A 122,011-nucleotide genomic window follows, 5' to 3' on the forward strand; every position below is an offset into this window, starting at 1 on the left:
GGCTCATGGGAGGGAGAGGGCACATGGTCGTTACTCACAGGTGTAGATGAGGCAGAGGGGAAGGCATCTGGTCAAGAAATGAGTTGATTTAACTGGGAGGAGATTTGTTCTACACTGGCTGTAAGTCCATTAAGGGAATCCATAGCTAAGACTGAGCTGAGTGTGCGTATTGGACAGAGTCTGGGTCTGTTGGGTCCATCTTTTGGCCAGATTGTACTGTGGAGGCATGTGGTCTGCAAACAAATGCACAGATGAGGTTGGAAAGACTACAGGAAAATATAACACCAGAAATCAATATTAGTTTTCGCATCCATGTGTTACCACTCTAAATATGCTGGATGATCTGGCACCAGATGGAGGAAAACCCAGACTCTATAAGCTGTTGACAATGAGATGATGACATGCAGGTGTGTCGGAGCATCTAGCCAGCAGTGGCTACATCCAGTCTCAGCAGAAGATCAGTTCAGCAATGGGGAGGGAAGAGCAAAGTGGGAAAAAAAAAAACCCATCAGAAATGCACATAATCACAGAAGGCCTATATCATAACATCATAATCAGAACAAATCAATTCCATTTGTTTAACAACAATTTATCACAACATACATTATCTCAGGGCAGTTAACATTGTCAGGCAAATAACTAACAATATCACAGAGAAAGGAAAAACACTACGCAGTTCACACACTAAGCAGGAATTTGACATTAGTGGAGAAAAATAAACACCCTTTTTCAAGAATAAATCTCTGAGATGTGACTCAGAGATGTGCAGCCATCTGCCTCAGCCAGATGGGGTGAATTCATCCAGATCTGCACTAAATTCAACCTAATATTAGCACAATATATGTGCCTGATTTAATATCTGATTAATCTCCATGATGTCTGCATTAGTTCTTGAGAAATGTATTAAACAGTTGAAAGATGCAAAGTTAAAGACAATGAAGAAAAACAATCCTATCCTTCCTCATTATAGGAGCCACTCCTGACATTAATGTGTTTTTCCTCAGCCCTTACTTTTCTTTAAAAAAACAAAACGTTTTTTTTTTTGTTTAGTAGTTTTCACATAGCTAATGCCAACAGATGTCCAAATGTCAACATTGGAGGAGGTATCACAGTTGTAGATATTTTATTAAAATGATATGTCACATCAGTAAAGTGTTCCTGGAGGTAAGATTGCCTTGGGCTGTTCTGGTTTCACAGATGATCACAGATGTAGCGAGACCTTGGGTGCCACAGAACTTGCCACAGGGATATACACAGAATGTACGAGCATAATTACTGTCACACTTTACCATTTTCTCTGTGGCACAGAGGGATAAACATTCTTCACTGTGTGAGCTGTCAATCACGCTGACGGCTACAAAACTGCGCACACAGTTTCTGACAGTTTTTATGATGCACACTCTGAAATAAATAGTGAAACAGAGTTAATAGATTTGCTGTGTCCAAACAGTTTGTTTTGTCACTCATGCAAAGTAGTTTTACCTGCTTCAAGGGACTTTAGGTGGATTGACTTTAATCTAACCCAATGCAAATAATTAGGGGAATGTGTCTTTTCAGCCTTTCAGTTAAATGAAAATAAAAGCAAGATCATATTGTTCTAACCCCAAACTCCTTCTTTAGCAATGTCCAGTGTTTTAGCTTCAAAGGTCATTGTTTTTCAAATTTATTTTTGCAAATTTATCATTGAATCTAACATTTGAAAGACAGGTTAACACATGAGTTAAATTGAACTTCCTGCAGATGATAATATCAAATATAACCCTTTAACGTCTAAGCCTCTGGACTTTGAACTTTTTGGCTTATTTTAACCATAAAGGGCCAAAAAGTGTCCTGTGAGTAAGTGCTTTTGCCCATTTTTCCAGGATACCTTTCAATATCTGGCAGTTATTTACAATTTACCGCATGTTAAAACAGTGTATTACCAATTTAAAATGTAAAGTTTTATTGAGGAAAAAACATTTTAGTTGTAAATGAAGATTCTGTGTTAAATTTGAAATTTGAACAGTTATAAAACAAATGTTTTCTCTCAATGTCCAAAAAAAAGGAAAACTTTGGCGTGCTACTTTTGATCTTTCGTAAACCGTTGGAATGTTTCCGATAGCACAATCTGTCGTGAAATTACGGTGACCTTGCACAAACGTGTCGTCTGCGATACGTTCGGTGTTAAAGGCATGAAGACATTAAGGACTTAAAAACAGTCATCAATTGCCTTTTTTCCAGTTAAACAGTTAAACTCTGCATGGCCCAGCCACAACATTATCACACAACCCTCCATACATCAAAGCCACAGGTTGAGTTGTGTTTCACAGACTTCTCAGTTCTAAGACTCTGGAACAATCTTTCCAATGCATTTTAAAACCCATTTTCATTCCCACCTCTGAAATTCATTGCAGTATTTTCAAAACTATAGTGTGTAAGCAAATATCCAATATTTTCCATTTTTATTGTCACATGAATTCATGAAGCCTTTCAGCTCCACACGACTCTCTCCTTGTTTTTCAGAATACATTTATTTTGTTCATTTTTGGAGGAACTGCTTTCGAAGTTAATTTGACCTTTATCTTTCTGACTATTCTACAGGTGGGCGGATGATTTCAAAGTAGATTTAAAATTTGTCAAGTGTCCCTGAACACAACACTCCAGCTATAACTAATGGCTTCCTTGTGCTGCCTTAAAATTTCATCCATACATAAGCCTTTGCTCTTTCAGCTCCGAAGGGTGAACTTTGATTTCAGTCTAAAAATGCTCCTGACAAAATAACACATCACGGCATCAAAACACTATAAAGAAAGTCTATTTGGTGATTTTTCCCAAACCCCCCCCCATTTTCTGTTCCCCTCTGTTCCAGATCAATTGGTCTCTTTGAAGACGGATCGTAAGAAGAAAACTGAGCGGCTCAATCCATCATTTTGTCTGCCTCAGGCCCTGCATCATAAACAATACAATATCTGAAAGTGCGTGTAGGAGCCTGGCACAGTTCAAAGCTATAACCACAAACAAACAGAATGGAACCATGCCAGTTATTTCAGTATTACTGTTATACCCATTTCTTTTGCTTCACGCCACTTAGGATCACACTGAAGAGGTGTTTATGTATATCGGACGCTCTTAATGCAGAACTAGAAGAGACTCCGTCAGCATACATGATTCACCACGCTGCCGAAACTGAATGCTGTGCCTTTCCATCACAGGAGGAACGAGCGAAGTCTGCAGAACACAACTGGGAGAGAAGAAGTGTGGAGGATTACGGCCTCACACGTTTTAAAGCTGCGGTGTTGAGGAGAAGAATCCAAATCAAGAGACTTCTGATGTTTCTAGGGCTTAAAAATGCAGATCAAGTTTATTTTCTGCATTTTCGTGACATTATTTTGAAGAATCATATTCGGTGTAATAATCAGTATTTTCCAATCTCAAAAATCCTCCACTCAATCTGCACTTCAAGTTGTTGCTGTTAGAAAAAAACAAAAACAGTTCACTGGTCAGAGCAGTCACAATAGATCATTTTGCATTGGCAAAATAATTCACATTTGATGCTGGAGTGAGTATTTTAGGAGCACAACAGTGTGTAACGTCGGGACATGTCACCCAGTGCAGCAGTGTGACTCATTCTCATGCTTTTAACAACCCACCATTTCTGAAATGCTATTTCGAAGCCTCAATCTTGGTGTTTTGGCCCGCACCATCTTTGTTTTTTTAAAACCAGAAGTAACCATATTTGGAAGAGCAGGGGTCTAACTGAGAACACTTCACCACTTCACTTCACTTACACGTACGCCTGCACCTGCAGCCATGCACCTTGTTTCTATGCCCAAAACTCACTTTTATCTCCCCTTTGACTTTACAAAATGGACATCACGCTGAATTTAAGTTCTGAACTTAAGATTGAGACTATAAACTCTTCAGCAAAATGTTTAACGACACTATAACACAAGTGAGAGGTAGGTTTATTGTCTCATTGACTTTCATACACATTGATTCCTCAGTTAAACCAGAGGAGTTGCCCCCAATAGTAATTTCAAATACTTCTTTCTTTTCGTTCCTCCGTGATCTATTGATGTCTATTGTTAAAAAAAATTTGATTATTGGCAAATATTGTTAAAGTCATCGCACTCTAGTAGCTTCAGCATATTTGCGTATGACGATGCCGACTCACTGGGAGTCCATCACTGACTCCCGTCCAATAAAGCGCTGTGCCGTCCCAATCCGAAGGAAATGTCCTCCTCATCGTCTTGGAGGATGGAAAAATTTCAAACTTTAAACATTATTCGCTCAGAATTCAGACTCTCAACAAACAACCGTCTACAAAAAAACTGCACAACAGATGTACTTGTTGCATCACTGTCCCTCCACTGCTCCGGATAAAGTCTGGGGATCTGTGCCTGTTCATCGGCTCATTAACCAGCATCTATCCTGCTCTATTAGCTGTAATGAAAAAGGTCCCTGAAGGTGGCAGTTCTGCTACACTTAAGTCCTAGAGACTTAAAGGCAACTATTTTTCCCACTGCTGACTCCCTGGCCTGGTTAGTGCACACAGTGTTTTTCAGTGGATGCAGGGGTTACTTGTATCACAGACAGTCACCAAGTGTAATAGCGCCGGTGCTTACTATTCCCCTTCAGACAAAAATAGCTCTTGTTTTCTGTCGCCAGGCAAGAAAAATAACCTGCTGCTTTTAAGGCCCAGAACAGAGAAATCAGCTCCTCATCCAAAAACAAAAAAAAAACATTCCACTCACAGTGGGTTTACATTCAGCCGCATGGCAGCATAGTTTCCAGAGGCAGAAAGAGTTTGCAGATGGCGTTTGTTTTAAAAATGTCTTTCATCGCCAAAGTGCAGGAGCTGGCAATTTCAGACTGTCAAAAAACAAACAAACGAAGAAAAAAATAAAAGAAGAGACGGCTTTTTCAGAAGCGACCAAACACAAATACACAGACCCTCACTCATACAGACGCAGAAGCATCTCCATGGAAACACAAGCAAACGTATAACCTGTCTTCTGTCACTGTAACACGTCATACAACTGTGTGTCACTCACACACTCACAGTGCAAGCCAGGACTGATGATGATGATGATGATGATGCGGATGATTTATTTTATGTTTTCCGTTTCCAGTGCAGCGCAGTACAGTTTGGAAGGGTTTACCTTCATCAGGATTGCTTTTCTTCTGGGGGCTGTGTGAGCCAGATGATAAGAGCTGCATCAGCCTCGCAATTACCACATCACACCAGCACGACTCACTGCAGATCCACCCGCAGAAGAAGAGCATGACAAAGTTAACAAAGGATAACAATGAAACACAATCCAGCATTTCATGTTCGTCACTAAAATAAACTACAAATGGCCTTTGATCCTCTCTCTCTCTGTCGCACGACAGGGTGTATGCAAAGATGGTGTGTTTTTTTGTCTTTCCTTACACTGTCACAAGGAAGCGATGATTCTCTGTCAACCAATCAACAGACTGTAGTGTCTGAAACACTGTGCTGAGTACCCAAACTGGGAGCGACCAAAACTGTACCTCTTATTGGAAACAGGGCTTTATTTTATGTTGGCAGATGGTGATGGTGTTTTAACACACGGTTAGCCCTACGTCTAACCACTGCTTGCTGCAAAGAGGTCACTATCAGTTTCTTGCAGTTGCCAGTTTACCCCTGAAGGTTTCGGAAGTTGTGTTTGTCAGTGTTTTCTGTCATCCAGGGTTTGGAAAAGACATTTGTCAGTTTCATCTGAAGGCTCACATGTGTCCTGTTTTGAGAGGCTCTATTCATTTTTTGCCCCTGCCCTATTATTTCTATTGGTGAATTGTGAACCGCTGATGTTTGCATATGACTACCGTTGCAGCACGTCTGGCATGTGTCCCTTGTCTTGCTTGTGTTGTTTGCACCTTGGATCATGTGGCAAAATGTTACCAGGAAATATTTCTGTGGCATTTTTGCCTTTATTTGGGTGGAAAGGATGGAGTAGAGAGAGACAGGGAAGACAGTGAGAGAGTTAGTGAAAGACATTCAGTAAATGGTCCACTCAGGAGTAACATTGGTGACCAGCTGCTGAAGGCTTTTTACTGCAAATACCCAAATATTGGCAGCAATTTTTAACATCCTTGTGTCTGTGAGCTTCTTTGGAGGCACCGGGAACCTCTGGTTTCCTTGGTAACGGTTGTGTCAAGTGATGAGAAGCATCTGCAGGTCCCTTACTTTGAGAGACTTGTTATTAGCGACACTTGTCATATAATATCTCTAGTATTGAACAAATCAAATTCTGTTCCATCAGGAAGCTGGTGCTGTGGGTGGAATACATAGCCACAATTTTGTTTTTATTTATAAAAAGCAGCAGCAGTGCATCTTCAGAGAGAAGCTCTCTGAAGATGCACTGCTGCTTTTTATTAAAACATTGATTGTCTTCTGCATCAAAGCAAACTTTTAAACCAACTGTGGAGACTAACGCTTTGAAAAGGCTGAGGCAGAGACGTGGCAGAGTTCTTTTTTAATGTTAATTCAATTCTAAATTCTATGAGCACAATTTAAAACAGTTTTATGAACAGTATCTTCACTTTTATATACATTTCTTGTGATGAGTATTTTCAGTTTCATTGCCACTTTCCGTCATGTCAATCCTCCGTTATTCAGGCACGTAGTAGACAAATCAAGATTAATTTCTTTACTTTCTTGCTGAGAAGTAAGTAATTTATTCCAGTAAGTGAAAATTGCCTGAGCTCAATAACCCGCTGCACCAAACAGGAGGAACTCATTTATTTTTGTCAGAGTTTCTGTTTCATCATTATTTCAATGTGCCCATGTTGAGCATTTTCATATCGGCGTGTGGATTAAGTAACACTCTGCTTAGTGTCAATCACCCGACACCCACACAAGGAAATGAAAAGAAATAATCCCTCAAAACTGTAGCTACAGACTCTGTCACGCTCTCACAGTATAAGCTCAGAGCGAGTGAGAGTGAGAGAGAGAGAGAGAGAGTACGACATGTGACAGTCTTGTCTTCTTCTCTACATGTGACATCCAGTTTATTTCCATCCTTGCATTCCGTTTTCCTCTTTTTACTTACCCAACTATTAAACAGTAACCACAGAAACTTTTTTAAATTCAAACACCAAAAAGGCTGGGATGGGCATCAGCAGTCCTGACCCTCATGTGGAGGATAAAGTGACCAAGAACCAGCCTGACACCAAAACATGGTTGCCAGAAGGGACGCAACAGAAAATCTGTTCATATCTGTTTAAAGCTGCAGTATGTAACTATATGTACGTTAATATTAATGCCCATTCATACTCTATGCAAGAGACAGATGGACCGTCATTGTGCATGTCACTGGAGACTTTAGGATGACGGACGAAACAGAGCAATTGTGGGGAGCAGTATAGAGTCAATCGTCCAATGAGTCTGCCGGAGCTTCTAATGGACGCAGCATGTTTACATTGAGGGGCTAGCTGTCGAAGCAAGTTATCAAAAGTTGTGGCGGACAGTGCCGTTTATCATCAATCTCCCTCATCCGCAGCACCAATGAGTAATATTTCACTATTAATGGGGACGACTTGGGGACAGTACATTCAGTGATCTTGTTATCCACTGTGTTTCTGTCTACTTCAGATCAAGCACCAATAAAAGAACATCGTCACTGGTCACCAGGGCGGTGACAGAGATAACCTTTGGGTTGGACAGAAGTAAAACAGATGAAAACAGATGAGTATCACACAGTGTGTTGTGTCCTTCTCCCCATGTGTGCGTGTGTGTGTGAGGACGTATAAAACACAGGGAGCGTTGACATTTGACTGTTCCTCACCTTTTCATACCCCTTAGGGCTTGTTGAGGGTTAAGACTTGCCTTTAGGGTTAGGGGTAGAATTGGGTTAAGGTTAGGGTTTGACATTTGGTTGTCATGGTTACGGTTTGCGTAAACGTGTGTTAATGATGAAACTGTGATGAAGGATGGTGAAAGGAAAATGCTAAATAATGGAGACAAGACAACTTGACAGAATATACTTTTTTCGTCTCTCATAGAAGAACTGACCGAGAGAGAGAGAGAGAGAGAGAGAGGGGAGAGGTGGGGCAGGGGCCACACAGGTCATTGATTGCTCTATTTCAGTGCTCAGAGTGAAAAGGCGAGATGACGGCGCGCCTCTGTCTTTAAACACAGACATTGAGGAGGAGGTGGAGGCACTGATGAGTAATGTTGTGCTCAAATTGCACAGAGATGGAGGAAAAGAAATAAAAAACAAACTAGCTTGATCCTTGACATTCTCGCCAGAGTGAAGGTTTCAGTTTCTGACTTTCACTGCTGGAGTCGCCGTGCATATGTTACTCTCAGATAACACCTGAAATGCCTCCATCTGTAATTGTAGTCTGCAGACTAGATGGAAATGTCAGCAGGGCTCGGCAGCAAATTGCCTCAACAGCTTTTTCCAAATTGTGTGTATGGGTTGTCATTTTTACATTTGTGTGTGTGTGTGTGTGTGTTTGTTGCTACTTTGGGAACTTTTTTTTAGTGCAGACATCACGGTCAGAAATTAGCAGGGATTTTGGGCAAAATGCCCTTGAGATATCTGAAATTTGCAAGGTGCTTTTTAATGCCCCTATAAAATAGACAGTTAACTTTAGCAAAGCCTGAGCTGAAAGCGGACAGCTCTGCATCTGTAGCGCACACAACTCCAACTCCTTACTCCTACACGCAACCTCAGCGTTGTTTGCCAGAGCAGCAAGCAGAGCTACGCTTTACTGGCTATTCACAGAACACGGAGCAGTTTAGATATAAAATATGTCAACTCATACTGAATGTATGGCCCAGATGCACCAGTCAACTTTACTGAAACAGTCACCTCCCTCGGGATCTTAAACACTTTACTGTGCATGGACAGCTATTGACAGTATGGGACTAATAAAAAATTTCATTTTCTTCATTGTTGTGGTAGTGCAGTTGGCATTAAAATGTCAATAAATATTATATATTATAGATTGATTTATGATTGAAAAAATAAGGTATTACACAACATTTGATAATATTGCCTTGGAAATGATCCAGAAACATATTACACAGGGGGCAAAAAAAATATAATGTCTGAGGCTTTGGTTAAAGTTACGGTTAAGGGCCTGTGGTGAGGTTGTCTAAATGAATGGAACTCAATGCATTTTCCCTAAAAATACTCTGTGTGTGTGTGTGTGTGTGCACGTGTGTGAGACAACATTATTTTCATTTATTTCAATAGTATTTCAGTTACATTACATTACATTACATTACATGTCATTTAGCAGACGCTTTTATCCAAAGCGACTTACAAAAGTGCATTTAAACATTTGGGTACAAATAAGAGCTAGAAGTAAGTAAGAGCTTCAGTTGCCTTCAGTATCACCGATTACTTTGGTAAAATGTTACGGCCTCTGATAGGCAAATCAGAAAAGGCTTGATAGGTGACGGAGCTAATACGCCACAAGTTGAAACTAACTAGCAAATTTGTGTCATCATTCGAGAACAAAGTGAACGAATGAAAAGGGTTGGAGATCCCAGTAAAAAGTAACAAAAGGTGGGTAGCATCTGGACCAGCCCAGCAAGGGGTCATCGGAACAAGCGCGTCCCCAGAACTTAAACAAAATTAATCTCCCACCAACTTATGTACTATATTAAGAATTGTGAAATCGGTGCCATCACTAATTGTTTAAATCAATAACTAAATAATCATGGGGGGGACTCGCGCTCACTACCCAGCCTTGTCCTATGGTTTCACTCTCCCTGCAAAGGGCGCACAGCTTACTTTTAAGAAGGATGACCAACAGAGCTGACATGAACTTCAAAATGTGTCAAGACCAGGATCAAGGCAAGAGCTTCTTTTTCAATAGTAGAATATACCCATTGCTGGCCATTAAATGTCTTAGAAAGAGAACAAAAGAAACTGGGCGGTCAATTGCAGCTCTCGCCCCCACATCACTAGTGTCAGCTGAAAGTTTGAGCAGCCGAGCAAAAACAGACACCGCAAGAACTGGGGCAGTGTTCAGCAACACTTTAATGGACTCAAATGCATGTTGACAATTCAGAGACCGTTAGAAATTACTTTTTGGACTTAGCAAGTCTGTGAGCGGGGCCACAACTGCAGAAATATGTTACGGTATCCCTCAGACAAATCAGAAAGGTTTTTCACAAACACTCCTATAATATCCTGCCATCCCCACGAAACAACACAGCTCTCATCTCAAAGATGGAGCAGGAAACTAGAGAATGGCCTCCACTTTGGATTATCCACGCTTAACTTGTTATCAACCCACTATTTTCCCCCAATAGGTCACCGTTGCCTGGCCAAAATCACACTTGCCAAATTTTAGTGTGAGATTGGCATCACGCAGTTTACAAAAACCACCCACAGTTGCTGGATGTGGTCATCCCAGTTGTGCATTGAAATGTAGCAGGAGCACTACACGTGCCAAATGGCACAAAGGCAGAAAATGCTGATCAGTGTTCGTCAAACCTGGAAATGATGAAGTTCTCAAATGTCTTTTGTTTTGTCCACAAACCAAAAACCAAACAACGTTTAATGATTTCTTTGTCAATGCCAAATATTCACATTTAAGAAGCCTAAACAATCGGAAATCTTGTTTTAATCATGAAAAAAGCTTCAAACTGATTAATTGATTATCAAAATAGATGTAGATTAATTTAGTATAATATATAATAATATAATAATTAGCATTGCCGACTGTCTACACAATCCCCAACTCGAGGCAACAAGTAACAAGTAACGTTCAGGTTTAGTGACATACAATGTAGACAAATGTAAAAAACAATTTCTTGTCCTGTGGACAAGAAATCAGAATTTTTAACTTGCCCCTGAACAACCGCAGTAGAAAAAATAGAGACATCCTCATCATGCATGGTTGAAACGGCAGTTACCCCAGAGTGTTCAGCACTGGACAGCGCCATCAACCTGAGTGTCATTCATTTCAGCACTGGACAGCGCCATCACAGCCACCTCATCAGGAGCATCATCATTTTTTATCAAACCAACGCTTCATTTTTCTTGGCCAGTTCACAAGCACAATGTACTATAAAATGGAAGTTGTGTAATCAAACAGATATTGTTGTTTTCTTTTTCTTTTGTTGATTCTGTTGCAGCCATTTTTCTTCAAGGAGTTTAAGAGGTCCATGCACGGTGAGCACAAACACCTACTCTGCAGGACTGTTGGATGTTCACGAGTTGCAAAAAGAAGGTGAACACAAAACAGAGTCTGAAAAAAGCTCCCAGACTCTCTGGATGGTACGCACTGGAATAGCAGTGAGCGACATTAATAAAATTCTAACCCTGGTCGGTATAAAGTAGGCAGGTCGAAATGAGTAAGAAAATATTTGTCATGCTTTGTGGTTTATAGATGTATTATGTGTTGAACTATGAACAATTATGATATTGAAAGTGTTTTGGGGGCAAATTTTAGGGCGAAGCCTTTCAGCAATGTTGGGACTATTTTAGGGGCTATTTGAGTCAAAAGCTCACCATACACTGAGCTGACTTTAAAGAAATCCACAAAGTAAAAATACAAGAAAATACAAATAAACTCCTTAATTCCAGTAACTTATAATAGATAATATAATAACTTAATATAGTATTTGTAATTTGTTACTTTCACCCCTGGTTTCAGATCCAGTGTGACCACTGTCAACGATGGTACCACAGCTACTGTGTTGGCCAACTGGGTGAGGAGAAATCATACACTTTCTGTCCCCCATTTTTAACTTTACCCCAACTGGTTGACGCAGATGGCTGCATATCTTTGAGTCTGGTTCTGTCTGAGAGTTCTTCTACTGATGCTCATTGTGAATTGTTGGGTTTCTCTGCTCTTGTTGTCTATGTACAGTGCCTTGAGATAATGTATGTTATGTATTATATAGCCCACCATCACAAACACAACTGTAATTTTGCCATACATTGACCGACCTGCTCGAAAGTGACTGAAAACTAAGTCAAGGGCATAGCACCAAACTTGACCCAACAGGAAGTCAGCCAATTTGAATTTAGCCGCCATTTTGCCACAAAGCAGGAAGTGGCCTCTATAACGTTGCCGTACTTTGACCAATCTGCACAAAAGATACGTAAGATAGAACACTCGGTCAGAAAACATCAGCACGTGCAAACTAAGTCAAGGGCATAGCAGGGTGGCAGTTGCGAGGGCCCCTAAAGTTTATTAAATTGATGTAATTTAGTTCTCAGTGTTCAAATCCCCAAGGCTGTATGACATCAGAGGTTCCAGTGCTCCGTGTTTAAGTTTGACCTTCTCCCACACGTATATGTCATTTTCATATTGAATACTTATAGCTCCTGTCAGAATCTGATGATGAGGTCAAACTCAGAGTGTCTCTTTAGGCGTCTGAGCACTTTATAAACAAGTGAGGATACACAGGCCAATCTGCATGTAGGTGTTAAGTTGAGTTATGGCCATCGCAGGAACAGACGCAGGACATGACCAGGGGAACACACATGAATCCACTCCAGCATGAAATTGAATAATGGTATGGCAGTGATGTATAGCTTATACCAAATTATTTAAGAATTTCCTTTGTATGGCTGTTATTTTCCACACCTGTTGCTATAACTTTTTTTATTACACAAAAAAACAAGTACAAAATAAAGCTTTGCTTATGTTGCACCCAGCTGTGACTGACACTTCGGCACTGATGTACTGCTGGTGCCTGCAAACAGAACCAGCGGGACATCTGGAACACAACAAAACTGAATATCTGGTGTAAATCATTACCCTCCTCTCAGTCAGTGGGGGGTTTTATACGGAGGCAAAAAAAAGAAACAAACACATTCATGGTCACTTTGTGGATCAGTGCTGTGGCACAGTGGAACTCCAGAGGAGAAACTGATTGAATCATTGAGAGGAGGTGTCTGTAAAAACAGCTCAGGAAGAGAAGCAGAGCGGTTGTAACAGAGGAGGACTGCTGGGAAAATAACTCTGTACACTCCCTGACACACACACACACACACACACACACACTCACAAACAAATCTTTGACATGCTCGTCCTGTCAAAACCCAGCAGCAATGATTCATCCTCTACTTAACTTTGGGCATATATTAATCTCCTCTTGTTTGCTAACCCACCTTGAGTTGACACAGCGTCGGTGAGATACTTGCTGTCGAATGATCAAGTGGAGCTGAACGCCTCGCTGCGTCTCCTCTCATCGCGCGGCCTGTACATCCATCTCTCTGTGCGGTGATTAAGGCGGCTTCTCGCACTTGAGTTCCTACAGCTCTCTCCACACTGCTGCTCCAGTTATCATCACAAAGATGGAATCAGTGAGAGTGTGAAGAAATGACTCAGAACACACTTTTCATTTCTCAGTGTTATGACGATAATGATTGGGCAGAATGGCAGTCATATTTCTTTATTTCTCACTCTATCTTTATATCTTAGTCTGCTGAGAACTGTTGACCTTACCAACATCCTGCTCCACTATCTATCTTCCTTTGTGTGTGGGGGCGTGTGTGTCTGTCCGTGTGTGTGTGTGATGCATTGGGGTTAAGAAGTCAGAGCCATTTTTCTTCATTTGCATAACAAACCTGTGCTTCGAAATGCAAAATGCATGCTCTGAGTGGTTTGCCCTTTTTTGGGCTGTTGTAGAAACACAGCAGTGCAAGATGGCATCCCTTGGAAATGCTTATAGTGGGCAGTAAAATATTCGTAGTATATTCAATTTCTGCCAATAAAACCTTCCGAATGGTTCCTCCTGGACCTTGAATAACCCATAAATTATAACAGGATCACCATAGCATTGATATTCTATCTATCTATCTATTTATCTATCTATCTATCCATCCATCTGTCTTTCTATATCCTGGCTCTTTTGTGTGTCTTTCGAGCTGTTTTGCATGACTCTGTTGTCCCTTTTTTGTCTCTTTGTGTTTTATTTCATTCATTCATTCATTCATTCATTCATGTGTGTAAGAATACAGTGTCCCTAAACTCCCGGCCTGTCTGAGCATCAGAGCTCTTATCTGTACTTCTTCATTCTCTATTGTGCCAGTACATCAAATGTCCACAAGGTGGCAGCAGACGACTGTCTATAATGACTGAAATCAGTCTTCACGTGTCAAAAATGTATTTGCCACATACTCTCATAATTTCAGTATGTAATAGTGTGTAGGATAATATGAACTAATGTGACTTTTATCGTAACTTTTATTTATTCATTTATGTATTTGCTCCGAGGCTAACTTGCTCCCATCATTGCATGTGTAGTAGCGATAGTGACCACTGGGTGGCAGTAAATTGCCTAACAGTACAATGTGCTGCAACTAAAAGCAGAAGAAGAAGCTTCGTCGCCAGTGGAGGGAACTTTTGACAGTGTGGCTGATGTAAACATCTGTGCCTTCAGTTTGTGCGACAGCTTTTTAACTTATCAAACGTTTGTTTGTCGTAAATTGACGGACTATTAAACCTCGGACGACGCAGGTTTGTACGCCGCCATTAGTCTTGTAAGCTCCAACTTGAACAGTGTCGTGATATCGCTTCGATAGCTGGTATCACGTTAGCTTAACTTATTCAGTTTACATAGTATGTTAATATTTTACCGAAATAAACCTCTTCTTATGTAATTACTTTCATACCGAAATAATACACTGAGTCAATGCATTGCGGAATTTAGTTTAGTCAGGCCGTGTTTTCTAATAAATATGGTAACATTTACTTCCTGTTTCAACAATTGTGGAAAATGAGTGAAGCTGTGCATTTTACTTTGGCAGGAAGTACATCTGTATGAGCAGTTACACTAATGAAACTGAGCGAATGAAAACATGTACATGAACTGAATGAATGAAACATGTTGACTGACTGTTTATGTATGCTTGAGCCTGTTCCTGATGAGAGGAATGACTGTCCGACACCTAATACAGTGGGTAGCAGGTAGCTCTTCGAGGTGAATGATAGAATAACTGCAACTAGTGAAAAACTAAGATAAAGGTTACTTTGCTGTTGCTGGTCACTTTCACTTCTTCTTACCTTTATGATCTTTCTTGCTTTGTCTAGGGGAAACTATGAGTGGAGAGGAATCCAGGAGAGGCTCATGGAGGGGTGGAAGTGGAGGATGGAGAGGCAGAGGAGGAGGAAGTGGCAGTGGTGGATGGAGAGGAGGAGGCGGTAGTGGAGGATGGAGAGAGGAGGAAGTGGAGGATGAGAGGAGGAGGTAGAGGAGGATGGAGAGGAGGAGGTAATGGAGGATGGAGAGGAGGAGGTAATGGAGGATGGAGAGGAGGAGGAGGGGGTAGTGGTTGGAGAGGAGGAAAAGGTTCAGTAGGAGGAGGAGGATTGAACAATACCTTTTGCACTCAAAGAGGTATGTTCAATTTATCTATTATATACATTTGCTATTGTTGGGACAGAAAAGAAAAGTGTAAAGGGGGGAAAGTATTAAAATGATCAAATAAAATGATAAAAATGTCTTTTTCTCTCTCTCACTCTCTTTCAGCTCTGTGTCAAACTACTCTCGATGCATTGTGTCCATACAAAGGATGGACACTGTACTTCACTGAAGGTGCACGTGTTGCTCTGTTTAACATGATGATACAGGTTGTTTGTAATGGCTGTGATGATTTAGCTGCTGTTGTGTCCTAATGTTTCTGTTTTTATGCACAGGATTCATAGAGAGCTCACCTAGTGTGGAGAAGATAAAAGTCTTTGCGAAATATTTCACTTCCAAGATTCACCTGTATGACAAGGTCAGTTGGTCTGTCTGTTTCTCAGTTTCTCTAACTTTCAGTTTAATAAGTCAACTTTTTATTATTTTTCATATTTGCTAAATTTGCTAAATTTATTTGTGTACAGGATGAGATTGAGCGTCACGGGAGTGTTTTGGTGGATTATGCAGACTTGATCAGAGACAAGATCGTGCATAAAGCCCTTCCTGACCTAATGACAGAGCTGAAGGAACAGCCAGAGTTGATACTGAACTGTTTGGGATTGGCTATTCACCAGGTAAACACACGCACACAGAATTGCTGAAATGTTTTTCATATTATTTTGTGCAATTCAGATCATATACATACTGTTTATTGGTTGTTTCACACTCAGCAGGCATTTGCTAAAATATAATTAATTGTTAAAAAGAAAAGCACATATATGTAATAAACAACAGACAAAAAATTAATCAATACACACACAGCCACACAACGTAAAAGCACAGCAAAACAGTACAAAATCAGAGGAATATGCTGCAAACACCTTGGTTTCAATACAGGCCCAAAAACCCAATCAGGTAACAACGTAAAACAAATAAAAGCAAATTACATTTAGTTCAATTAAGGTTTTGTTCCCAAGGCCTCAGCGAACTTTAACCATGTATCAATATATTTTAAGTAAATAATTAAAATAATATCATTTGAAATTGATTAATAGTCAGTGTATTCACATTCTGTGCTTTGAAAATGAAAAACATTCTGAACAAAATTATCAACTTGATAATGATACTTAAAGTGTGTGTGTGTGTGTGTCTGCGTCTGTGTGTGTCAGGTGTTGACTGTAGATTTGGAGAAACAGGCTGCTGAGTTGCAAGGGGAAGAGCTTCCTGTTGCTTCACCAATCATCAACATCCCTCATATTAGTGCAAGGTAATGCACACAGTGATGCAAAAATGCATTGTGTGACACCTCTGTAGACTTTGAGTGTGTGATGATTATTGTTTGTGTTTATTATCCACAGGCTGTACAACTATGAACCGCTGACTCCATTGCGGACATTGCGTGCCAGTGTGTTTGGACGACTGGTGTGTGTGAAGGGAACGGTGGTCAGAGTGAGCAATATCAGACCTCTTTGTACCAGGATGGCTTTCAGATGCCAGAGCTCGCACACAATGTCTCTGCCACTGCAGCATGGGAAATACGCTACACCTACTAAAGTATGCACTTGTTTCTATTATTATGGTACAATACAATTCATTTTGTAGCCATACAGTCTCCTCTCAGACTACTATGTATATGATTATAATTTTATAGCATTTCATTATTTATAATATTTTTTATTGTGTAGTGTATCCAGCCGGACTGTCGCAGTCATTCCTTCATCCCCTGCCGCAGTTCTCCTCTTACACACACAGTCGATTGGCAGATCATCAAGTAAGTACATCATGTCCACATTTTTGTAAGTGAACAAATAGCCGTGGAAAAACTATGGTGTGTATGGTGTGGCACAAAGGTACATTGTGTGTTTGTCTTTTCTCAGGATATGTTCTGATATGCAAAAGCACATTTCCCATCCCCAGTCACCATATGGTGTTTGTTTTTTCTTCCTACAGGGTTCAGGAGTTGATGGGCGGAGAGCAAAGAGAGACTGGACGAATCCCACGCACCGTCGAGTGTCAACTGACCTCCGACCTCTGTGACAGCTGCGTCCCTGGAGACACAGTTACTGTAACAGGAATAGTCAGAGTCACCAATGATGGTAAGCAAACAAACTTTAGTGCATTACTTTTTGAATAAAAACAGATTACATTCTATTACATTTAAACTATTGTTAAAGGAATTCACACATTGCTGACCGAGTCTATTAGCTCCACATACAGTAACTCTCTGTGTGTTTATCAATAATCAGGTGGTTAGATCTCATGTCATCTGGCAACATTCCCGTGTCGCACACAGGAAGGCGACAGCAACATTGCGCTATTGTCATGAGACAGCTACAAACGGGTTTTCATTTGAGTGAAAACACAGATAAGCACTGATCATACTTACCATGTTGCATATCTGTTGAGAGCTGCTTCATGTGTGTCACCTGACCTCAGACCTCTGTGACAGCTGTCTCACATAGTCTTCACAGTATTCCTGTCACAGACACTCTGACAGGAATAGTCAGAGTCACCAATTATGGTAAACAAACAAATCTTTAGTGCGTACAAGACCACAGTTCTGTTCAGACTTAAATGAGCGTCAGCATTAGTCTGGTGTTCCACGCATGCATACTCGATTTCATATTCCATTCCAACTGTGGCGATTGTTGTGTTATTTGAGTGCTGACTTGTATATGTGACTTGTACAAGTTTCAATGGTTACCATCTGCTTTGTGGTGTATTTTGCAATCAAACTAAAGGTTTATCCGCACCCACACAGATCAACGTAAAAATGGGCAGATGACGGAATTTGTGTCATGTGGACACACACATGCAGAAAGCATGATCCAGACCTTCATCCTACTCGCCCGTGCGCTGTGGCTGTATTCACAAAAACAAAGGGCAGAGCATACAAATAATGTTACATCATTTCTCTTCACGAAGACCAAAAAAGCAGAATAATGATATCAACTACTACAAAATATCCACAGGTTATACACTGTAGCTTTAAAGTACACATACTACAAGGCATGTACATAAAAATCATACTTTTTGAATGCAGGTAGTTCCCGCAGGAATAAGGATCAGTGCATGTTCCTACTCTACCTTGAAGCAACTTCAGTCAGTAATTCTAAAGGTACTGTATTCTTGTTTTGGGCTTCATTTATGCAGAGCAGCTAATCCTGATACAGCATGAAGAGCAACAAGGTGTTCTTTCTTCATTCTGCGTAGGTCAGCAGTCCAAGTCAAGCCAGGGATCGAGAGGGTCCGATGAAGTTCATGCTGCGGGGGAGGAGTTCACCCTGAAGGAGCTGTATGCCATCCAGGAGATTCAGTCACAACCTCACTTGTTGAGGCTCATAGTGCAGTAAGATATTTATTACATACAGCCTTACTAACTGATAAAGAGTTAATACATTTTGCCTCATGTCAACATGTAGATTTGACCTAAACCAGTGTTACACAAACTTTTTATGTAAGACCCACTATTTGAGGATGAAAACAAAGCACAATTCTGAATATAAATTGTGATCTGAATATTTTTACTGCCGTTTCTGTAATGACTAATATTTGTTAGTTTTTTGATGTAATGTTTGTACAGCATGGTGTGTCCTTCCTCTCCAAACAGGCTCAGTCAAGGAATACTGTCAGACCTGGCAAAGGGAGCATTTGTGTGCATACAGCAGCAGAGCAGGAGCGGGCGGGGGTTAGAAGTGTCTGAAAAGCCATGTTTTTTTAAAAGTCGACTTTTCTCCTGAAACTTTTTGTGGCTGTTGTTTTTGTTTACAGTGTTCTTTGTTTACAGTCATGTTACATCCTGAGAGATGAAAGATGATAAGACCCGAAAGACGTGTGATAGAAAAAGTGCTACATATAGCTGCACTGTCTGAATGAGTGAATGGTTGTAAATGGGTGAACTGCAAAAACTACAGTGTTAAGGAGCGTTCAGTGGTCATCAATACTGAGGGACAATTTACTCACCAAAACCATAGTCAGGGCCATAATAAGAAATCATCATCAAACACTCTGATGTTCCTCTTTCAGCTCTTTGTGTCCTGTCATCTATGGTCATCTGGTGAGTTGTTTCACTTCAAAGCACCTTAGACAAAATGAAAAACACCTTATCAACAGGAAATTTCTCTCCAATTACATGAATATATGTCCTGTGTTGTGTGTTTGTAGCTGGTTAAAGCTGCGCTTGCATTGACTTTGTTTGGAGGCCGACAGAAACACACAGATAAGAACAGCGTTCCAGTCAGAGGAGACCCACACATCTTGATGGTGGGAGACCCTGGACTGGGAAAGAGTCAGATGTTACAGGTAACACAAGGTGGACACAAAGCACTTTGAACAGAACAATTTTAATAGCCTCTTAGAAACTGTTTCCGTGTGATAAAATAAACACTTAAAATTGATATATGCACTTTGTGTTTGTGTTTTCCTCTGTGTAGGCAGTCTGTAATGTGGCTCCCAGAGGAATTTACGTATGTGGCAACAGTACCAGCACCTCAGGTAACTGCACTACTCTCAGCATTGCATTTTATATATTTTTTTGCTTACGAGAAATGTCAGTATTTTACTTTCTTCTTTTAGGTTTAACAGTGACTTTATCCCGAGATGCAGGAACAGGGGATTATGCTCTGGAGGCTGGAGCTTTGGTGCTGGCTGACCAAGGTACTGTATGTCAAAGAGTGCAAACATTGGTTTGAAAGTGTATTGTTCCCGTCTGTGTTGATACTTTACTCTCTACTCCAGTAGGTGCAAAACTACTTGAAAAATATGCATCATCTAATACTGTAAATCTTTTCCTGCCTTGTTGTTTTCTTCTGTGGGCCTCATTGTCATTTATTCTCATTCTTCTGTTTGTTCTCTTTAGGCTTGTGCTGCATTGATGAGTTTGATAAGTTGGGCAACCAGCAACAGGCTCTTTTGGAAGCCATGGAGCAGCAGTCAGTGAGTCTGGCAAAGGCTGGAATAGTTTCCTCGCTACCTGCCAGAACGTCAGTTGTAGCTGCGGCGAATCCTGTAGGAGGACATTACAACAGATGCAAGACTGTGTGTGAAAATCTGAAGTAAGTTAGTTCAGCAGTTGCTTGGTAAATTAAATTTTCTGCAGTCTGAATGTCAGCTATATTATTCTAACTATACAATGTAGACTTACTACAACCTAGCAAGACTTTAAATTAATTTTATAAGCTCCTGTAGAAGCCAAAAATCAATAATTTCTACATTAACTACAATTCTCGGTTACCAAAGAGCTGCCATGATTTCCCTGTATAACATGCTTTAAACCCTATATACATACACAACATAACCTACAATATATTTCAACACAGTATAACATGTGGTTTATGGGATTGCTTTTTGAATAATTACACACTTAAGCCAAGGTAGTTTTTGTTCTAAATGTAATGTTGTGATTCTTCAGCAGGTCAGCTTAGTTTTTGGTAGTCACTGATGCGTTCTTTTCCCATACATCTGTATAAATTCAACTTACAGTTGGTTAACCTTCTCTTTAGAATGGGCTCAGCTCTCCTCTCTCGCTTTGACGTCGTCTTCCTTCTCCTGGACATCCCGGATGAGTCACATGACCGACGCCTGTCAGAGCACGTCATGGCAAATAGGGTAGGAAAAGGCCGAACCAGCAGTGCCGTAGTCGCCAGGACTGACAATCAGCTGGACACCTCCATCCTGCTGGAACACTCGGACTTGCCGCTGTCTGAGCGTTTGCAGGTGAGAAAAGATCATATGAGGAGAAGTTGTTTCAGTCCAAAAATCCTTTGTTTTTATGCTTTAACAATTAGTGCTCATGCAGTAAAGATCTGTGACAAAGACGCACCCTTGGTAAATTGCCGTGGGAATAATACACAACTCCTTATATGGACATCCTGTGGGTGTTTGTTTATACGTCACATCTTTAGACTTTAAAAAATGTGTTTTTCAGTCTTCTTGAGTCAAAGTTATGATTGGGCAGAAGTCACAAAATAGATTTTTATTAAAAAACAACATAAAAACAAGCCAAGCCAACTTTGAACTGTGTCGTGTTTCCAAATCTGATTTTAAAATGTTTTGAGTACTTTTTGCTCAGGTGTGTTTATATAGTTGTGAATATATAGTTTGCACATTTGTGAAAAAAAGATAAAATGCACTTTTTGTTGCACATTCTTATAGCCTCTGTATACATTTTAACAAAAAAGCGGCATTAATGCTCTAAGAGTTAAATGTGATTTTCCAGGTTCCTGCAGGTGAAACTGTAGATGCCATTCCGGCCTGCTTGTTAAGGAAGTACATCAGCTACGCTCGTCAGTACGTCCGTCCTGTGCTCTCTCCTGAAGCAGCACAAATACTTCAGGACTTCTACCTGTCACTCAGAGCTCAGGCTCACTCTGCTGATGCCACGCCCATCACCACACGGCAACTGGAGTCCTTAATTAGATTAACTGAGGTAAGATGTCTATCATCCATCACACTGTGTAATAGGCACTTAGTTAAGACTGAATCGCAGTCTGCTCTTTCTGTACTTCTGTCTTGTACTTCAAGGCAAACAAATCTTATTTTTCTAACTGGTGTCCCAGCACTTACTCTATTTGGTTGATTGTTTTTGTGTAGGCGAGAGCCAGATTGGACCTCAGAGAAACAGCTACCAAGAGTGATGCTGAGGATGTGGTGGAGATCATGAAACACAGGTGTGATAATGCCAACATCCTTGCTACTGTGTCCATGAAATACCCACCACAGTTCCATTAAGCTCAAGATGATTTCCTCAAACAACTTGATTTGTAAGATAAACCCTCCAAAATATGAAGACATTCTTGTTTTTCATCACATAATATGATAAAAAGCAGTAAATTCTTTCATCTAATAAGCAGGAATGAGGAGGCTACTTGGCATGTTTACTTGATGAAATGGCTTGGATAATCTCCAATTGTTGATTTCAAATTATTCTTATGTTGAAGTTACACACTGCAACTTTTTTATGTAGCTTCCAGTGTTGTTTTGTAGTCCTTGTTTTCCATCTAGTAAGACTTTTGTGTTACTTGTGCAGCTCTGGCTTTGTACGAACTGACAGATGTGAACTGTCTCTCTCTGGGATTATTTTATTTTTTGTCAGTCTGGCTGATACATATTCAGATGGTCTGGGCAATCTGGACTTTGAACGTTCTCAGCTTGGCTCGGGCATGAGTCAGCGCGGCGCAGCAAAACGACTGATCAACGCACTGCACGCACAAGCACAGAGGACCGGTCAGAAGCAGTTTGACCTGCAGACGCTTCGATCTATGGCCAACAGACTGAACATCAAGGTGAGAGAAAAGTATACAGATGCACTGAAATACACATGACACAAAGTTTAAATATCAAGATGTCATTTTCTTGATAAATTAAAATAAATCTGCTTCATGCAATATTATAGGTTTTATGTTGATTTGAGGAATATCAGCTCATCATAGTGTGTGGAATATGGTTGACTGAGTTTTCACTTGCATAAATTCAATGATATGTCTGCTGATTTTTTTGTTTCTCTTGAAAATAGTCATTTGGAATGAATGGAATATTGTAAGGATAAATAATCTACATTTGTGCTTTAAGTATGAGTGTAGGTTACTCCACCTATCCTGAAATTACTATAAACACAGTCCTGAATCACCTCTGCCTATTTAGGTGATGGATTTTGAAGCTCTGGTGAGTTCTCTGAATGAACAGGGTTTTCTACTGAAGAAAGGAGCCAAGCTGTACCAGCTGCAGACAGTTTGATCCCCTACAATCAGAACAGATCGCATCGGCTCCTAACTTCAGACCTCATTACAAGGTCGGTATTTGGGATTATTAAAATCTCTGTGTAGATGATGAAGAATCCATTATCTAGATCACTTCAGTTAAAAAAGTATAGTCTATTAGTCCACCTTTTGAGGAGACACATTTTGTCTTTGCAGGACCTGGCAGCAAACCCTTGAAGTGACTAACACAAACAAAAAAAACTTCAGAATAAACACATGTATGATTGATCATACTTTTGATTCAGGTCTGATGACATTAGACATTAATGGCAATACTCAAGACACTACTTTTAATATAAAAGTATATATTAGTATTATTATTACATTAAAAGATACATGTGAAAACATCTCATATCATTACTTGCACTGTTATTTTATCAGTACATAGCTCACCGTTTCAAACAAAAGCTGGACCTGAATTAATTCTTCTTATATTTTCAAACTGATGATGCCTTGAACACCTTAGGCGATGTGTGATTATTATACTTTGTCATGTTGAGAGACATATGTTTTCCACACAGTGCTATAGAATTGTATTGGGTGTTAAGATTTCTGATCAACAGTAACCTAAACTAGGCTACCTGTGATGTCGACCTGTTTTTAGGTCCATATGGAGTTTTTAGTTACTGACTTTTGAGTCGTTTTGAATTGCTCAAGTTGTAGTTTGGTGATCTCCGAGTCTGCACACTGTTCATTTTCCTATCTCAAATTTTTTCTGTATGTTATGCACTTTATTGTTCATACATTGTATATGTGTATGTATATCTATATTACTGAAAACTGAAAAACTGAGTTAATGGTTTTAACCTCAGGTAAAATAACTTTAACATTTTACTTGAGTGAGTTGCTGTTAGAGAACATATTAATAGATTGTTGTTTTCTGTACAACCTAATAAATACCGGTTTTGTTACTACATCCTTCATATCAAAGATATAAAACCTTCCTCTGTCTTTCGTTTCCTTTGATGAAATGGAGTTGTATTTTCAAAATAAAAGCCTGGTGAAGCAAAGCCTCGTTGGCGATTTTACGTCGTCGTGCACCGTTCCTCTTTACGACAACATGGAAGCCTTCTGAGTTGAGAGCAGAGTTCAGCCGGGAACCTCTCCGCTCGGACAGTCACGCGGCTTCACTTAATCATGAAGTCGGCGACTCGGTAACGGAGGTGTCGATGATGATGATGACGACGATGTGTCTTCAGAGGTTTGTTAGTGTTCGCTGTGTGGTGTCCGCGCGCTGTGCGCGTGTGTGGCGGCTCGAGTCAGCGTCATGGCGGCACAGACACACACCTGTCACCGAGTGTCTGAGGTTCAAACGGTCACAGGTAAACGGCTCGTGGCTCTTGAAACTCAAAGGGACGAACAGTCGTGTCGCGTGCTGGAGTGGGGTCCTCCAGCGAGGGAATCCGACTGTGTGGCATGAGCCAGGAACTGCGGCTTTGTACCGGGGAAGTCACGAGAGGTCGGCGGTCAGTCTGCGGTCTATACTGTCCACCAATGCTCGTGGTCTTTGCAGCGGAAAGAAGGAGACACCGGACAGCTCTCCGGAAGCAGACCGGCCTGCAGCCGGTGCAGTACGAGGACACGGACTGTTCAAATTTAAAGAGCTGGTGAGTCTGTAAATGTGTCTGTCATTCTCCTCTAGGAACGTGTCATGTGGGAACCTTTAGTAAAGAAAAAAAGTAACCTGACAAGACGTTTTAACAGTGGTGTGCACACACGTCAGGTGCAGTGGCACAAGTGAATAGTGTATGTATATATATCTATATAGATATACTGCTTTTGAGCAGATGTTTGGTAACCATTATCACGACTTTTCTACATTATAGTCCAAATTTTAATTTTGGGCATGGACATAAAAAAAAAATGAATGAATATGTCTTTTAAAAGGGGCTTTACCTGGTCATAGGCAAAATAGCTGGTACCACCTGGGGTTTATCCGTGCATGTGTTGAAGTCTGGACAATACAGTTACCTGTATGTTTGTTCAAATGTATCATTTTAGATATTTAGATAATCTCAATGACATGCCTCCTACTCACTACTCATTATTTCAGATATCCAAAACTTCAATCTATCAAAAGACATATCAATATGGGGTTTGTAATTCAATTAGATTTGAATATATCCACAATGGATACAGGTAACTAAATTAAACTGCTGTAATAATATAAATAATACTATTATTTATATTATTATATTAGTATTATCATACGATCTGTAACTCCAACTCAGCTTCACGTCCTCTGGAATTGTGACTAGTCATACTGAAATTTGAGTGATGCATGAATGGAAAAAATGGAGCATATGACCGAGGTAGAACAATGTATGAAAGAATAATTTTTACCACGGAGAATTATACATTTTTCTTGATATATAACCAGTATGTTGAACATCATGTCACAATATTTTAAAGTGTGCAGTGCACTAGAATAAACAAATATACGCACAGCATGAACAGAAGAAGAAGCCTAATCTTGTAAGATGCTCTGCTACAGTTGGAACTGACTCCATATTAGTGTAGCTGTTGAGAACAGAACTGTCCTCAAAAGTCTAACATTTACACTAACTAAAATGTAATGATCTAGCAGTACTTAATGATACATTTTATTTACTTAAAATTAGTATTTTGTATATACACAGATCATCCACAACAATAAAAAACATGTGGTTCAGCGCAGCAGTGCAGAGGATTTGTTGTTGCATACTTTGTCCACTGGAGGGCTCTGTCATATTGTGTATTTTTTTTCACTTGTAAAATGTGTATTACATCTAACATAAATCTATCAAATGATGCATTACTTTGTGTATTACATCTAACAAAACTCTATCAAACGATACATTACTTTTTGTAACTTACAATATTACAATTATTTTCCGAGTGAAAGAAAATAACGTGTCTCCTCATACTATCAGTGAAATCTTTGAATAATAATAATAACTTAGTTTATACAATTTATTCCACTGATTTGATACCAAATATTATTGGAATTGGTAAAGGCTGAGTTGTGTACTTCTGTGAGTTATCTCATTTATTAATCTGTTATTAACTTGCTGTTAATCTACAAATGAATGTGTGTGTTTGTTTTCTGCAGTATGAGAACCCCTGGACCATCCCCAACCTGCTGTGTGTGTGTCGTATTATGCTCGCTCCACTGCTGGGTCACCTGATCATCCAGCAGCACTTTCACCTCAGCCTGGCTCTGTTCACACTCGCTGGAGCCACTGACCTGGTAATCTATTTACAGCCTGGAGCTACATACCTGTACACAGGTGGACAGTGCAGACACTCATTTTGTCTTACTGTTGAAACTACTGGTATTCTTTTGGATTTTTTAAAATGTATTTAATGTTCTTTAAAAAAAGAAACTCTAACTCTAAACTCGTAATATCATAATAGCAGTGGCAGTTGCTGGTTTTTGTAAGCTAATTTCAGGCCCAGTTTCATAAATTCTGCAAACGAACAAGTAGAACAAGTAAACGCGATAATTATGTAAAACTGAATTGCTGTGATAGTGTTTTTATTTACAGTGTATATGTACAAACAAAAATGGGCAATATCTCCAAGCAAATAACACACAACAACCAGCTATTTGTCTATAGACTTCCCTCTCAAAATCCACACAGGACTGAGGCAGAAAACCTCCAGTGTTGTGTATGTTTCTGCAACGCTGTCAATAAAAAAAAAAAAAGTTTTCACCTTTCATACAGTTCCTCCAATTATCATGCAGATTGAACATTGACTCCAAGAGAAGCTGAGCTTCCATGAAAGTGACGTTTTTTTCCCATTTGTGTAATCACCGTCGAGCTCGCTCTATTCCGTGCTGTTCCATAGAGAACAACTGAAGCTTAGCTTCAAGTGGTTTAAATGCGGAGTCTGCTACGGGAATACGAAAATCACATAAGACGATCCGTCATCGGTGCTAAACGGCTGATTCTGAAAACTAAACTAGTGACGCATTCTAGCGCACGTTTAGTATTAAAATGTAAATAGAACATACAGTACATGATTTGACGACATTTCAGAGGAAGCTGATCTTCCCTTACTGTTGTAGAACAATCGCCACAAAGTGTTTTGGTACCAAATCATCCATCCATCCATCTTTTTCCTCTCTATCCTCCACACACTAAATTGACCATAGGCATGTGTGTGAGAGGATGTTACTAAATCATAATAGACATTTTACAGAGCTTGACACCATCAGTACAATATTACACTTTACACTTTTACAGTGTAAAAAGTGGTGGCTCATTTTGAATTACACATTTGTAATATCTGGCTTGAGGATGCTAAGGAAATATGTTAACGATGCAAATGAATAGATTTGTGGACCATGGACGTGTACTATGAATTCATCATTGTATATGAGGGTTATTGTGTATTTTGTTGTCGTTGCGTATCAAGTGAAGGGATGAATTGGTTTGGCTTAAGACATTATGGAATGACAACATTTATGTCTCTGAAATGCTGTTTTATTTTGATGTATTACCTCAAAAACTGAGCCAATGTGTCCAAATTTGTTTTGAAAACATATTTTTGAGTTACAATGTCAAGATGTTTGCTCATAGATTATTAAGCCCAAACTATCATGTAAAACTGTGCCTGAGTAAACACAATGAAAGGCTGTTGGTTCTGAAATGATTTATGTTCAAACTGTGACTGTGAAACCTGCCATGCATCATTTTTGTCATAAAATGAAAAAGTACACAGTATTTTTTGATATGTCTGTTTGAAAGTAAGCAGCAATGGAGTTGGCTCGTTCTAATGTGTAACTGAAAATGAACGTCTGCGGTAAACATAGAATTTCATTGCACTGAATCATATCTAATCCGTTATCTTATCTAAATAGTATCATAGCCCATGTGTCTAGATTTATATTGTGTCGTCTTCTAAGAGTGACATGCCTCCACTACTGATGAGGATGACCTCTAACTTTTAGTAAACACCCAGTGTTAGGCAAATACAATGTTCAGATGGAGTATTTCAGTACACTCATCAAATGTCTTCTTTGTTTCTTTCTTTTTAATTAAAAAGCAACTATTGGAATGTCTTCATCTCTCCCCCTCTCTGTCTCTCTTTCATCTTAGTTGGACGGTTACATTGCCAGAACGTGGCCAACTCAGAAGTCAGCACTGGGCAGCGCTCTTGACCCACTGGCTGACAAAATCCTCGTCAGTATTTTATACATCAGTCTCACCTACGCTGGACTTATACCAGGTATTGCATACTCTGTTGTGAGTGTGTCATATTTGCTTCCTATCTTAAGTGTATTTGATGATACATTTCAGTAGCAGGACAACCCTTGGTAAAATTAGATTAAAGTTGCATAATCTGAATTTCGTATTATGAAGTTAAGGATAATATTGTTGTTTGTGTGTGTGCGTTTTAGCAAAATTGCATTGATGACATTGTAGCAAAAGTACAAGGAAACAACATGGAAGTTAATCATCATTAGTTAATAATTAATCCCATCATATCCCTCTTACAGTTCTCCTGTGTGGATGTTTTATGGATGTTGGCGTTTAATAGTTAAACCCCTGTATTTCACTGGACATTTAATTCGGATTTCCGCCATCCTGTTGCATTCCTTGACAGTTCTATTAATGATAACACATACAAAATGATTGTTTTCCTCTGTTTCAGCTCCACTGACAGCTCTAGTGATTTTCAGGGACATTGGTTTGATAGCTGCTGTCTTCTGGATACGATACAAGACCGTCCCTCCTCCGGTGAGACACGTCACGTTGCACTCCAAACATCCTTGACATGTTTCTGTGTTTAATAAATTGAATTTGAAGCAGTTGATGGGTTTTTTTTGTTTGCTTGTTTTTCTTTACATGAATTCCCAAACGTAACAAGTGATAGTAGTCTGTGTCAATGTCTTATTAAACTTATTAAACTTGCTTTTTTTTCCCGCAGGTGACACTTGGTAAATTTTTTAACCCCTGCTACACCACAGCACAGCTCAAGCCCACGCTTTTCAGCAAGGTGAGACGCATACACTTACACATAATGAACCACCCACTCAATACAGTGTGGACCGAGCATTTTGTACATTACAGCTGTAAAGTGGAGATTAGGCAGCATTAAAGTCTTACACTGTTAATACCAGTCACCAATCACTAGCTGATGATCTGGCACACATCATGGCGTTATTGTCATTATGATGAGGACTTCATTAATTTGGATTATTATTATTGTGATTATTTACTGTTAGTTTCTCCTACATTATCTATTTTATTTTATACAGAAACAATAGGAACTGTCAGTCAAGTAAGCTAATATCAATGTCTCACACATACCCGTTCACCATCATACATGCATATGTATAGATAATCATCCATAATATTAATCAACAAATACAAGTTTTTTGTTTGCGAGCAAAGAACAAATCAGGGAGTGCAAAGAACAAGTGTATTTCCAAACAATAAAATACACATTTTTTGAATGACTAAATCGATGTTTTATTTGCATCTGAGAAAGTGTTGTTTGAAAATATTGACACAAATCTAATGCCATACAAATGTCATCATAATGTCATGTATATGATTGAATTATTGTAAAGGGATAACTGCTGCAAATATAAATATTGACACATATTCATGCTCTGAGCATGAATTTAGAGTTGCAACTAACGCAATTTAGAGCTGCAACTAACGATTATTTTCTCGATTAATCATTTGGTCCATAAAATATCAGAAAACCTTAAAAAATATTGATGTTCTCAAATGTCATGTTTTGTCCACAAACCAAAATGATTCACTTTCAATAATTTCTTTGTTATCCAGAGCAAAGAAATGACGAAAATATTCACATTTAAGAAGCTTAAACAATCGGAAATCTTGATTTAATCTTTAAAAAAGCTTCAAACTGATAAATTGATTATCAAAATAGTTGTCGATTCATTTAATAATTGATTAATAATCGATTAATTGTTTCAGCTCTACATGAATTTATCTATTATGTGTCCACAAAAACATTAGCATTTTTAACAATCTGCTGATCAAATGCTAATGTTTTAATGGTGTTTCCATGGACATTGCGTGAACTCATTTGGAAATGGTTTGAATGTAACGGACTAATATATTTAAGCCTTAAGTACTGCGTCTGTAATGTACAACCAATATTATTTGTGTAACTTAGTGTATTTATTTTTGTTTGGATTTAGCCACAATGCGTTCCTGTTACTCGTGCAATGAGTATTTCGAAATAAAATACTGATGTTACTTAAGATGCCATTAGACTGAATGTGACACAAGGTTTTTTTGACATCACAACGTTTTTATTGTGACCAACAGATTCTGTTTTTACATGTTTTCTTCAGATGAACACAGCCATCCAGCTTTTATTAGTCGCAGCCTCTCTCGCTGCTCCAGTCTTCCAGTATACCGACAGTGTAGCGCTGCAGTGCCTATGGTAAGCCACAGTTTTATAACATACACATAGACACACAGTCACTTGACCTTAATATATAGAATGTCCTTTACTTTGCTTTGTTTTGTTTTTTTATTATTACTATTATTGTTATTAATGTGCAGAGCATTTTGAGTCCAAATGGTTTAATCTCAGTCAAGCACATAAATGCTGTTTGTTCCAGGAGAGCATTGAGGTTAAGAGCACTGACTCATTTGGGTCTACAGCTCTCAGTGAGCTGAAGCACAAAGCAGACTCAGGACAAACATTTGACGGTGTCACGGTAACCTACATTTTCATACAAAGGTACTTGAGCAGACTGTTGAACTGACTGCCATGTCTGACAGGTCCCACATTTAGACTCAATTTTCAGCCTCCCCTGCCAACGAGAATTAGTCTGTCATGATTCATTTAGTGGTACTTGTGCAACAAAACTGCACAACAGTCAGTGTTTGCTGTAACTGGAAAAATAAATACAATGTCCTCAGGTTTGAGGAAATCTGTGTTCTTTTTTGTTTCATTATTGACTTAGAGACACTGACATGTAGCCGTTTTCAGACACAATCTCAGGATGATGTGTGGAGTTTGCACTTCACATTTGGGAGATTTTTTGAGAACCTCCAGAGGATCCAGCTGAGAGGTAGTTAGGGATGAGTTGAAATGATACTTGCTATCAGTCTGACATGATCAAAATAAGTGGAAAGAAAAGCATTCAATACGATCCAAAAATCCTATATTATCACATGCTTCATGAAAAATGCATGTTGTGGGCTGTTGGTAAATCAGGGTTCCCATGAGTCCTTTTTAAAGACCCTTGAATGTATTTGAAATTGCCCTATATAGACATGGGTCAAGTGCTTGAATTTTAGTTAATTGAAGTCAAGTTGATTTGGGTAAATGTCTCCCACTACCGACTTTTGTATGACGCCCTCCTACTGTTTCATACACACTGCATTGCTTGATGTACATAGACTAGGCCAATTGGTTGCACTGGATTTTACTTGGGGGTGAATACATACTGTGTGCACTCAACACTTTTCAGAGTTATATTTGTAAATCATTTTGAGAACCATGTCATTTTTTTCCCCCCACTCTGAAATCTGTGGTTGTAACGTGACAAAATGTGGGGAAGTTCAAGTGGGTTTAAACCTATGCAATAATGCCCAAGCTTCAGTGCATGTCTGAAAGCAGCTTATCTAATTCCATATTCAGAATATAATTTACTTCTTGTCAGTGTGTAAGAATTATACCCCATTCCTAGTAGGCAGAAAGTCAGTTTAAGATGAGGGTTTTTACCAGTGGGAGTGTGCTCAATCAGCATGACCTTGCAATGCACATTCATCTTCCATAACTATTAGTTATTACTATTCTATTCATATTTGTAGCAAACCTTACTTTTTAACAACTTGGGACTTTTCTCAATTTTTTATTTCATCAGTCTGATCAATTGAAGGTCTGAAAAAAAAGATATAGAATACTAACCGCTGCGACATTGTCACTGAGCTCCCTGGGCTTATTTTTTTGGTCGTTCTCCCAAGCATGTCAAGGAAGTATGGTGGCCTTTGCATACCAAAAAGGCTTTTTTTCTTTTTCTGCATAGTAATCTTAAGTTTTAAAACACAAAACATATGCTTTTTATTTTTCAAACATTTGTTTAAAATGTGTAAAATTACATTTTAGAACACTACACCACACACTAATAGTTTCCAACGCAATGTTTCTTGTAATATTTTACTCATGAATGTTTGTTTGGATTTAAAACACACTGCAACAAGTCAGCTTGAATGAATTAGTTTGAATAACAATATGTCGTGTTGCAGGTATGTGACGGCGGTGACGACAACAGCATCAGGCTACAGTTACTGGCACTACGGCCGCAAGACTGTGCGGGAGCTGAACACCAGGTCACGGTGACAACCACACACACACTCGCAGGACACGCACACACACAGGAGAAACAGCGAAAAGACGTCGCACAGACACTGAGCAACGGTGGTAAAAGTCTTACAGACAGTTGGGAAGTTTTTCTGGAGCGTTGATGGCATATGTCACCGTGGCAATGACGCACGTGGGCCAACCAAGGTCGTGCAGATGTTTTACCTCAACACACAACCGCAGCTCTGCCACCGAGCAGCTGTGGTCAAGAGATGCACGCATAGATAAACATACACACACGTATCAAAATATGTGTCTAGTCATTTCGCAACACCTTCTATTTTTCTTAGTTTTTTTAACCATGAGGTTATGATGTCATCCTTATCCATGTCACATGATTGCCGGTTTTGTAAAGCAATGATTTATGATTAAAAAAAAAAAGAAGAAAGAAAATCTCCTCCTGGGTTTTTTTAATGCGTGAGACCATTTTAGCTGCTGTTTTTTCTGTTATGTTATAGATATTTAGGTAAATGTCTCCTGCAGCCGATGAGCCCCTGTTTGTTACGACAACGATGTCAAGTCGTAATTACTAGCACTGTTGTGGGCACTGTACGCCGTCTCCCTCCACGGTTGACGAGTAATGTAAGCTGGAGAGAGAGAGCAAATTACGTGATGCCTGGGAAATGCAAATTCCAAGATCTCTGGCTCACCAAAGAAAATTACAAGGACTGACTTGCCCAACATCCCAAGGACAAGCACTTGGCCAGATGCAGAGCGTGCTGCAAATCAACAAAAGTGGACGCCATAGGCAAAGCGGCTCTTACCAGTTGCCCTCCCATCTTAAGCTGTGTCGGCACATTTAGTCCTTGAATTTGAGGCAATTGGTCCTAGAAAGTCCTTGAAAGGTCCTTGAATTTGATGTCAACCATGATGTGTGACCCTGTACAGATGATGATGTGTTTGTCATCAGCATGAACGTGTGTTCGATCAAAAGTGGAACTAGTCGTTAGCTCATGCCTCGTTATTGATTAAACTGTTACTGCTAAATGTTTTGTATAATTGTCAGGAAATGAAGTGGTCAGAAATGTCAACCTCAGGTCTCCACCGCGATGTGACACTACTTCACTCAAACTCAAGACACTCAGGATAATGTAAGGATGCTACTTCTTGACAAATGTGCACAGTCACTGTTTATTTGCACAACACTTTACGCACAACTTTAACACAAACACCCTTACACTCACACATCATAGATATGACAAACACATTTGTCCACACACCAGTTTGCAAATGAGGAAACACTTTAATTGACCTTACTCTGAATAAGAACTTTTAATTATCTCCTTTGCTAACAAATTCACTAATTGATTGTCTTTTATATTCCTGTTCATGTCCCACATCTGCATTTTGTCCAGTGCTGTAAAAACTCCTGCTGCACTTTACAGTCTGAATAAGTTGTATGTATACATGTGTATATGATGCAACTAAAACTGAAATGAGCTAACACAGGTTTAAGGTCAGAGTCTTATTCACATCACTGTCAGTATTGGATTATTGCTGTCTTTGTAAAGAGTGTAAGCCTTAATGCGGGGGCCTCAAACTCAAAATGACCTGGGGGCCAGTGAACTTCTAGTCTCGTCAGTAAGGAAAAAATGGTTTAGTGATTAGAAATGAAAATGATATCTCGATAATCCATCATGATGTTGCAATTACAAATACTTTTTGTATAAAAAAATACCATTAAAATACCATTTCAAAGTAAAAGTGTTTGTTTTGATATAAAGTTCACGACATATTTATGATGCAAAATAAATCTGTAAATAACAAAAATAAAACGGAATTAAAACATTAAATCAAAATATACATCGAGACAATTGTATTTTAAACTCTAGACAGGCTTATATATAATTAAAAGTTGAGTGTAATCATTCTATCATTCTCATCATGTCTATAAAAGGTCGCAGGACATTGACTGGTGGGCCGTATGTGACCCCCAGGCCGCGAGTTTGAGACCCCTGCCTTAATGTAATACCTACAGTATTATATATATATATATATATATATATATATAATATGTTGTATAAGTGAACAACATATTCAGGTTAAAATGCAATAGCTAATGTTCAATGTTGATAGAAAAGATTCATTAAAAAAATTGCAATGAAGTCAGAGACTTTCATTCATCCATCCATCAGGAGGAAAGAAATAAGTGCCAAGTAAGTTAAAGAAGGAACGTGCATGAGTAGAGAGAGAGAGAGAGTGCTCAAGATGAGTTGAGGGTTAGTTAAGTAGTGGTAAGGGATTTTAGAGAGAAGGTGTTTTTGAAAGAGAGAAGTCTTAAGATATAGAGAGACTGTGCTGCTCTGACAGCATGGGGGGGAACCACAGAGGAGAATAATCTGGACTGAGATTGTCTCGTGTGCAGGGAGGGAGACGGTGTTCATTGGAAGAACACAGTGGTCGAGTGAGTTCAAGTTCAAGGGTTACGGTTAGGGACTCGGAGGTCTCTCAGTAGGCGAGGGTCAGTGATTTGGGCCGTCATGAGCAGAGGTTGATGAGCCGCCGAATGACGTCTATGGCTTGTCCTTTTCTGACAATCACATGAGGAGATGGAGCCAATCCCAGATATGATGAAGATGATGATCGTAATTGTTATTCACTCTTGAAATACAACTGTTCTTGGTCTCTGTCTTCTCTCCTTTCCATTCTTCTTTTCACCCACTTCTCCTTACCTTCTGCCTCCTTTCTCTCTTTTCTAGCTGCAAACTGAGTCTGGTTCTGTCAGAGATTTCTTCCTGCGAAGAGTTTTTTTTTCTTTCTCTCCACTGTTGCTAAGTGCTCGCTCATTGAGTTCCTATTGGGTTTGTTTGTTATGAGTTGGCTCTAACTCAACCTTCTTGGTTGGTTGAAGAGCAGCATTCTGGATCATTTGCATCAGTTTCACTGTAGGCCAGAAAAGCAGTCGAGGCAGGAGGTGACCGTCACCTGTACCAAGAGGATGGCTTGATTTAGATTCAACAAGAACAGAGAAGAATTGCTGGTCATCAGGCATAACACCTAGGTTTCCTGTAACTTTGGTTGAGATATGTGACCAAGAGGATATTTAGATGCTGAGGTTGTGTGAGAGGAAATGCCTGCTGAGGATGACCAAGACCTCAGTCAGTCCAGAGAGTTTTCAATGTATCTTCCTTCTCGAGTAAAGAGAATCCTCTTCTCATTCGTCTCCTCTCTGCTATGATTGTTGCGATGCTACTTTCAAGTTCTTGCAGATTCGGGATCAAGAAGCCAGAGGTGACGTGGAGAACTCCTGGCTACTACAGACTCCGCTCTTGTAAAGCTCCACAAATACGGTAAAATTAGCTGTGGAACCTTTTCAACTCCTGTGTGCTGTTCCCAGCACATGGCCTTGTGTGGGATGTCTTCTCATTATATCTTCACTGAATCATTTTGAAAAAAAAAAATACCCACCACCAACTTGTTCAGTCTATATTTAGAAAGAGGAATTGGAAGTTTACAATTTAAAAGTGCTGGATGCAAACTTTGGGACAGGGTCTTCAGAGTTTAAAGCTTGAAAATATCTAATTGCCTTTTTTCTGAAGTTAACAATGACATAAGATGTCAATCTTAAAAGGTCGTCTCTATCACAAGAATGCAAAACAAATCTAAAAGATATCAAAAGCGTAACAACAATAGAGATAAATCGCATCAAATCATTTTTTATTTCAGCTTCTCTCTGCAGAGAGACACCACAGCGGATGATCCGCGTATTTGATTTGAAATTTGAACCAGTAATCCTCTGGTTACAATCCTAATTCCTTTCCGCAAATGAACCGGGTGAATTAAATTAATCAGATTCCATTGAAATTAATAAAAGACCTGTATTATATATCCAAAAATACTCACTCATACTCAAAAAACACTTAAATTAAGTTCTGCCTTCTTTAATACCGTAGTATTGACACTAATAAGCAATAAAACAAGTGTTTAAAGGGACTCATGAGTGAATGTTCAAAATGGCAGACTTAATATAGTGGACAATGTTGCCCCTCAGCAGACTCTCTTCAGGGTTGCCAGATCCTTTCCATTAGACAGAAACAAAGATTCATTCACACAAGCGTCTGTCTTTAAATTCCTCTCTGCTTTCAGCCACGTACACTTTTCAAACCCTTCTCCTCTGCAGACGCTATTGATTTCAAGACAAATCGATAGACTTTTGAAATGGCTTATCTTAATGCACAATAACATGAAACATGCTTTGGTGTTAAATCGTGTAACGTTTGACTGATCAGAGACAAACTGAGACACCTACAGTAAGAATTTAGCAGGGAAAAACGGTGATTACTTGTTTAAAATTGCTTGGCACTGATTACCTGCAAAGTATCGGCAGTGTCAGAGAGAGTCAAAGTTGTGGTGTCGATCAATATCTCTCAGTGCACGTCATTGATTTATTGAGATGCTTAAGACTGCAGAGACGTTTGAAAAAAATCAACATAATAAGAAATAATCAGCTCTTAAGATATGTTTGCAGAAACAGAACTTTTATTATGTTTTTAAAGTCTGTATTTGTGTATGCCACTGTTGCATATATATTAACACTTTAAAGCTGTAGATCTCGAGAAGACTAACCCTTTTTTTTTTTCTTTTTTTGCTGCAACCAAACGGTGAAAGTAATGCTGATACAAGTGATTTGGTGATGGCGGTGAGAGAGAGCGGCTAAATGGACCTTCACACTTCACAGCGCCGCTTTCCAAACCCACAGACAGGTTGAATCACACTAACAAGGACAAACTTCTTCTCTTTTTTTTTTTTTATCTGTTTGCTTTTGACAGCTGGGCTCTCAGGCAGTAGACGGTAGCTCACTGTCTGAGGCCTGCATTCAGTCAGAAGCCTCCTGACTCCCAGCATAGTCAAGGGAGAGACTGTTTGCTGTGCGTCGTATTTTACTCATCAGACTGTATATTTCATCTGATGTTGAGGATGCATAATCTCAATCCAGTGCCACTTACACAGCTGTACATGGTCCTTCAATACATGAGGTGATGTTTTTCATGCACTTCTGCCAATTTGGGGATTTTAAAAATGCTAAATTTAAAGCTGCAGCGAGTAACATTTGGTGATTTTAGATGTTGTTGATGTTATTATTGTGCCTCTGTTTGGTCTTCATGAAGAGAAACCATGTGACGTCATTCATACGCTGTGTCCTTTGTCTGAAAATGGAATCTGTCGAGCAAAACTATCAGACCTGACAGAGGGAGCGTTTGAGTGTATACAGCGGCAGCAGTCCTGTCAAACTGCTGAATGACTGGGTTTCTGAGCAATAGATTTCCTCCTCTGAAACATTTCATGGGCACTTTTTGCATTTTAACGCGATTTAAACAATTTAACGCAAGTTGTACACTGATCTCTGACATGAAAGCCGCAAATGATCTGCGTGAAACAGTCACTTGCCTGCAGTCGGTCAGACAGGAGAGACTGAGATAGTGGCTTAAGATGGCGGAAGGTTTCATTTTAAGAAGCTGAGCGAGCGTTTTATGCAATATGACAACTGTGATCCTTCGTCTTGACTGTCAAAAAAACACATGCAGGACTAATTGCTGAGACCTGCACAGAGGAATTCCTCGACATCGCCAACGAGAGGAAAGTAAGTGGCAAACTAACCACTCAGCAATAGTGTCCGTAATATGATTCTCAGGTGGATTTTTGTGGTTGTGATGTTAACACATGTTCTTGTTGCATACAGGATGGCAGTCATCCACGCTGAGCCTCTTTATTTTAAGATGACCCTGGTTGGCACTTTACCGAGCAAAGAACTATGTTTGGTAAATCCCGAAGACATCCCACTCCGTGACTGTGCGTTACCACGAGATCTTAGAAACACGTGGATTTCACCCAGCCACTCAGCAGAGAGCCAGGTACGCCACATCGTGAAATCTGACCAGTCAATGGAGGCTTGATATACTTCAGTTCCGGAAAGGCAAAAAGTACGTTACATACATACATACGTCTTATCCTTCATATGCAATAATATCTTATATCTATATAATCTATATATTCTTGTATGTGCTCGTTTTGGATTTTTCGTTTACCACAGACGGGCAAGGACCTTCATGAACCTTGATTTTCTACGTGAAAATTTTGAAAATGTATCAAAAGGAAAACAGTTTTCTTTCCTCGTTCTTTCGTTCTATCCTCTTCTTCTACGTGAGTTTTGGGATTTTAGGGATTCTGCGTTTCCCAGGAAAAAAAAAGTTGTGACACAATATTGCACAATAGCACATCATGTTTTTGAGTAAAACATACATCTTCAGCAAAAGGCTGCTATTTAATTTGGGAAAACAAAACTTATCTCCTGCATCCTGCATGTATAGGTTCAGACCCAGACTATGTAAATGACTGGTTTGGGTTTAACCAGACAATTCACCAGATTTTTAGCACAATTCAGTCACAACCTTCCAAAATTTCCTGTTAATCTGTGCTCATCAGTGAATTTATGAACCTCCTCGGTGTCATGGCAGAGGCCACTGAATGTAAGGTGTCTCAGGAGGAGACGGCAGCAGTGAATATAGCTTGTTATGTGATGCCTCGGATGTTGTGTTTTTTCATCCTGGTGTCTCAGCATCTCATTGGGATCAGAGTCTATATGCAAAATATGCTTTGCCTTTATTTAGCATTCTATGGTCATCCATCTAGTATTTGCTGAGATCACAGACCGAAGTGGTCAACCCAACCACGCTGCTAGTATGTATGGCAAGAGATCTTCTATCTACTATACAGTACAGTGATGCTTTTTGGAGCTTACTGTGGATATCCTTGCAAACACTTTCTCTTCAGAAGAAAGTCGTGAGCCAGCCCTTTGAACAGTTTGCAGTACATCACAGGCAAAGGCAGAGGGCTTTTTTTGGGAGGAAAACTGCAATTAAAAGACGGACTTTGGAAAGGCTCTGATCAGAGCTGGAAGGGAAAGGAAGCTGCTGCCACAACATCCGGCTGCACTTGACATCACAACAAGGAAACGTGGGCATCTCCCAGTCGTGGCGCAGCTCTGTGGAATTACTGCCTGGTAAAAATGTGAGCGCAGGCGAGGCAGGGTGTGACTGAACACATCGTAGGCACAGAGGCTCGACGAGCTGACAGAGGTTCTGAGCCAAACTTCACTTTCAACTTGACTGGTTATGAAACCCGCTGAGTCAGAGTACTTATAGCAGGCCTACACACAGCAGCAGCAGCAGCAGCAATACAAATCCATATGGGCACACACATACACACGCATACGCACACACATACATGCACAGTAACGTCTTTTCTGGTCCTAAAATAGCTCTCAGCCTCCCACTCTCCCTTATATAAGCTCCCAGCACAGTGATCTATTGGTGAAGACAAGGGTGTGTGAGAGAGTGTGTTGGTGCATGTGCCTGTTTATGTGCGTGCACTTCTGTCAGTGTGTGGGCAGCAGGGCTGTCTTAAGTTGTGTGTGTGTGTGTGTGCGTGTGCATATGCACGTTGTTTCTGCAGGAAAATGCGGTGAACACCAGTTTAAAATAAAAAATAACAGCCTCTTGAAGGGAAACTCTAGTTTTTGTCATTGTAATCATGCAATGTGCAATAATATCCCGGCTACATCTGCATTTACCTTCAGTATATATTAAGTTATATACAGTTCACCTATTTAAGTTAAATAACCTTTTCTATAATATGGTTTACATACTGTATATGGGTACTTATTTATTCAATTCTTGTGTATTTGACAGAGGTAAATATTTTATTGTGTCTTTTTATTTGTTTTATATTTTATTTCTTAGTATATTGTATCTTAGTTAGTGCTGTGAATGTGTTGTTTCTGTTCATGGTTAGAGTAGCTGTAAAAAGCAATTTCCCCCCAATAAAGTTTATTCAATATAGTCAATACAATTAATCAATTAATTAATTAATTGATTAGTTAAGTCAATAAATGACGATAATCAATAAAGTATTTCTGATTCTGATTTTTGATATTTTTGACTTTGTGATTTCATTCATTTGGTTTGTAAACAGCTACGTTAATTGTTGCAGGACTAGAAATCAAGGATAAGAATAAAATGTTTGCATTTTTGCAACATGTAAAAAATAATCTTTACGTGCACCTCTTTATTTTTGGTTTTTAAGTAAAGATCGAAGAATTTATCACTTTTTTTATTTTAACAAAACATATTTCTATATTTATAGTATTTATAAATACTATCTGCAATCTGTAGTTTAACCTGTCATTATTCCTTACCTAACTGTCTGTGAGCCATGGTGACCACAATATTGAGTGGGGACAAAAAGAAAATCCCAGAGGAAATCACTTCCATTTATACAGTTATTGTAAATTACAATGGGTAAAACTTTGAAAACATCTGTATTGCATCTGTTGTGATGCTCAGTCTCATTCATTCATGTAGAAAGACAGAATCTCGGGCCCAAACCTGCAATAAACAGTCAGCACTGCAGGAAGATCATGAACTGGAGCCATCAGACCAAACTTCCCACTCCTGCTGTGGGAGCTCCTTAGTGCCTCTGCCTCATCTCACTGAGCCATAAAACACAGGCCTCTTTTTGTGCTGACAGAACAGTTCAATCCTTCCCCAATGTTTACTGAGGCAAAGCTCCTGCTGGGGTTATTATCCTGTCCTAAAAGTGTTATCTACATCGTGGGCAGCGTTTGCACCGTTTTTGTTCTTTGTCTCTGGTTTGTCCTCTTTTACACTGAGGCCACGTCGACACAGAAACGGCAAAAACAACGGAAACTATCTTTTTCTCTTTTCTCGCTGTTTTCAAAAATGTCCCCCCGTAAAAACGGCATCGTCTCAGGAAATGTCCCCGTCCACACGGAAGAAGACGTCGTAAACATTAGATATAATAACAGAGACAGAGACAGAATTAAACGAGCCAGAGGGATGAAAGGGAAATAATAACAGAATGACAGCAGAAGAGAGAGCTGGGAATATGACGTCGTCATCGTTTTCCTTTTGTATCATATTCTCTGTCTACACAGAGACGTGAAGCCGTTTTGAGATTTTCCCACTCCCAAAAAAACATTTCAGGTCCCTAAAAAAAAGACCACACCATTCCCACTACCCTGTTTGTGTGTGTGTGTGTTTTTTGTGGGTTTTTTTTCACCCCTGCAAATAAAAAGTCAGTGGAAGAAGAAAACAACAACACAATGGAGCTCAGTTACTACATTACATTTACTTTATTTATCCTCATTCAAACGACAAGCGGAGGGTCCAGTAATTTCCCTCCGAATGTATGATTTGTTGTTTTCAATATCACACAATGAGCCATTTATAGATAAATAGATTGATTCTTTATCCCATCACCAAATATTCACGTATTTACAGTATTTTATGCAATTTTCTTTATGTTCTCCGTCCTGGGTTAAACAGCCGATCTTTATCCTTATATTTATTTATTTGTATTTTGTATATTCTTTTAACTGATGTTTTATTTTATCAGGACTCTTTTCTATGTCCATGTTGAACCACCACCATCTTTTTGTTTTTTTTTAAATGAGCAACTAAACACAGTTTTGAGTCGATACCTGACTACATTACATTCATTCTTTAAGAGGGTTTAAGAGGCTAATAAAATGTAGGATAAAATAAAATAAAAATATTGAGCCCTGTACAAGGTTGTTAAAAAGTAAGCTCAACTAAAAACATTCATGGCTAAGGGCTTGAGGATGAGTGTGAGTCTGAATGTGTATTACAGCTAAAAATAAAGGCCGTGAAGAAGAAATTTGTGTTTTCAACCAGTTTGTAATTCCCACTGATGCCAACCGAAGCATTCCCACCATGATTTATGATTTAATGACAGCTTATAAAAATGCTCACTCATGCATCTTTTTTTAAAAAAAAAAAAAAAAAATTGAAATAGACATGATGTTAATTGTGAATCCATGGCGGTTTGTCAGTATCAGGTATGAACTCAGAGAACTCGTGAGCAGCGTGAGTCTCTGCGCACGTCTTTTATGCTCTGAAGTGTGAGTGTGTAGGAGGCTGCAGCCTGATCTGGTGGAATAAGTGGAAAGTGAATTGAATATGTGATGCATTACATTTGTGTGTAGGGCAGTGTGAAGGTCATGCGGTCATACCGCAGCGCTGGCACAGTGCCGACTGCTCTTGTCTTGAAAAGTGTAAATGTTTCCTGTGCTTGCAGGTATTAAAAAAAAGCGAGATTGTATTAATGCGGTCAAGAGTTGTGTGGGGGGTTTTATTATGTTTAATTTTGCAAAGAAACCAATGACACAGATGCTTTAATTGATCAAAGACAAAAGAAAATAAATTTTTGACACTATTTTTGCTGTTTGTGCCTCTGGAAAATGAAAATATACCAATATTTTATTTTTTTTTTGTAATGTAAAAATGACAGTTTTGACCCATGAGATTTTTTAACCATGGTTTTAAATACCTGTAAAAATGTGTATATCTTTAAATTTGAGACATGCAAGACGGCCAAAACAAGTGTGTACGTCACCTCACCTTCCACTCTAAGGTCCCCTTTACCCTTTACACCTGGCATTAAAATGCATTTTCTGTGATCAGATAACGTTTCATCACATGCATTTACACCTGGTATTAACATGCGTCTCCGGTGTCCACATCAAGGTCATCTCCCCCCCTTACGTCACCTCCCTCTCTTCTTCTGCAATGACTTCCAGCAGCAGACTACAATGTCACATCCTGTGTGTCACCTTATCAACAACAACAACAACAACAACAACATTAGCTGCACGTGAAGTCACTGTATTGTATGGAGAGGGGAAGAAGTCGTCTTGTAGAAGAGGAAAAGCAGAGGAGACTGCGCAGTTTTGTGGCAGCTTAAGCGTTAGCTGTGCTCAGAGCCACTAACTCATTCTTTCTGCTCATACTTGGAGACACATCAACAGTGTGTCTCCGATCACCTCCTGAAGTGGTCAGGCAAAATCTGATCAATCAGGTGACTGTAGCCTTTAATTAAAATGAAGTATTGTCATTTTATCTTCGTCACCTTCATCTCACACACTGGACCTTTAATTCATCAAATTCACTGAAATTGCAGTGACATTTTTACATTTAAAAAAAAGAAGAAAAAAAAGGAGTGTTAATCAAACTAAAGCAAGATGGATTTCATCACTCAAACGTCTGCATCCACTCAGTAAAGGTGAGTATAACAAAGTACAAATACTGTGTTACTGTACTTAAGTACAAAATGCACATATCTGCACTTTATTTATATTTCTAGTAACTTTTACTTTTACTCGACTACATTTCCTCTATCTTTTTCACTCGTTACTATCAAATAAAATCAGAAGAAGAGTTGGTATTATGGTCTGTATATATAGAGCTTATAGAATCTTAATGAGCTGCTTTCACACTACAGTTTTCACCCATTCACGCTCTGCAACATGGTTTTAAGTGTCTTGCCCAAGGACACATATAGACGAGCAGAGCCAGGAATTGAACCCACAACCTTCCAAAAGTAAAAGTACATTTTATGTCAGAAAATACTTAAGTACAGTAAATATCATATACATTTACTTAAGTAATACTATAAAAAAGACTGCATTTCACAGTTTTTATCAAAACCACTTTCAACAAAACAAAAACAAAAGTTCCAGACTGCAGACTGTGTGAATAATTATTATTTACATCCCTGCAAAGACAAAAACATGTCACAAATGTTCACAATCTGTGATGTTTCATACATTTATCGATATTCTTTTGTTGCTGCTCTGAACTATGACTGAACGTGCTTTGCCGCGATCAGAGAACTTGCGGCTGCTCATTGTGAGACACAACACGCAGAGGCAGATGTGACAGACATTCGCGGGGTCGTGTCCTTTAATGTCCTCGTCTGCATCATGAGCCTCTGCATAACTCCGCTGTGTTCTCATACTCACTGCAGGCTCCTCACGTACACTGTTCGGTTCATCCTGTATGTCTGTCCTTGACTGCATTTGTGTTATTGTTCCAGTATATGAATATTCATGTTCCCCTGTCCTCTGTCTATCGACGCTCCCTCTGTTTTACTCAGTTATGCCAAATGTCTGTGGACATACAATAGTTACATGATAAAACACGTCACATGCACAAAACAGCAGCAACGAAGCAACAAGTGTATTCACAGGGAAGAATGTGTCCCTGCAGCTATTTGATGGATTTTATTGATCTTTATTGAAAGAAGAAAGTTCACTATTAGCCCTCCATACGCTTCCAAAATTCAGTGGAAAATGTGCAACTTCCTTTTAACCTGATTAGCAACAGATGACTGTCTATTAAGACAGAACCAGTCATGTCATGTTTGGCGTCTACTTACTTATGGCAATGTAATGTTTGTGCATCAGTGGCTAATTTGACCACAATCCTGGTTTGGCTTGATTTATCCTTCACTAAATTGCCCACTCCCTTTCCTTTTACTCCCACACTCAATTTTTTTTTTTTCCTTTCTCTCGCTCTCTCTCCCCCTTCCCCTCCATCCTCCCTATCTCACCCACTCTCTTCTTTCTTCCTCTCTGTCTAACCCTTCCAGATGCACCATCTCTCTCTCTCTCTCTCTCTCTCATCCCTCCCCCATCTGTGGGAAGCTGCCATTGTGCGCATGTCACAGATGAGTCAATTTGTAGAGGCAGTGCATGCGCGCGCGTACACACACACACACACACACATAGATATCCTGTCTCCCACGAAGGCATCTGCTTCAGTCTGTCTCTCTGTGAGATGCAGCACCAACTGAGGAGTGAGGGGGAGATGAGCAGAGGGAGGGAGGAGGAAGAGAAGTGGGAGGGATAAGGAAAGACTGGAGGGAGACATAGAGAGAGAGAAAGAGGAGAGAAGTGAAATTGATAAGCATTGAGAGAAGGAAAGAGAACGAATGGTGCAGCAGCAGCTGAGCATCTGTGTCTGACTTCTGTGGAGTTCGGACTCGGACATGACAGAGTTGCAGCATCCAAGTGTCTCCAGTTTGTGCATGTGAGAGAGTGTGTAGTTTTTGTGTGCGTGCGTGTGTGTGTGTGTGTGTGAGTGTGTGTGTGTGTGAGTGAAGCCATGGCGAGTGCCCAGCCAGGGGTCCATGCATTGAAACTCCAGCCTCCCTCTGTCTCCCAAACACTGAGGAACGGAAGTAACTTCATTAAATGGGATGAGGTAAGGACACTTCATGTCACTTCATTGTCAGAAAGAAAAAAAAAACCATGTATTATTTATTTAGCATTATTTCATTCAATTTATCGTTGTTGTTGTTTGTGCTCGTTGCTTTGCGTTGCACCAAATTTTATTTCTTTTTGACAAGAAGAGAAAACGATTATCATCACAATCGTCTGAATGAAGTCCAGCTGGACTGAATCGCTGAGAGAGATGAGGAGGAGGAAAATGTGCCATGTTGTCAGATGTGTTTACTATTCATCTGTTGATTGAGCTTTGGCAGGAAGTACCTGTGGATCAGACGCCAGCGGCACAGAGCACAATGTGTGTGTGTGTGTGAGCGAGCGCGCGTGCATGTGTGTGCACTAAATCTTTATATTGCCACCTGTTGGTATGTAATGCATTCACCTGTATTTACAGTACTGTGTGTGTTTTCACTCATGTGTCACATTTGAAATGTACAGGTATGTGCGGAGTTGTGTGTATGTGTGTGTGTGTGTGCACGTGCCTGTACAGTGTATGTGTGTTGGTATGCTGAAGTACAGAGCCCTGACAATGAGAAAAACGTGCTGTCCGGTTACCATGGTAACTGGCATGGTTACCACCACACTAAACAGAGTGGACATTTCTTTGGCTGTGTGTGTGTGTGTGTGTGTGAGTCAATGCATTGAGCCATATAATATCATGAATCATACTTAGAGACAAAGCCCATCCAGGATACTGCTGATTAAGATCATGTGTGTTAGTTTGATGAATTTCTACAACATGTAGAGCACAGCACAGCTATGGAATACAGAATTGGTTGCCGTGTCAACAAGTGACAACCAGGGATCCAGTTAAACCATCCTTTCATTCTTCTGAATGTGGAGTAGCGATTGGTGGTGCTGTGGTCATGTGTTGATAAGTTGGTACACTTTTGATTTATGCAACAAATAGCATATTCAGTTCAATCAAAAAAATTAGTGGTATTTGTATATTGTCACTTAACTCATAATAATTATTAATTCATTCATTTTAGCCACAGAGGAGTTGCAGATTTTGGTGATGACTCACTACTGGTTTGCCAATTAAATACTTTGTTTATCTGTCCTATTATTTAAAATAAGGCCATATTTTGTTATTATTAAGGGAAATAAACATGGCTCAGATGTAACAGGTGTAATTTCTCACCTGTAATGTATGGATTTTCTGCTGTGGTCAGCAACTGGTGGCCCGTCGGCCAAAACTGGTCCACCAGCATCAGTATTTGGTCCGGCAGATGATTTAAAATGGCTTTGCTTAAAAACAAAATTTCATCCAGAATTCAGAGCCTTTATTCTGAAAAAGATATAAAGTGGTTCTAAGAGATTCTGTTGCTTGCATTGACACTTAACTGACAAACGTTTAGTTTGAAAAATGAAACACTGCTGTTGTAATGGATTGCCAATTTCGGAGGGTAAATGTCTGTAAAATAACTCACAGCATTATGTTAAGAAGCAGTAATTGCTAACATTTAAACATTTTTACTGTACACAAAGGGAAAATATAGTTCATTAATAGCATTTTTTGACATTTGATTCTCCACATCTCAAACATATTTGAGTCTTGGTAACAAGTTGCGGACAACGTAAAAACCAAAACAATGAAACGGTGAATATTGGGAGTCAGCATCAGAGCAATCAGAGATGGCAGACTTCACCCCATTCCCACAACAAGCCTCTGTCGCCCTCTGTTGGTCCTATTAGCAAATGCAAGCGTGGAAACACAAACAGACACGCAGAGCCACTAATAACTATACTAAAACAAACAATTACTCGTGAAACAATGTTTATTACTTCATAAATGCTTTGGCATGTTCTGAGCTTTAATCAAGCTGACATTACATGACGTTACCCATACTCTGCCTCCGATTATCAGAGGCAGAGTGTGCTGTGGAGAGGCGGGGCATGTTGACTGAAAATCAGTACGTCTAATCAGCATATTCTCCGCATCACAGCATGAGTTGCACTTTTCTGATGAAATTGGCTCGGACAGTAAAATCTACGACCTTTTGAAACATAAAGCAGTGAAATGTGCAGACCTTCACACGCGCGGACATCTGTACAAATACTTTTTTTTCTACAGCATATGAGAGGTCTGTCAGTGTGGAACACCTACTGTGTACCTGTTTTACAAAGACTGAAGATCTGTTTCTAATTTATAAATGACCCCAAAGGAAACTGGAGAAACCTCAAAGCTGAATCACCAACTGAGCAATACAGTTAACCTAGTGAGCAATACAGTTAACCAACTAAGAAATACAGTTAACCAACTGAGCAATACAGTTAACCTAGTGAGCAATACAGTTAACCAACTGAGCAATACAGTTAACCAACTGAGCAATACAGTTAACCAGCTAAGAAATACAGTTAACCAAGTAAGAAATACAGTTAACCAACTGAGCAATACAGTTAACCAACTGAGAAATACAGTTAACCCTCCACATCATCTTGTGACCCTGCATGATTATCTCATTTAAGTAATAATCTGGATCCTTTAAACTCTTTTAGTTGAGATTGAACTAATTTGTCTTCATGCTGTGTCGAGTTGTGAAGACACAGGAAACCTATTGCGAGGCAGTGTTACTCCATCATAGGGAAACTACACGGCTGCAACCACATGTTGCTGTCAGTAAGAATCTTTTTGTTTTCTATTTTATTTAATTGATACATTTTACCGGCCACATGGTGTGTGCGTGAGTTTTTTTCTCAGGGTTCTCCAAAAACATGCAGATTTGAGATTTAGGCGTATTGGACACTTGAAATAGACCATAGGTGTGAGTGTGGATGGTGAGTGAGGTTTAAATTGTTTGCTTTTCTTCGAAAATCTTCTCCGAAAATCGAAAAGGTTTCAAGACACTTTGAACATTCTGGGGCAAATTCAGGTCACTTATTTCAAACCAATGTGTTGCTGAAATTTGCTGTTTTTGTACAATATTGAAGAAAAATAAATCAGAAACTTTCCACATTGAAAGCTATTTCAAACATTTAAATGTGAATTGTTGAGTAGTTTAATTTAAAGTGTACAGTGTGATCACAATTTACCCCCCAAGTGGCCAAAACATCAGCTGTTTCATTAATCGACCTTGGTCCATGAAGGCCTTATTTACTCATTTCAAACATTCCTTTAGTTTGTGATTCTCTTTACTGCAATAATGTGGACTTTTCTTGTTTCCTCAGGATCTGTCCACAGTTACACCAGTGACTCTGTGTGTGGATCCACACGGGTTTTACCTCTACTGGACTGACCAAAGCAAGGTTGACATACACACACACACACACACACACACATATACTTACTGTAGATCAACTGTACAGTATATTCTTTTAATTTACACCCACTTAAGACACAACGTGACACACGCAATGTCACACATTTTTCTATGTTAACAATTAGCATGTTAGTTGACGACGCTGTCCCCCCCGCAGGTGAACACATTGTTCATTTGCAGATAATAGCTGCACATGTCCTCGGCGTTTAACAAAGATAACAGCATATATCTTTTACTGTACTATATATATTTCAGTGTATCCAATTCAATCCAACTTTATTTGTAAAGCACAACATAGCAAATGAGTAAACAATAAAAACATTACATTAAGTATATGACAATGTATCAAAAAAGGCAATAATTGAAAGTCTGCGTTATATATACTACTATATAACGTGATTAAATACTGTATATATGTATAATATATATGTATATTTATATATATGTATGTATGTGTATATATATACATACATATATACATATATAAATGCTTATGTGTATTTATAAAAACAGCATATGCAATGTTAGGCAAAGTAAAGACAACATTTGATCATTGATTGTGTCACACACACACACACGCACACACACACACACGTGGACTTGCTCACTTTCTCTCTTCCTCTCCAGGTGGGCATAAATCCTGAGCAGCAAACAGCAAGAAGCATTTGGCTGCCAAATACCCGCTGGCACTGTGTGTGTTATATAAATGCAATATCTTTAATTAACCAAGTCATATATACAAATCAGATTCTACGTCTGAATCTGAATGGTTTGGGGGAAAAGTCTCTCAGTCATCATCATCACCCCCGTCTCCCATATTAAAGCTGCAGTGTGTCATTTTTTTTTTCGGGCACGAACCAAAACCAAAAAAGTCTGTTACATTCAAACCATTGTCTAGATAAACTGATGCATTTTATCACAACTGAGGGAGAGAAGGTTAACCCCAGGTCTTTGAATGGAAGTTGCAATATGGACCTAGAGTTGAAAGGTTATATAGGAATACAGACGCCAACGGTGTTTTAGTGAAAGAAGACTAGAGCTTTAGCAAATTACATCTATACATACTTAAAGTCCCCACACCATAGAAGTATATCATATTTGTAACATAAATGCATTCTTATTGACAAATTAATCTACTATATATAGCAACTGCCAGAGAGAAAAAACCTTTCCTTTCCTTATTATATATATATATATATATATATATATATGTATGTATATATATATATACATATATATGTATCTTATATATATATATATATGTATATATATACATATATATATAAACGTAACATAGAAAGAGCAGCATTAGAAGTGCTATTACTTTCTTTTACTATTACGTCCACACAGTTGTATTGTTTGTGTATTTGTTTAGGACACAGAGTTGTTGGACCTGACCCTCATAAAAGATGTCAGAACGGGGAGAAGCACCAAAACACCCAAGGTACTGTCACCTCCCTGCATCCATTCACTCCTCTGTGTCTGTAGTGTCCACCATCGCCTGACCCTGACCCAGCGTGACACTGCTTATCAACAACCACCTCAGTGACCACAGAGTGACTTCCCTCTGAACAGCAGCAACTTCCAGTACCACAGATGCTCTTAGTATCTCTTGTGGCGAGTCATTTTCATATAAAGTGAATTTATTTACTCAAACAATTCAATTGATTTTAATTTCTTTACTACTGTGTGTGTTATTTCATGTTTTCAGGCTGCTTTCTGGATTTCATATGTTATTAAATCCAGATTAAAATGGCTGCTTCACATCTCTCCAGTTATCTCTTCCCTTTGTTTTCCCCCCATCTTTGTACATTTGGTATGTGCTGTTCAAGAAAGAAAGTTTGACAGATGTAGCAGGAGGCTGCAGAATATTGCTTACATTTATTTGGTCAGGGGTTATCGTTATTATTTTTTGAAAGATCATGTGCAGTGACACTTTGCACAGGATCAGCACTTTTCCACAAAATGCCACACACACAAACTGAACAGACAGCTGACCAATCTATTCTACCGCCTTTGCCAAAAACCTGCAAGCTGTCGATAATGATCAAGTTAAAAGTCTGAGAGTAATGGCATTCTACGTGAACGTCAATTGTCCGTGGGACATATTTTTCTTGCACACACGCCTCAGTCTCCCCTCACCTCATCCTTCTCCTCTCAGTTGGCCTCCAGTGTGACTTTGTCTCAGCTGACAGCTTGATGTTGTCCAATAGGAGGCCAAACTGCGGGAGCTGCTGGATGTGGGAAACCTGGTTGGTCGCCTTGAGAACCGCATGGTAACCGTGGTTACGGCCTCAGATCACGTAAACGTCAACCAGCTCAACTTCATCGCCGCGCAGGAGGACGAGGCCAAGGTACTCAAGTCATCTCAGCACGGAGATGATGTCACGCAAGAGATGATGATGACAATGTATGTATCATGTGATGATGATGATGATGACGTGTTTTCTTTAGGTGTGGTGTGAGGAATTGTTTTCACTGTCTTCCAATCTGCTGAGCCACAATCTTAACAGAGACCGCAGTCTGCTGAAAGTGTGAGTATCCGACATGTGGTGCAACACAATCACACACTGCATTGTCTTCCCTTCAGCCTGAACAAAGTCTTAGCCCTAACCTCAACCATAACCCGTCAGTGCCCAACCCAAACCTTAACCTGTTACCCCCATTCAAATCATGGCCCTGAACATAACCCATGAAGGACCAGGTTTTGGTCTCCATGAGGTCTACTGGTCCTGACAAGGTCAGTGTTTATAACAGAAAAGGTCCTAAAGAGGAAAGGATTTTTAGCAGACCCCCCGATTATGCAATAACATATTGCATAATCAGGTCATGTATTCTTTTAAAAAGGCTATGGAACTTTCTTAATCTCATATTATATGTTTTCAAGTAAATGTTAATCATGTTTCAGAATCAATACATTATGTTAAATACATAGAGTATAAAATGTAGTATCATTTATTGGTGAAGTTACATGTCACAACTATGTAGTCTCTAGTTAGCATCAAAACTCCACAGAAGAGTTAAATATAAATATAAAAGGCTCATTGTAGGGTAATGAAAAACAACAATTCATACGAGAATTTATGTTTTTATCTTCCATTTCTGCTCAATGAAAATAATGTCACCCCAATTCTACATACTGCACCTTTAAAGAAACCTGCACTGCAGTTGCGCTGGGTTTACATCAGCTTTCAGGTAAAGTGTCCCAGAACACTGCGGTACTCTATGTCCATTAGGGGGTCTATGAAATAAAAATAAAGGTGTCTGGTCATAATAATCCCAGAGATCGTACAGAGCACTGCTGAGAGGTAAAAGAGTGTTGAAATCTGCTCTCTGAATGAGGCTCAGTCCAAATTCTGCAGATCATTTTCAGATTTGTGAGCGGAACAATTCACTCTGTGACCTTCATCATAATGTAACATGAGATTAACCCTCAGTGCTCACGCGGCGCGGATCTGTGCCACAGGTGCGCCCATGCTAATTTGCCGTGGGAATAATACACAACTCCTTATATGGACATCCTGGGGGTGTGTGTTTATAGGTCACATAGTTTTTTTCCTCTTGTTTGAATCAAGTTGTGATTCATTTTATACCGCATTTTTAGTATAATATATAAAATAGCAATAACTGTGCAGAAGTCCCAAAAAAACACAATTTTTCAGGTGTTTTTGTTCATAAAATTCAGTCCGATTTGAAGCATTTTGAGTACTTTCTGCTCAGGTGTTTTTATATAGTATAGGATATAAGACACTCTATATTGCACATTCTTATAGCCTCTGTATATACTGTACGTTTAAACATAGTCATGGAAAAAAAGCAGCCAAAATGCTCTGTGTTCTAAGGGTTAAAATGAGCGTTGTCTACATATTTCTTGAAATATTACTTCACATGTCTCGAAAAGAGATTCATTTGTGTTGTTAAACATGGTTCTACCTGACAAAAGAGTTTCCTAGCTGTCAGAGCAAAGATTAAAAAGAAGAATTCATGTCCACAGTCATAATTATTCACATATTTCCACTAGTAAGTTTTATATTAAAGCCTTCCTCATGTTTCTTCTTTTTGTTTCAGATATGTCAGATTAACTCTCCAGCCAAATGCAGAGGGGAGAATTCCTGTCAAGAAGTGAGTCACTGATCATTTCCCTCTGTCTAGTTTTCAGAGTTAACTTTGAGGCTCGTGTTACATTAGACGGCTGAGGATGTGAGAAATTAGCCCAATGAAATCTGCAGAGACAAACTTAAACTTTACTCTTTCCTGTCCCTCGCTTCCTAAAATAAATTCAATTCCATGTGCACTTGGGGAAGCGAAAACAGGGACAGGATTCATGAAGGTGCTTAATTCAGCACTGACCTGGTAATCAACCAGTGCCAGAGCATGAGACGGATAACACAGTGATGATGGAAAGCTGTATTTTAGAGGCAAAGCAGGAGTGGAATTAAGGTCAGTCAATGAATCTTGGAAGGACAGACAGGATTTTAAAGATGCAGGGAGCAAAGTCAGGCCAAGAGGAGAAACACACGTTTAAACTGGGATTGAGGAAAATGACAGAAGTGAGGGTTTGGAATTGTAATAACAGAAGTGTGGTGGAGCCACAGGGGGAACGACAGCCGGGTTAATTAACTGGAAAGATGTTTTCAGATGTAAATATGTAGGTTTTACGCTGGTGACTGATGAGCTGATGATGGTGTGATGTCATTGTGTGTTGCAGCATTGTTCGGCTGATCTCATCAGACAGAAAAAGAGTCGAGAATGCCTTGGAGAGCTGCAGACTGCCCTACGGACGGGTAAACAATTCACATCATAGTGCTCTGCATGGGTATTCATCAGCAAATCAAAGCGGAACTTTGTAAGTCTGGTCGCTTTGTTGCCGTTTTCTCCACAGAGCTCCCCCTACAGTTTCGGAGTACATATTTTATGACATTGTCCATCCATTCCTCTCTCCTGGTCCATGTGCATGTCGTGGAGTCCATGTGCCAGTCGGCGTCCAAAAAAGCGTCCACTTTTTACTCACGTGTGGCCGCTCGCTCAGTCAGAGAGTCGTCTCCTCTTCCTCACTTCCCTCCGACAACGTTTTTCTCTGTTTCTTTTTCAACATCTAAAATGACACTATGGCTGTGAAACAATCTGTGTTTCTTGCGAGACTTCAGAATGTCTTGCGAAGTCTGGGTCGACGACCCTCAGCGCGACGGACAGTCTCAGTCTCACAACGAGCCAGTTAACCGTCACAATGACTCCAACGCTGTTAAACGGGTCCAATTCATGCATAGTTCCACTTTAAGATGGCATTCTCTTTTACCTGAGATGTTCGATGTTTATTAAAAGTTAATAAAAAAAAAATAGGCGGAGAAGACGCTCTTTAAACCTGTGAAACCGTTATTTTTCCCTGACTGAAATCCCCACCAAGGTGGCTCAATTTCCCAGCATGTCAATACGCTGTCCTGTTTTGCAACATTAAAAGAGAGCGTAGGTTGCCACACAGAGGAAGTTATGGCAACACTAGCTGCACTGATAACCTGGTGTTGTTATGCACAGCATATATGTTTATAATATCTGTCTTTATAATATTTATATAAGTGTGTCCGCTCCGAGCAGCAGCAGAGAATGATCACAGGATACAAGGACACAACAGTGAGACTGTAACATACACGTTAAATATTCACGGACGGCGTTTATGAAAGAGAGACCGTTATCGGCTAATCATGACAGAGGCTCAGTTGCTTCCCTGTCTAGGAGAAAATGATTCATAATTATTGTGGGTAATGGATAATACAGAATTATCCATTTATCCAATTAGTCGTTTTATGACTTAATGACAATATATGTCTTACATAATGTGCAGTTAACAATTCATGATGAGACAATTTCATCAGTGGGCCGTAACCAACCTCCCCCAGAACACGTCATTAAATAAATCTGCCCTTTACTTCTTTAGCTATAGGAAACATACCCTAAAATAACAATGTTACACAACAACACTGTTATAATAAAGGTGCATCATTAGATACACATAAGTCTGTTTATTTGACATGGACGTAAAAAAAAAAGACACTGCGGTTGCATCATCATCATCATCAGCTCTGTACAGGAAGTACCAGATGTTTTTGTTTTTTTTCAGGGTACAAACTAAACTATACAAAGCTCCGAACAATATTATTAAGTACACAAACTGTTAATGAACATCTTTTTTTTATTTTCCACTGAGGCTTTTATCTGGTGGTTTTCTTTTCATCCAGAACAATCCCCGCTGCACACAGGCGCGGAGACGAGCTCAATTATCTGCATCAACACTAAAATCTTAAATTAAAATTTTATGACGGGGCAAAGAAATGAAAGATTCCTTTCAATACAGAAGATATGAAGAAGTGGTTGATGTATTATTTATAGTAGGAGGAGGATTCTGGTTGCTTCAATAATGTCTTTATGTTAATGTCCATGTGCTGTATGTTTGACAGGGTGACAGCATCAAACTGGAGGACTTCACTCTTGAAGTTTACCGGACTTTCCTGGACAGTCTGTGTCCTCGTCCCGAACTCTGCAGCATCTTTAAACAGCAGTGAGTGTTCAGAAAAGCCTTCACCTGCTTTACACCTGCAGTCACACTAACTCTCTGTTAAACTCCCCGATGACTCTACAAAATGGTTTGTTTATTTCATTTTATTTTACACGTGTTGTTATTTGCTGCGGGCCGTTTCCTTTGATGTGGTGGAATAATGTGAGATGATTCATCTCGTGTCCCACTTGTGCAGAGAGGAGGATTAAAGAGGAGGCTGTTGATGATGCAGAAGTGTTCATCAAAGTCCCAAGCACAGGCATAGTCACGCTATTGATTAATTAAAGGTCCGTTCTGTAACATTTAGGAGGGTTTATTGGCATAAATGGAATATTATTATTATTACATAGCCTTGGAAAAAGCCTTTTATATGTACTGGGTTAGCCGTGACAGGAAGAGACATGAGCAAAAGTCCGATGCAAGAATCAACCTGAACAATGCCGAACTGCAGATCTGTTAAAAAGACTTCACCATCCTAAAAACTTATGTGTTCATCTCCAGGGAAATGTCTAAAATCTCAATATTCGACACAGGAGTCTGGTGTATTTATCGACAGCACTGCTGATCGTGACCGGCATCACAGGCCGACTGTGCTCCGGTCATGGAGGAAGTACTGAACCAATATTTTATTTTAATTAACTGACTCTAATGATTCAGTTACACTGAAAACAACTGCTTTATAAGTCACTAAGTTATTTGTTATCATTAGTATCAGTATTAGTATCAATAGTAATATTTTACCAGATGTAGGAAAAAAAATTAATCCACTATGTTAAGCGCAATCACACTATTGATAAATTAAAGGTCCATTCTGTAATATTTAGTAGAACTTATTGGCATAAATTGAAGATTATAAGGAAAATAGAAAATTGGACTTAATATATAGGCTGAAAAAACAGCATGAATTATTGGCCATTGTCTGCCCTGATTTCTAAAACTCAGCATATGGGCATCAGCCATAAAACATCCCATAGTGGTTGACCTCGATCTCTCGGTAAAGGTTTTCCTGAGATCTTGTGTTCCTGCACTGCACATGAAGTCATTCCATTTCAAGACATGAAAAAAAAAAAAATCCTGGTCATTCAACAGTTTGATGAGATCCACTCTTGTTTCCAGGTGTTACTGCTGTATACACACAAACACTCCCCCACTCAGGTCTGATAGTTTTGCTTGACAGAGCCTGTTTTCATCTGAAGAACACAGCAAACAAATACCATTTCATCGTTTCTGTTTATGGAAACCAAACATCAATGACATCAGATGTCATGCACTAAAACATCTGCAGACGTCCTGTAACTGACCTCAGCTCTGACCCTGCTCTGCTCCATAGAGGAGGGGATGATGGGGCTTTGTCAGTCGATCAGATGACAGAGTTCATCAACAACAAGCAGAGAGACCCGAGGCTGAATGAGATCCTCTACCCGCCTCTCCGTCCTGCACAGACACGCGCTCTGATGGAGCGGTACCAGCACGACCAGGCACAGCTGAAGCAAGGTACAAAGACGTGTGTGAACATCTGTGGCTCTGTTCATTTTTAGCTTTTCTTTCTTTCTTTCTTCTTTATCATTATTGAATTAACAGCAATAGAAACAATAACCATGAGCAAAACAATAAAAACACAATTCAGTCTGATTCATCACAAAGGCAACTTTAATATCTGCCCAACTGGTGATATATTTTAGAGGGATAAACTTTAAAAGAATTTAGAAATGATTGTTTTTCTTCAATAAACTTTCCCCATTATTTTTTTAACCCTTTAACACCAAAGCCCAGAAAATGTCCTGTGAGTAATCGCTTTTGCCCATTTATTAACTTTCAATATCTGGCTTATTATTTACAATTTACTGCATATTAAAATAGTGCATGAACAATTTAAAATGTCTTTTTAAAATGTTTAAAAGTTAAAAACACTGTAGTGGTATGCACACCAGATTTCACATGTTAAATTTAAAATTTGAACAAGTATAAAAATATTAAAAATAGCATTTGTTTAAGTCTTTGTCCCAAAGTCCAAAAACAGGCCAAAAAATGGAAACTATGTACAGTGTTTTTTCCAATTCTCTCCTCTCTGGCGACAAAGACGCTGATTCCTCGGCGCGAGTGAAATTACCGTAATAACCACATGTTGGCATTGACCTTCTCAGCTTTTAGAAACCGTTGAAATTTTTGGGATAGCACAAATTACCACGTAAACACGGTAATGCAAACGTGTCGTCTTAGAAGTTAATTACTTATTTTTGCAATATAATCTTAGAAAAATAAAGTAGACGTATTCTAGAATGATGAATATTCAAACTCTCCATCTGCTCTGTTCAAAAAATAAAGATCTTTCCCAGTAAAATGATCAAATTAATAATGTACCTGCCTCTAAAAGAGCGACATCCCACTATCACTTACAGACTTACATTATATTACACATTTCACACAGAAACCTAAGCCAAAAAGAGGACGTACAGTGGATGTGGCTTGGATTTAGAACAACAAAAAAGACATTTGTCAGATTCAACAACACCAGAGATCTTGGATGGGATCCTAACTCACCCACACACACTCACACACTTGCTAAATTAAGTAAGTCTTCACTTTTATGTTGGATCCTGTCGGAGAAAATGGAAGAAATCTAAAAATTCTTAAAAAATGATCCTCATATTTTCAAGGTTTCTTATCTAAACCATAGTGCTGGTCATTTACAGTGATGTAAAAGTGAATATTTTGATATTCTAATGACTGAATGAACGTATTCTTCGTTGCATCGGCTCTTTTTCAGATCACGTGTCATTTTAACGGAGCAATACGTTTGCTTTGTTTTTCCCACAGTATAATTGATTAATTATTAATTTTACAGCAAATCCTGCAAAATGATGTTTACAGGTTTCTTTAAAATGTCATTCCATGGTAAAGTAATCAGTTACGTTACATACTTTTCCTGTGTGTTAATGAATCGTACAAAGACGTGTTTTATACTCTTTTGTGTGTGTGTGTGTGTGTAGGTGTGATTTCTCCCCAGGCGTTCTCCACTTATCTGTCCAGTGACGAGAACGGAGTCATTCCTCCAGACAAACTGGATCAGTCTGAGGACATGAGCTTCCCTCTGTCTCACTACTTCATCAACTCGTCACACAACACATACCTGACAGGTAAAAAATAACCTCCTCAAGGCTTTCCAGTCTGTGAGTGGTTGTCTTGGATGAGTATGGGACGGACTCGGCTGATTATTTAATCAGTTTAACTGTTGAAACGAGATTTTTACTTTCATCACGACACACAAAACCAAAACTAATTGATACGGATTTAATTTTGTGAATGAGGCATGGGTGAAGTATACGCACTCAGCAGTATCATCCAAAAGTCTATCTTTATTTATTATTTATTTGTTGGGGCAGATTATTTTTCCAAGTGTCATAGTGCTTAGAGTAGATTCTAATGTGCAAAGCTTATAAACAGAGAAATAAAAGGGACAAAAACAAAAACAAAAAACTAAATTAGAAAGATAAAACAGGATTATAAAATGTGACAAATTCAGAATACATAAAAAGGCACATAAAAGTAATACAGAGTGTCTTAAATTGTTAATATGAGTTTGCATTATTGAGATTTTCTTTTCTCACTGGTGACGTTTAATCTCAGAATTCATGCTGTTTTATTTTTTTTTTACATGTGGCCCTAATACTACGTCGTAGTAATCGTAAACTTCATTCAGCAAAAAACAAAAACAAGTTGTTTACATGTAAGTTCTCCCGCTTTGACGGTCTTTCAGCGGGTCAGCTGGCCGGCAGCTCCTCAGTAGAGATGTACAGACAGGTTCTCCTGGCAGGATGTCGCTGTGTCGAATTAGACGTGTGGAAAGGGCGGACGGCCGAGGAGGAGCCTGTCATCACACACGGCTTCACCATGACGTCTGAAATCCCGTTCAAGGTAAGGAGTGCTCACCTGATGAATATACTGTGTAATTACAACATCAAAATCTCTTATTATCTCGATTATATTGTAGTGTCAAGTCTACAGTGTGATATATGATAGCTGTATTTACTGAAATCATAATACTAACGCTTAGAACACAGGGCATTTCAGCTGCTTTTTTCCATTACTATGTTTAAATGTACAGTCTAGGCTATAAGAAGCACACCCTCAACTATATAAACTCACCTGAGCAGAAAGTACAAATTTTTCTATTTGTGAAATTTGGAAATACGTCACGCTCTATTTTTGTGACTTCTGCACAGTTATTGCTAATCTACTAAAAATGCGATAAAATGAATCGTAACTTTGACTCAACAACACATGAGAAGACGAAAAAAATAACATTTCCACAGCGAAAAGTGCATCTTCCACATTAAAATTACCCTTTAAAAACTCAAGTATCCGTTGGAGCCCATTTTGTCAAACCATCATTTAAAACATTTTTAGACTTTTGATTTCCAATCATATATGACTTTATGTCACAACCCCCTTTAAAGGTGCCAAATGATCTGACTCGAGTGAAAATACAACTGTCTGAGATCCTGTACTGTCAGTTACAGAAACGTTACAGACCATAACACCTAATATTATTTTGAATAGGTAAACCAGGCATTTTCAAGAGATATTATTAACTTATTTAATAATTCTTAAGAAAAAAACTGGAGATTTTTTTTGTAAAACAGTAAATTTGAAAATTCAAATTATATTTTAGCATTAAAAAAAAAAATAAAAAAAATATGGGCCACACGGTGGTGTAGTGGTTAGCACTCTCGCCTTGCAACGAGAAGACCCGGGTTCGAGCCCCGGTTGGAACAAGGGCCTTTCTGCATGGAGTTTGCATGTTCTCCCCGTGTGTGCGTGGGTTCTCTCCGGGTTCTCCGGCTTCCTCCCACAGTCCAAAAACATGCAATGTGGGGATTAGGTAAATTGGACACTCTAAATTGACCATAGGAGTGAGTGTGAGAGTGAATGGTTGTTTGTCTCTATCTGTGTGTGTGTGGCCCTGCGATGGACTGGCGAACTGTCCAGGGTGTACCCCGCCTATCGCCCGATGTAGCTGAGATTGGCACAGCACCCCCCGCGACCCTCTGGTGGAGGATAAAGCGGTTAGATGATGACTGACTGACTGACTGACATTAAAAAATATAATTTTGGTTAAAAAGCTTCTACATCTTGCTGTATTAACCTTTACAGAAATACCAATGATGTTAATCCAGGGCAGCTGTGGCTTTGGGTGGCGGTCGAATACATTTATGAAGTTCTATATTTAAAGATATCTAGAGTTCTTATGTTCTCCACACGCTAATGAGGTGATCAAGGGGTTAGTTGCTTCGTTCCATCTTCCTTCTGCTCTTTCTCTCTTCCTCTCCTCGTCCTCTCCAGCTCTCTCTCTTACACTTTTGTGTCTCATGTGACTTGAAACATAAAAGTTTGAGATGCAGAGGAGGCAGCTGCACATGTGCACTTTATAACTTTAAAGTCTAGGGCCAAGGATTTCTGTGCTCGGGACAGCAAGTACACAACCACCTCTCAGCAACTTTAGATTTAAATATAGTCAGTGAAAAAGTCAGTAAAAAGCTAAAAATGTTATCTGTCACAGTTTGATTTGCTCGTATTTGCCCGCTAGTTTTCTTAGTCTTGTCGATATTTTGTCTCCAGGAAGTGATTGAAGCCATCGCAGAATGTGCCTTCAAGACGTCACCGTTTCCCGTCATACTCTCCTTTGAAAACCACGTGGACTCGTGAGAATCTCTGCCGTTACTCGTGTGTAAATTGGTCTTGAACGTTGAATGTTTTCAGATGTTTTACGCGCTGTGTATCTCTCTGTTGCATCATCTGGCAGCTTGAAGCAGCAGGCCAAAATGGCTGAGTATTGTCAATCTATTTTTGGAGAGGCGCTGTTGATTGACCCCCTGGACAAATACCCTGTAAGATCACACACACACACACACACACACACAATAGACGTAGATTCTATAACTGTTGTGTCATGTCAACTGTGTGTGTGTGTGTGTGTGTGTGTGTGTGTGTGTGTAGCTGGAGTCAAGCGTCCCTCTGCCCAGTCCTCAGGAGCTGATGGGCAAAATCCTCATCAAGAACAAGAAGAAACCCTCCAGTAGCAACGACACCAAGAGACTGACGGACCAAGCTGCCAGTCAGAGCAACGAGCCAGTGTCTCCTAGCAACAACACAGGAGGTAAGACGCAAAGACAGAAGGACTTTTTTTTTGCTGTCAGCCTGGAAATCCATGTGAAATGTACTCAGCTGTGACACACAATTAATAATTCAGTCGCTTCTGAGGCGAGCAGAGCTTCGTATGACTGAAAACATTAACGCTAAACATTATTCAGTCTTTAATTGCAGGCACTAAATACTCATACAACATGTGTTTATAACGCAGATGTGGAAATATTCGACTCCAGTCAAAGTACCACAGTATTGGGATGACATTTTAAGAGTCAAAGTTACTTAGTTGCTTTTTGAACGAGGTCGGGGTTCTTTCTTGTGTCGTGCAAAAAGTACAAATCTCACATGAATTGTGTTTACTGTCCTTTTTAATTTTCTAAAAACCTTTTACTTAGTAACGGATGTGTTTTAAAATGTAGCGAAGTGCAGTTTGCATGCAAGTTTGCATGTTTCTCTCCGTGTGTGTGTGTGGGTTTTCTGCGGGTTCTCCGGCTTCCAAAAACATGCAATATGGGGATTAGGTCAATTGGACCCCTTAAATTGACCGTAGGTGTGAATGGTTGTTTGTCTCCATATGTGTCCCTGTGATGGACTGGTGCGACACCACCTGTCGCACCATGTCAGTTGAGATTTGCACAGCTCCTCCCATGAGGATAACGCGGTAATAAATACACAATAAGTACACAAAATTATTTTAATACATGCATACATGTTTTTGGATGTGTTCGGTTGAGACATAATTATAGCATTGCTAAAACAACACATCTAATCATGGCCTGAGACTTTTGTACAGAACTCTATATAGAGTGTTTTATTTATTCATCATTATTGGTGCTATTATTCTTGATTTGGTTTAATTTGCAATGACCAAAAAAGAAAGTCATGGAAAAAATAGATGTAGTTTCAGGTATAGCCGCAGAAAGTGCATTGCACGTATACAAAGTTACAAAAATGTAGAACTGTTGTGCGTAACTTTGAAATGTAAACAAATGTCCGTTACATTCAAACCATTATCAGATGAGTTCACACGATGCTGATTAAGTCTGTCAGCCCCACTCGTCTCTCTCTCCTCTCCCTCCTCTCCCTCTGTTTCTCAGTCAAGCCAAGACAGTCTAGCTGCAGACCTGCACTGTCAGGACCCTTCGTTGCAGACCTGCACTGTGAGGTCTCCTGCACTGTCAGGACCGGAAGTTGATTCGAAGCCTTTCAAAATAAAAGCGACCATACCGGAAGCACGTATTTTTCGTTCCCAATGTTTCTTGGATCTTTATTTTATGTTTACAATGTAATTATGTTTATGTGTATCCATGTGTTTAATGAAAGAGATTTTTAAAAAAAACGTGTATATCTTTCCAGTTCAACTGTATAAGGTGAAAAAACTCAGGAAAATGTCAAGATAAAAAACGAACAAAATATTATATATAAAAGAAAATACAAAACGTTATGACCACTTCTAGGGTTATTCTACAGATAATCAGTGCAAACTACATGTACAGCTATTGTTATCATCCCCTATAAACATTATTAGCCTACTCAAAACATGCATTATTTTACTCCAGTGTTTTAATTTAAGTCATAAAAAGGACAGCTGTTTCGTCTGCACTACAAATTCATATTGAAACAATACATCTCTGTAAATACACCTTAATGTGTGATGGCATAATGCATCTACACTCCAACCTATTGCTGACTGTTCTTCTATACCATTATTTATCATTGAAAATTTAGCCCCCTGCACTGTTGGACCTATTTACATATTGATTTACTTGTTTTTTTTATATAGGCATATCTTATGTTTGTTTGCAATTATAACACCTCATAATTCATTTCATAATTGCTTAATATTGTTTGTGCTATGTTCTTACCTTGTGCTGTTGGACCACATGGAGGGTGTGAGGGTTGATGATTTTAAATGAACTTAGCTTTGTGTTTTCAAAGTGAATTACTGAATTCCTAGTTACATGACCAAGATAACCAACATCTTCAAAGCAGTTTTTTTTAATGATTTCAATTATTAGTGTTTTAACAACAACAACAACAACTTTTTCCACAATTTTAACTTTTGTTTTTTTTTTCTTTCTACTCTTTGTACTCACAGTACGCCAAGTACCCTCGTTTATCCATAATCTCTTCACAGAAGAGCCACATATCTTCAATCTGGTAAAAAATAAATTTAAAAGGCTCAAGAATTAATTCTTTCTCTTCCTCATTCGGATCCATGGTGTCAAACAGCTTTCACATTTCCTGCGCAGCCTCCTCAGTTTGGGTGCTGTTCATGTTCAAATCTAAGGCATCTTCACTCTGGCTGCAAACAAGTGTTGATTCGCCTGCACCCATTCCGCTGCAGCGTTCAACTTTGGGCGTAGTGCCGGTAGTTAAGATCGAAATATGCATCTCTAAGAGACAAATAATGTCGTAATAAGTAAAACAAAATTATATAAAAGCGATATGATATAACTCAGTTTTCTTGGTCTTCGAGTAGGAAAATGGCACATTTAAGTGAGCACTATCATACGATAACAACGCTAAAAACTACCCAAAAGTCCAAAACCCGATTCTTTCAAATTAATATAACTTTACAGGACAATATATAGTGTGCAACATAACGTTCTAGTGAATAAAGACTGTTTCTGTTTCTTCGTATGACGCAAAGTTGTTGTCACTTGACTGTTACCCACCTCGTCGTCTTCACACTTCACATGGGGAACGAAAAATACGTGCGTCAAGTATGCTCGCTTTTATTTTGAATATTTGCTTCCGGTATGGTCGCCTTTATTTTGAAAGGCTTCGAATGAATTTCCGGTCCTGACAGTGCAGGAGACCTCACAGTGCAGGTCTGCAACGAAGGGTCCTGACAGTGCAGGTCTGCAGCTAGACCCCTCTCAGTCAAGCACATCTCGTGTCACCCGGTGACACTCTCATGCCGCACACAGGAAGTGATTTATTTTATGTGCAGGCAATTTTAATGCAATTTAATGTTGCAACAGCAACATTGCGCAGATAAAGTGAGACGCTTGCGAACAGGTCGGAGTTAAGACTTCAAGATCCAGACGCAAAATCTAGGTCACGTCTGATAGTATTGCTTGACACAGCAAGTTTGATGACATCATTTCTTTTCACCAAAGAGAGACAGAGTTTCTAGTTGAAATTCACAAAAGCAAAAGATGATTATCAGGTGTTTTCTGGATTGATAAATTCAGCCACGGCCTTGGCTGGATCAACACATGTTTCTCACACTTGACTTTGCTCATCAGAGACTTGGGTCTCAGTAATAATGAGGGGGACATTCCCAGAAGAGGTTGGTGGCTCAGAACAGCAATTAAACAGCAGTGCAGGGGGAAATCAGCCGTCTTTATTGACACACCTGATGTGTGATGGGTCTGGGACTAGATACCTGGCCTTACACACACACACACACACACACACACACACACAGTGTGAGCTGTAAAGTCACCCACATAGAAGTTAAAGCAGTGGCTTGTTTCCAAAACCATGGGCATCAGTTAGTGTGTTATTCAGACTTTTTGGGGGGCAAATGCAGATATTATGGATATGGATATAAAGGTATGCATATTTTTAAATGCTAATTAAAGAGAGACAAAAAAAAAAACAATAACAGCACAGACAAACAAAGGAGACGATGTAACGTAGTGGCTAATCCAAAAATGTCTCCGTTTCATAAATGTCTCTGACTGTTATTCTTTACAAATTATGCAAATGAAACAATACCAAGGTATTTATTGATAATATATTACTTTACATTCAAATTGACTAACTTTCTGCAGATTTAGTGGCCAGTAACAATGTAAGCACTATGTGTGTGTGTGTGTGTGTGTGTGTGTGTAGAGTTCTTTGATATTTGGTGGAAAGTACAGAGCTGCGTGATGAAGAGTCGAGGACGATGAAGACTTGTTTAACTTTAATTTTAACAGAGATGGAGGCTGAGAGTGAGGAAGATGATGATGATGAAGATGATGATGGTAAAAAGGTCAGTGGTGACATCGCACGCAGCCGAGGGTGGGTCACTCTCACCGCTGTCGACCATCTTGTAATGTTTATTTACAGTGTTGCACATTTTTGTTGTTTTGTTGTTTATCCTCCATGCCATCATTATTGTTGTTTCCTCTCAGGTTGTTTACCTCTGACACCCCTCGCTTCCGTGTGTGTGTGCTTTATTTTTGCTGTCGTCTCCGCAGTGCGATGCTGTTGTTGATTATTTACGTGTGCCGTTATTGTTTTGTTTGTTTGTTTGTTTGTTTTTCTTGTCTTTACAAGACACCACTGCTTAACACATACAAGCTGTGGTGGAGTTTTTCCTCACAAACAAATACAGTGTGTGTGAGTGTGTTTTATGTTTTGGAGGCTGAGACTGTAAAATATTGGACTGTACTTTCACAGTATGTTATTGTATTATTGTATGGTAAATTGACTTTAACATCATAGTGACGTCATGCAGTATATTACTGTGATTTAGCAGGATTTAAAACTGTAAGAGTAGCAAAATCCTTCGTATGGAAGTCACTTCACAGGACTTTCCTGTAAAAGTCACTCCTTTGCAAGTCATTTTACAAGAAAATGCAAAATGAGAGTATGATATTGTGAGTTATCACAGCTGAAGCCTGTGAAATGATGGAAAAATAAATATCATAGATAGGTTTGAGTGTATTTGTGTAAAACATGTGTAGGCCATCTGTGTTGATATTCCAATTTTTTATTTATTTTTTTTTAAACAACATGTGTTGTTTGAACATGCTGTTACTGCAGTTTTATTTTATTTTATTTTTTTAATATCCACCCACAGCACAATTTTATGTCATGAAGCATCCATGACATGTCACTCCGTCATCATGTGTTTCAGGGCTCAGCAGAGCGTGAGGCTGTGGCTACAGAGGAAATGTCAACTCTGGTAAACTACGTTCAACCAACCAAGTTCAACTCCTTTGAGGCGTCGAAGAGTAAGAAAAGCACATTATAACTATGCCACTGATATACACACACTCTCATAGATGTCATTTTTGACATGAGCTTGCCATAACAGTGTTTGCATCTATGGTCGACTCACCACAAGCTAAAAGAGAGTGAGAGTACAGTAAAACGTGTTTTATTCACCACGTCAGGGGGGGAACTACTACACTACCCACAATCCTCAGGTGTAACACTGACATTTCTGATTTAGTACGAGAAAAATCCTGTCATCTTACATCTTACATGTTTCCCACACTGTCTTATGGGGACCCACTCTTTAAACAATCTCCCACAGCTCATTTGTTATATTAAGAACAAGGATAGATTCAAGAAGAAAAGTTGGGGTTCTGGTTGTCAAACTGACGGCTTGAGGGCCACATCTGGCCCCCCAAATTGATTACATGTGGCCCACCACTTAATGTCATGTTATAATGAAAACATGAAGTCTGCGACCTCCTCTTCTTTTAAACACAGCGTGTGGCCTAGGCACAGCTGCCAGTGCAGTGAGGTGAGAGAATATAAACAGAGTATAATACTAAAGAGCAATATTATTACTAATAATAAGACATTAGTTGTTGTGATCGCATCATTAAATGTATTACACACCTCCTTTATTAGATTTTTCTCTGTTTTTTGATATAATTAGGTTTATTTTGCATGATAAATGTGTTTTTAATAATAATAATGTCTTTATTGTGATATCATGATGGAATATTGTGTTATAATTTCAGCCTCATATTGTCCACCTGCTACTGAACAGTTTGTTTTCCCCACTTTCTTTTTTTTTTTTTCTCTTGACCAGACCAGACGCTCATTGGCCTCCAGGTCATTTGAGTTTGACACTCCTGGTTTATGGGATGCACAGTTCCATCACTGTCAGAATAATGATGTTCACAGTTTTGCATCTTTTGGAGCCCCATCTGGTGACATTTAATTAGTATCTTTATCTTTTCCAATATTTCTTTTACTCTGGATCAGGACCAGAGCCATGTTTAAAGTAGGCACCGGTCACTGCGACACATTCCTCTTCTTTTTCTGTACAAACTAGTTCTGTTGCAGTTCTGTCACTGAGCTGATTCTTTATTCACATCGCATGTTTCATCTCCCTCTGTGCAAGCCTCGACATAACGTAACGTCTCATCTGACAATGACAATGAGCTGCAGTGTGTCTGTACTTTACAGAATTACAAGATGACGAGTGAAACGTTTTTTTATCACCAATCAAAATTTGATCCTTCACCAAATAAGATGAAGGAAGTTGGTCACTCAGACTGTGTGTGTGTGTGTGTGTGTGTGTGTCTGTGTGTGTGTGTGCGCACAGAGGCAGCCCGCTGTTACCACATGTCGTCTTTCGTGGAGACCAAAGCTTTGGAGCATCTCACAAAGTCACCAGTGGAGTTTGTGGAGTATCCTTGGCAACAGTTGCCACAGTTACTCCATACCTTGGCAACTGCTTCTGTACTTTTCCCTATTTATTCCTCTTTTCATGCTTTTTATATAAACCGTCAAAAATCTGAATTTTTTCTGAGAAGTTTAATTATACCAGTGTGTATCAGTGTAATAATACTTACATAATACTTACGTAATAAGTGGATAAACAAGCTTTTTTTTTTTTCCATACACTTATATGTTACTGGATTTGTACATGTACAATGGGACACTGTCTCCCTGTATGTTTGACTGTAAAATATGAAAATTATAATATTTGAAAATTTTGTCCTTGACCTCACGTTAACCAGATATAATAAATCCCAGCTGAGTCGCATCTACCCAAAAGGAACAAGAGTTGACTCGTCCAACTTTATGCCTCAGCTCTTCTGGAATGCTGGATGTCAACTGGTGGCTCTCAACTACCAAACCATTGGTAAAATATTCTGGATTCAGGAGCCTTTTTTTACTCTACTTAATTTGTCAGTATTAGCAGTTGATGAAGACATACGGCTGGTGTCATTAAACCCAAAAATGCAAGTATATATTTTATGTTCAGCCTTGTGCTTTCAGATCAGCGGTAGACCATATATATATAGACCCGATATAGACCATATATTTCCTGTATTATTATGGAGAACCAGACTTTGTCACCTCCTGTAGCAAATCTGCCCCAAGACATGAAACTAAACACAGAGCCGTTCAGAGAGCGCGGCAGGGCGCTGGTTAAATAAAGATAGACAATAAATGCAAACAAGCAGTAAACTATTTTAGTTTCACTAGTTTCATGACCTTTTATTATCCATTAAGCATATTGGTGATGGAGTCAAACAGAAAATGACATGTTATCCGCATTAGCTCATCTGGTAAGGAGTTACACTTTGAAACCAGAGACTTGTGTTTCAAACTCAGCTGTAACAGCCCCCGGAAATCTTTGTTTAAAAAAGTTTGGACTAGTGGGAGGAGCTCAAGACACAGAACCTTGATGCCAATTACTTGCTTAGTGTAATTTCCTTTCGCTGGTATTGAATTTTATGCTTCTCCAAGCCAGTTCATCACCAGGTCACTTCACTTTACCTTTAGAAACCATGGAAACTGCAGCTCAACGGCCTTTTATCTCATTCATAAATGAGAGTAACATAAGCTTCCCGTTCCAGATTTATCCACGCAGCTGAATCTCTTCGTGTTTGAGTACAACGGTCGCAGCGGCTACAGACTGAAGCCAGAGTTCATGAGACGGCCAGACAAGCACTTTGACCCCTTCACTGAGAACACAGTGGACGGCATCGTGGCAAACACGCTCTCCGTGAAGGTGCGACCTGCTGTAGTTTCCCGTTGTTGTGTACCCTCTTTGTATGTGTGAACACAGCAGCCATTATGACAGGTCACAGGTGTAAATGATCAGTCTCACTGATTTACATGAACTCAACCAAAACCTGTGCTTTCTCCTGCAAAGACATGTCCAAATGGTTACTGTGGAAATGACCTACTGCTTTATATACTGTTATAATGCAGTACATGTGTCTTTTTCTCATTTTCTGGCTGTTTTATTGGTCTCTGCATGTCGCAGGTGATTTCAGGCCAGTTCCTGACTGAGCGGCGGGTGGGCGTGTACGTGGAGGTGGAGATGTTTGGACTTCCTGTGGACACCAGGAGGAAAGCGCTGAAGACCAAGACCTCTCACAACAACAACGCCATCAACCCAGTGTGGGACGAAGAGCCAATCGTCTTCAAAAAGGTGACACAGTAACAGAGGAATACGAGGGAACATGAGCAGAGCAGAGTCCAGTTTCACACTAATGATGTCCCATCACCTGTCAACAGGTGATTCTTCCGACTCTGGCTTCTCTGAGAATCGCTGCTTTTGAGGAAGGAGGAAAGTTTATTGGTCATAGGATTATTCCTGTGACGGCGATTAGACCAGGTCATTTCATTTATTTTATCTTTTTATCTCTATCTTTCTGTCTGTCACTATCTGTTAATGAAGCACCAATGCTGGAATTCTAGGTTGATACCGATGTTCAAAATAACAATTTTGTCAACATTGATGCTCATGTTTTCTTTGTTTGCTTTATTTTTGTTCTTCTGTCTCCCAGCTGGATTAGGTCAATTGGTCACTCTAAATTAACCATAGGTGTGAATGTGAGAGTGAATGGTTGTTTGTCTCTATGTGTGGCCCCTGGGGTTTGTATCTTTTTAGGGCCCAAATGTGCCAGGGCCAACAGCTCTTGACATTTGGCATGGAGGTTGGGTCAGCGAAAAATGTGGCAAAAATAGTAGCATAGGTGCACAAACCTGTTCATAGCGCCCCCAGAAGTCGGGTCATGGTCAGATTAAAGTTGTCAGATTGGGACGAAATTTGGTGAGACTGTTACTCCAAAGTTTCTTGAGGAATTTTTTGGGGGAAGTTGTGGCCAAAATTGCGTTAAATGCTAAATTTGAGATTTTTTCTTTTGTGTCCAAGTCGCACATATTTGTTCCGATTCTAACAAAACTTGGCACACTTGTTGCTCTCATGATTGCAAACAAATGTCTAATGTATTTCTATTAGCTCCGCCCACCCAGAAGTCAGCAATTTTGGAAAAACAGCTTGTACGGCTATGCATTTGAACAAACTCGTCCTAGCACATTTGAGCTAGCTGTGTCAAACTCGTTCCATATGTTCCAGACAAGTTAATGATTCAAAGTTGACAAAGGATTTTTTCTACGTCAAAGGGTGTGGCCTCAGGTGTCTCAGGTGTGGCCTCAGGTGTGGCCTCAGCGCTCCAACAAAGTTGAGGTTATAATGGCAGGAAAACTACTTTAAAATTACACTTTTTGAAAACAGAAGGACATGAAATTTCTCACAGTCATCGAATATGAGGCGTCATTCTATATTTATTTGTTTTTTAATTATTTGGTTTCATATTGAACGGAGGGATTGTGGCTCATTAACCTGCTGGATCTGAGGTGTCATGAGCTGGATCAGTTCCCTGCCCTTCTTGCAAGTGACCGGAGTTCAATACCCAGTTAGAACAAGTACTGTTCTGTTCTCTGTCCGATCACATGCAATATGGGGAACAGGCAAGTTGTACACTCTTATCTCATTTTGAACAAATATTGGACACTTTTTAAAGGGCGTGTGAGATTGAATGCTTGTTTTTTTTGTCTCTCTGTGACGCATTTCCACAAAACTTGACACAAATGAATTCATGGAATTTGACACAAATGTCCCTGAATGAAAATAAAGCAAGACAACCGTTGAGTGAGGGAGACAGTGAGGTCAGGGTACTGCTGCGCTCTCCGAGTTGTGTGGGGCGAGGGCCCTTTCATGACTGTGAGTTCTACGAGAGGTCCTAGTTTTAATTGTTCCTGGACTGGGATTGGAATGAATTCAGTCAATACAAAGGTAGAAATTAACACATTTATGCACAAATGTTGCTTAATATTTATTTGATACACAAACTTTAAATATTTATTTTCCTTTAATGTGGATAGAAACCCACTGAAGTATCTGTTACATTATTCACGGACTGAAAGTCTTTCCTACTAGCCTGTCGACTTCCTCTCTCCCACTGAGTTCAAAAACCCTTTTAAAACGGTGTGCAGATAACCGTCAGTCAGTCATTTATCAGTGACGTCTAATCACTGGATGACTAAGGTTTGATGTGAACTGTTTCTGTCTGACTTTTTGTCCTGAAATATTTCCATGTTCAGCCTGAATAATCCAAACGAAAGTCAAATCTGACCGCGTGTTGATAAATCTTTCATTCAGGTTATCGTTACATCGGCTTGAGGAATGAGAAGAATCAGTCTTTGGTTTTACCGGCTGTGTTTGTCTACATCGAGGTCAAAGACTACGTCCCGGACACATTTGCAGGTAAAAATGTAAACTATTATTTTTAAGATGATTTCAGTAACAAACTACACACACAAACTTTTTTTTCTACAACTGCAGAGTTGTTGGCTAATTTCTATAAACATTGTACATAAATTAAAATGCATTTCAGACTAGAAACTAGAAAAAAACCCTGAGTGCTTCTGGCCCAAATCCTACAAATTCACGTTCAGAAAGTGTTTATAGAGAATAAAAACTGCACTTAGGCCAGCAACTTAAGGCACACGTTCAATTTTGTTGAGATTGTTTGCAACTATTAACTTTATTGTTATTAACTCTTTAACACCTGAGCCTCAAAATGTCCATCTGGACTTTTTCTTTGCTTATTTTAACTATAAAAGGGCCAGAAAATGTCAGTTTTTGCCCATTTATTTACAGCAAAAGGTTTTATATAGAAAAAACACTGTAGTTGTACATGAAACCAGATTTTGCATGAACAGGATAAAAGATATTTAAAATAACATTTGTTCGAGTCTCTCAATGTCCAAAAACAGGACAAAAAAATGACTGTATTTATAGGTCTCTGGTAACTAAGCTTCCTGCAACAGCGTGAGTGGCGAGTTATTACCGTAATAACCACACGTTGGCTCTGACGTGCAACTTCTCAGCTTTTTTTCTGCAATTTTTTGCAATTCTTTTCTGCAAAGTTAAATTACAGTAACGCAAAGTGTGCTTGTGCAAACGAGTCATCTGCGATACGCTCAGTGTTGAAGCAGCATAGAATTTAATTTCCTTTTGGATTGAAAAAGCTTGGATTTACCACTGATATCCATTATAAAATGTTTTTTTTGTGTGTGATTGCAGACTGTCTGGAGACATTTCCTTAAATCCATTAGGGAAAAATGCAAAACAAAAAAAAAGAAACAGTTTTAGCTGGGATTGGAATTGAGGTTTAAATATAAACTAAATGAATATGGATTGATTTATTATATTATGAGAAATGACAAATATGTGATAGAATAAATAACTGTTGGCCATGGAAAGGAAAATGAACATGTTCACAGATTAGAAACACAACTAATCACTTTGTATTCATGTCCTCTATATTTCTTCTCCAGATGTGATAGAGGCTCTGTCCAACCCCATTCGATATGTCAACCTCCTGGAGCAGAGGTCGAAACAGCTGGCAGCTCTGACACTGGAGGACGGGGAGGAGGACACACAGACTGAGGTCAGTCCACTTTCTACTGTGTCTTAGATCTGTGTTGAAAAAGAAACTGGGGTGATCATTCTCGTTATTCTTCAGGACGAAGTTGAAACCTGTGCGGAGCGTAAGACTGATCTGAAATCGGCACCACTGGAAAATGGACTCAGTCCCGCCGCCGGTCCTGCAGGACACACGCCGCCTGTCATGACGCCAAAAGCTTCCTCAGCCAATCAGCAAGCAGCTGTTTCAGGTAGTATTTACAGACAAGGAATGGCACGAATCTGGATCTCACTTTCTCAGGCCTAAGTCTACATTCACACTACCAGCCAGGTCGTTCAAATTAGAGTCAGTAGCGATTCATTAAAAAAAATCAGATTTAGGATCAACTAGCTCCTTTTTATTCCACCCTGTGTTGTGTTCTATTTACATTTTTAGTTTATTTCAAAGTTAAAACAGGGTTTTTACTTTTTGACTTTAGACTTTTCCTTTTCCTTCCACTCTGTGTTGTGTTTTATTGCTGTCTTTGCTTGTTTAAGAATGTTTTAATTTTCCTTTTATTGTGAAGCACTGCTCTTCAATTCTGTTTCAGGTCACTTTCATATGTGGTCAGTGTGAACAGCAATTTATTTTATTTCTTTCCAGCTCTGATTTGGACCAGATATGACAGTAGTAACCAAAAACAGAACTGAAAAGGCTCAATTCCATTTGAAGGCAAAAAATAACGAGTCACACATGAGCCATGAATATCACACTTGATGCTCATTTAAAGGTTTTGTCTTAATCATGACATTACATGTTGTTTTAATGCTGATGGTGTTTTTCCCTTCTCTATTTTAGATGTGGCCAAACCAGCAGCAAGGAGTGAAGACTTGGTTTTAAGTGTTTTGATAGGTCAGTAAAACCATTACCATAATGTTCAATGTGACTTGGGTTTTCTTCTTGTGTGTCAGGATACTTTTATGGTGAATATAATTACCGTAAAACATGGCTCTTAATAACTAAAAAGTGCAAAAAAGTGTCTCTGGTTAATTGATGATGGAAATTTTACAACATTTATATACATATTTATATAATTACAGATCCACATCTGCTTTCCCTTTGTTCCAGGAACATTTAGCAGCTGAAATGTTTGTGAAGTTTGTCAAGAAAATGATGAAATACAAAATAATGCAGAATAAGTGACATAAATAAATAAATAATAAATCCCCCAGTTACCGAAGCAACAAAAAAACACAGCGTTTTAATTCATTCTGATCTGTGTGCTGTTTTTTTCCACAGATGTCCCAGTGAGCACCATGGACAGTCTGCAGCAGTCCAAGATTTACCAGAAGGACCAGAGACGTCATTTTAAAGAGCTGAGGGAGCTGGTGAGACGACATCAGAAGAAAACCTCTGAGCTTCTGCGAGAGCTCAACAACAAGTACAAGAAAACAGCCAGGCAGTGCAGCAAGAGTCGGTATGCACGTGTGATGAGTTGACAGGAAACACATCGGGTCACTGGGACTGATTCTGATATAAAAGTCGTGTGTGTATCTGTGCTCATCAGGGGCTCGGGTTCGGATTGTGAGAAAGACGAACGCCTGCAGCAGCTGAGAGACGAGCAGCAGCAGCAGCTTCTGGCTCTGAGGCAGGAACAGTACTACAGTCAGAAGTATCTGCAGAGGGAACATATCAAAATGGTAAAGTCTTGACCGGCTCATTTCAAACTCTCTCTGTTGGCAGCAGTTTTGTCTTAAAAATAACATCCTTAAAAGAGACAGAGTAAATGTCGCTGAATAAAGGACACAATAATGTAATCTGGCTTTATCCTGAGTTGTTAGGTTTGTGAGTTGCTAATTAAAAGAGGGCCAAATTATAAGTTTTTCATCTATTTTCCTCCAAATGAGAACATAACTTACATGTTCTATTAAAGAAGACAAATTAGACCATTAACTCACTTAGTGACATTGTAAATCAAGTTAGAGGAAGGCTTGTTTTCCCATAGAGTTCCATTCAAACAGTTATTTTTGTCGCCCCCTTGTGGCTATTCTAAGTTGGCTTTAGGTAGAAAACAGAACGACATCCATTAAAAAAAAAAAAAAGTCTATCCTAAATGACAAAAGACTCCAGTTTCATCTAAAATCAAACATCAACAAAACAATTGATGAGAAAATTAAATCTGGAAAATTTCCTTTTAAATCAGTAGGTTTTTTTTCTCTGCTGATGACCTGGTGTTGGAAAAAAGAGCAGAATCTGTTTTAGAGCTTTTCTTTTTCATGAAAACTGATTCAGCTGACATATAACAAATGAACATTAAGCAATTAATAATAAAAATGTATATTATAACAATAATAATAATGATAATGATAACAATCATTATAATAATACAAAGTTTCAAATATAGACTTCTGTAGAAATGTTGATACACTGTGTGTCTGCTTCATGGTACAAATCAATCTGCTGTGAGACGCTGGGTAGTTTTTAATGCAATTTTACTTTATTTTTTTAAACTTTATATCAACAAGACAATACAATCATGACCAGTGTCACAAAGCGGATGGCAGTTTTTGTCACACCACATCTGAACATGGCAGTACAATTTTATAATTACTGTGATACTTTCTACTAAGTACGTCATTCATAGAAGTTCTGGTGACAATGTAAAAGCTCGCATTGGTTTCAAAGCTATTTCTATGTGAATAAATCACATGCTAAGGCCATTACACTCTGCACCTAAAACACATCAGGTCTATTTAAGTTTACAGAACTCTGCTGTGCGTCCAGAATAACTCAGGTAAACTCCAGCATAGAGAGGCTGAGTGAATGTGGTCTGAACTATGTGGAGGAGAGTCATGGTGGTGTCAGAGACGCTGTAGAAGGACAGAGTACCTGCACTGTGATCCAGGTACACTCCCACTCTGGAGCACACAGGAGCTGAGACCTCAATGGCTAAACTGTCGTGAAAAAATTTACAGGTATCGTAAAAATCTAAAGACCAAGATTTGTTATTGCATCCAAATCTACACTTTTTTGAGGTCCCTGCTCTGCGGATATCCTTGTATGTGACTGCTATATTAACTTCTCCTTTTCCTTCTCCTTCTCCTTCTCCTCTCGTCCACTCCACCTCCCAGTAACAACGTCCAGTGAGACTCTCTCTACTCAGCAACTGACTCCAATGATTGAATCTGTCTGGGTGATCAGCGTAAGACAGCGGTTCACTCATGCGAGTGACTTTTCTGTTGTCCTCAGCTAACAACAGATCATAATTTACAGTGTTTGGATCCATTGTGATTTCCTTTGAATATTGTAAGAATCCAGCTCTGGTCTTGGGCTCTGACGGTGACAATAAAACATCATCTGGAGTCACTGTCGGTGAAATGTTTCTCAATGTCTCGGTCAGAACATCCTGTATTTGAGGTCTAACCCGTGACACGGCTGCTGTCACCTCCTCAAAGTATCTCAGAAGACAGACGTCGATGCTGAATGATTGCTTAGACGGACTGAGTGTTGACAGTGAGGAGTAGCTGAGTAGAAACTGGTTGTGATCCTGTGTATTTAACAGCTGCTTCAGTGCAGCATGTTTGCTCTTCAGCACAGTGATCTCCTGCTGCAGCTTCTCCTGAAGATCTTTGACTCGACTCACTTCACTCTCCTGCTGTGATCTGATCTGCTGCATCAACTCAGAGCTTTCTTTCTCCAGGACGCGGATCAGCTCAGTGAAGACCTTCTCACTGTCCTCCACTGCTCTATCAGCAGAGCGATTGACAGACTCCACTTCCTGTTCTAGCTTCTTCTCATCTTCCTCTCTGTCCTCGAGTGTTTGCTCAAGCTCTTCTAGACTCACCTCCACCTCTTTCTGTCTCTCCATCCTTTCTGCCGTGGCTGTGACTGTGTCATGGCCTTTATGTTGATCCACAGAGCAGAGATAGCAGATGCACTGCTGATCGGTGCGGCAGAACATCTTCATCACCTCATCGTGTCGAGAGCAGATGTTCTCCTGGAGCTTCATCGAGGGGTCCACCAGCTTGTGTTTTTTAAATGTTGCTGAATCATAATGAGGCTGGAGGTGTTTCTCACAGTAAGAAGCCAGACAAAGCAAACAGGACTTGAAAGCTTTCAGTTTCCTCCCGGTGCAGACATCACAGGCCACATCTTCAGGCCCAGCAAAGCAGTGATCAGGAGGAGCAGCTTGTAGTCCAGTCTTCTTCAGGTCCTCCACGAGCACTGCTAACATGGTGTTTTTCATCAGGAGAGGCCGAGGCTCGAAAGTGTGCCTACAGTCAGGGCATTGGTAGACTTTCTTCTCCTCCTCTGTGTCCCAGTGGTTTTGAATGCAGCCCATACAGTAGCTGTGTCCACAGGGAATAGACACTGGATCCTTAGGTAGATCCAGACAGATCGAACAGCAAACCGTTTCCCGTTCCAGCTGAACTCCTTTCTGCGCCATTTCACCTCTCACTTACAAAGAACCAGTGATCTCTCACTTCCTGCATATGGCCACATGTTGAAACTGCAGTTCTAAGGGGGCGGGAACAAGGAAATCACGTGAACAGACAGGCTGTAGCTGAGTGTGTTTGAGGACGGTTATTGTTCCAGGAAGAAAAGCAGCTCTTTTAACCTTAACTTTGTGTCCTTGTTTCCACTGCAACCTTTTTCATATCTGCACATAAATGCATTTGTCTTTTTTTTTAGTATTCATATTACTTTAACAAAAGCAAACAATATATATGCAATGATAGGGATAAATCATATTAAACCTCCATTAAATCAGCAAAAGTATTAGAAATGTCTTACATGTAAGAATAAGGAATTTTAGATTCAATAAAAATGTAATAATTAAATAAATAAATAATTAAATATCCCTTAAATCTGAACTAACTCTCAGCCTACAGCTGCATCTGTTATTGTTTTAATTTGTCAGGTTTGTGTTTCTGGTGAATTACAAAGCACAACAAAAATATTCATTTATTAAAAAGCTTAGATTCTTTGCTGGCCAATGATCCAGGTGTTTAATATACTCTTTAGAGTGTGACTGTTGTGAACCACAGCTTTCTGTTTCTTCCAGCTGACCGATCGACTCAGCAGTCTGGCTGAAGAGAGTCACAACAGACAGATGAGGAAACTCAAAGACATTTGTGACAAGTAAGAGACAAGGCTGTGACTGAAGTGCCCACATTTAGTTTTAATATTTGTAAAAGCAAATCTGAAATTGAATTATATCTTGGAAAATAGAGCCTTACCTTTAAGATTCCAGTCTGGAGAAGTTGTAGTTCATTTTGATTCTAAAGTTGTTATCTTTTTTGCACATCTCTGTGTGAGCAAGCTTTTGCTGCACTTCCTAAAGCTTTGAATGTGAGTACAACACAATACAGTGTTGCTGTAATGTTTCTCCTGCTGCTGTAGGGAGAAAAAAGAGCTGAAGAGACAGATGGATCGAAGGAGAACAGAGAAGATCAACCAAGCGAAGACCAAAGAGAAACATCTGGCTGAGGAGTACGATCCATAAACACACGGACACCACACCTGATATACCCACAATACCTGCTGTAGCTCCTACATCCGCGTTATGCACGGATTCATCCAGCTCAGCTTGTCAGATTTACCCCAAACTCTCTGTCTGTTCACAGGGAGAAGATTGAGATCAATAAGTCCTATGTCAATGAAGTCGTCCAGAACATAAAACGGGTGAGCACAGGATGAGGATTTTTTTCGAGATGATAATGAGACATCATGTCCGTGTCTTGCTGTAGCTGTGTGTCTCAGCCTGCAACTAAAAAACTCTTCATACTGTCCATCTGTCACTCTGTCTCCAGCTCGAGGAGACGCAGGTGAAGCGCCACGATCAGCTGGTGGAGCAACACAACAAGCTGCTGCAGGAGATACAAGACCAGAAACCAAAGGTAAAATGAAAAGAGAATTCTGTCCATTTATCACTTTGGTTTAAATACACCACCTGTAGTTGAGTTACCTGTCCTTTGTTCCAGTTGTGTTATGTACAACAAAGATATAATGAGGAACGCTCTGTAGACAAATGATGGGTGCCAGGGCTGCACAGTGTTTGTTAGGTTTGTGCTTTCAGGACTGTGAGTTGATCATTTAATAATAAGTTTTTCTCTCACAGTAGTAACCTCTGATTCAGTCTGCCCTCGTCCTCCTCCAGCTGCAGGGCGCCGTGGAGGCAGAGTTTCAGGAAAAGTTCCAGCGCTTGCCCGGAGAGATTCAAGACTTCCTGCAGGACAGGAAGACAGAGGTCAGAGGTCACAGCAAGTCCCGACCATCGACCCCTCACGAGACTCTGTCAGAGGACGACTAAGGAGGAAGCTGGAGAAGGAGAAAGGGATTGTTGAAAGGCTAGTTAGAGAAAAGAAGAGATGTGGAAGACGATGAAGACTGTTACTTTTTAAATGAGCGAATACTTTGTTTTTTTTCAATTCCATCCGAGCATGCACCTTTCTGCACGTCAACGTTTTTATTTAAAACTCATTCGGTCTTATTTTCTGTTACTTTAACTGAAATCCAATGGTTTGTACTGCATGATCTATCTATCTGTCTATATTGCTGGTTAGTTTGATATCTAGCTAGCTATATCTAGCTATCTTTATCTGACACACATTTGAGGATCATACATCAGACTCGATGTCTGTCTATTTTATATGCACATGGAGAGACTTCAAAGTCACTTAAGGTCCACATCTGTGAGTCCACGGAGGTCTATGTGATGTAAATATGAATCACACATGTGGTATCAGGTACTCATATGCCGGGTTTTATTTTGAATGGATCATTCTGCAGGCACGTGTGCATGAGTGGAGTGTGTGCACTGAACACGGAACGCAGAATACAGAGAGGCTTTGAAGCCTCAGCAACAAACGATTTCAAAATATCATTGTTTTTACACACAGGGAAAAAACAATCAAACATATTAATGACATATTTTATCTTTATCTGTAGTACTTTGGGCCAAAAAGTCACTCCTCATGAAAGTTCATTAGAATCTGTCCTCATGTAATCACATTACTGGGGCCCTGTCCATTGTATTCTTAATTTTTATTATTTTATTTTATTTCATCCGTGTGACTTGTGAGCTCATATGAAAAATATTTATACTGTAGATTGATTTAGAGTGATCTTATCAATGGATCTCTAATCACTAGTTTAAAATCTCATCTTATCCAATCCTTTACCATAGCATGACACATTAACACAGATATTTATGCATCCTCACTCTTACCTTCTTTTTTTTTTATATATATCATTTTTAAGAATAATATTATGTCCCCTGACTCGTAGCAGCAACATCCCAAAGGTTCCCTGAGACTCGTGGGTCTGACAGTTGTAACAGTGTGGAGGGACCAAAGAGTCTGCTGACACTGCATGATTTATCTGTCGTTTTTCTTTCGTGTTCAACATAGTAATCACTCTGGTGGATGTTTATTTATTCATTTATTTATTTATTTGCTGTGTTTATTTATTTTTTTTGACGATAACTGAGTAACTTATGAAGCCGATTCAGAATGAAATGAACAAATGGAGCACATCACTCTTTGGACGTGATGTGTTCAAACATTCCCCATCTCTTGTTTTCCCTCTGGACATAACAATGAAGGCCTGTGTCGCGTTTAACAACTTTTTTCTAGAGAATCTTTTTCTTCTTTTTAAGGATTTAAGCCACTGGTGATAGAGTCTAACAAATCTGACCATGATCTGTACCTGAAAGGTCACTCCACTTCAGTTCTCACAGCTAACTCTTCAAATTGACTAAATGACCTTGTGTTTACATCCGCAGAGTGGCTGCAGGTTCTCCAGCAAAAGGCCTTGTTGAATGCACCCCGGGCTTCAGTGACTAAACCGTGCATGCTTTGTTGTGTTGGATTCCTCCACCTCTTTAACTGTCTCTTGTTTTGCCGAATGATGAAAGACGATTAAAATATTTGACCACAAAAACATGAGACCACTGTGTTGTTTTCAGAGTTCACCGTGTTGCAGCTGCAGCAGGTCCCTTTGTCTGCGTTTGTGTTGGTTGACAAACTTCGCTGTCTGGATGAGCAGGATGCTGTGGGTTTTCACAGAGAGACAGTGTGCATGCGGTCATCACGAGGGAGGAATGTGGAGGCGACTTGTTATCTCTTCTTATCACAGAATTTACCTCGCTGAAAATGTTAGATGGACATCCTGCAACACTCAAGTGTTAGAATGCGAGTTAAATATCTCTCTTGATCTATTACTTTTTTTATTTCTGCTTGTTATTTTTACACGCATGAATTCATTGTCACATCTGTATGTTTATTTTATGTTATATAATATTTATATGCATTTGTTTGGTTGCTTGTTTCTGTGATTGTTTCTTTATTATTCCATCCCATCCATCCATTTTCTACCGCCTTTATCTTCCATCGTGAGGGTCGCGGAGGTTCCTGTGCCAATCTCAGCTCACATAGGGCGATAGGCGGGGTTAGTACACCCTGGACAGATCGCCAGTCAATCACAGGCATAGACAAACAACCATTCACTCTCACATTCACACCTATGGTCAATTTAGTGTGTCCAATTTACTTAATCCCCATATTGCATGTTTTTGGACTGTGGGAGGAAGCTGGAGAACCCCGAGAAAACATACACAACAGGCAAACCATGCAGAAAGGCCCCTGTTCTGACCAGGTCACGAACCACTGCAACCAACCATGCAGCTTATTAGCATGTCAATGTTACCAATATCTATATCAAAATCATATTCATATTTTATCATATGTAAGGCAATGTTCTTTTATCGTGAACCTACGGAGAATTACCACTACTAAAGTGCTCTACAACATATGTTAACCTCAATGTTGTGTCTTTCCAGCATTTGCTGTAAAACTCTGTTAATAATGTATCGACTCATAATAGATAATAGACTCAGGTTTGGTTGAAATCCCACTCAAGATCCGGATCCAGTGAAGTTTGAATAGTACAAGCAGAGCTGGCTTAACGGAGGTTGGCACTGTCTGAGAGCTTTCTCTAATTTATTCTTTCACAGTTAGGAGTCAGCATGTCCCAACTGTTGCTATGATTTCTTCCTTCATTTTTCAGCTGATTTCAAGTTGAAAGAGTTGACCTTTTCAGTCGGATCAGTTTCATCCCATTGAACGTGAATGTAAAGCACAGATCATATACAGATCAAAGGCATGGCGTGAGTATATACACTCAGCATTGCCAACTTCATTTTCTTGGGAAATGTACATGTACTCGTTTATGTATTTATTAGAACCTGTTGTTATCCTTCAGATTATTATCATTCTGTGTCATAACGGTCATGTATGGGGGGTTAACGTGCATAAAAACTGCTAAAATCTGGCAAAAATACACTATTGGCCTGGGGCTTGGACCCGTGCGTTGCACCAGTGCCCCCTACAGTGAAACATGGATGGAGCAAGCCGAGATTAAGTTGCACCGAATTTCAAATTAAATTGGGTCCACGGCCTCAACTCAACAGGAAGTCGGCCATTTTGAATTTTGGTGTCCATTTTGCCGATTTGCACCCTATGTAAATGAGCAAACTTGTCAGAGCGTGTTTGTCGTACCGACAAAAAAAAAGTGACATTTCAGAATTTTTTCAAAGGCAAAAAAATTTTCAAATTTCAAATTTCAAGTTTTTCATCAAAGGCAATTTGCCAAATTTCGACCATACGCCACGAAACCTGAAGTGCCCTACAACTTCAGAATACATTAACCGATCGCCTCGAAACTTTATTATTATTTATTATTTATTATTATTATTATTATTATTATTATTATTATTATTATTATTATTATGTGGCTTTGCAGTAATTTCTGAGGGGATTAACGAATACAAGTGAAGACTGTTGAGTGAGGGAGACACTGGGACACAAGGGCCCTTTCATGACTGCGCAGTCCTAGGTTGTATTTTATTTTGGCTTAAATTTCAGGGGATGGGTAATTGGACACATCAACTGAAGGGAAATCAGGTAAGTAGTTGGGGGAGGAAAAATGTGATATATATGTAAAATATGTACAATTTGCCCAAAATGCTGACTCACAGGACTGGACATGCACAACACTGTCACGCCGTCTATTTTATTTTATTTCTTTCAAAGCGTTTCAACTTGTTTTTGTACTTGCACCTCCCCACTCTGTCCAGCAGATGGTGGCAACGAGCCGCAAATGCCGCTCCGCCCACGCCGTCGAGGAAGAGACCGCAGCCTCTCAGCATCAGCACCACATCTTCCCTCCTCCTCCTCATCAGTTCTCCGCTCTCCTCCGCTCCTCTCCATCCACTGCGGAACACCGGGCCTGTTTTCTTCCAGACCCAGCTCGCCATGGACAACTCCGGCAAAGAGAAGGAGGCCATGCAGCTGATGGCTGAAGCCGATAAGAAGGTCAAAGCGTCCGGATCCTTCCTGGGAGGGATGTTCGGGTAAAGGATGCTTTCCTCGTTTTTCTCCTCTGTTTACCCTCCTGTGTGTGTGTGCGGTGTTGGTATGGGGGCGGGGGGACTCCCGCACACAGGGCCCGTAACAACCTGTCAATCTTTCTGCTTGTCTTCTTCGCCCAGAAATATCTGAGATGTCCCTTTCATTGATTCTAAAATGTCCCCGTGTGTGTGTCTCTGTGTGTGTGTGAGAGAGAGACAGAGATCCTCAGTGACGGGATCTGGACTCGCGGCCTCCTCACGTTTTGCGCTGATCAATTAGAATTCTTCATCGTCGTCATCGTGTTGCGTCATGTTTCTCGGTGTAACTTCACTGTGTCCTTCATTTGTGCAAACAAGCAGCGCCACGGCAGCAGCTGCTGGAGCTGTTGTCACAGATAATAACAGATGATGGAGCCTGCGTGTCCGTGTCACGGCCTGGCCTGTCACGCCACGCGCATGTAAACCTTCTACAGCCCCAGTGGGATGAGAGAGAGCGCGCGCATGGGAGTGGGCTGATGTATGGTGTTGTTAAGTAAACTTGAAACAGATAGATAGATAGATAGATAGATAGATAGATAGATAGATAGGTAGATAGATAGATAGATAGATCTCATTAAGGCCCATTTATACTCAATGCAAACGAGCGACATGGGTGGAGCCTTTGGCAGTAATTTGTGTTTATTTTGTCATTTTATGACGGATGAAACAGAGCAATACCACTGGAAACTGTGGGGGCAGTATAGAGTCAATAGTCCAGTCAGTCAGGGAAATGACAAAGAAGAGTCTATATGGGCATTTAAACATAGTGGAGTGTGTGTGAGACAGTTTGGAATTACATCCATCTATGTGACGTTAATGGGACGACTTATACATTCAGCGCTGCAAAACCGCTTGTGTGTCTGTCTAAGCGCCATAAAATAACCTCTTCAGTGGTCGCCATGTTTGCTGATGCCTGCAACTTGTCACTCTGCACTGCCCTCTAGAGGGAGTATTGGGTAAAGTCCATGCCAACGCGAAAGACACACAGAGGTACGCAGGGTAGTGACAGAGGTAACGTTTGGGACGGACAGACGTAAAATGGAGTATTTAGACAGCTGCAACTTCCTCCCTCACTCAGGTCTCAGCCCACTCCTTGGCATTATTAGCTGCAGAAGAGTGTGTGTAGTTACACTTTAAAATATCTTTTTTCTAATTTATTGTAGCTTCAGAATTAGTCATTAATATGTCCTGTAGGTAAGGGCCTTGTTTTGCCCAGGCCGCCATCTTGTGCCACCACATTTCTACTGCAGTTGTGTGTTTTGTGTTGAATTGATTCAAGCATAGAATCATAAATAACATTAGACTGTTGCAGAGTTAAGTACAAGGAACATAGCACAGCACTTAATATTATTTTGTTTCAGTCAAAAGTTTCAGTACAGCAGCATGACCCTATAGTCCAAAGAAAATGTTGCTTTCAATAGTTTTCTTTCGTTAAACAAACACAGGTATTTCCTCAGAGCAGGTGTTGTGTCACAGTAAGCACATCAGAATGACGCAGTTCCTCTGTGCCATGAATTGATTTGGCATTTGTCACTTGCACAAACCTCAAAAAACACCCAATAAGAGTGAAATCAAGGCTCGTGGAGAGTCACTTTCAGTGTTGATGCTGTGTTTTCTGTTGTCGTCGCACTGGGCAGTCAGCATGATGACAAACTGAAGCCAAACAGCTGTTGAAGAAGCAACAACGCAGTGACAGCATCATTTTCAATCTGCACTAAACGGGGTCGCCTCTTCTCCAGGTGCTTAAATTCTAAAGCAGTGTACAGTGTGGTGCAGTTCTGTTTGCCACACACTTGTCAAATGTTGCCAAAGAAACTGTCTCACCTTTAGCACTCTTTGGTTGCAGTACCAAGCACAGTGGTCCAGCTCCTGCAGGGCGGAGTTCGACATAATGCAGTCCATTGATTTATCGACAGAGAATCATCATCATTTAAGTGCGACAGAAGCCCTCACACCTTGCGGTGGAGACACAGGCCAGATCAGGATGTACCACCAGATGAGCACATATAGATGTGTTTCATATGTGACAGATGGCCGAGACAATCCCACTGATGAAACCTATGAACTGCCCTATGATTGGTCAAAGTCTCTGTCACAGATTCAGCGTGTGGTCTACAGTACGTTACTTTTCCCTTTCACTGATACCTGGATAACTTATGTCAGATAAAGGAGCAGAAAATACAAACGTGTTTCCTAGTATTATATAAAAGGTTGTGTTTTTTATATATATATATATATATATATATATATATTGTGCATATTCCCTCATCAGGATGTGCCCTCAAACCCAAAATGGGTCACATCTGTTTTTCCCCCTCATGAGCACCAACATGTTTTTTTAATGAGCCTCAGTAAAAGTTCATTTGCATGAGGTCATTTTGTGGCTGAGCAGGTTGTGCATCCTGTGGTGTTGCTTTTTCCTTTTTTTTTTTTTTTTTTTTTCATTGTCGTTGCGCGTGTTTCACTGTGAAGCTGCTAAAGCTCTAAAACCATGGAAGCAAGTGAGTGGGCATGAGGCCTATTTCAGGGCAGTTACAAACTGGCGTATCTGCAGTTTCCTTTACGTAGAGTTTTAGTGTTTGGCAGAGTGATGATGATGTGACACATCTGTAAACTCTGCACTGGATAAAAACAACATTAGTTTGTCTTCATGAAAAGAACCCTGAACATGGGCTGTCCCTCAGGCAACTCCCTGTTGCGTCTTCTCTGATGCAGCACCCCCGCGTTATGATGCACTAAATTAATGCTTGATATGAGCAGAGGACGTTTGAACTGCAGGGTGTTTCTATATAACATATTCCTTAATTTATTAATGTACATGTACAGTATGTGTTAATGTATCAAAACACAGTCACACTGTGACACTCTGCAGCATTTCTTCTACTTTGAAAACAGCGTCACGAGGTCCAGAGGCTGTTATAGAATTAGATCTAATTTTGTTTGTTGTGTGTGTGTGTGTGTGTGTGTGTCATAGGGGGAACCATAAGGTGGAGGACGCCTGTGAAATGTACGCCAGAGCAGCCAACATGTTTAAGATGGCAAAGAACTGGAGTGGTGGGTGACACTAAACGCATGCGTGCAGTTTGTATGACACATGTATTCAGCGTTCATTCTTGACACAAAAGAAATGTGTACACACACACATCCCCGCACATTCACATCCATATTTTAGCTGCGTACAAATGATTCACCCACCAATTATCAGTATTATGTTACCATGTTCATCAATGCCGGTTTCAAAAATAAACATTTACAGAGCTTTTTTTTAATAAGAATAATTTACTGAGCGACGGCTACACAAACCAGTGCGAGAGAATGAAATAATGACAATTGCACTGTAACATAAACCTGAATTTAGATCGACATTTGCGTTGTTTGATCGTGTGTGTGTGTGTGTGTGTGTAGCTGCGGGGAATGCATTCTGTCAGGCCGCCCGGCTCCACATGCAGCTTCAGAACAAACTGGACTCGGCCACAAGCTTCGTCGACGCCGGCAACTCCTACAAGAAGGCGGACCCACAGGGTGAGCCACCACTGCTGTCTTCCGAACACACACACACACACTCACACACTCCAGGATCAACTTGGCGTGAGGGATCAGATATAAATTACACATTGATCCCATCTGGGAGATAAAAACATAGAGAGTGTGATTGTGTGTGTGAGAGCTGTTGAGGTTTTGTGGTCCTTTGTCAGCCGTGATAATAATCACTAAAAAAAAGAGTGATAAAAAGTGACCACAGGAGGCGAGGACGTACTCTGTACTCCAGCTCCCTCTGCACAGTCTCAGAGTCAGAAATAATAAAACACTTGCTCCAATAAAGAACAGACATAGATACAGACCTGTACAAGTATAATAAATAGTCATTTTAAATGATGGATAATATGTACAACATCTCCATTCACCAGTTTTCACCCATGTTGTTTTTATTATGTGTGTTCTGACTAAAAAATGGCTCACTAAATAAATCCTTATTTAAATTTGTGTAACCCATATTTACCCATCACAGTTTGCCTCGTCCTGAAGCCCAAGTCTGTTCATATCTATTATCTGAATATTATTGATTGATTGATTGATCATCATATAAATAAGAATCAAAAGAATATGTTGCTATAATTGAGTGATTGAGTTACCGCTTTTCTCACTTAAATCGTATGTTTTGTTTTCGTGTAAACTGCATGTGAAAGTATAATAAAAATAGAAATCAGGTTGAGTGGCAAATGTGTGTAATCTCTTGTAATCTTCTGATATGCCAGGTTATTGAAATGATGAGTTATTTGCAGGATGTCATCAGTGACATACAGCATGTTCAGAACAGCAGGTTAGCACTCGCACAGGGAGGAAAGCGAAAGTGAAGCCTCAGCAAATGTCGTAATAATGTCTGATGTGTGTGTTTGCAGAGGCCATTAACTGTCTAAATCAGGCCATCGACATCTACACGGACATGGTAAGATCTGACTCAACCATTCACCTGCTTCACCCATCACTCAAATTTAAATATCCTTCCTTGTCCTCAGATGTGCTGCAAACAACATACGATTCACATAATATAAATGAACGCAGAATAAAATAATAACAAAACTAGAGAATATATTAAAACGTGACACTGTCTCTTATTAATAACCTGTGTGTTTGTGTGTCGATTACAGGGTCGTTTCACGATTGCGGCCAAACATCACATCACTATAGCTGAGATTTATGAGGCTGAGCTTGTTGACATTGAGAAGGTAAAATTGTATTCTGTTGCTGTTTTTAAATCCATCACTGTAATATACTGTTCAAGGTACTGTTTTGATGCTATTAACGTACACGTGTGCTTTCAGGCTATTGCGCACTATGAGCAGGCAGCAGATTACTACAAGGGAGAGGAATCTAACAGGTACTTTTTACTAGCTGAACGGCTACAGCTACTCAACAATAGTTGAGTATTTTATCTGCAGCTCTTGCAGAGACATGAACTGAGATGCTTCTGCTCATCTTACATGCGTCAGACCAATTCAATGACATTAATTATGCAAAAGACACCAACAGGCGCTATCTCATTAAATCGGGTTTATACATGTAGCTCAAACACTACACCTCTGATAGCTGCCTGTGGCACCAAGAGTGAGGCCCACCTGCCGTCGAGTGTTTTCCTCTTTAGGTTTCTTTGCAGTGTGAGCAGGTGCTGCTGCTGGAGAAGCAGTCGTTCCACTCAAAAGACCTCGATACATACAAGTTAAAACAGAAAAGCAAAGGAGCCGGAGGAACGTGCAGAAGTCTAGTTCACACTTGTGCTCAAAGGTTATCATCTGTGCTTAATCTTACTATTTTGAGTACCGGCACGTTTAAGTTATCTGTTTAATTCATTATTATGGTCCAGAATTTCACCCGTTCTGAGAGTCTAGTGGGTTTTTTTCGAGTGTCAACACCCTAAAGAAGAAGAAGAACAACAATATCTATTCAAAGTGTTTCACTAATGTTACAATGTGCATCTTGCCACCTTTATAGCATGTTCGGTATAACAATATCGTAGTATTATATTTCTTTCTGCCGACAGAACCTTTAATCCACAACTATTTTGACTTTTTCTTTTCAGCTCAGCCAACAAATGTCTCCTGAAGGTCGGACACTACAGTGCTCAGCTGGAACAGTATCAGAAAGCCATCGAAATCTATGAACAGGTAAGAGCTGCGCACATGCAGCCTGTATAGTTCACAGTATCCTCTCAGTGAAATGGGCTCTTAATGTTGTGTCTGAGCGATAATAATGCACGAGTGTGTGTGTGTGTGTGTTTTGTTTTAGGTTGCTATGAGCACCATGGACAATCCTTTGCTGAAGTACAACGCTAAGGAGTATTTCTTCAAGGCTTCACTGTGTCACTTCATAGTGGACGAACTGAACGCTAAGGTCACCTCACACACACGCGCGCACACACACACACACGCACATATTATGTACTGTATGTGGAGCTCATGTGTACTTGTGAACACGTGTTTTCCAGTTGGCCATTGAGAAGTATGAGGAGATGTTTCCAGCATTCTCAGACTCCAGAGAGCTCAAACTGTTAAAGGTACGTCTTGTCTTGAGTTTCTATCACAGCTTTATGTCACTGACACTCATTGATGGTTTTGATTCATCAAACTATTGTGACCACAGAAATACAAACCAGGTAATTATAAAAGAAAAAGTACAATAATACTATACAAAACCTTATGTTAATGCTTAAAAACAGGGATTATCCACAGTAATTATCTTCATTTAAATAAGAGAAAATCATTTTATAGCAATAACTACATAAACCTGTGCATAACTGCCCCGTTGTCTATTTTATTTTTAGAAACACTGAACCTGTTTGGTTCATTTTTGGTTGTCAGCACAGCAACTAGCGGAGAAAGTGACGGTGCGTCTGCTTTAAAGCAGCAGCGGAGACAGGGCAACAATAATGGACAGTGAAAAGGTTATAGCGCCTGTAAGTTTGGACGAGAATGTGGGAAAGCTCGTCAAATACTAAAAAATGAATTTACATTTTATCTGGTTAATGGATTCCAAGCATCCTTATCAAGGTCCTCCAATAACCCCCAGTCTCTTAAGAAATATTGACACCTGATGTAAAGTAAAGCCCTTGCCTAAAACACAAGGCTTATTCAAAGGCTGCTGTTTTATTATAAATAAATCATACACAAACACGCTTCTTGATTCACATCTGCCAGTAAATGTAACACACTGGAACTTACATGTCATTTACATTTACATTTACATTTTAGAAACTCCTAGACGCCCACGAGGAGCAGAACAGCGAGGCGTTCACGGAGGCCGTCAAGGAGTTCGACTCGGTGTCTCGTCTGGACCAGTGGCTGACCACGATGCTGCTCCGCATCAAAAAGACCATCCAGGGAGACGCCGGGGACCTGAAATAGACAAGAGTTAGAAATATAGGGGAGAGGGTGGGAGATGGGGGGAGGAGCTAGTTAGCGCTTAAATGGAAAAAGAGAGAATAATGAGTATGGTGTAAAAAGGAGATGGGAGAGATGCAGAAAGATAGGAAAGGGTAAGGGAGGGAGTTAACAGTTGTAGATAATATACTGTATCAGTTCTGCATGTGACCCCCAACATGCTAAGCATCACCTTTAAACCACCTTTAGATAATCCCAAGTCCCTGCTCCCACAGTATTCCTCTCGTAACACTGGACATAAATGTACGAAAGAAAGAATGAAAAGAAAAAAAGGTGTGTGTGTGAGAGAGAGAGAGAGTGTGTGTGTGTGTGTGTGTGAGAGAGATTTAAGGACATACATGTTATTTAAAAAGGGAAAATAATGTTATTTATGAGATTGTTGATATTAATTGTCAATACTGAAAATATTTATTGTTTATTCTGGTGCTCAGTGTTACAATTTGTCTTAAATCCTAGGTATTAGCCCCTCTGCTCCCTCTCCTGTTTCCTCGCCCTTTACTTCTCACCTCTCCTCACCTGCACACTCCTTCTCCCCCCCTCCTCCCCGTCCTCTCCTCACTCCTCCCCCCGTCCTCTCCATCCAGTGATATATCACCCATTGTGCTTCTTTCTTGTGTTGAGGACAGTGGTCGTTGGGTGCAGTCGTCACTGCCTTGTTTGTGCATGTCCGTTATGTCACGTTGATGTTAGTGTTCTCCGTGTGTCGTGGCGTCGTGTGAGGAACATACATGTACATGTAGCCTGGAATCATTTGCGTGCAATCAGTAAATATGTACCTCAGATACCGAGTTGAAATAAAAAAAAAGACCATCACTCCACATTTATTTGGTGAGTTGTTTTTTTTTAACTTATGGATACACCTACCTCATTGGTAGAGCAAGTCACCTTTCAACATGATGGTTGTGGGTTTGATTCCTGGCTACGCTCGTCTACGGCAGCGTGTGAATGGATATGAAAGATGAGTGATAGGAAATGTGCCGCACAAGACGAGAAACGTGCTATATAAATACAAACCATTTACATTACACACCTATAAGTCTGGGTATTGATTAAAACAATTTTGATACAGTATCAATATCTGAAATTTGATAATAGACTCCTAAATTGTACTTTTTTCAATACCAATTTTTGAATTGAAGTCTGTTTTAACAAACATGGCACAAACTATACAATAATTCTTTACGTTTTAGCCGTCCTGGTTGTCTGGTTGTCTGGTTTGACTAAATGTGGGTTAGATGTGGGTGAGAGCAGAGAAAGTGTTGTGTCTTTTTAGATCTTAGCACTTACAGCACAAGAAATGTTGATTTGTATATTTATCATTTGCATCTTTTAACATCCAAAGTATAGTTTAATTCTCCTCTAATTTACAACTTAATGTAACCTTGTGAATCCAGGGTCTTGAATAATCATTTCTCTCACTTGTTTTAGAAGGTACAGGTAAGTTTAGTTGTATTATTCCTTTAAATCAGACCTCTTGTCTAATGTGCTGTTAGAAGCTTTTTTACCACCTGGCCCAATACAAATGTCTTAATATAGAATATAGACAATTTATGGATTATGCTACGTTAATGCTATGACATTGTTATACCTTACATGCTATAAAAAGTGTATGTTGACTTTTTGTACATTTATATGCCTTGAAATCGAGATAGCTTATCCACTTTATGTACATTATATATCACTTAAATGTGTCTCTTAAAAATTGCAAATGACGACACTAAGAACTGCTTTTAAAAATGCTTTTTTTCTTAATTTGATTGCACAATGTCCAGCCTGATGCTGTAAAGGACTTCACATTTTTGCCTGGTTATTAAAAAACCCCAGTAATCAACTTAAAAAAATGAAGTCATCAACTTGTGTTGCATAAGAAATGACGACAAAGGAGGTAAAGTAACAGACTTCTATTACAGGCGTTCAGTAATCTCATCACAATTGTTTCATGTGTTCACTTTACACATACTTACACCGTAATATTACACGTTAACAAATTCCAAAGTGTGGAAAAAAAGGCTGCCCCAACTTCTTAACTGAGATTTAACCTGAGTAAATAACTGATGGGGGATGTGTATAGACTCAGACTCTGATGTGCGTCCTGTGACCTCTCGTGAGCCAGATCTCACAAGTCAGACGCTACAGACATGTCCGTGGTCATTGTGTGTGTGATGTGTGTGTCTGTTTCTCAGTGCCAGTGACCGGTCAGAAGGTGACGAGTGAATCAAAGCACAAGTCGTGCAACCTTTGAAGGTGCTTTTAGTGATGATCGGATATAAAGACATTAAATTAACACTCATTTCTTAGCAGGATCAATAAAAAAACTACACTTGAAAACAGTGTTTTCAAACAAAAACAATCTGCATCCAGACAAGCATTACAACTCCATATTGGAAGAAATCTGCTGGTGAACACATTAACACAGCTCATTTTTGTCTCCAGTGTGTTGGAAGATGTGTCTTTTTTCATTGCATTGGGAAGCAAGCAGGAAACTCCTCATTCGGGTTGATTTTGGGGTCACGAGCATTACCTCGGACAGTTCTACAACATGTTTATGGGCCAGTCCTGGCTTGTTGAAGAAGACACAGATAGTTCCTATATTGGAACGAAGTGGTCCATGCACCTGCAGGTCTAAACAGGAAGTCGATTCTCTCCTCTGCAGTTTTTTCACTTGGTTTCAGAGAGTCCAGCTAACAGCAGCCAACAGTGGTGAAGAGTGCGAACAAGGATTTCTGCGATGACAGGATGAAGGAAGTGTTTTCATTCACAGCAGATCTTCAAGCCATTGTCGATAAGAACAACATTGTCATTGATTTCTTTTGTATATAATCTGCCCTTTAATCTGAAAGGGCAGATTATATACAAAAGAAAGAAAATCTTTTGTATATAAGAAATATTTTGTACAAAAGAAATATGTTTCCTGCTGTAATGTGGACAGCAGAAATATCCATTTATAAATAAAAACAGTAGTGTGGATGAAGCGCGAAAGGAAAACCTTTTGAATGTACATCAAAGTTATTGACTTCTGCACCGTGACACTCTATGGAGGAGCTTGTGATCATATGAAGTTCCATTAAAATTAACACTCATGGGGATGTTCTAATGCCAGTTTGAATGCCATAGTCCATGGACACGTGTCAGACTGGTTCCCCATTCAGTCTGGCTTATGACGGGTGTCAATTTTCTGGACACATCACCTGACTCACGTGGAAAGCAGCTGATGGACTGATGAATTTTACTTTCACTTTAAAAAAAACAAAACAAAGTCAAGCATCTTTCAGGTCCTTCTTCACAAGTTTTTTCTCCTGCAGATCTTTCAGAAGACTGTGCACTCTGATCTTTGCCCTCCTTTCTCTGTCCTTCATGTTTCTCATCTCTCGCTCCAGATGCTCCACACGAACCAAGGCTTTACTCAGTCTGGACTTGACAAGAGCGGGAGATGCGGGCAATGCATAGGAATGATCCTGGCGGAGAGAGGGAGGATGTTTTGTCACTTCACTCACAATCACAGCAGTTTAGGGCTGCGACAACTAATTAATTCATTGATTATTATCTATCACTAAATAAATCTCTAAACATTTTGATTTAAGTACTTTACATAATAAAATTAGATCTGAATAGGTTCTGGTTACTTTGCTGCTCTATGATGATAAAAGGAATATCTTTGTTTTTTTTGGGTGAAACATCCTCGTTTTGCAGTTAGGGAGATGCTCATCAACAGTTTACACACATTAACTTATGAAATCACCAAAAAAAAGGATTATAAGATAATAATCAATTAGGAATTATCAATAGTTGCAGCCTTAATAGACAGTGACAGACCCACTGGACCTGCTGTATTCTTCGACCTAACACAGCACATTTCAGCTACTTTCTTACTCTGAATTTATAATTACTATTTAAATGCCATTTTTACATGTGTACTTCCTTTTTCCTAAGAGTATCTTAAGCAACAAAACAACAAAGCAATTATCTGTGTGGATCAATAAACACTTTCTAATTCTGAACATAACCAGCGCCAAAATCCCCTCAGCAGTTTAGAATAGAATAGAATAGAATAGAATATACTTTATTAATCCCTTGCGGGAAATTCTTTCGTCACAGCGCTCCAGTGTACAAAGGTAATGAATGTTATAGCAGTTTTGTTGGTTTGTTTTTTTTTTAAATTACAAAGTTAAAAACTATAAAACTATAAAAATAGGGGCAGAGTTAGTACAAATACTCACAGCATTAGGCAGAGGTTCAGTCTTGTTGACACTCAGAAAACCGTCCACTGACAGGCTCTCCTCAGCCTTCCTGGAAGTTTGTGTTGTCCTGGTTGCCCCTGACTACAGTGGGGGAAAAAATAATCAATAGTGTAGTGCACAACACAATGTGTTATTATTCATAGTGATCAAATCCACACAGACTGGTGATAAACCTACTCTTTTCTGACGAGTAGAGAAACTGAAGATAGATGGTTTAGCTCCTTCTCTAATCCTGACAACTTGGCCAGTCCTGTCAAAGTCCTCTGGTTTGAAGTGGTCGCTGCAGAGCACGGCCGACTTGCTAGTAGAGCAAATTTCCTTCCGTGAAGCCACTTCCCACTGTCTCCTCAACTCTTTCTCTTTGGGAAACCTTTGAAATGTGAGAAAAGTTAGTGAAACACAACTACAACTACAGTCTGATCAGATTTGTGGTTATGTAGTTGTAAATGCAAAAATGCAAATATAAAACACATATGGGCAATTTTGTTCATTCCGGGTGATTTCCATTAGTCGCATTTGCTTATGAAAGTTTCAAAATAAGTGGAGTGGACATCAGTAGCAGCTGAAATAAGAAAAAGAAACACTAAGGAAAGAAGTCTCATTGATTAATATCATACAGTATCACCTTCAACATTAGATACACTGGACCAGTGATTCCCAAACTGAGGTACGCAAAGTCATGTAGGGGTTACACAGAGACAAAAGAATAAAATAAAATAAAAATACAAACACAAGGAGACATACTGTCAAACAGGCAAACATTGAGTATATTTCTTTCTCTTTTTTTAAAGAAGATGGTGTCATTGAACATCATTGAACATCCTGGTAATTTTTAAAAAAGATCTATTTGAACCACTGCACTGGACCAAGATACTATCCCACAATCCAAACTGGCAGCAATATACAAGGAAAAGGCCGTCCACATCATAAACAGCATATTGACTATGACAAAGTGTGCATTTAAGGCATATGTGATGTCAAAAGCTCATGGTGTTTTTAAACGAACATGGTTACAACTGATGATTGATAATATGGATTTTGTAGGAGAAACATGTATTTCCTATATTGCATTCATTAGCTTAAGTAATTTCACGCGACCATGATAGATAATGATAATAACCTTATTTATAGAGCACTTATCAACAGTTAAAACGCTTTTGCATATGAAGCTCATGTGTTTTTATCTTATCTATAAGAATTTAAAAACAAATGAATAGTTCGGTGATAAGATTTTCTTTTGCCAGCGTTATATAACCTGCATGGGGCGAAATGTGTATGATGCGCGTTTTGTAGTCCATCCTCAGAGGATTGTAGTTCCATTTCAGTAGACCGACGTCTTTAATACCCGACGTCGCAAAATGATGTAGTCTAGTGTACGTGCACTAGAGCTCTTACCACCGTGGTTGTTTTTCTTTCGTCCCCATGAATTCTCCTTCACTTCTTTCCTTCACCTAACACCTAACGGAGAAGTGGTTAGGAAAGGACTTCGGGCGTCTTTTACTTTGATTCACCCTTGGTCTCAGCTTTCATAGCTGGCTAACGTTAGCTCAGAGCTAATTCGTAGCTCTCAAAAATCGTATAAAGGCCGAATATGAACCCCAAAAGAGAATTATAAGGTTGTACCTGTGAAAGGTTACTCCATTAGATTTGTTTTGAACTGTGCGACGGTTTGTACAGCCCCAAGCTGAACACGACTCCGGCATAGCTCTTGGGCGCAGCCCGGACCAATGTGGCGGTGGAGCGCTTGTGTACCTTCCTCAGCCCTCCGGCCGGAACCAAACATTACAACCACCCACGTTCCTGCTGCTTCACCAAGTCGCCAATTCTTCACAAATTCGGACAAGTAATAATAATAATGACCACCCAGTCTTTCTTTATATAGTACCTTACATGTAAAACAAAACAAGACAAAGAGCTATACAAAATAAAAAACAAAATATCATGCATGTCTGTATACTTCAACACACCACGACTTAGACACCCCTGAATAACCTGGGGGCCAATGAGCATCTAGTCTGGTCAAGCGGGGGCGACATAGAGGAGAAAAGAGGGAAAAAACATCTATTTAGTAGCCGGTGGGCAATATAAGATATTCATTATGATATTAGACAGAATTGCAAAGTAAAAGTAATTGTTTTGATATAAAATGATTCACAATAAAAACATATTTATGCACAAAAACGGAGAAATAAATTGAAAATTTAGCAAATAATAATATAATATAATATAATATATAATAATAATAATATATATAATATATAATAATTGTGATTAAAACAGCTTAAATATATGGAATTTCACATTGAGTGTAATACATTTAATAAAGCAATGATAAGAACCAAGAAGAAGACAAGTGACACAATTTACTTACAAACCTCATGCATAAGCAGACGTTTTGTTTTGTAATCAGATACTTGCCTCCTTTACAATAATTTTTTTTTTATATATAATTCATTTTTTTTACATCATTGACATCAAACTTATTGACTTATTGGCTTAGAAGTGGAAAAAGTGAATATGAGACTTTTAAATTTAAATTTCTCTAAAACTGTAGAGTAAAAATGTCTGATATCCAGTACACCAGTAGATGGATGTTTTTTTTATTCTTATTCAGAACTTTTAGAGGACTCTCTTTATACTGTTGCTCAAAGTTCAGTTATTAGGTCTCTAAAACATAGCTGTGAAGGTTTTCATTATTTTTCCAATTCAAATGTGCTTTTAAAAGTGCACGATGCGGATGTTAGTGTCATTACAAATCAGTCTGAGTCAGTTTCAGGGGGAAAGTTTACAAAAAGAGCATTTCGCATCAATTTAACTTGTGCAAAAGTGTTGCAGCGATACAACATACAGATTATTTTGATAGACATGAGAGGGCACTATGAAAAGAATCAGGCGGGCCACTTTTAACAGACACACAGCGTAATACCCATAATACAGTTCGGCACACCGTTGGAACTCTACGTCACAGGTTTCCGGCGGATTTCTGCTGCATGTTCTCCAGTGGCGCTGCCTCGCTGTGCACTGGTTGTCTTTAATTGTGTGTTTTGTGTTTGTTTTGGCGGAACAATTTATCACCACATTGTGTGTGATTTTTCTGCTAAAGAAGAAAATCGCAACGAGTCGCCAAGATGCCGCGAATTATGATAAAAGGAGGCGTCTGGCGCAACACTGAGGTACGTGTTTACATGGCTGTCTGTGTTAGCTTGATGCTACTCTGTTATAACAAGCCGCTGCTAACTTTGAGAGTGTAGCTTATTGGATGGCAACTGAGTCGAAACTGTTGGGGTTCTGAGTGTTAGTTTTATCTGAGTGATCGAAACATCCGTAGTTATTCAGCAGTGTTTCTGATGTTTTTCTGAATTAAATCTGAAAGGCCTGGAAAATCTCTGGTTTATTCCATGGAATTTGACTAAACGTATATAAAGTAGTACAATATAACCAAGGACAAATACAACATCATTTGTTGTTGTTGCAGTCAATTAAGTTTATGTGTAGCTGGTGTGTTTTTAATTGTGATTCTGCAGCTTTACTTTAGAGGGATTACTCTACTAGATAAAGCAGGCAATTACGTGGGGCCTCGAGCTGAGAGGGGCCCCAGAAAATGACCACATAAGAACCCCTGTTACTTTCTATGATCTCTTCAAATGAAGATTTCAAATCGTTCAAAAATTCCATAATTTCAGAGCAATACTCCAGGGTGTCAAAAAGGAAGGGAAAACAAAAGCAGGAGCCAATTGTTGATTTTATATCAGCTGTTGTCTGGTTGTCAACAAAGTGCTAACAACTAATGGTTTGTCAATAGACTTACTTCTGTCTCACGTATTAGTGCATGATAAGGTAAACTTAAAGTTGCTGGTGTCATTGGCACTTGGTCTGTACTGCAGACAGGAAACAATTCATTTTATGACACGACAGATAAAGGCAACAACCTTGCATTTGTGCTACAAAAGCAAGGTTGTTTGACTGAAAACACAAAGAAATGCCTACTAAAAGTTAGAGGAGTGATTTGCACTGATCAAAGCAATCAGTTTTTTTTTCAATAACTTGATGGGATAAACACTTCTTGCCCCCACCCGCCCCTCTGCTGCTGTTGTAGACATACAAACACTCCCTCAGAGTGATCTGATAGTGTTTCAAATGAAGGAAGCTGCATACAAATCATATTACATCATCTCTGTTCATGAAGACCAAACAAAGGTAAATTAATAACAATAGCAACCACAAAAAATAACAAAGAAAGTATGCACTGTAGCTTTAAGTTCAGAACATTTACATGTAGGATGGCACTCAGTGGATGAACATGCAGCTTACTTAATGGCTCTGTCTGAGGGGTCACAGGCAGCAATGTCTAGCAGGTAAAACATTTTCTCAAAGGGGTGTCAGAGTCACAGCGACACAAATTTACATTTGTTTGTCTCAAGAAAAATAAGACGTATAATAATTTGTGTCTGTTTCTATCTCCCAGGATGAGATCCTCAAGGCAGCGGTGATGAAATATGGGAAAAACCAGTGGTCTCGTATTGCATCTCTGTTGCACCGCAAGTCGGCCAAACAGTGCAAAGCCAGATGGTGAGTCTGATACAGACACACACCGTGTCAGTCACAGCACTTCCACTCCAGACTTTTTCTCAAGCCCTATGTTTATTCATAATACATAATGGTATTATAAACAGCCATTAAAATTTGTTTGGATATCATAAAAACCATTGATTTTTTTTGTTGTTTACTACTTTATCTGTTTTCTTTACTACTGCATAAGATAAGTTAAATGAAGGTTATTCACCTTAGATCTGTTTGTCTGCAGGTATGAGTGGTTGGACCCGAGCATCAAGAAAACAGAATGGTCCAGAGAAGAGGAGGAGAAGCTTCTGCATTTGGCCAAGTTGATGCCCACTCAATGGAGAACCATTGCTCCTATCATAGGACGTACTGCTGCCCAGTGTCTGGAGCACTATGAATACCTGCTGTATGTTTTTACACAACCTGACTAACATTTATTCACTACTGATGCTGATTGTCCCACAACCACATGTAGGGAAAATTGGCACAAAGTGTGTAGAGCCGTTTTGTAAATTAAATTTACAGTTAACAAATATTTGTGTGTACGTGTTTAGAGACAAGGCTGCCCAAAGAGAAAATGAAGAGGAGGTGGGAGACGACCCCAGGAAGTTAAAACCAGGAGAGATTGACCCTAATCCTGAAACTAAACCTGCCAGACCCGACCCTGTGGATATGGACGAAGGTACAGTAACATAATGAATGTTGACACAGATGATGAAAGTCAGACTTTTCCAGTAAGCATTATTAGATCACCGAGATTTTTTTTTTCTTTTGCTCATGTGTGTCTAAAATATAAACTGGCTGTGTGTCTGTATATAGATGAGTTGGAGATGCTGTCAGAGGCCAGGGCTCGACTGGCGAACACCCAGGGCAAAAAAGCAAAGAGGAAGGCCAGAGAGAAGCAGCTGGAGGAGGCCAGGTGAGGCGGAGTTCATCATATAAACAGACACATTTTCAGGATTTGTTTCTTCTAAAGTACTTTGGTTTTCCTACTTTTTGCTGATATGCCATAAAAGTAGTTTTTACTGACCGCATTTCACATTCTGTTGCAGACGGTTGGCTGCTCTGCAGAAACGCAGGGAGTTGAGAGCAGCAGGAATCGATGTCCAAAAGAAGAGGAAGAAGAAGAGAGGAGTGGACTACAATGCTGAAATTCCCTTTGAAAAGAAGCCTGCACAGGTAAAGAGGACTGCTCATTAGTGTGATACATTCAATCATGAATAGTGTTCTTTGCAGTCGTATTGAACACAATTAAATTCAGTCCCTGTTGTAAGATACTGGATTAATTGTTGACTTTTAACTTGAAGGGTTTCTACGACACCAGCATGGAGCAGTATGACGCACAGGAGCCAAACTTCAAGCGACTCCGACAGCAGCACTTGGATGGAGAACTACGCAAGTCAGTAATATTTGGATACGACACGTGTACATTCACATGTAGCATTTAAATACACGAAGAAAAAAAAGATTTATTTCAGTGCCTGTAACTGAAAGGAAGACAACAGCCAGAAAACATGGCATGTCCCATTTTTGTTTTGACAAAAATACAAAAAAGGTAATATTTCAAAGTTCATGGATCATATGAAACCAGGGAATGCCACTCAACATGCTAATAACTAATCCCCAACTAAACTCTAAGCCACCTAATACTGACAAGCTGAAAGGGGGCGTGTCGCCACCCAGCGTACATTCAATAAATAGATTTCCCACAACCATAGCTTGACTTAACTGTGCTTGAAAACATACTGACTATTGTTGGTTGGTTCGCATTGTGTGTTTGCGTGAACGAACTGAATTGAATCAATTACCGAAACAATTAGTTTGTCTCACAGTTCAGCTGATGAATCACTCACTCACTCACTCGGTGAGGGAATCTCCATGTGTGTCCCATGCTAACAACTAATGTAGGCGGTGCAAGATCTCTGCACTTAAAGAAGCGAAAAACATAAAGACACACAGTCTAGTTCCCTGTTGTTTTATCAAACTTTCCCAGTAACCACAAACTTAAACATTAGGCTGGCCCGTAATGAGAGGACAGTGTCGAGACTCGGAAATGCTGCTGTGATGAGAAGAGGAGGACGGTGCAACAAGATGGAATTATGTTTAAATGTGCTGCATTCTGATCTCGTTCTTCTGGTTGTGCGGGAACAGTACTATATGTGTACTGATGCATCAAGTGATTTGTTCACTCACTGAGTGTACTGCATGTTAATCAGCGTACCAGTTCAGTGATTCAGTGGCTTAAACTTTCAGAACATCTGCCTCAGCAAATCCAAGAACAATACTGAACTGTAGATCAGTTCAAAAGACCTAAAATCCCCCAAAATGTGTGTTAAACTCCAACATTTAGCAAGGAAATTTCTACAATCTCTATTTTAACAGAGGGGGTTTGGTGCAGTTAGTAACAGCATTGATGAGAGACAGAAGTACTGAACTGAATCACAACCCGTCTGCACTCCGGTCATGCAGGAAGAACTGAACAAATCTTTTTCGTGAACTGATTCTAAAGATTCCGTACACCAAAAATAACTTTAGTTCCCATCACTAATGTTGGCTGGTTTCAGTGGTAACACTGCTGAATAAATTCATGGTCTTCTGATGTTTGTGTGCAGTGAGCAGGAAGAGAAGGACAGGAAGAAGGATAAGCAGAAGATAAAGAAGAAGAAAGAGAGCGATCTACCGTCTGCCATCCTTCAAACCAGCGGAGTGGCTGAGTTCACCAAAAAACGCTCCAAGCTGGTTTTACCTGCACCACAGGTACGTATGGTTCAGACACTGGTTTCCTTGATTGTCCTTGATTTGTATTCACATTTACTTTGATGCTTTTTGCCACAGATCAGTGATGCTGAGTTGGAGGAAGTCGTTAAATTGGGCGTTGCCAGTGAGGTTGCCCGTCAAGCCGCTGAGGAGAGTGAAGGCGGTAACTCGGCTTCGTCCACCCTGCTGTCAGAGTACAGTATCACCAACACCATGACAGCAGGACTACGGACTCCCCGCACCCCTGCTGTGCAGGACAGGATACTGCAGGTTAGTGCATTTGCTACCTGGTTTGGTAAAATATTAAAGGTCTCTATTTTTACCAGATTATAATTGTTCATATAACTTCCGATGTATCTTAGTGCACATTAGCCACATTTCTAGGCTGAAAAATAAAATGTTCATCGTTTCAGTTAACGCACATATGAACACATGCTATCCGTAAATGAGGCATCATTTTTAAAACATGCCTCTACTGTGTTTGTGTCTCCAGGAAGCTCAGAACCTCATGGCTCTGACCAACATCGACACTCCCCTGAAGGGCGGCCTCAACACACCACTGCAAGACAGTGACTTCAGCGGAGTGACACCTCAGCGCCAGCAGATACAAACGCCCAACACGGTTCTCACTACACCGTTCAGGTTAGCAGCACTGTCACCAGCCCCTCCTCTTTATCTGTTTTTTGGTATAACATTACTCAGCAGGAACAGCAGCAACTGAGATTGAGCATGCTGTCAGGCGGCTGTTATGAGAGCGCTCAATTTGCTTCACATCCTTGGGTCAGGGTTAGTTTTAGTCACATTTTGTGAGAAGCCAAAAACCACCGTGATCGGAAATACAGCTGTATTGAATATCCAGGGTTATTTTTAACAGTAGGATTCACTTCAGAAATTTTGACTTTAACACTCATGTCATCTCAAACAGAACTCCTGGTCAGGGGTCAGAGGGCATGACTCCACAAGCCGGAGGGGTGATGACACCACGTGGGGTCACGACGCCAGGTTTGACCCCTGCTCGTACACCTCTGAGAGACAAACTGAACATTAACAGCGAGGAGCAACTGACTGACCCTGCGTTCGCTAAACACTTGGTAAACACACATGTCCCGCTCCCTGTTCTGTGTAACTGATCTTTTCTTTTATTCCAACAAAAATAAAATATTAGGATTTAAACAGAATCAAAGCTATTAAAGTGTCACTAATAGACCCAGAGGATAAAAGATGAGACACGGAGAGCAACATTTGGCACACTCGTTGTTGTTGACTTGTGGCTCCACAATAAAATGCCTGTTTGACCTGAAGACAACTGCTTCAACTCTCCGTCAATTTTCAGAATAAGACTGCTGAAATACTTAATTGTCTACTCAATGTCTACCACTACCATTTTCTCCACACACAGCAAAAGGAAAGCCTGCAGCAGCTGAGACAAGGCCTGATGTCACTTCCTGTCCCCAAGAACGACTTTGAGATTGTTCTTCCAGAAAACGCAGAGAAAGAACTTGAAGAAACGGAGACAGAGACGGGCTACATAGAGGACTCGTCTGACATAGAGGCACGCAAGCAGGTAAACAAACAAAAACAACGTTTCAGCACCGCGTGGGAATTGTAAATCACCTTTTATGGTCCTGGTTTCGGTCTTGGTTTGAACAAAGCTTGTCATAGAAGACCATTTCAAAGCGCTGTTTTCAACAAAAATGCATTGGTGTCTAGATTAGCATTTTAGCTCCTTATGAGAAGTAATGTGCTTCCATACCATATGCCGTGTATATAAAGTGGACTCAGTCTTCTGGTTAGTGGGGCTGAGCTAATTAGGAAGTAAGAATTACCACTAGGGGGCAACTCTGCTGGTTGCAAAAAAAAAACTAAAATTTAATATAGGACAATGAGCTTCTACTTCTTGATTTATAATATACTTACGTAAAAAAAAATTCTGAGTTGCTCATGGTCTCAGATGCTAGTTTCCAGTCTTCTTTAGTAGCACATGAGGTTGATTTTGTAAATGCAGTTAACTACGTTTCTGTTCGTCGAAACTAAAACACGGTCCTAGAGTTTTCAAGAATCTAAAATGCCCGAGTTATGTGGACAGCAGTCGTATCTGGAGTAGAGTTTGGTGCATTTTTAAACAGAGTGGAAGCAGCCAAAGACTGATCATCTATGTGTGTGTGTGTGTTTCAGTCTCAGCGCGACGCAGAGAGAGAAAAGGAGCTGAAGCTGCGACACACATCTGTTCAGAGGAGCCTCCCCAGACCCGTTGAGGTAAGGACTCACTCCTGTAGGCTTGAAATAAAATAAGACATGGTCTGTGGGATCCTCCGTGAGCTTCCCTGCGATGACACCGGCGTGTCACCACGCGTCTGTGCAGGTGAACGAGTCCGTCCTGCGTCCCGCCTCCGTGGAGCCGCTCTCCGACCTCCAGTTGGCCGAGGAGCTGATCAAACAAGAAATGATCACCATGCTGCACCACGACTGTCTGCACCACCCGTCATCCAACGCAGCCACCCAGCTGCAGCGCGGCAAAACCAGGGGCCCGACCTCAACCTCCAACAACGCTTCACACATCACTTACCTGGAAACACATTCCTACAAGCCAGTCAGCACAGAGGAGATGGAGCAGGTAACAGTAATGCTAAAATCCCTCTGTTGATTATTGTAACTGCTGCTTGATGAACTGACTGATCGTGATGTTGATGAACAGGCTAAAGTGATACTGGCAGCAGAAATGGAGGTAGTGAAGACGGGAATGGGTCACGGTGATCTGAGCATGGAGGCCTACAGCCAGGTGTGGGAGGAATGTTACGGACAGGTAAGCATTGCCCCCAAAAAAAGATGTCTACATATAGCCAATGAGTGTGTTTTTTTTTTTATTCATCTGTTTCTCCTTTTTGTTCAGGTGTTATACCTCCCTAGTCAGAACAGATACACCAGAGCTAACCTGGCCTCAAAGAAAGACCGCATTGAAAGCCTGGAGAAAAAACTAGAGGTGAAGAACTAGCGATGTATCGTAAAACATGTCCCATAAATTCTGCACGAAGCACTGACATCCGAGTGTCGTCTTCCTACTAGGTGAACCGTGGTCACATGACCGCAGAGGCCAGAAGAGCAGCTAAACTGGAGAAGAAACTGAAGATCCTACTGGGAGGCTTTCAGTCCAGAGCGCTGGGACTCCTGAAGCAGCACAGCGAGCTGTGGGAACAGGTACTGAACATCAAGCAGTCTTTCTGTCTGATTTGTATCAGATTTGTATCCGATTGTTGTTTCATCTTTGAAATAATTCCAGTGTCCAACAGCTGTTAATGTGTTGTTCACTGAACATTGTAGCCTAGAAACAATGTGTAACTCTGAATGTACTGTCAAACTAATGAGCATGTGTTTCTTTGTCTGTTTATCACATGTAAGATTCATCAGTAATAATGTGATGGAAAAAAATATTGTAGTTTAGATTGTAGATTTTACTCATGTCATCCTCATGGTGTCCACTAGGTGGAGCAGGCAGCCACAGAGCTCCAGACCTTCAATCAGCTAAAGAAACAAGAGGATACTGCCATTCCCAGGAGACAAGAGGTAACACATTTAAGATCGATGCACGTTCATGTTTGGAGTCAGTAACGCCTTTATGCTCATAATGAACACTTTGCTGTTTGTCAGTACACAGCCATTTTGACACGTTTGAATCACATTAATGATGACTGTTCAGTTCATGTGAGTCAGGACAGGGAATCAGCTGAAGTTGATTATTTACCCACTGTGACACATCTGAATGTCTGACTTAAAAAAAAAAGACCCATTAGTTGACTTTAAGAAACAATAACTAATTTAATCCATTTATCAAGCTTTGTTTACCTTTAAATTTTCTACAATTAACTCGCCTATTATAACTTAATTATGTATATGATTGACAAAGCTTTCTATTATTTTCTCCAGTCTTAACAAGACACTAATGTCAGTTTTTAACTGTTTGTGTTCATCTTTTTTACTGCTGCTTATGTAGGTCATGTTTAATAATGTTATAGGACATTACTCATACAGAAGAAGCTAAAATAAGCTGTCACAAATGACCGTTACGCCAGTCTGCTAGACTATCGCTGCTTTCACACTTTTGCACTTTAGTGAAACAAACCTAACCTTTTAATAACCCCTCCTCGGCTGAGCCGCCGCTGCATCAAGAATTACTGAAGGAGAAGACGAGACAATAGTGAACACCAAAACTCGCTCGTCTGTTGGTTAATGCAGGACAACCTTCGTTTCCTTCACATAAGCAACACAAGCATAAACATGGAGCTGCATCAAATCCTTGCGTTTTATGTTTTGGTTGTGTTTACCCACAATGCCCTGCGTTGTAGTCCGCTTCCTTCACCTGAAGCGAACCGAGACCAGAGTTTGCTTCTTTGGTGTGGATCAGAGTTCAGTTGCGCATTCACACCTCCCTAAATGAACCGGACTTTCCCAACAAACAAACTAGGATTCGAATTAGAAGGACTGGTGTGACTGCGACATTTAACAGCAGCACATGATTGTGAAACGGTTCACCTGAAATGTTTTTTTTTTAAATGTTATGTGTATTACATGTTAGTGGCTGAAATAAAAATGTAGAAATTCTTCACTTATGAATTTGTCAATGTTGCAAGCTCCACCCAAAGGTTTGAGCGGGGACTTTCTTGGAGGGGATATAACACATTTTTTAGGAACTTAAATTTGGTTCCTGGGAAAAAATCCTGTGGGCGAAAGTTTAATCACTTTGAAATCACCACAAGTAGTTTTTCTTTCGTCAAATGATAGACAGCATTATGCTGATAGACCATCAAAGCTTTCCTTGTGTTTTTCAGTGAGACTGCTTACGTACATGAATGGCTTTTTTCTTTTAAACCAAAAAAATGTTTGATTAGAACCATCAGGAGATTCAAATATGTGTGACCTCTACTATGACCAGAGGCTACTGTCAAACACTGTCCCTCTCTCTCTGTCTGTGTGTGTGTGTGTGTGTTAGGCTCTGCGGGAGGATGTGGGGAGGCAGATGGACAGAGAACGTGAACTTCAGCAGAAATATGGAGAGTTGCTGATGGAGAGAGAGGCGATGATCAACAGTGCTCAGAAATACTGAGCATCACACGCTAACACACGTTCATATATACACACACACACACACACACGTCATGGAGCTGCAGCTCAGAGACACAAACAAGTTCTCGCTCTTCCGCCCTCTGAGTCATTGTACTTAACTCTTTTGTCAATTATTCAAATGTCGTGGCAGTTCCCGATTAGCCCCGCCTCCATGTTGCTATGTTGTCACAATCTGAGTTTTGAGCATGCTCAGTAATGCTTTGTGTTTCTGTATTAGTGACCAATAAAGTTTCTTTTCAACAATGACAATATTATCATGAGTGTTTCCCTTGTGTAGATTGTATTTTAATAAAAGGTTGGGTTTGTGAAATATATATATAAAAAAAACAGTTTTATTGAAAACTCTTTGTTAGAACGATGAGGAAAATACAGTTACAGGAACATGGAAGAACATCTCTGGTAATTTAATAATCCTCAGCAGGCGAGGAAGGCCATCCCACTCTTCCAGTAAGCACTCTGAGAGAGAGAAATACACAAGTGTTTTAAAATAGTTCTGTGATCAGATGTGTTGTTTTAAAGCAAGTTTGTTTACTGAAGTGTGACTGGTTGTTGGAATCCTTATGTGACTCTGGGTGATCTCAGGCCAAGGACAAACCCTGTGTTGGGATCGGTTGTTTTAAGGATGACATTTTTTGCTATTGGCAACTAAACTACAAGCATCTGATAGAAGAACAAAAAGTTATACAGTGAATTTAAATGGAGCAAACTACTACTGTACATTGTTTTCCACCAACAAGCGGGTAAAACAGATGTTGGTCCTTGATTGATTTGTAAACAGCTGTTGATAAAAACATGTTGATTTCTGGACAGAATGAGGACTAGTAGATCTGAGCTGTTGGATCATCACAGTCCACACACACACATACAGAACAATGACAACCAGCAACACTTAACACACCAGTTCATGATGTTTTGAAATCCTTGTCATTTCATCAATAAATAAAGTTTATCTGGGGGACAAAACATCTGATGTAGAACAAGTCTGGACCCTGCAACTGATGTAAGCCAACCTTGCTGTCCTCATCAAAGCTCCACCCACAACTATGAACACGCTACCTAGTGTCCACTGCTGGAAACAGTCAAGGTGAGAGCACTGGGAGAACAACACCATTGACAACAACTACATTATATCTGAATAAATACTAATCATTATTGAAATAAACTTCCTGATGACTGTTAGTTATGTGAATGAGGATTTCAACAAATATCACCGTACTTTGCAAAAGTCTGTGCAAAATGATGAATTCATGTTCACTAAACACCAATTCATCGGCATTTTGTATGGATTGATATTGTACAACATGTGAATGTTATACTCGAGGTCTTGAATAAACCTGGCCTAATAGACATTTAACATGAAATGGTAGGACATAAACAAATGAACAATAAATAAATAGGGTTCCATTCCCTTTAGCTTTAGTGATTGTATTGCAGTAGACATGAAAACAAATCTAACGCATAAGACCTTTTTCACTGTAAATGATGCACTTGAGCTTCAATGAACACATGTATTCAAAGGCTATTCAAGAAAATGATATAGTGCACATTATCCCTCATGTCGTGTGTGTGTGTGTGTGTACATACTGTGTGTCTGTAGTTGTATCTTCTAATAGCCTCTCTGATGTGACAGGGCTGGATGGCTCCACTGGGAGGAGGTTCCACTGTGGCTGGACAGCTCTGCTGAAACACAATACTACATTTACTGATTCATACACAGGCACAAACTCAGTCATTGACCATTTTCTACAGTTCATTTATATATGTAGATATATATATATATATACATACACATATATGTATATATGTATATATATGTATATATATATACATATATATATGAGAACAAATTCATGCTTCTGACTGAAGAACTATGCACAATCTACACGATATGTGAAGAAAATATAAAACATGGTCATATTCTGTAGCTATTACTATGACAGAAGCCTTTGAAATATGTCCAATCATAGTAATCTTAATCCTGCACTGATAATAACTGCTTTTGCCAATCTGAAATGAGTTAACACTTATTAAACAGACAAACAACAACTGCAGCTAACACACATGAACACACACACACACCTTTTTGCGTTTTCTTTGTCTTGCCCGGCTGTCCAGGCTGCCGTTTCCCTGTGGGAGGGGCTTTGACGAGTGAGAGGAGCCTGGGGTGGAGGGGGGGGTGGCCTCAGGTGAGTCCGGATCCTTCTTTACCTGACGGAGGGGAAAGACGGAGGATGGACCACACTGACGACACCTCCACAAACTTCACAATCTGGTGTAAGTGATTTTAAACGACATGGTGCAGGTGTGTGTTTGTACCTCAGTGTGCGTGTTGTAGTGGATGTAACTGGCAGAGATCACATGACTGATGGGATTGGTCTTGGCTGTCATTTCCTGTTTCACAAGCAGAGACAAATCCACAATCTGGAAAAAAAAAGACAGAGAGAGACAGGAAAGAGTTTTTAATCACCAGGTTTATCACTGACCAGAGGCACGACACGACACGTTCAATCATCACGACTGAAAAGTGTTACCTGGGCAACAGACTCATAGGCCAGGTATGACAGGATCTCCATGGCGATGCTGTTGGGTTTCAGCTCCAAACTGCTGCAGTCCAGCCAGTCCCGAAACTTTGACGCTTTCTTTGCTGGAATTACATTCATCATCATGTGAACATGTGCTGTTTTTATCTCTTTTATGACGACAGAAGAATTTGAGTTTTTGATATTTAGACAGGATTTTGATTCTGGAACTCATATCAGCCTCTCCTACTGTCTGGTTGTTTCTGATCCTCCCCCTAAATGATCTGCACAGGTAACTCATACTTCTCATGATAAACCTTGCACATTATTACAGTAGATAGTGGCTGTTGTGAAGTTCAGAACATGGGTCAGTCCCAAACAGGAAGTAAGGTCTGGCTGTACAAAACTATCATCATTGATGTAATACGGATTTAAAACAGTCAATTTGTGTGATTATTGAAATCATACCAAAGCTGAGCTGTCGGCTCTCACAGAACTCCAAGTACTGAGTCTGGTCCATAGTCCGGGTCTGACGCTCTAAACGCTGCAAATACACAAACACCGTACATCAGGACTAGAGCTGCAACGATTACTTGATTACTTGATTTTTCAGCTTCTTAAATGTGAATATCTTCTGATTTCTCCACATTAAAAAAAAAAATAAAAAAATCATTAAAACTGAATAATTGTGGGAAATACTGAATCAGGGCTTCAGCAATGAAATTCAACTACTAATTTAATTACCAACTATTGTGATAATGGATATTTTTTAGTGTGTTCAGTCTCTTCACGATTCAAGCACTTTTTTAAGGTCTATTTTCAGCACCTTATAGCTGTGGTAAGTTACATAAAGGAATATATACATACTCACTTTTTAAGTCACATTAAAATAAATGCTACTGTCCCATAAACAACCAAAACTGTGTTTTGCAGTAGCAGAGTTTAATTAAAACACATACTGTACACTCACTCGCCACTTTATTAGGAACACTTGTTCAGCTGCTTGTTATCTAAATATCTAATCAGCCAATCGCAGGGCAGCGTGTAGGTACGTCAGCATGGACAAGGCGACCTTGGAGATCAGAACGTAGAAGAAAGGTGAACGTTGTCAAAACAGGCTACGCTGAGAATTTCACAAAGTGCAAATCTTTTATTTATCTAATAATATCCAGTCAGAAAGATATAGTTGTTGTGAGAGAAATACTTTTATATTTAATCAAAAATCCAAGCACTTTCAAGGATTTTAAGCATGTGTGCAAACACTTACTATTAAAAATTTTCTTTATTTCTTTATTAGAATAATCATTAGTTGCAGCCCAATTAAACATCATACATACAATCTCTGTTGTCTACCAGTGCTGCCGGAGCGTCATGAACACTGACCTCCATCCTCTCCTGTTTGACGGGGTCCACTTCCTGTCGCTCAGCCAGTGACACATGTTCACCAGTCTGATCCATCCATAACAGAAAATCCTGGGCCAACCTCTGCCGCCGCTGGTTACCAGCGACGGCGGCTCCTGCGGCTCCTGCGGCTCCTGCGGCACCTGTGGCACCTGTGGCACCTGCAGCACTGCCCCACCGGTCTGCAAACACAAATCACTCACAATTAACTGTCACAACAAACAGTTTTTATTTGTCTCTCCAGGTGAGACAGATCCTGAGCATGTGCAGTGAGTGAGTGAGTAAGTGAGTGTATCTACCTGTTTCCTGCTGCATGTCCTCTTCCTCCATACCTTTCAGTAATTTGGATTTATAATCTCTGAACTGGAGATATTTTAATAACCTCGCCACTTTCCTCTGATCCAAAGACATGAAGGCAAACAGAGAAGAAGAAGGGAGAGGGCAAAGTTTTTTTTTTTCCTTCTACAACCCATTTATTTTGAATAAAGTTGTGTGGGGTTATTGTTGTTGTTGTTGTTTGTTGCTCACCTTGTCCCTCCTCATCAAGAACAGGATGTCCTCGGCAGAAATGACCCTTGATCCACGGAGAGCTGCTCCCTCACACACCTGATGCAGCTGATGATTAAAGGGCCAATGAGCAGCAGTTATGCCACAAACTCACATTTTATCATAATGATCCTTTTGGATGTTCTTAAACTGATACAACATTTCATTTTTAAGCCATGTGATACAACAAATATGTTTCATATATACACACACACATACATGTACATATACATATATGCGTGTGTATATACAGTACTGTGCAGAAGTCTTAGGCCACCATTCGATTTGTTGTTTTAGCAACGCCATATACGACAATAGAGGATCATTATTTCTATTTCACATGCAGTTTTTTGTTCAGGAAAAACTAAACAAACCATCCTCTACAGGTGTCAAGTATTTAGCATGATCTATCCTTATACTTGAACAATAACACAACTCTGTTAATACTAGAGTGGAACCTTAATGAATGTTACTGGTAAATCCTTTGTTTGTAAATATCTGCTGTAAAAAACATCTATTACACCAGGTTTATTCAAGACACGCTTGAGCATTACATGCACATGTTGCATGAGTTAAACTCATCGACAGCTCGCTCATATATAAGACCAGCTTTAAGTCGCATCACTTCATTCCAAATTCCAATGATCACAGAACTTGACAGAAAAAACAAGAGCTTGTGGTGCCTGAAACTTTTGCACAGTACTGTATATACATACATATATACGATTTGTCTTCGTAACAAGCTGGTGATTAAAGATAATATTAATTATTGTTTGCTGAAGGCAGCAAATGCAGGTTTTTGTTTCTGACAGAAGACTTTTTAAGGCACTTTGCCGGATGAAGATACAATGTTGTGACCCTCGGCCACATTTACTTGCTGATCCCTGATATACAGCATGTGCGCAGAAGTATATGTTACCATAGTGATGAGCTGCGTGTGGACAATGTCCTCCACCAGAGCAGCTGTCTCATGCAGAGGCCTGCGAGCGTCTCCCAGTGCAAACCTGGACAACACACACATGCAGAGAAAAACATAGCAGTTACTCTGCAGGTGATAATGAGCCGCTAATTATTACAAATGTTACTCATTCACAAGCTTATTAACAATTCTTAGTGTTTATGTTCCTCTTTGTTTTAACCTCATAATTCACATAAAACACATTTTTTTCTGCTGCTTTGAAATAAATGAGTTCATGTTTCTGTTAAAAAAATCACCAGACAAATATGGGTTTTATTCTCTCCACATATTCTCAAACCAAATGGTTTCATAATTTTGAACTGAATTTTCTTCTGTTGTATGCTGCTTTTTTAAATGAATGAAATTCTAATGAATTTTTATAACTTTTACTTTCATTGAAAAGGAGTTGTAACCACCACTAGCTAGACCTTGAATTCTTTTTTGCACTTTTCGTTCTACAAAATGTTATTTGTGAATGTCACTGCCTGAATCTGATGATGTTTGTAGAGAAATATGTTTCATGAGAAAAAGAAAATGAATTATTTTGGTATTAATACCAAAACTTTAGTGCTGTACAAGCTGTAGGTTATTTTTGATGAAATATACAAATAGTATAATGTCTGTATAAGCACCAGTTTGCATATCAAATCACAAGAAAGTCAATTTTCAAGCAAAAAGAAAAGAAAAAAAATCAAGTCTCTCTCCATCACACATTCACACATGCATGGACGTGCGCACACACACACACACACAGGATGGCTGACCACAATTTGGTCAATCCTCAATTTGCATCCAGAGAAACCACTTCCATGATGACAAACTAACCTAAAACCCACATCCTGAAGCTCTTTCCTTCTCTCATTGCGTCTCTTTCTCTTCATCTCTCCCCCTTACTCTCTGTCTGTTACATACAAACACCTGACCCCTCTCTCTCTCTCTCTCACTGGGAGCAGCTGATTGGTCAGTTGCACAGGTGAGACTGGCTTTGGGTTTGGTGTTGTGGGCAGGTTGGCTTCAGTCTTCAGTCTTGGTTTTAGGTTTTAGGTTTTTGGGGTTTAGTTGGGTTTTAGCCTCTCTGACCACCAACATCACATCTCTGCAGCGCACACACAAAAGGCAAGGTGAGTACCTCAAAGCGCGCGCACACACACACACACACACACAGATGCGGTCACAGCATTTACACAGCTTCTATATAAAGGATTTATGACAGTTCTATTTTCTATGCAGATAAAAACCATACATACTGTGTAAAATAAAAAGTGTTTTATTATTTTGCAGCATTTACTGAAAATGTATTATTTTCATTGTCCTCATCAAGTTTGAGACAGAAATCCTCCTGTAATTATGAATAGCTTCCATTGATTTAATATTTCATTCCATAAAGTGATTTAATGTTAAATTATTTTGTTTTGACAAAGTCCTACATCCTGTAGTTGGCCATTTTATTTGCAGGAGTTAATGAGGATGTTATTGCACAAATGTACCATACTCAGCCTCTCGGACTCTAATCCAAGACGCTTCTGGATGAGGATGAAGATGTCCAGTCCACAGCTAACTACCAAAGAAGATTATTATTATGCTAAGTTTTAAATCAAATCAAAAACAAATCTTTTGGAAAGTATAGTATATCTTCATTTTGTTTTTAGTGTATTACAAACAAAAAGGTGGTGGACTGTTTATCTTTATATGTGTGTGTTTGAGTTTATGTCCTGTTTTGGTTTTTGTGTCATTAGTCAAAACTCTTTGTTAAACAGGTTTCTATGGCTTCAAACAGTCTGTTCAGCAGCAGCAGCCCGATGCTATACTGGGGTGAGTTTTCCTCTGTGTGTGTGTGTGTGTGTGTCTCACATCATGCTCTGTAGTTCTGGGATGAAGCTGGTCCTGGAGACTGGACGCTCTTTAGAACTGGAGGCGGTGGAACCAGCCATGGGACTGCTCATAACCACTCCTATCTGATGACAATAAAACAAAGAAACACAGCTGCTTTAACGACTTCACCCTCACACCACACATCACAATCGCATAAATTCACTTTCTTCTACACGCCATATGTTTCCAAATTAATGGAAGTCAAAGCAAGTCCTTAAAAGGATAGCTGCGCAAACCTGTGTGTGTCTATATGTTTGTGTAATTACTCATAAACACAAAAAATGGCAGAAGATGATGATATGATAATGCTTGTGTATTACTGACCAAGTTATTGCAGTGAGGACCAGTAGTTGGGACACTGGGACCTTTTACTCTTCTTTGGCATAGCTGTTAAATGTATACAAACACTGACTATTACAACTTCAGATAGAGCAGTGGGTGAATAACTAATGAATACGTAAATAAATACTAATATAATTTAATCCTGATTGTTGAAAATAAAGTATTTTTAGCACCACTGTCCTGAAGGAGGCTAACGTTTTGATGTATGTGTAATGTAGATGATAGCGACCAAAAGAGCATTAGATGATGATGTAATGAGAAAATCCAGTTGGGAATGCGGAGTGCTCGTGCTGTTGCCTTAGTTATACACATTCCATTCATTTTCTATAGGAGAAAATGTGCAGAAATATATACCAGAAAAAAGCGAATGTTTGCACCAATATCCTGAAGGAGCCCACGATTTTGATTTATGAGTTGTTGAAATTTGCTGAATATTGTAGGACGAGATAATAAACAATAATTGGGACTTCCTGACTCAGCATTACCAACTAATAGCATATAGCATAGGTGGTAACAACCTGCTAATATGTCCCCGTAAAAAGGTCTGAACCTAAATGTGTCCTCACAGACACAACCACACAAGTGTTGGGATGTGACGATTAATTATTAATTCATTGATGAATCGTCAACTACATTCATAATCGATTAATTGGTTTGAGTGTTTTTATTTAGTCATTAAAAACAAGCCCTCTGATTTTTCAGCTTCTTAAATGTGAATATTTTCTGCTTTTCTTTCCTCAACACATAGATTATGAAAGATTAAATTATGAAAAGAATGGTTAGTTGCAGCCCCACACAGGCTTGTGCAGCTATTCTTTAAGGACACTGCTTTGACACCTATTCATTTGGACAGTCTAAACAAAGCATTATATTAATGACTGACCCTCACCTTCACCACAATTCAGTCTTAGCGCTAAACTTTACTAGCTCCTCAGAAATGAAGTTCTGCCTCATTAGGACCAGGTTTTGGTCTTGGAGATAATGTTACCACGTATACTAATACTAATACCAAGTTTTAAATCAAATCAAAAACAGCTTTTACAATACTTTTACAATGCAATAATAGAAAAGGTCCTACGGAGGTAACAAATACATGTACACAAATAAATGTAAATACACGCACGCACGTGCGCGCGCGCACACACACACACACACACACACAGGTGGCGTGACCGCAGTAACTTCCCCTCCGGCAGTGAAATGTGAATGATAATACAGCGCAGGTTGCTCTTATTCAAACACTGTGGTGACGAAAACACAAAAGCTGGACAGCAGGAGCAGCAGGAGGAGGAGGAGAAGGAGCAGGAGGAGGTGGTGGAGGTGGACGAGTGGAGCCACAGAAACAGAGAAAGACGTGAATTCATCCGAAACACTCACCAAAATAAGTTCAGTAATACGACGCTGCAAATCCCCCGCTTGATACTTCGTCTTATTATTCGGATTGTCTGCGCGATTTGATGACGTATGAAACTCGGGGCCGAAGAGGTTTGTGGTATTTGTAGTTTTCTGTCGTTCAAAAAGCCTCGCAACAGGTGTCAGAATCTGTGGCCTCCGTGTTTCTATGTCTGTGATGGTCACACATACAAATATAAGATGATGATTTAACTTTTGAAAACATTATTTTCATTATTTTGTCTTTATTGATGCAGGTACAGGTCGCCTTTGTTATGTAACTCTTTACAATGGAGCTTAAAAATAAAAATACATCTGTCTAGGGCTGAAACGATTATTAATCGATTACTAAATGAATTGCCAACTATTTTAAAAATCGATTGATTGGTTTGAGGGTTTTTTCATTAGTAAACAAGTTTGTTTTAGCTTCTTAAATGTGAATATTTTCTGGTTTCTTTGCTCCACAGAACATAGAAATCATTTGTTTGATATGTCATTATATATGTGTGTACATATATGTATATACACTGTATATATCATTTGATCATATGTGGTCACTTGTGATCAGATCTGCCTTCCCCTCAGCCTTTATTCAGGTACACACTGCTGTCATGTCAAATTATGTTTTTAAAGGGTCTGACTGTAACGATGCTGTCGACCTGTGTGTGTCGGTGGAGACTGTTTCAAATGTATGCTGTGGATAGATTGTATTCATGCAGCTCAGGAATGTGGCATCATGTGACCTTATAGAGCCTCATTTTAATTCTTTATTATTATTATTATCATAACACTTTACAAAAAGGATCAATATTCAAGACCAATGTGGCAGGAATTCACAGGACCAAAAAACTTTCCTCATCAGATCCTGTTGCGAAGCATCGACCAACACCAACATCCACCAACCTCCAAGTGTATGACCAGGAGGTGCGGCCCCTGCACCAGCACAGGACAGCGTCCCCCAGAGGCTTGATTCAGACTGACAGCCCCAACTTCCAGTGCAGTAGCCTGCCACAGCACTGGAGGTGCAACAAGACCCTGCCAAGAGCCTTCACTGTAATTATCATTTCATCTGTCTACCTATCAGTTCAAAGTCTTTGTGCTATACAGTAAGGAACTATCCCTGACTTTTCTCCATTCTCCAGGTGGTTGCCGTGGGCGACGATGTGCCAGACGGCGTGGTCGTCACAGTGATGGCTGGCAACGACGACAACAGCAGTGCCGAGCTGCGGAACGCCACAGCAACCATGAAGCAAGGCTGTGCCCAGTTCAACGACCTCCGCTTCATAGGCCGCAGCGGCAGAGGTAGATGAGGCAGAGAAAGAAGGAATTGTATCCCCTGCATATAAAACTGACCTTATTACGTGTTGTTGTGGAACCTACATTGATTTTAAAGCCTGTACAACTTTAATTATGTTTTTTTCCAGGCAAGAGTTTCAACCTCTCCATCAACATTCTGACCTCGCCCCCTCAGATTGCCACACTACAAAGAGCCATCAAAGTCACCGTGGATGGACCACGGCTGCCAAGACGTGAGTAAGCACCAGAGGTGTTACTGTGATAGTTTTATTTCAGTCTGAGGCATTTTCTTTTCCTAATTCTCCTCTCCTTCTTTCACAGGACAGAGGCAGAAGGAGGTGAAGTTAGGGGTTTTCAGGCCTCCAGGTAGCAGCACTGCATCAACAGGTGCAAGATCATGAAAACAATCTCTTTAATCGTCACAAACGCAGCTGTTTTCTACAGTACAAATAACATTTAGTGTAGATGAGCAATAATAAAGCAGCATATTTAAAACTGTAAAATGTTTCCCTCCAGAATGTTGTGCAGTGGTAGAAGTTGAACCAGAGGAACCTCAAAATTGTACACCATAAATTCACTTCATTACTTTTAAACATTGAGGGGAAATTAATTGAACTTTGAAAATTAAAAGGAGAAAAACTTTATCATATATATGTATATATGTATATCTATACATATGTATAGATATATAGATATATATAAAAAACTACTTACAAGCTTTGAGATGAGGTTGAAAGCTCAGGAAGGACACTGATGTCTGTGAAACCAGACAGTCAACAGAAATGTTTTTTGTCTCTCAACAGACTGTAGATCCTTCTCCTCCTCTCTGTGGACCAGTGAGCCGTCGTTCCTGGGCCATGTCACCTCTCTGGCATCTTCCTTCACTCCAAGTCCCAGGATGCACCACCTCCCCTCCCTGCCCTACTCCACCCAGCCTCCTCCATACAACTCCTACCTGTCGCCTCCTCCCCCTCCGGTGAGCCACAGTGGTCCATTCCAGTCTGGCGGTTTCTATTGTGGAGCCAACCAACCGCTCCAAACAGCAGGGGAGGACAGAAACTTTGTCAATGCACTGACCAATTACTTTGAGGGGGCATGTTTTTCCCTAAGAGGTGATGAGTCTGTCTGGAGACCTTATTGATGAATGGATCTGTTGTGTAAATATTATAATTGTATCAAATAATGGTTTTGGTAGGTATGTTTTTTTAATATGTTTGATTTTGTCTTCATATTCCCACCTGTCAAAATAAAATCCTTCTCCATACCTAGTCACAGTTATTATGAAAATATGTTTTTAGTATATTGCTTTAATGTTTTATATGTAGAATTTAAGTTATATTCACAACACTTATAATCAAATGTGAGAGTTTCTCCTTTAGTTTTGAAATCTTACAGGATTATTTCAAAATGTATATGATAGTGAAGTGATTGCCATAACAAGTACAAAACACAGAATGTAGAATCTCAGTCTTTCTCACTTCCTGTTTACGAATGTTTGTAAAATGACTGATTTAGAAGAATCAGAATGTACAGAAATGTTTTAAAATGTTGAACTCAGTTTCTGTTAATAGATCATCCCTAAATTCTTCACACTGGACCTTTAAACATCATTATCATATGAAATAGCGCAACTGGTTTATACTTGGCTTGTTCCATCATGAAGTCCAATCTTCATTAAGAAGATATTCATTTTACTAGAAAACAATACATCGTGATGTCCAAGACATGTGAAACAATGGACATTTTGATTTTTTTCCCCATAAAAGTAAAAAAAAAAGACCTATTATGTTGTCTGCCAACAGACTAATGATATAACTGAGTACTTTATCAGGACCTAATTCACAAGCAACATATTGAAGGACAGTCATAAAAACAATAACACTATTATATACCAATGCTAACACTATAAGTAATATAATCTAAATCACCCACAGGCAACTATTACTTATAACTGACTAAATGTAGACCGTGAACTGAATATGAAGATGGATGGCAAAAACATTTCTATCATCGCCCACTGGTGGCTGGGTGCAGTACAAGTGCTACACCCCCCCCTCCTTGTTGCCAAACAGGACATGCACCAAACATATAAAATGGTTTCTTTGATTTAAGGTTGTTTTTTTTTTTATTAAAATTGAGTATATGTTAATTTTATATGTGACGCTATTGAAATGAGTCGTTTGCACACCAGACACTTTTAACCAGGTCTTAGCAGTGAAAGCACAGGTGTTACTTATCAGAATGATGTTGGCTCTGTCCACACTGAGGTCATCTGTGAAATGATTCAGCGAGTCAGGGGAATCAGACCGGTGGTATTATCTGAGAAAGTGTCATGCTAGTGTGATGGACGCAACAACACCAGCTCAGGGGGGACTTGTAAAATCATTGGCACTTAACATAATTCACCACTGCTTGAAATAATTCAACCTGAAACTGCATTAAATAAAGACGAAGCAATATATCACTAAGTTCTCTGGACCCAAAGTCATCTGAGATGAAATGAAAGGCAGTAGAAACTTTGGTTTTAGTGACAACGATGAAAAAGATCATCCAGACCAAATCCATTTATCTGTCATGTATGGAGGAGCATCAGTGCCATGGGTGATCTGCATATATGTGAAGGTGCCACTGACGCAGAGGTTTACATTGGCAAAAAATGGCTTCCTGACCGCTTTAGATGTTTAATCAGAACCATTTTAAAACAGTAGATAATGCGAAACCTAATATAAATGATACAAAAAGTGTTTTACATCCCAAAAAAATCACTGACCTTCAGCCGAGACAAATGTCTGAGAAAATTAAATGAACACTCCACACGTTTCATACATCATAGAGTTTCTAAATGTGCCAAACTCACCAAAGCGATTCACACAAAGTTTCATTGTGAGGAGCTTTTCTTTTTTTTTCTTTTTGGCAAAATGTCTCATCACCTGGAGCAGTTTGGAACAAGATGAAGTCTTGTTTTCAGAGTTCTGCAGTCTCATGCACACTTTGTGCAGAGCTTGAACTTCTGCGTAAAAGTTTCACTTTGATGAAAAGGGTCATGTGTTTGAGGGAAAAAAAGGAAAAGAGCAAAGCCACCACCAAAAACAAAGTTTTCTGCAGCTTGCCAGTGTTTTGTTGCATTTAACCTTTTAGTGTTTGCATTAATTAAATGTGTTGGAGCATCAGTAGAAGGCAGTTCAATTCTATCCATCCGTCTATCCATCATCAACCACTTTTCCGAGATCTACTCACACAGATAGCAGCTCTAGCAGGGGGCTGCAGATTTCCCTTTCCCAAGCCACATTATCCGTCTGACAGTGGGATCCCTAGGTGCTTCCAGACCAGCGAGGCAATATAATCTCTGCTCCTTGGTCTGCCCCGAGGCATCCTTCCAGTTGGATGTACCAGGAACATCTCCCTAGGGAGTTGCCCTGATGGCATCCTTACCAGGTGCCCTTACTCAACTCAACTCTCAACTCAAATTTGTTTATAGAACATATTTAAAAAACTACCAAGGTGGACCAAAGTGCTGTACAGAATGACGTCAAATAACAACATAAAATCAGTAAAAATAGAAACAGAAAACATTTAAAAGACAATTCAGAGTCCACCTCAAACTGTGTTAAACTCCATGGAGTAATAGTAGGTTTTTAAAGATGATTTAAAGGAGCCGAGGAGCTGCCACTGCAAAGGCTCGGTCACCTCTGGTTTTTAACTTTGTCTTAAAGACAAAAAAAAACACCTCAACTGACTCCTTTCCACACAAAGAGTGCTTCTCACTGTCATGTCCCGTTCTGTCCTTTAAGTTATGTTATTTGTTTTTCTGTTCATTCATTGGTTCCTGTTTTATTGTGGTACTCATGTCTTGTCTCATTTCAGAGCCACTTCCTGTCAAGTTTCCCTCCTGTGTGATTACTGTGTTGCACCTGTGTCTCATTGTCACTGAGTATTTAGTCTCTGTCTTCCCCTCCTTCGGTGCCAGATTGTCCAGCGTTATATTCGTTATTCCCTAGTGACTATGTGCTTGGACCGTGATTGTTTTTGACTTTTCTTTTGCCTGCCGATTTGGATACTGTTGCCTGTTTTGGACTGATCTCTGTGTACCGACGCCTGCCCGACTAAAGACCCTACACTTTGTGCGTTCACCATTGCCTGAGCCTGATACTCACCCTATCTCTAAGGGAGACCCCGTCCACCCATCTGAGAAAACCCATCTCGTACCCGCGATCTTGTCCGTTTCGGTGTGGGTAGGAACCAGGATTGTCTGGTAGATCAAGAGCTTTGCCTTTTGGCTCAGCTCCCTTTTTGTCACAATGGTGCGCCAGAGCAAACACAATACCGCTCCCACTGCTCCCATTTTCCAGTCTCACGCTCCATTGTTCGCTCACTCATGAACAAGACCCCCGAAAGACTCCTTCACTTGGGGTAAAGACTCATTCCCTACCCAGAGTATGTTCTCCAACCAGTCACAGCTTTGTCAGTGCAGTGTCATTTCGCTCCGTTCACAGCGATCACTGATTTTCTGATGGAGAAGAAATAGATTGTGGTTATGCAGATTTGCCTACCACCATGTTTTTAAGGGTCACATGTTGTAACCACTGTTTCAGATTAACTGAGGGAAACTCTGCTCTCTGTACACGCACGCTGGCCTGGAGGAAACCATCACAAGATCTGTGGAAAAAAAATCCCACAGCCCCAACAAATTATCAACGCTGAATAAAGAAGCCTGCAGGGAAATTCTGACAAAATATTAA

General features: G+C 39.7%; 9 protein-coding genes and 1 long non-coding RNA gene across 13 annotated transcripts; 7 read left to right on the forward strand and 3 right to left on the reverse strand.

The window, feature by feature from the left end:
* The first annotated feature begins 10,723 nt into the window (after positions 1–10,723).
* mcm8 (minichromosome maintenance 8 homologous recombination repair factor) lies at positions 10,724–24,110 on the forward strand. Its single transcript, XM_044046322.1, has 23 exons — positions 10,724–11,199; positions 11,626–11,680; positions 15,016–15,098; positions 15,253–15,322; positions 15,455–15,520; positions 15,622–15,704; positions 15,811–15,960; positions 16,495–16,592; positions 16,684–16,879; positions 17,011–17,096; positions 17,276–17,421; positions 18,369–18,443; positions 18,539–18,674; positions 19,352–19,382; positions 19,490–19,627; positions 19,759–19,819; positions 19,901–19,981; positions 20,184–20,379; positions 20,827–21,040; positions 21,543–21,752; positions 21,917–21,993; positions 22,419–22,608; positions 22,967–24,110. The coding sequence occupies exons 1-23, from the start codon at positions 11,176–11,178 to the stop codon at positions 23,057–23,059; spliced, it is 2,559 nt and encodes an 852-aa protein (XP_043902257.1). The 5' UTR covers positions 10,724–11,175; the 3' UTR covers positions 23,060–24,110.
* Positions 24,111–24,117: 7 nt separating this feature from the next.
* On the forward strand, positions 24,118–34,532 carry crls1 (cardiolipin synthase 1). Its single transcript, XM_044045814.1, has 7 exons — positions 24,118–24,689; positions 26,174–26,311; positions 28,167–28,296; positions 28,723–28,808; positions 28,999–29,067; positions 30,404–30,495; positions 32,313–34,532. The coding sequence occupies exons 1-7, from the start codon at positions 24,252–24,254 to the stop codon at positions 32,404–32,406; spliced, it is 1,047 nt and encodes a 348-aa protein (XP_043901749.1). The 5' UTR covers positions 24,118–24,251; the 3' UTR covers positions 32,407–34,532.
* Positions 34,533–35,148: 616 nt separating this feature from the next.
* On the forward strand, positions 35,149–40,349 carry LOC122781795. Of its 2 annotated transcripts, XR_006361856.1 has the most exons (3): positions 35,149–37,130; positions 37,953–38,008; positions 38,108–40,349. It is a non-coding gene; the product is annotated as an uncharacterized LOC122781795 (long non-coding RNA). The 2 variants fall into 2 exon arrangements; XR_006361855.1 differs by lacking the exon at positions 35,149–37,130 and having other exon boundaries at positions 37,482–38,008.
* Positions 40,350–45,150: 4,801 nt separating this feature from the next.
* Positions 45,151–80,832, forward strand: LOC122781695 (1-phosphatidylinositol 4,5-bisphosphate phosphodiesterase beta-1). Its single transcript, XM_044045643.1, has 32 exons — positions 45,151–45,509; positions 48,704–48,781; positions 50,171–50,239; positions 51,009–51,149; positions 51,250–51,329; positions 52,864–52,917; positions 53,504–53,579; positions 55,248–55,348; positions 56,676–56,839; positions 58,336–58,482; positions 59,103–59,260; positions 60,965–61,047; positions 61,149–61,233; positions 61,343–61,502; positions 65,425–65,480; positions 66,351–66,447; positions 67,779–67,863; positions 68,197–68,321; positions 69,043–69,197; positions 69,456–69,623; positions 69,710–69,809; positions 71,640–71,744; positions 72,821–72,933; positions 73,009–73,159; positions 73,747–73,800; positions 74,188–74,365; positions 74,456–74,588; positions 77,954–78,030; positions 78,292–78,381; positions 78,516–78,573; positions 78,702–78,788; positions 79,049–80,832. Exons 1-32 carry the CDS (start codon positions 45,411–45,413, stop codon positions 79,199–79,201), a joined length of 3,480 nt encoding a protein of 1,159 aa, XP_043901578.1. The 5' UTR covers positions 45,151–45,410; the 3' UTR covers positions 79,202–80,832.
* On the reverse strand, positions 75,364–77,372 carry LOC122781696 (tripartite motif-containing protein 16-like). Its single transcript, XM_044045644.1, has one exon. The coding sequence runs from the start codon at positions 77,333–77,335 to the stop codon at positions 75,638–75,640; it is 1,698 nt and encodes a 565-aa protein (XP_043901579.1). The 5' UTR covers positions 77,336–77,372; the 3' UTR covers positions 75,364–75,637.
* Positions 80,833–83,103: 2,271 nt separating the features above from the next.
* Positions 83,104–91,091, forward strand: napba (N-ethylmaleimide-sensitive factor attachment protein, beta a). Of its 2 annotated transcripts, XM_044045008.1 has the most exons (10): positions 83,104–83,302; positions 86,313–86,392; positions 86,744–86,860; positions 87,739–87,785; positions 87,988–88,065; positions 88,162–88,217; positions 88,917–89,001; positions 89,123–89,227; positions 89,322–89,390; positions 90,085–91,091. In XM_044045008.1, exons 1-10 carry the CDS (start codon positions 83,205–83,207, stop codon positions 90,235–90,237), a joined length of 888 nt encoding a protein of 295 aa, XP_043900943.1. In that variant the 5' UTR covers positions 83,104–83,204; the 3' UTR covers positions 90,238–91,091. The 2 variants fall into 2 exon arrangements, with proteins under 2 accessions (XP_043900943.1, XP_043900944.1); XM_044045009.1 differs by lacking the exons at positions 83,104–83,302; positions 86,313–86,392; positions 87,739–87,785 and having other exon boundaries at positions 86,753–86,860.
* A 2,423-nt stretch (positions 91,092–93,514) lies between these two features.
* Positions 93,515–96,246, reverse strand: LOC122781783 (THAP domain-containing protein 6-like). Its single transcript, XM_044045794.1, has 4 exons — positions 96,135–96,246; positions 94,689–94,881; positions 94,491–94,592; positions 93,515–93,728 (listed from the first exon to the last, which is right to left on the reverse strand). The coding sequence occupies exons 1-4, from the start codon at positions 96,212–96,214 to the stop codon at positions 93,531–93,533; spliced, it is 573 nt and encodes a 190-aa protein (XP_043901729.1). The 5' UTR covers positions 96,215–96,246; the 3' UTR covers positions 93,515–93,530.
* A 1,226-nt stretch (positions 96,247–97,472) lies between these two features.
* On the forward strand, positions 97,473–107,195 carry cdc5l (CDC5 cell division cycle 5-like (S. pombe)). Its single transcript, XM_044045790.1, has 19 exons — positions 97,473–97,684; positions 98,977–99,080; positions 99,316–99,477; positions 99,626–99,753; positions 99,891–99,990; positions 100,124–100,250; positions 100,379–100,470; positions 101,684–101,828; positions 101,907–102,098; positions 102,322–102,470; positions 102,754–102,919; positions 103,228–103,392; positions 104,004–104,084; positions 104,191–104,442; positions 104,524–104,631; positions 104,719–104,808; positions 104,892–105,023; positions 105,309–105,389; positions 106,813–107,195. Exons 1-19 carry the CDS (start codon positions 97,640–97,642, stop codon positions 106,924–106,926), a joined length of 2,433 nt encoding a protein of 810 aa, XP_043901725.1. The 5' UTR covers positions 97,473–97,639; the 3' UTR covers positions 106,927–107,195.
* Positions 107,196–107,258: 63 nt separating this feature from the next.
* On the reverse strand, positions 107,259–116,021 carry supt3h (SPT3 homolog, SAGA and STAGA complex component). 2 transcript variants are annotated; one of them, XM_044045792.1, is made up of 12 exons: positions 115,962–116,021; positions 114,222–114,325; positions 112,332–112,416; positions 111,395–111,481; positions 111,166–111,262; positions 110,849–111,048; positions 109,934–110,009; positions 109,478–109,590; positions 109,263–109,367; positions 109,026–109,154; positions 108,531–108,623; positions 107,259–107,402 (listed from the first exon to the last, which is right to left on the reverse strand). In XM_044045792.1, the coding sequence occupies exons 2-12, from the start codon at positions 114,311–114,313 to the stop codon at positions 107,361–107,363; spliced, it is 1,119 nt and encodes a 372-aa protein (XP_043901727.1). In that variant the 5' UTR covers positions 114,314–114,325; positions 115,962–116,021; the 3' UTR covers positions 107,259–107,360. The 2 variants fall into 2 exon arrangements, with proteins under 2 accessions (XP_043901727.1, XP_043901726.1); XM_044045791.1 differs by having other exon boundaries at positions 108,531–108,626.
* Positions 114,133–118,463, forward strand: runx2a (RUNX family transcription factor 2a). Its single transcript, XM_044045793.1, has 6 exons — positions 114,133–114,182; positions 116,839–117,029; positions 117,119–117,278; positions 117,401–117,505; positions 117,594–117,659; positions 118,076–118,463. The coding sequence occupies exons 1-6, from the start codon at positions 114,134–114,136 to the stop codon at positions 118,411–118,413; spliced, it is 909 nt and encodes a 302-aa protein (XP_043901728.1). The 5' UTR covers position 114,133; the 3' UTR covers positions 118,414–118,463.
* Positions 118,464–122,011: the final 3,548 nt, after the last annotated feature.

Source organism: Solea senegalensis, linkage group LG15, assembly GCF_019176455.1.
Source record: "Solea senegalensis isolate Sse05_10M linkage group LG15, IFAPA_SoseM_1, whole genome shotgun sequence".
Taxonomy (NCBI): domain Eukaryota; kingdom Metazoa; phylum Chordata; class Actinopteri; order Pleuronectiformes; family Soleidae; genus Solea; species Solea senegalensis.

Coding starts and splice junctions, on each gene's coding strand:
- mcm8 (XM_044046322.1), top strand. CDS start 11,176: ATGTTCACGAGTTGCAAAAAGAAG. Junction 19,383..19,489: donor CTGTCATCTATGGTCATCTG/GTGAGTTGTTTC, acceptor GTGTGTTTGTAG/CTGGTTAAAGCTGCGCTTGC. Junction 22,609..22,966: donor CCAACAGACTGAACATCAAG/GTGAGAGAAAAG, acceptor CTGCCTATTTAG/GTGATGGATTTTGAAGCTCT.
- crls1 (XM_044045814.1), top strand. CDS start 24,252: ATGATGATGATGACGACGATGTGTCTTCAGAGGTTTGTTAGTGTTCGC. Junction 26,312..28,166: donor TCGCTGGAGCCACTGACCTG/GTAATCTATTTA, acceptor CTTTCATCTTAG/TTGGACGGTTACATTGCCAG. Junction 28,297..28,722: donor CTACGCTGGACTTATACCAG/GTATTGCATACT, acceptor CCTCTGTTTCAG/CTCCACTGACAGCTCTAGTG.
- LOC122781695 (XM_044045643.1), top strand. CDS start 45,411: ATGGCGAGTGCCCAGCCAGGGGTCCATGCATTGAAACTCCAGCCTCCC. Junction 50,240..51,008: donor GAAGCACCAAAACACCCAAG/GTACTGTCACCT, acceptor GTTGTCCAATAG/GAGGCCAAACTGCGGGAGCT. Junction 55,349..56,675: donor TGCAGCATCTTTAAACAGCA/GTGAGTGTTCAG, acceptor TCTGCTCCATAG/AGGAGGGGATGATGGGGCTT.
- LOC122781696 (XM_044045644.1), bottom strand. CDS start 77,335: ATGGCGCAGAAAGGAGTTCAGCTGGAACGGGAAACGGTTTGCTGTTCG.
- napba (XM_044045008.1), top strand. CDS start 83,205: ATGGACAACTCCGGCAAAGAGAAGGAGGCCATGCAGCTGATGGCTGAA. Junction 86,393..86,743: donor GATGGCAAAGAACTGGAGTG/GTGGGTGACACT, acceptor GTGTGTGTGTAG/CTGCGGGGAATGCATTCTGT. Junction 86,861..87,738: donor CAAGAAGGCGGACCCACAGG/GTGAGCCACCAC, acceptor GTGTGTTTGCAG/AGGCCATTAACTGTCTAAAT.
- LOC122781783 (XM_044045794.1), bottom strand. CDS start 96,214: ATGCCGGAGTCGTGTTCAGCTTGGGGCTGTACAAACCGTCGCACAGTT. Junction 94,882..96,134: donor AATGGAGTAACCTTTCACAG/GTACAACCTTAT, acceptor CACATTTCAAAG/GTTTCCCAAAGAGAAAGAGT. Junction 93,729..94,490: donor CTGAACCTCTGCCTAATGCT/GTGAGTATTTGT, acceptor TCTCTCCGCCAG/GATCATTCCTATGCATTGCC.
- cdc5l (XM_044045790.1), top strand. CDS start 97,640: ATGCCGCGAATTATGATAAAAGGAGGCGTCTGGCGCAACACTGAG. Junction 104,085..104,190: donor GCCTCCCCAGACCCGTTGAG/GTAAGGACTCAC, acceptor GCGTCTGTGCAG/GTGAACGAGTCCGTCCTGCG. Junction 104,632..104,718: donor GGGAGGAATGTTACGGACAG/GTAAGCATTGCC, acceptor CTTTTTGTTCAG/GTGTTATACCTCCCTAGTCA.
- runx2a (XM_044045793.1), top strand. CDS start 114,134: ATGGCTTCAAACAGTCTGTTCAGCAGCAGCAGCCCGATGCTATACTGG. Junction 117,506..117,593: donor TGGACCACGGCTGCCAAGAC/GTGAGTAAGCAC, acceptor CTTCTTTCACAG/GACAGAGGCAGAAGGAGGTG. Junction 117,660..118,075: donor TAGCAGCACTGCATCAACAG/GTGCAAGATCAT, acceptor GTCTCTCAACAG/ACTGTAGATCCTTCTCCTCC.
- supt3h (XM_044045791.1), bottom strand. CDS start 114,313: ATGAGCAGTCCCATGGCTGGTTCCACCGCCTCCAGTTCTAAAGAGCGT. Junction 110,010..110,848: donor TCAAACAGGAGAGGATGGAG/GTCAGTGTTCAT, acceptor GTGTATTTGCAG/CGTTTAGAGCGTCAGACCCG. Junction 109,368..109,477: donor CCTATGAGTCTGTTGCCCAG/GTAACACTTTTC, acceptor TTTTTTTTCCAG/ATTGTGGATTTGTCTCTGCT.